This window comes from Prosopis cineraria, unplaced genomic scaffold, assembly GCF_029017545.1.
Source record: "Prosopis cineraria cultivar Desert tree isolate PC_DT_omini unplaced genomic scaffold, ASM2901754v1 PC7, whole genome shotgun sequence".
Lineage (NCBI taxonomy): Eukaryota > Viridiplantae > Streptophyta > Magnoliopsida > Fabales > Fabaceae > Prosopis > Prosopis cineraria.
Window position 1 is genome coordinate 32474178 of NW_026555338.1, and position 121896 is coordinate 32596073.

General features: G+C 33.3%; 10 protein-coding genes, 1 long non-coding RNA gene and 1 pseudogene across 32 annotated transcripts; 4 read left to right on the forward strand and 8 right to left on the reverse strand.

Annotated features, from left to right (window-relative positions):
• The first annotated feature begins 1754 nt into the window (after positions 1 to 1754).
• On the forward strand, positions 1755 to 4893 carry LOC129315077 (NADH kinase). 3 transcript variants are annotated; one of them, XM_054958598.1, is made up of 8 exons: positions 1773 to 1917; positions 2161 to 2278; positions 2478 to 2599; positions 2852 to 2909; positions 3122 to 3367; positions 3522 to 3602; positions 3861 to 4012; positions 4159 to 4893. In XM_054958598.1, exons 4-8 carry the CDS (start codon positions 2889 to 2891, stop codon positions 4529 to 4531), a joined length of 873 nt encoding a protein of 290 aa, XP_054814573.1. In that variant the 5' UTR covers positions 1773 to 1917; positions 2161 to 2278; positions 2478 to 2599; positions 2852 to 2888; the 3' UTR covers positions 4532 to 4893. The 3 variants fall into 3 exon arrangements, with proteins under 3 accessions (XP_054814571.1, XP_054814573.1, XP_054814572.1); XM_054958597.1 differs by lacking the exon at positions 2478 to 2599; XM_054958596.1 differs by lacking the exons at positions 2161 to 2278; positions 2478 to 2599; positions 2852 to 2909 and having other exon boundaries at positions 1755 to 1917.
• Positions 4894 to 9057: 4164 nt separating this feature from the next.
• LOC129316255 (B-box zinc finger protein 22) lies at positions 9058 to 12742 on the forward strand. Its single transcript, XM_054960582.1, has 4 exons — positions 9058 to 9161; positions 9408 to 9977; positions 10949 to 11377; positions 12164 to 12742. Exons 2-4 carry the CDS (start codon positions 9795 to 9797, stop codon positions 12446 to 12448), a joined length of 897 nt encoding a protein of 298 aa, XP_054816557.1. The 5' UTR covers positions 9058 to 9161; positions 9408 to 9794; the 3' UTR covers positions 12449 to 12742.
• A 6868-nt stretch (positions 12743 to 19610) lies between these two features.
• Positions 19611 to 25164, reverse strand: LOC129314829 (protein VTE6, chloroplastic). 2 transcript variants are annotated; one of them, XM_054958264.1, is made up of 5 exons: positions 24621 to 25160; positions 24221 to 24474; positions 23567 to 23690; positions 20546 to 20650; positions 19611 to 20174 (listed from the first exon to the last, which is right to left on the reverse strand). In XM_054958264.1, the coding sequence occupies exons 1-5, from the start codon at positions 24858 to 24860 to the stop codon at positions 20082 to 20084; spliced, it is 816 nt and encodes a 271-aa protein (XP_054814239.1). In that variant the 5' UTR covers positions 24861 to 25160; the 3' UTR covers positions 19611 to 20081. The 2 variants fall into 2 exon arrangements, with proteins under 2 accessions (XP_054814239.1, XP_054814240.1); XM_054958265.1 differs by lacking the exon at positions 20546 to 20650 and having other exon boundaries at positions 24621 to 25164.
• A 1597-nt stretch (positions 25165 to 26761) lies between these two features.
• Positions 26762 to 29747, forward strand: LOC129314979 (50S ribosomal protein L13, chloroplastic-like). Of its 5 annotated transcripts, none has more exons than XR_008594347.1 (5): positions 26762 to 27063; positions 27545 to 27730; positions 28194 to 28364; positions 28881 to 29025; positions 29511 to 29747. XR_008594347.1 is itself a non-coding variant. In XM_054958470.1 (5 exons), the coding sequence occupies exons 1-4, from the start codon at positions 26818 to 26820 to the stop codon at positions 28987 to 28989; spliced, it is 720 nt and encodes a 239-aa protein (XP_054814445.1). In that variant the 5' UTR covers positions 26762 to 26817; the 3' UTR covers positions 28990 to 29025; positions 29511 to 29663. The 5 variants fall into 5 exon arrangements, 4 of the variants coding, with proteins under 4 accessions (XP_054814445.1, XP_054814444.1, XP_054814447.1 ...); XM_054958470.1 differs by having other exon boundaries at positions 28873 to 29025; positions 29511 to 29663; XM_054958469.1 differs by lacking the exon at positions 29511 to 29747 and having other exon boundaries at positions 28873 to 29227.
• Positions 29463 to 31308, reverse strand: LOC129314978 (protein trichome birefringence-like 42). The gene is made up of 5 exons (XM_054958468.1): positions 30916 to 31308; positions 30579 to 30753; positions 30299 to 30477; positions 30048 to 30206; positions 29463 to 29758 (listed from the first exon to the last, which is right to left on the reverse strand). Exons 1-5 carry the CDS (start codon positions 31191 to 31193, stop codon positions 29491 to 29493), a joined length of 1059 nt encoding a protein of 352 aa, XP_054814443.1. The 5' UTR covers positions 31194 to 31308; the 3' UTR covers positions 29463 to 29490.
• An 8807-nt stretch (positions 31309 to 40115) lies between these two features.
• Positions 40116 to 44269, reverse strand: LOC129315981 (protein trichome birefringence-like 41). Of its 4 annotated transcripts, none has more exons than XM_054960181.1 (5): positions 43909 to 44269; positions 43111 to 43282; positions 40833 to 41008; positions 40584 to 40742; positions 40116 to 40485 (listed from the first exon to the last, which is right to left on the reverse strand). In XM_054960181.1, the coding sequence occupies exons 1-5, from the start codon at positions 44181 to 44183 to the stop codon at positions 40191 to 40193; spliced, it is 1077 nt and encodes a 358-aa protein (XP_054816156.1). In that variant the 5' UTR covers positions 44184 to 44269; the 3' UTR covers positions 40116 to 40190. The 4 variants fall into 4 exon arrangements, with proteins under 4 accessions (XP_054816156.1, XP_054816158.1, XP_054816155.1 ...); XM_054960183.1 differs by adding an exon at positions 43651 to 43692 and having other exon boundaries at positions 40584 to 41008; positions 43909 to 44027; XM_054960180.1 differs by having other exon boundaries at positions 40584 to 41008.
• A 1747-nt stretch (positions 44270 to 46016) lies between these two features.
• On the reverse strand, positions 46017 to 63927 carry LOC129315697 (probable leucine-rich repeat receptor-like serine/threonine-protein kinase At3g14840). Of its 5 annotated transcripts, XM_054959640.1 has the most exons (22): positions 63779 to 63925; positions 63619 to 63687; positions 63423 to 63494; positions 63267 to 63338; positions 63102 to 63173; positions 62915 to 62986; positions 62757 to 62828; positions 62592 to 62663; positions 62264 to 62335; positions 61343 to 61414; positions 60859 to 60924; positions 59735 to 59800; positions 59602 to 59637; positions 58332 to 58366; positions 56449 to 56831; positions 56074 to 56269; positions 55824 to 55970; positions 54882 to 55000; positions 54553 to 54763; positions 54205 to 54442; positions 46957 to 47107; positions 46017 to 46708 (listed from the first exon to the last, which is right to left on the reverse strand). In XM_054959640.1, exons 2-22 carry the CDS (start codon positions 63633 to 63635, stop codon positions 46319 to 46321), a joined length of 2631 nt encoding a protein of 876 aa, XP_054815615.1. In that variant the 5' UTR covers positions 63636 to 63687; positions 63779 to 63925; the 3' UTR covers positions 46017 to 46318. The 5 variants fall into 5 exon arrangements, with proteins under 5 accessions (XP_054815615.1, XP_054815616.1, XP_054815617.1 ...); XM_054959641.1 differs by lacking the exon at positions 63102 to 63173; XM_054959642.1 differs by lacking the exon at positions 62264 to 62335.
• Positions 63928 to 66507: 2580 nt separating this feature from the next.
• Positions 66508 to 67645, reverse strand: LOC129315698 (uncharacterized). Of its 2 annotated transcripts, none has more exons than XR_008594563.1 (2): positions 67443 to 67645; positions 66508 to 67359 (listed from the first exon to the last, which is right to left on the reverse strand). XR_008594563.1 is itself a non-coding variant. In XM_054959645.1 (2 exons), exons 1-2 carry the CDS (start codon positions 67519 to 67521, stop codon positions 66679 to 66681), a joined length of 303 nt encoding a protein of 100 aa, XP_054815620.1. In that variant the 5' UTR covers positions 67522 to 67645; the 3' UTR covers positions 66508 to 66678. The 2 variants fall into 2 exon arrangements, 1 of the variants encoding a protein (XP_054815620.1); XM_054959645.1 differs by having other exon boundaries at positions 66508 to 66902.
• Positions 67646 to 72467: 4822 nt separating this feature from the next.
• Positions 72468 to 82590, reverse strand: LOC129315696 (probable leucine-rich repeat receptor-like serine/threonine-protein kinase At3g14840). Of its 5 annotated transcripts, none has more exons than XM_054959638.1 (24): positions 82359 to 82590; positions 81789 to 81972; positions 81611 to 81682; positions 81447 to 81518; positions 81275 to 81346; positions 81119 to 81190; positions 80375 to 80446; positions 80200 to 80271; positions 80028 to 80099; positions 79876 to 79947; positions 79706 to 79777; positions 79510 to 79581; positions 78055 to 78117; positions 76644 to 76709; positions 76528 to 76563; positions 75960 to 76000; positions 75281 to 75657; positions 74760 to 74955; positions 74519 to 74665; positions 74164 to 74282; positions 73865 to 74075; positions 73513 to 73747; positions 73240 to 73378; positions 72468 to 72990 (listed from the first exon to the last, which is right to left on the reverse strand). In XM_054959638.1, the coding sequence occupies exons 1-24, from the start codon at positions 82495 to 82497 to the stop codon at positions 72628 to 72630; spliced, it is 3036 nt and encodes a 1011-aa protein (XP_054815613.1). In that variant the 5' UTR covers positions 82498 to 82590; the 3' UTR covers positions 72468 to 72627. The 5 variants fall into 5 exon arrangements, with proteins under 5 accessions (XP_054815613.1, XP_054815611.1, XP_054815610.1 ...); XM_054959636.1 differs by having other exon boundaries at positions 74519 to 74668; XM_054959635.1 differs by having other exon boundaries at positions 76644 to 76760.
• Positions 82591 to 91728: 9138 nt separating this feature from the next.
• LOC129315746 (probable LRR receptor-like serine/threonine-protein kinase At1g53430) lies at positions 91729 to 100273 on the forward strand. 3 transcript variants are annotated; one of them, XM_054959751.1, is made up of 24 exons: positions 91729 to 91992; positions 93482 to 93656; positions 94298 to 94369; positions 94472 to 94540; positions 94625 to 94696; positions 94783 to 94854; positions 94998 to 95069; positions 95179 to 95250; positions 95357 to 95428; positions 95529 to 95603; positions 95690 to 95761; positions 95960 to 96028; positions 96164 to 96229; positions 96562 to 96621; positions 96713 to 96751; positions 96853 to 96899; positions 97011 to 97372; positions 97752 to 97947; positions 98034 to 98168; positions 98435 to 98547; positions 98621 to 98831; positions 98931 to 99168; positions 99368 to 99518; positions 99753 to 100273. In XM_054959751.1, exons 1-24 carry the CDS (start codon positions 91875 to 91877, stop codon positions 100149 to 100151), a joined length of 3027 nt encoding a protein of 1008 aa, XP_054815726.1. In that variant the 5' UTR covers positions 91729 to 91874; the 3' UTR covers positions 100152 to 100273. The 3 variants fall into 3 exon arrangements, with proteins under 3 accessions (XP_054815726.1, XP_054815729.1, XP_054815727.1); XM_054959754.1 differs by lacking the exon at positions 94998 to 95069; XM_054959752.1 differs by lacking the exon at positions 94298 to 94369.
• Positions 100274 to 101139: 866 nt separating this feature from the next.
• Positions 101140 to 112458, reverse strand: LOC129316749 (probable LRR receptor-like serine/threonine-protein kinase At1g53430; annotated as a pseudogene).
• Positions 112459 to 116911: 4453 nt separating this feature from the next.
• Positions 116912 to 118704, reverse strand: LOC129315748 (uncharacterized). The gene is made up of 3 exons (XR_008594579.1): positions 118397 to 118704; positions 117669 to 117734; positions 116912 to 117119 (listed from the first exon to the last, which is right to left on the reverse strand). It is a non-coding gene; the product is annotated as an uncharacterized LOC129315748 (long non-coding RNA).
• Between the last annotated feature and the right edge of the window lie 3192 nt (positions 118705 to 121896).

Below are 121896 nucleotides of genomic sequence, written 5' to 3' on the forward strand. Positions count from 1 at the left end.
TGCCTTGAATCATTTTTGCAAATCAAACCAATACCAGCCATGTTACCATGTAGTGGGAAAGCTACATCGCAGTTTATTTTGTAAATGCCAGCTAGTGGGGGAGTCCAAAAATGTCTTCGCACAGCACCATTCTCTCCTAATTTATCACTGAGAACCAAGGAATTAGCACACTAACATTCCATAGTATCAGTCTTCACTCGTTCTATGACATTTCTAGGATTTGTTTCTTTACGATTGAAGACTTTGTCATTTCTTGCTTTCCATATCTGCCATAACAGCCCACCAATGGATGAAATATGAAAATCGGTAAGATTAATATTTGAAGAGAAAATATCCTCCTAACATCTGATGAAATTTATTATGCTGGTGACATTCGTTTTCAAGGATAAGTTGCTTCCAAACCATACATATCTGGCCCATGATCATTGGAAAAATGGGTGTTCCAAGGTCTCCGGTTCAGTCTCACACATGGGACATAGGGACGAACTTGCTCTATGTCCTCTAGTAGGTGCTTCATTTGTTGTAACAGCATTTGAAAGACATGGCCAAGTAAATTGGAGAATGTGTGGTAATGCATTAATCTTCCAAAGCTTCTTCCAAGTACAGATTTTGCTTCCTTTATGGCCTTTGGAATACCCCAGCCTTATTGTATAAACTCCATTGCGAGCATGATTCCAGAATACTTTATCTTAATTCTCCCTCCCTGAAAGAGGAATAAGATTAATGGCATGTTGACACTCTTCATCAATTAGATGGCAGGTGGTTGGGATAATGACATATAAATCACTTTAAAATAGAGAAACAAAAATTTAATCCTGTGAAATGTGATGATGATAATGAGATCCCAATAACTTCTTTGATAATAAATTTATGTGTAAAATTACTTTGGCTAAAATATACATTTAATCCTTTAATTTTACACAATATTTTATTTGTTCCTTAATTTTATAAAGTGCTTTTTTTAATCTTTTAACTCTTACATTATTAGGTTTATGCCAAAACATTTTTACGTTAAATTTTTAAATATTGATATTTTTTTAAATATTGACATATCAAGTTTAATTTTTTCAATATAAGAATGATTGACAAAAAAAAATTATTTAAAACTAATGATATTAGGGTTAAAGGACTAAAAGATACTTTATAAAATTAAATAATTAAATTAAAACTTTATATAAAGTTAAAAGACTAAGAGTATGCTTTAGCCAATTACTTTAGTACCTCTATGTGATTTAGAAAGTTATGATTTTTAAAATCATTTTAGTTATTGTTGAAATCAAATTTGCGAATACTTATACAAAACTTGTGAATGATATTAAATTAGCTATATTTTATTGATAAAAAGTTATAATTTTTTAAATCATTTTAATCTCGTAAATACTTATATCAAACTTGTAAACCATATAAAATTAATTGGATTTTACTGATTGAAAAAAATTACTGATAAAAAGTTGTAACTCACTAAATTATTTTAATCATTAATAAAACTAAACTTACAAATATTTATATTAAATTTATGACTCATAAAGTTAGTTGTAGAGAAATATTAAAATAATTTTACACAAAAATTTAATTTCAAAAACTTTTTTTGAAACCTCACTATTATTATTACAGATTAAATTATCATTTTTTTATTTTAAAAAAATTATTTGTCATTCTCGATTTTGCCAACGATACACAAACGAGCCGAGTCGTCCAATTCTGCGTGCCAGAATAATAACAGCCCACGGCACCTCGTTTCTACTGCGATTTGTTCCCATCTTCCTCAACACCGTAACGTTTGTGAGGGAAAGGCAAAAGCTAGAGAGAGAGAGAGAGAGAGAGAGAGAGAGAGAGAGAGAGATGGCGATGAGGAAATTGTTGCTTCTGCTAAAACCGTTTGACGTTTATTCTCCTCCCCACGGGGCGAGCCCCCAGGTAATGAATGTTCTTCCTTCTCTTTTGTTCCAAATCATTCAGCAGTCTCTGGCTTCCTGATCAGTTTATCACGCTGGATTGTTTTGGCCCTTGGAGTGTTGTATTACTGTGTTTTCTAGGAGTTCATGGTTCTATGGTTCACATAACATTTGCGGCGGGCACTCATGCTACTTGATTAAATGCCTGATTCGTGTGTTGTATTGAAACGCTGAGCTCTTATGCCTTTGTTTTTGTTGGAAATAGGAGGCTTTGATTGCTTCTCCGTCAATATGAATCATGAGAATAATAAACGGTTGCTCATTATTTGTTCCCCCTCGATGACTCTAGTAATTTGACCCTTGTATGAATCCCGCATAGTAAGGTAAGCTTCGAGGGTTTTTATGTACTTTTTTCTGTTGAATTTTATGTTTTACTGTTTAGATCCTGTTATTAGGTTCCTTTCTCATGTTTATGTGATTAATAATGGTCTGATGTGATTTGTAAGTAAGATGGCCACTTCATGATGCCAATAACAAAGCAAGTATCTTGGAACATTGATTTATCGAAATTGATAAAATTAGGTACTCAGAAACCTCTGGAAAAAAAAGAACGCAAAAACAAGGTCGTTTTTTTTTTTTTAAAAGGTAGGGGGATGCCGTAGCGTGATTTTTACCAGCACATTCCACTGCAATAAGTTCTGAAGGTATTTCTGTTTTTTTTTAATATTTTTATTTCATTCATTGTATGATATTGTACTTGGAAAAAAACAATTGTCCTGCTCTTTTACTGAGCTAGTTTTCATTTCTGTTTTTTTATTTATTTCACTCGTTGTATGATATTGTAATTGGAAAAAAACAATTGTCCTGCTCTTTTACTGAGCTAGTCTTCAAGATAAGCGTCTCTTGCCGCCTGACAAAGTATCAATCAACATTTCCTGCTATCATTTACCTTTCAGAATGCCATCGTCTTCCCTAGTAGTATTTCAATGAAGAATGATTCTCAGCCACTGCAATGTACGTGAGATTGTCAATGATGTACTTCCAAATTGAACCTGTGAACCCTGTTTAACACTTGTTCTATTTCTCTTGTTGCCTGGAGAATGGATTCAATTTATGGTTGCAAATTTTCTCATGCTCTTATGCATGTCAATTTTATCCACCATGTCTCCTAGGTTACTGGCTACTTATTATAATCTGGTCACTGTATTTCTATTGTGGAATTGCAGATTTTACATCACTTGGATAGCAGGCGTAAGGTGCACCTTGAGACAATTAAATTTTGCCAGGCAATTCTACAGAAGAAGCCTGTTGAATGGAAAGCTTTAGAGCGTAATGATTTATCACATCCTATCAATGATGTGGATCTGGTTGTCACAGTTGGTGGGGATGGAACACTATTGCAAGCTAGCCATTTCATGGATGACAGGATTCCAATTCTTGGAGTGAATTCTGATCCAACTAGAAATGATGAGGTTTATATTCCTTATAGTCTTTGTTGTTATGTTGATACTTGCTGTAAACATATTATTTGTTTGTTTCTTGGAATATGCCAAATTTAATTTTCTTTGGCGCAAAAGAACCAACCTAACTGGGGAACTTTGCTACCTCATGTTTTATTTGCAATAGGTGGAGCGATTCAATGATGAGTTTGATGCTACAAGAAGCACTGGCCGACTTTGTGCTGCGACTGTTGAAAACTTTGAACTGGTAAGATGAGCTCTTTGTTAAGTGGAGGAAATTAAACGAAAATCTTTGTTCTTTCATTATTTTTATGCCTTGAGGGTGTATCAGTAAGGAATGTTGAATTTGTGAAAGACAGATCTATCCCCAGATTTTCATCCTTCTCTTAGGTCCTTGGACAGCTGTAAATTTGATTTTCATAGTGGCTTTCAACATTCTCTTTTCTATATTAGTTCTTTGTGAACCAACTTCATTGCTAAGTTTGTATTGAGCATTTTCTTTCAGGTGTTGAACGGCATACTTGAGGGTCAAACTGCTCCTTCCAAGTTAACTAGGATATCAATATCTGTTAACACGCATCAGCTGCCAACTTATGCTCTAAATGATATCTTAGTTGCGCATCCATGTCCTGCTGCACTTTCTGCGTTCTCCTTCAGGTAGTAACATCCCTAGAGGACACTAAGTATATGGTTCATTTATTTATTTAAATTGAGTTTCATATCTGAAAATTAAAAGGGGGGGGGGGGAAGGAGAGACAATACAAGGTGGAAAAGGTGGTTAAATTAAGCCTATATTTTTTCAGGATCAGAAAGGAGAATCGGCCCTGTTCACCACTGGTTAACTGCAGATCAAGTGGGCTGAGAGTTTCTGCCGCTGCTGGTTCCACAGCTGCTATGCACTCAGCAGGTGGATTTCTGATGCCCATTTTGTCTCAGGATCTCCAATACATGGTAAGAGAGCCTATTTTACCCGGACCACTCCTGAACCTTATGCATGGGGTCATCAAACATGACCAAGTGATGAACATTACATGGTCTTGTAAAGAAGGTGTAATATATGTTGATGGTTATCATGTCAACTATACTATCCAAGATGGGGATACAGTTGATATATCTAACAGAGCACCGATCTTGAAAGTTTTCTTGCCTAATCAGTTGCTAATCTCCGCTCTCTGATCTGTCTCTTAATATTTCTTCTGGGATGAATTTGAACAAACTGGAGAAAAGTTTTGCATGCAAGCAGTCATCAGGTTGATTCACAAATTGTCAGAGGATTGGTGAAAAAGAAGACATCTGTTCACAAGCTGACGTGACATTAAGTCTGCAATGCCTTATTCCTTCCGCAGGGCTGAGCGTGTTATGTACACAATCAACTTTAAGAACATTTGTCCCAAAAAAAAAAAAAAGATCAATGATCATGCGCATTTTTTTTAATGTACATCCTAGTTTTATTTGTAATCATTTCCGCAGCAGGAAGTTGCGGGTTTCTTGATAACCTGGACACTTTGCAAATAAAATGTTCATATTTGTCTTTGCTTCGTTTGGTGGTTCAAGAGTTAGGTTATCCCACTGATGTTAAAGTTCGGGCATAAAGCATAAGCCTTCTTAGCAGAACATCATCTTGAAAAATTGCTTTTTTTTTTTAAATACATGCGTGTGCGCGTGTATAGGTTCACAATGGGAAAAATTACAAAACACAACAGACTAGATCTCACTGCTATGAACATCTGGTATTTCGACGCTGATGAATCTAACGTATAGCCATTGATTCTCTGACAGAGGATGAGTAATACTTTTAAGCCACAATTAATTAACTGCTTTTCCGATCGCGATGAAGGAGAACGGTGAAGTGGGTAAATTAGAATGTTGCTTATAGTGTGTTAATAATGCTTTGTGTAGGAGATTAATTATAGGGACTACATGCATTAAGTAACGATATTTCTGGTAAGGCTATACACAAAACCTTGGGCACTTGGTTCTGAACTTCTTATATTTTGGCTAAACTTCTATTCATATAAACGCACCATACGAATCCTCCACATAAACTTGATAGGAAGAAAATAATTACTATGCGTTGAGCTTCAAAATGTATGATACGAGTTGATTGGTTAGATCCCAATGTTTCCATGATATAAGGGAAAATTTAGATTAAGGACCTATTTGACAAACATATCTGGGCAAAAGGATCTGGACTTATCCGCAATTTATATTGGGAAAATTACACCCATACCTCACAGGAAAGAATTTATTACTGAGGGGCTCACTTGAAATTTGTTCATTAACAACTTGACAAAAAGTATTTATATGAATTTCATGAAATTTGTCAAGTTGTTAATACGTAAGATTTAAAATTTAAAAATATTTTATAAATTTTATGGAATCTCTTGATAATAAATTCTCTTTTATAAGACTTAAGTGTAATTTTCCATTTATATATTCCATGTTCTGCAACCTTTCCCCTTCCTTCTGCATCTTTTTTTCCCATGATCTGCAATCCAGGTCCTTGTCCTCAAATATGTTTGCCAATAAGTTTTTAATCCCAGTTTTTCCATAACAAAATGGGTTGGGGCTAGGTCTCTGAGGACTAATTAAATTAGCTTGCAGGTATGTATTTTTGACATTGTTGTGGAGTCTGAATCACATATGGTTTCATAACTAAATTGTGGTCCCTGACTCCTCACTTTCATTAAATATGGTAGATGAAGGCATAAAAATAGAAATTGGATGTGGTACAAAATATCTATTTATACTGCTCAGCTATATAAGATCTTCTTCCTTTTTAACTAGATTTTCATAATTTTCTATTTTACAGGATATAGAATACAAAATAAAAACAATTTATAAACAAAATCATATTTTAAATTAGAAATAGAAAAAAGTAAGATTTGAACATATGAAATGTGTGTGCGTAGATGCAAATTATTTATGACAATGAAAGAAAACAAACTTTTGATTTCATTAATTCTTGATTGATATACCTTTTAGAATCAAGTGATGATGATTGTAACATTGATTTTTCTCTTTTTAAAAGTCATTCTGTAATTTTTTTTGATAATTATTTGACCTGGATTTTGCAGTATATAACAACAGAATTCTCCATTCTTTCAATCTCATGATTTTAAGCATCTGTATGTTTCAGTTACAGTTCTTTGGTTTCTGAGAAAGGTCATACCTCAAGCGTGAGAATGGGGAAAAAGGTTAAAGTTGAAAAGAAATGAGAACATAGTATTCACCTATTTAATTATATAACATTTCTATCACACTGATCACTTTATTAAAAAGATATTAAATTGCATAGTTAAAAAAAGTAGAGATATTATAAAGCATTAAAATATCTCCAAGTCCCAATCTTTGCGTTTTGAAGGTAGAAATTTGAATTTTCTACTTTTTTTGGCAAAGAATTTTTTTTTTTTTAGCAGAACAAAGAATTTTCTCAATTAATGCTTGAAAAATATTTCAACCTATGAGCATATAGTGAGATCCAAGCTCTAACTTTGACGTCTTCTTCTTTTTTCGCAAAACAAAACATCTATAAATCTGTGTACATGTCCATCTTTCTATATAAACAGGAGAAAGAATAATATTCTAATTTCAAACATAATTAAATTTAAATATAAGATATTTACTTTCGGTACGAATGGAGAAAAATAAAATAAAGGGAAGGTTTACTATTTCTAAAAGTTTTTTTTTCTTCAAAATATTATCTTCTTCGCATTTTTTCTTTTCATCCGAGCGAAGTTTTAATTAAGAAGTCTTAGTTTAATCTGTAGACGATTTTTGTTGTAGAAAATAATGTTAAACATGGATTTTGATGGTGGAAATTAAGCCAATCCCCTTTGGCAGACAAAACGACAGGAGACATGTCAATAGGTCCTTGTTTTTTTTTTTTGGCCAAATAGGTCCTTGTGGTAGTCTCTTTATGTAAAAAGAAAGAAGAAGAAAAGCATTTATTGTATGAAGCCTGTGTGTGACCTTGAAATATGCACTGCAAGGTCAACATCTCCTTGCAACAAACTATTTATATACATATCGTCACCACCCACTTTGAGAATCCAAAACAAGACTTGAATCAAATAAAGTGCAGGTCAAAAAAAAAAAATCAAATAAAGTGCGTACATTGGTGAAAAAGTGTGAAAAAAAAATCAGTGCAATAATGGTGATCAGGCTCCACAGAACAATATCAAACCAGTTACAAAACTCACTCTCACATCTATTAATAGATACGATTCGATCGTTTTTTCACAGTGCTGTTACTTCAGTCTTCACAGCTCACCTGAAACGGTTCCTTTTCAATCACTAATACGAGCATCATTGGCATCTTCATAAATTGAATGAGTCGCGCTGGACATCTTGTGTAAATAAATATTCACGTTAACTAACACACAATTTACTCTTTCCGCATATTTGCTTTAATGTACGCGTTATGTACAAACATATTACATAGATAAAAAAAAAAATAGCGTACATTTGACTGACATGCATTAGTCCTTGTGAAAATATATGATTGATTAAGTACAAGATTTTGAGTTTATGTTCATATAAATATAAGAAAAAAAATTAATCATTTGATCTTTGTAGTTTTGACTCAATTATAATTCAATCCCTGAACTTTAATTCGTTATAACTCAATCAATTAATCTTTGAAATTTTGACACGATTGTAAATCAGTATCTAAATTTTACCTCTTACAATTTAGTCCCTTAAAATTTTAATCTTTTAAATATTAGTCTCTATATTTTTAAAAAAATAAAATTATAAAGATTACAAATATTTTAAAATTTATTACTAATATTTTAAATTATTAAACCCTTTTAATCTTTATAAATATTAAAAGTTTAAAATATTTTTAATCCTTATAATTTTATTTTTTAAAATATAGAGATTAATATTTAAGAGGCTAAAACTTCAGAAATTAAATTATAAGAGGTAAAGTTTAGGGACTGATTTACAATCGAGTCTAAATTTTAAGAACTGAGTTATAATAAGTAAAAGTTCAAAAATTGAATTACAATTAAATTAAAACTATAAAGATCAAACGATTAATTTTTTTTAAATGTAAAGATCTTTTAAAAAAAATTATCTTAATTGAACTTAACAATGCTTTGATGGAATGAATATTGATAACATGCATCCTCCAAAATCCAACCCTTTGGCCTTTCAACTCTAGATGCTTGGGTGATTCTTTGTAAGTTTTCAATCATTATCAAATTCATGCTTCAATCCCTAAAACAGTCTTTTTGGCTCAATCTTTTTAGTTAATAAAGATTGTTTGGTTAGGGAGGAAGGGAGAAAAAGTTTTAAAAACTTCTCCTCTCTAACTTATCAAACAAAGGGAGGGGAGCCTCCAAAACCTCCCTCTTCAAATTGAGAGATCCATCCCTCCCTTCCCCTTCCTGCCCTCTCACATTCTCTCCTTTTTTCCCCTTCTCTCGAGTCAAATGGAGTTTATGTGTCTGTCCTTCATGTTGTTGAATGGTACAATTAACAATATGTACCATTCATTGTAAATACTAGCAGAGAAAAGAATTTGCCATGCATGCTTGATTATCAATAAAAGAATATGCTGGCGAGCCTACAAGACAGTGACAAAATTTAAACCGAAAATTCTGACGGCAGTTAAAATGAAAAACGCGAGAGAGGTCGATCCAATCAAGGTATTCACTGCAAGTTGAGGTTGTCCCCACCAATCAAATTCAAGCTGTGCAAGATAATTATCCATCTTTTGAATTCAAAAGTTCCCCGACACCATGAATTTCATGGAATTCTCATCCCACCGGGGCACCCTTGCTGATAGATTTGAGAGCAGGTTAGATTTTTGTTTTATTGATATTAATTTTTCGCAGAGAGAGAGGCAGAGCAGCGAGCACACATTGTCACTTGTCCCCACCCATTTCAACCTACACGAAAAATAATTGGTCCTCTTCTCAATTCAAAAGTTCCCGACACTGGAGATTTCATGAAAATTCCTATACCACCGAGTAGCCTTGCTTACGAATAATATTTGAGAACAAGTTAGATTTTTTGTTTTATTGGTACGAGTTTTTTCTTACAGAAGCAGAGCACCACTACTACCACCATGCCCCGATGACCAAGCCAGCAAAGGCGGTCTCCTCTTCCACGACACTACCCGTTTCTTGCCACGTGGACATTCTCCTTCTTCCCCGCGAAAAATATCCTTCCCTTTTTTTTTCCTTCGCCGCCCCCTTCTTAAACCCTCTCTCTTTCTCTCCCATTTCATATTGGTATCTTCTGGTTCTCATTCTAACTTGGCAAGTTTCTATAGTTTTTTTTTTTAAGATGTTGGAGATTGTAAAGTTTGGAACCTTTTAAACTGGGTTTGGAGGGAAGGAGAGGAAGTTTTTGAAAGCGTAAAACATTTTTGTTTTTGTTGCTTGTGGGAAGAAGAAAATTAGTAATAATACGAGAAAAGGGCTTGGGGATGAAGATTCAGTGCAGCGTGTGTGAGGCTTCGGAGGCGAAGGTTTTGTGTTGTGCTGACGACGCAGCGCTGTGTTGGGAATGTGACGATAAGGTCCATGCCGCTAACAAGCTCGCCGGCAAGCACCAGAGAGTCCGTCTTTCTTCCTCCGGCTCTGACATGCCCAAATGTGATATTTGTCAGGTATCTTCTATGTTCTTTGAAACAGTTTTCCTTTCCATCAGATACAGTTCTTTGAAAGAGAATACGTTATGAGTGGGAATTCTGTATTCCATTGATAGTGTCTAAAATTATCTTTACTTTTGAATCAGCTGTACCTTCCTTTACCCACCCCCCCTTTTTTCTTTTTGGCCTGATGCTGTACTTCTTTGAGGAAAACATGGGGCAGGATCAAAGGACAGTATAGTACATTGTGGGATCTTTATAATGTTGTTGCTACTTATTATATTGAATTTTTATTCATTTTTATGCAAAACTAATGCTTACCAGTCGCCAGTAGCTTTAGCTGTTTTTGGAAGCTTTATCTATGCTTGTTCAAATTTGATGCGCCAAATGAGATCCTTATGTCCCTACTTGTGAAAAAAAATAACGAAAAGTGATTAATATATTGAATAGTAGTAACTAATAAGAGTATAATAGACGCTGCATAAGTTATTTAGTCCTCTTGTTGGCAATTTAATTTCCTATTGCTTTTAATTCTTCCAAGTTCCAACCAAATATGTTCTTTAAATTAAATCACTTTCCTTTTTGTGATAGTGTTATCTGAAGGAAAATCAATTAGGTAAAGGAATTTGTTTTATTGAATTGATTCTTTCACAACTGTTATCATGTTGCATGTTGTTGGTACTTAATTCATCGAGAAAAAAACATGTGGTAGGATCAGAAGACATCACGCTGTATGTTAATGAAAAATTTCATAAGACAACAGTTAAGTTTTCAGGGAAGATGTAGTCTTGAGATTAGCTTTTTTTAATTTTTATGCCGGTGAGAATTCTCCTCTAGTCAGTGTTCATTTATCTAATTACTTCTTCTTCTTCTTCTTCTTCTTCTTGAACTTTTAGCTCTCACGTTCAATCTTGGCAGGCTTTATGTGATTGGCATTATTAATTTGTTAAGGTTCTGGTTGTGATGGTAGATTCTGCTACTCCTCACAGGAATCTTTAGGCTATTTCTTCTGTCTAGAGGACCGGGCTCTATTCTGCAGAAAATGTGATGTGGCAATACACACGGCAAATTCCTATGTCTCCACTCATCAGAGGTTTCTGCTGGCCGGTATAAGAGTAGGACTTGAGGCTACTGAGCCAGGTGCTTCCTTGTCTTCTGCTAAGTCACAGTCCGAGGAGAAGATGTCTGATACAAAATCTTCTTCTGCCTCTAGAAGGGTTTCCTCAGTACCTGAGTCATCTGAACACAATGCAGTTTTACCTGCTCATGGTGGTGGAGCTGGTGACATGCCACTTTCTAAGGTGTCTTATGGCGGTGGTTCAACTCCTGGAAACATATCAAACTGGCCCACTGATGATTTTTTTGGTCTAAATGAATTCAGTCAGAATTACAATTGCATGGATAATGAACAATTCACGGTAAGTTCATAGTTGTTAAATGAGCCTCTCAAATTATTTCAACTTTTATTTTGTAGCCTAGTGTCATGTCCCACATTAGAAGAATTTGGAGAGGGTCTTGGCTATATAAGCAAGTGCGTTGCATGCCTTAATGGGTTAACTTTTTGGGGAGAGAATAATGACCCTGTGACGAAGTGTTATCAGAGCCAGATCCGAGTTTGTCTAGTCAGTGGGCCCCTTTAGTGGGTCACCCGTGATAGGGGCATCACGGGTTGGCCGGGGGAGCTGTCATGTCCCACATTGAAGAAACTTGGGGAAGGTTCTGGCTGTATAAGCGGGTGCGTTACACGTTTTAATGGGTTATTCTTTTGGGGAAAGAGTAATGGCCCCGTGACACTAGGCCCCCTTATATATTGGTCTCTTGATAGTGTTTCTCTCACCTTTGTTCAGTCAGTGGCAAGACTCAAGTAGTTTTTCAGATTTTAGGCCGCAGAATTTGCAATACAGTTTACCAAGACTCCTCAATTACTTATTTTCCTTATTTAATCTTGTTCATTTATGCTACACTAGGTGCACATATTATTTCTACTTTTACAATTTCACTTAAGTTAGTTTCCGTGGGCATTAGTCTCAGTATGCTTTGAAATAGCAAGACAAAGTAAAAGTTGCTCTAATTGTTCATTTAGATTCAGCTTTGAGAGAATAGGGGATAGTGTCTTGTTATTGTTTCAGCCCTCCAGACTCTCCAGATGATAGAGTTCCATGATGTTCCCTTTTACATGATCTTTTATTGATGAGATTTTGCAGGCCGACAGTGGGAAGCTTGGGCATTCTGATTCCAGCGAAGAGGAAATAGACGATGATAACGACGACGACGAAGAGCGCTTGGGGCGATTTTCAGATTCATCCTGGACTGTCCCTCGGATGCCTTCCCCTCCTACAGCTTCAGGATTACATTGGCCTCAAGACCAAAGATACACACCTGACCATGCTATGTTTGTTCATGTTCCAGACATATGCTATTCTGACACACAACAGGTCAATCGTATTCGGAATCGTGGTTTTTTATCAAAACGACACAGGCAACCATAAATCTCCACACTACGCCAAATCACTATATGATAGCATGTCAAGCTTAATGATTTTTGTCTGTGTAAGGTGTAATTTGGTGATGTCAGCCTTTGAAGTATCATCCTATTCAAGTTGATTAGGTTCATGGTTGTATTCAATTCATGGTTGTGTCATTTTTCTTGATGGAGCAATTCAAGATCATTATCTACATGTTCATGGTTGTCTCAATTAAGATTGGTGCAGATGCATAAGGCAGGTTACGACAGTGTATTAATTCAGAAGGCATCGATATATTAAATTTGATTTCATGATTGTTTTAATGCCTAGTATGTTCTCTCTCTTTTCTGTATGAAGTTTAGTGATTGCACCAATAATGATAATAAACCTTAATATTCGTTTACTTATTTTATCTATCGGTTCAAATCTATATAATCAATGAAACGAGGGTCTTCCATAGAAGTAGACAGCTGAAACGGTTCTCGCTTAACAAGTCAGTTATATTAATGATCGAGTTGGTCTAATGAATGGAACTCAAGCAATTTCTGAAGGTTTTCCGATTAAAAACTGATCTCTTGTTACAGGAAAAGTGTAACAGAACGTGAGAAAAAAAAATCATTTTGCCATCAATATAGATTAATGGTTAAAATCGTGATCAAACAGTGGTCAAATTGAGAGACGGAGCTATTTGTAAGATAGAGCCCCACAAGCCAAAAAAGAATACATGTAGTAATCCTAAATAATTCATTTACTTTCATTTAAAAATTTCAATTGCCCTTGCCCTTTCAAAAAAGAAAAGGAAATTCATGTAGTCCCATAAAAAATTTCACTAATTTCCTAAAAAGTTTCTTTGACCAAAATATTATGTATGTGTTTTAACCGTAAATAACAAAAGTTTTAGAAGGAAGGGAGCAATAGTTTAGAACATAATTTTATTTGATTGTTTAAATTGAAAATATTATCACAAAAAATTCATACTATACAAAAGGGTTAAGTTTTTTTGGGCAAAAAAAAAAAAGGTGAGCCAAGTTTTAGAGGATTATGGGCTAAATCATTACCAACAAACCCAATCTTTATTAGTCAAAACTCAAAAAAGTTACTCCCTCCGTCCCTACATATGAAGTCTTTTAGAATATTTTTTATTTTTAAATATAAGAGGTTGTTGGTATATTTTTTAATGAATGGACTACTATACCCTTATTAAATTGAAAAGAGAAAAATATAAGTAATCTCATTAATTTACTTTAAAAAAAGATTCATTTTTTATTTATAATAATTAGAGGCAAAATTAAAATATTGCTACACTTTTAATTATATTATTAACTTTTATTAATTTATGTTATTCGATTAAAAATATTTTAAATATAAGGATAAAGGGAGTAAGTTTTATTAATTAAAATAAAATAAAAAATTCTAATATATACAATTTTCATGGTATCATAATTTTTTATTTTATTCATATTTCTTTAGTATAATTTTATGTTTAATATAATTTAATAAGAATTTATAAATAATTTAGAAGAAAAGGAAAATAAAAAAAAGTAGTAGTAGGAATATTAGAGAGACAAAAGAAGTCCTACATCTAAAAATTAAAAGATAGATTATGAAATGTGTCGAATAAAAAGGCTTAAACTATTTTAATGAGTAGATTATTCTTAAACACACTTAATAAAAAATTTAACATACATGAAGTTGAATTCTTAAAAATAATTCATATAGAAAGCGATGATGAATAAGAATCTCATACTGACAGACACATTAAGTCAGAATGATGAGCAAGCCAATTGGTGATTTAATTACAGGATTCATGAATATAAGATAAAGAATAAGGTCTAAGCATGCTCGAATTTATTCTACTGCAATAATTAATCCTAAATCCGCCGACATTCCTAACAGGTTCGTTTATCTGCTGTCTGTGTATACATATCCTCCCTCCATATTTGCAGGAAAAAAAATTATATAATAGTTTAAAAAATTAGTTAATTATATTAATTATGTTTGAAAATAAAAAAATTAAACTACAATACCCTTTATTAATTGTGTTAATCAAACTTTTATTAATTATTTCTCATTACTATGAATGATAAAATTATAAAGGATAATTTATGAAGTTTGCAATATAAAACAAGTTAAAAATGATAGTTTCTCTTATAAATAGAAATGGAGGGATTATATTCTTTTGGCCAAGGAAAATATTTCATAAAACTAAATATAAATTAAAATGGTTGCTAGCTACATCAGATAATCTCAGAATGTTGAACAAATTAAGCTAATAAGTGATTATAGAATCTATAAATCTAAGAGAAGGAATATGGTATATATAAACTGTCTCTCTGAACAAATATCATCATCATCTATATATTTAAGCATCTTCAGATATTAAGGCTATATCTGAAGTTCCAACTTCATAATACTGTTTTGTTTATTTGGTTTTAATTAATATATATATATATATATATTATATTCTCATAGGAGTAAAAAAAAGGGGGGGGGGCAGGATAATTGACTATCAGACACCTGAAACAATACTCATTTTCATCTCATATCCCAATTTTCTAGACGATTTTGTGAAACTGCACATAACATGTCTGGACTCTGTATACATAACTTTAAACAACTTGGGACCATATTGTATACAATTTCATGGCTCAATGTGATAGGATTAAATATTTACTGTAATATTAATTAAGATAGAACATGTACTGTTTTATCTATATACTCTAGGCTACAATTTAAGGTATTTTTTAAAAGTTTTAATTGATTCAAAATATAAAGTATTAAGTAAATTTTATAATTATTTTTTAATTATACCCCTATTTCATTTAGTACTCTTTTTGAAAAAAATGATGCATTAAAATTTTAATTGTTACTCCCTTCATTCTAAATTATAAGACACTTTTAGGGAAGAATCAACATCCTAAAATATAAAACACTTTGATAAAAATAAGGTTTCATTAATGGTACTTTTTTAATATTATCCTTTTCATATATTCTCTCTCTTCAATGTTCTTTCATCAATAAAGTATTAAATGAAGGGCATTTTTAAAAATTTATATTTTTGTCTTGAAAGAGTAAGGTTATAAAGTGTATTTAATGAGTTTTATTTATATGTGAAATTTTATCTAGAAATGTCTCATAATTTGAGATAGAAGGAGTATTATCAAAGCACTTTTATAGGATATTTAATGAAGATAAAATTAAAAAATGTAATTTTTTAAAAAATTAAAGTTTTAATTAATATTTTTTGAAAACCGTAAATTAATTTTCAATGTCCCATGTTTTGATCCGGAGTGAGCGTACAATAAAATTTCTTGGATGTCATGTATCTTATGTGGACAGTAACTTCTTGACCTATCTAGGACAGTGTGCTTCTATATATTTCCTCCCTTGCAAGTGATAAATGTGCTTTATTAATAAACACATGTATTGACAGATTCTTTTAACATATAATAATAATAAAATATATATACATATATATATATATATATATAACAGTAAAAAGTGCCTCGCCTAAAGTTTCAGTTCAAAAATGCTACAACTCTAAAGGTTAGAACTACAAGGGTATAACATGAATTTAATATTAACCAGTGCGAATAATGTTGTGCATTACATGAAGTTTAAGAAATAAGTCCTACCATCCATGACTCATAAATAATCCTCATGAATTAATAATACTTTTCATTAGTTAGTTTTTATAATTCATATAGATGGTTAGGATGTTTAGCCATGTATCTTCAGTCACGAAAACTAAATATTTTTGCACAAGTCTACTACTTTAACACACTGTAAAGTAATGACATTAATCAAACGTTAGATTTTAGACACAAAGTTGGTGGATGCGGCCAACTTCCATCTTGCCAACACAAGGAAACTGTGGTCGAAAATGGACCTAGACGAGATACAAATTTAATGTAGTTGACATGCATGCATGGTCCGAAGTATCTGTTTTGTCTACATGACCTGCGAAGAGCAGAGGATATATATTGCTTTAGAAGAAAAGCCTGGCAGGCAGCTCAGCCTTGAACACGACCACTTGTTACTTCAACTGCAGATACATGTCTCCTTCACGGTCATCTCATGCCCTACATGTCCTTAGTAACAGTCTCAAGTCTTTTTGCCTTTCATTCAGAATTTTTTTCCCCTTCTCCAACATTAATATCCTCAACAGTAACGTTATTCACCACGAACTCCCCACATATTGTTCGTTTATTATTCTTATTCCTTGAACCAGTGGATAAGATTGGAACACCGAGGCATGAACTGTTCATGGGGTTCTGGCGTCGTTTTCTGAGTTAAGACGTGCGTTTGTGGGGGAGACACTAACAATTGACTGAAGCAGCCATTGTTGGGAACATCATTTGGGAAGCGCTTTGGGATATGGTTTTGTGGCGCTTCTTGTAATTCTGGGCCTCCTTTGTGGGACAAAAAATCTCACTCAAGAGAGTGCAGAAAAGTCAATTTCCAAAAAGAGATAGTGATACGCCATTTCTTTTATGCATGGACAAAAAAGCGGTGCAAATTTTAGAATCTAGAGGACATATTGTCAACTTGGCCATATTCTTATTCCAAAACCACATCTTTTTCTATAAGAGAAGGGGGGAAAAAAGAATTTTCGTCTCTATTATTTTGTTTGTTTTGTTAAGGTAATCATTTAAATGGTCTAATTGTTATTTTGGCTAACCAAAGTACTTCAGTGATTCTTCCCAATGTATTTTGGAGAGATGTTAGGGAGCGGGATTAGGGGCTTAACTTACTCTGGCCTGTCAGAAACAGAGCCTGACAGCAGTGAGGTTAAATTGTAAGTATGAAAACTTATGCTAAATTAAGATAATCATGTAAATCGTTTATTAGTTGTCATGGAGTACGTGCCAAAGTACATTAGGCATCCTTGCCAATAGCTTTGAAAGACATAGCGAAGTAACGAGGGATTAATTTGTAGGATCAAAACAAAATTGAAGAATAATAACTACAAATCACAATTTTTGAAAGTCATTAATCAAATATATTTAATAACATAATTGTCAAGATGCTTACTGCAGTTGGTCCTGATTAGCCATTACATGGTTTTTTTTTCCCCTTTGATATCCTGGTACTTGATCACTGTCCTATAAAGTCTATTTGCCATTTCAATTTAGATACTTGTGGTTGTTTTCAATTTAGATGATTTATAACTGTGAATGTATATACCTTAATAATCCCTCCCCCAATCTGAAGGAGATGGTTAGGAGAATAGTTGGAAAATTTTTTTGTGTTTGGATTAATAAGGATTTGAATTTAGATTTGGATATATTATAATTCATCTATAATTTCAAATTTCTTTTATACTCTAATCATTTAAAATTATAATAACTTCAAATCTCTTATTATTTTTATGTTTTTTATTATTAATACCTCAATGTCTCTTGTATCTTTTAACATCTCTCGCTGTTGTCTTTATATATATATATATATATATATTATATTATATGTATACACACACAATAGTGAAGCAGTCTAGTCGTTGTTCAAGCCCCAGAGTCGTACTTGAAGAGAGGGGTAATCTCACGAGGATAAAAAAACTGATGCGGACCTGGCCATGCATGCACTGCTTTATATGCCAAATAATTAGCAACCTTATTTGCCATCCTTGTAGTATGCGTAACAAACGTCGCTCACTCTCATTGCATGAGGGAACGAATTTCTTCTGTGACTCCCTTGTTCTGACGTAACCTAATGTCACCCCATTAATGAGTTCGACAACTTTCACTGCATCTGAAGCTATCATAACTTGACAGACGCTCATATCCCAAGCCACATTAAGTCCCTGTCTATAATTCCATGCTCAAGCTAGTCAAACCAACAGCTCCCAACATGAATCCAGTAATAAAATTGCCCCAGTGACCTTGAACCACTCCTCCACATCCTCCTTTGTTAATCCTAGGCAGGTATGAACCATGGACGTTGTCCATCCTTCCGATGATGCTTCCCATTTGCTAGCTACCATGGGATTTTTGCCCATACCAGTTAAGCAGCCGTTTCAGATAGAATCCCATTCATGCTCATCTGAACAACCATGGCTTGCTCCAAGATGCCCTCATTGGTCGTTTGTTTCCCTACAAACAAGTGAAGATTCCTGTCTTTCTATAATAACCAACAAGTGATTAAGAAAAGACCCTTCCAATCATCATAGTCTTTATTTCCACTGAACTTGAAGTTTCAATTCAGCTACCTTTCATATCCATCAAGAAGAACACATACCTCTTATCCGGTTGTACTGTAAAACTCTTAGAGTTCAGCAATGATTGGGCAGTCAAGTCTCGTTGTTGTCTCTTGTCAATTGAAAAACAGAAGTGAATTCATTATTCAGTTTTTTGTTTTTGTCTTGACTGTCAACTCTTCTCTCTTCTTCATTTATTTTTTTTTAAATTACCCAAATAAAAAATTTTAAATACATAAATTTTAAAGTAAGATTTTAAATCTAAAAATCAAATTTAAATCCACCCATTTGAACGTTATTTAGAATTTTTTTCTCCCTACCCTTCCATTTTATTTTAACCAAATAAAGGAAAGAAAATACCTCTCCTCCATTTTTCTGACCAGATAAGAGGAAGAAAAATTCAGTAAAACTTTCCCTCCGTGTCCCTCCCATCCAAAACAAACCCTAACTCAACAATGGCTGCCTCTAACCAGCATCACTGATGCTTCCACTGTCATGCCTCCCAATAATCAGTTATGCTGCTATGATCCACTATTCCACTGTTATTTATTGAATCAACCAACTCAATGAAGACACGGAGGCTAGAAATAAACATGCCTTGTATGATCCATCAGCAAAAACACTCAACAAAAAGTCCCCATCCATATTAAACCCTCAAAAGAACACCGTTTATTATTGCTTGATGCAAGAAGATGGTGCAGGAAAAATATCAAGTACAGGCAAAAGCGCAGAGAAGAAGAAATATAAGGGAGATGAGAAGTCGCATGAGATTAGTTAGGTGACAAAAGTAGGATAGTGTGTGAATAGAAGTTAAGGGTTCAATCTCTACTAATGCAACTTAGAAAAAGGAGAGGAGATTTAGCCCTGCCTTCTATGTAGGCCTTGGGCCCTCCTTTTCTTCTCCCGCGCCCCCCCCCCCCCGGGAAAAAAAAAAAAAAAACAGAGAGAGAGAGAGAGAGGAAAGATGAGGAGGAGGGAGGTGTAGAAAAATGAAGGGAGAACTAGCGGAGCTTTTGCGAAGTAATCAACATCAAATGTTAAACTGTTTAATGAGTACCTTATACATAATCCAAACGATACAATTACAAGCGTAAGACAGTAGGGAAAAAAATACAAGATAATAGCAAAATCTATAAAAGTGGAATTAATAGTGCGATGATTTTACGATCATCACACATATAAAACTATAAAAGTGGAATAAATAGTGCTATAATTTTACTATTAGTTGACGTCGATATTTTTTGTACGCTTGCACAGAAGGAGTCTGGTTACAATAAAAAATGAAAAGATATATCAAATTATAATCCTAAGCCGTTTTAGGCCAAGAATATATCTTTTAAAATGATTTCCCACCACTTGAACTCCCGGCAGTGTAAACATCTGTTGGCTTTAGATCAGCAAATAGCAAGATATACATATGCAATCTGATGATTGAGCACCTAGAAAATCTTGCAGCAAAATTCATGTATGCCAGTTCTGGAGTGCTTGCTGCATCAAGACTGCAATGATGCTGCCCATTGATATGTTTATTATGTTGACTGCATCGTTGTTAAGCTGCAGAACAGGATTAGATTATATACCAATCAGCCATAAAGGTCGAATGGATGAACCAAATCTTGAACCCCTTGAACTGAGAAAGATGAAATCTTGAACCATATAAATGTTTAGTGCTTGCCAGAAAACAAAAAGGGAAAGAAAAAAATTGTGTTTTGACCTTGAGAAGTATTCATATGTAAATATGCATACCATCTGAACTTGGTACGTGTCCTAAAGTATTTAAAATTCAACTTGCCGATTCATTTATAGCTTTTTTTTTTTTTCCCCTTCTATGAATTCCACATAATAATTCCCATCTTCAATAGAATCAGGCAGATTTATGATACCATAGTTGTGATATGAAAACTTCAATGTTTCCATGAACCTACCCAACGAAATCCTTCCTTCTCCTGAAGGGAAGCACCTATGATGCTCTCCCCTAGATTAGCAATTTGGGAAGCTAGCACACATATAATCGCTTCATGTGCATTAATCTGTTTCACAGAAACAAGAAACAAATCAGTATGCTTTAAGTTCTTCAGTTGTCATGTAACTGACTGTTTCACAGAAACAAGAAATAGAAATAGAAAATTTCAGTTAAGATTAGAGTGGATGGAAAATGAAGGATTGTGAAAGATCATCCAAGGGAAGGAAGAGGGAAAATGATTTAAATTTTCTTAGATTAAGGTTTTTTTTTTTTTTTTTTTGAGACGAGGAAGTTAAGGTGCTTTAGGCATGGTCACATGGCAAAGAAGGCCGATGGAGGCATAGAGAAGAGGGGGAGCAAGTGGTCTTTAACCATATAAAGGGAGGTGAAGGAACGGCACGAAGAACACTCAAGTAAGTCAAGGCTCGTTGTTGGTGCAAAGAATTTTTCTCGAGAGAAGATACAGATGAGGAGCATCCGAAATCCTCAGAAGAAAATGAAGTTACATAGCACGAAGCAAAAATAAATAGACAAAGAGGGACAGCCACATTGCTGCACAGTTCCTCTGCATATCCAAAAACCAAAAGAGACACTCCCGTTAACCTTTAAAAGGAGGATGTTAGAAGCTTGAAATAACTAAGGGAAATAATACGAATAAATCTATTGAGATGTTATAGAACGATAACCTCTTTCTATATTTTTCTCAATAGTCACGCTCAGAAGAATTTTCAAAGAGTTTGAAAGACTGTTTTATTAATGAGATGATATGCTAGCTTCTAAGTTGCTAATCATATTTATAATGTTAAATACAATCTAAAATAATGAATAAAATCTAGATAACTAAATAAAATCTCCTAAAATCTAAAATACTGAATAAAATCTAAATAGATAAAATACTGAATCTAAATAAAATCTAAATAACTAAATAAAATCTGAAGAAATATCTAAAAACTAAATAAAATACTAAATCAAATAAAAATGAAATCAATCCTAATTTATCTTCTACCACTTCCTTCTTGAATAAGTCTGAATTCTATCCGGAATCTTATCAGAGAAAATTCAGTTAAACACAGCAAAGAAGCCACAAGTCAAACAGAAGCCTAGTCCATTCGATTGCATCTGATATATAGTATAGTAATTCATGACTGACGATGTTGATTAGTGCACCTTACATGATGCCAATCCTTGAGAATTAATTTGCATGCATCATGAGAAGAATTTGTGTATGTATGGTCTGATTCAGAAAAAAATCGTTCATAAGGAACAGACTAAAATTGGACACAAAATTCAAATGATGTAATAATAAAACACCAACAAGATTCACAATAACTAACAAAAGAGGATACTCCATAAACAACTTGGAAGTATTTTAACTTAGTTGTTGGTTTATTTCCCTCCATTTTCTACAGTAGTCATTCACTAAGCTGATATATCAGGATTGAAAGCTAAAATGTTCCACAAATGTCCTTCCAACGCGTGAGAAATCGTGACATGCACTGTCCCACATAATCGAATCCCTTTCCTTTCTGGTAATCTCTACCTCCAAAAATGTTTTCAAATGCCCTAAAAAGAGGGAGCATGCACACACCCCTCATGAGAAATGTATCAAAGCCCGTAAAGCCCTAACTCCACAATGACTGATCTTGCATAAATTAAAAATTTATTTCCTCCTTATCACACATTTTTTCACTACTTTATTCCCAAGTAAGATTCTCATCAACATTTTGTCAACATGTCAATGCATCTGGCCAAACACCCAAAAGAATAAAACTATTGTACATTTTGCTATCCAAAGCTCCTTGAGGAGGTGATGAGAAGTCTCAATTCTATCTTATAGTTTTCTTTTTCTTTTTGTTTTTTTTTTTGGCCACAGGTCTATCTTGTAGTTGAAGCAAACCATATGAGCACAGTTTAAAACAACCATAGTAGAAGCACTGGGCACATAACGCTAAAAAATAGGGAGGTAAAGTAACAAGTCTGTGCAATAATAACATGCTTCGTCTTGTCTGAAATAATATATTTCTTCTACTTTCATATACCTAACCCAAAGTTGGTTAATGCCAATTATTTCTCATAAATAATGTTATACATCTATATAAATGAACAAATCCAAACCAAAGCTGACACATGACATGCATCTACCTTAAATGTTTTTTTCCATTCCAGATTTCTAACCCAATTTTCTTACTGACAGATGCCATTTACCAAAAGCAGAGGCAAAATTGATGCAAACACACTACAGAGTAAGATGCTCAATGCATGTTAGCTTAGTTTATTGCCTCTTTCATACTTTGAACCTTTGAAATGCGGAGCAAGACATGGAAGATGGTCATAATTACAAGATTAACTCAAATTCAGGTGAAGAAGAGGAAGAAGAACAAAGCAACAATTTTGTGAACCCAAATCATTGATGTGGTAAGTTTTCCATCTGAAAGGATTATGAATGGGAAATTTCTGAATGTTTTAACTTCTAATTCAAGAAATCAATATCATGTCATATCTAGCCATTGGGGCATTGGGCCATTGCAAGCTTTCTATTACTTAAAAGGGAAAAGAAGGTTTTGATCCCTTTGGAATGCATTTCCAGGTTTATTGATGTCAAATACATATCTGATGCCAACACTGATACAAACTCCTATGGAAAATTATTTGTTTTATTTTGTATTGCTCCAACCCAAGAGAAGAAATGTTAAATATACTCAACCAAAAAAGGCCAGCAAATCTATGTGCATAAGAAGTGGGTGATAGAAATCATGCTTCTAGATCAAAATTTGTGAAGGGGTGACCCAACATCTGAAATCTGAATCAGGATGACTGTAATCACATGGCTAGAGGCCAACAGCCTGATCCCCCAAGGAAAAGTTTATTTTGATCTCTCTCCATACAGAGTTATTAAGAAAACGTTTGTCTACAAAATAAGCAATGACATTCACCTAACCATAACTCCATGATCACATGCAAGAGTCAGATATTAGCGTAATACCTCGCCCATTAGATAACTGACAAAAGCTAGAACCATGGACGCTAAAATTCCTGCAAAGGTTCCTTCAACACTCACAGCTCCTTCAGTTCCTCTTGGAACTACCTTGAAATTTGTAACTAGGTACCTGGACATTAGCATGAGAAATGTTAAAGGGATTGCAAATAAAACAATAGATAAAAGAACTCCTGTTTTGAAGAGCATAGATATTAAAAAACCAGAGATCTCAGACTGCTGGTGATTTTGGTTGTCATGTTAAATGCACAACTAGCATATATCCAAGACAAGGCACTAAAATTTAAGGTAACAATAAGCTAATCAACATCACACATCCATGAAGTACAAGAACATAATAGTTATTCTTAATCTCCTTTTCAGAAATCTTAGGAAGAGAATCATCTTAAAATTCCTAGGTAGGTAGCAATTACATTAGAGTTATTTCAACAGAGCTTTATTAAAAAGAAAAGAGGCGGAGGAGCCGTGTATTGAAACAGGGCTAACAATCAAACGTTTTAAAAGGCTGAAGAGTAATTTACAATTTAAAACCTGACAATGTAAAACATTAAAGAAGACAGTGAGTTTTAAAAAAAAAAAAAATCTGAAGACATTAAAGGTTCATCCTTTTGAAAATAGCTTAAGCCGAATTTCATCACTTACGTTGTTTTGCCATATGCTTTCCCTATTTCACTTGAAACCGTGTCGTTCAATTTAGTACAAAAACTGGCAACAAATCCAAGTCGCCAAAGTTGAGCACATGCCTCTCCCCCAACTCCAGAAATAGAAAGAAAGGCACAAACACAACCAGCAACGCTAGATCCAATAACACTGCTAGGACCTCTTCTTCCTTTTCTTTTCTCAGCAACGCCTTGGGACTCTTTCTGCGCCAACTTGACTTTTGTTGCTGCTGTACCCTAATAAAGCCTCAACATTTAACCCCAACGAACAAAGTCTAAACCGAGAAGACAACAAGGGAAAAAAAAAAACACCCGCCCCAATGATTAGAATTACATTGGTAGAATTCAATAAATAATCAATGAGACATGACGTTTCTGCTTACAATAATGAAATAGGTAGCGACAAGAAGGAACCCAGAAGGACCAAAAGCACGCCAAGTGAGCGTTCCTAGCAGAAAAGCAGCGGCGACACCAGATAGAGACAATCCAGTGACCAATATCGGAGAACCCACGATAAAGATCAGGACGTTGCTAAGAAGAGAGGATCCCCAAGTGGGAGGAGACGACTGGATCAGACTCATTAAAGCATCTTGAACACTGTCAACATGGGAAGAAGCCTCCATATTTGGGGTCTAATCTAGAGTCTCAAGGGATTATAGCGAAGACAAGGATTTATGAACAGAGTTTCTGAAAAGAGGACGGTTTGTAGTGAGAGGGAACGACGGAGTTGCAGGAGATCGGTGATACAGGGGATTTGATACCTTAATCACTAAGTTGAGAAGGCCATAAATCTCGCGGGATTGATTTGTTGTAGTATTGTCTTTTTCTCGGCAGGATTAGGACGCGTGAATTTGACGTTTTCACTCTTCATTCCAAATCGCCATTGACGGGATCGTGTGGGAAGAACACTGTTGACCATTGAAAAATGGACATGTGATCTGATATTTGAAACCTCACGAAGTTCTGAGCTTGAGATTTGAGAAGTGGTTTGGCAAAACCATTCGAGAAAATTAATAATTTAATTCTTATAATTTTAATTTAATTTAATTTAATTTTTTAATTATGACTTGTTTTAAGTTTTGATTTTATTATAAATTAATTTTTAAATTTTTATAATTTAATTTTTAAAATTTTAATCTGTTAAATATTAATTATTATATTTAAAAAAATAAAATTATAAAGATTAAAAATATTTTAAATTTATTATATTTTAAAATTGTAAAGATTAAATGATTAATTTTTTTAAAACATTTTGAAATCTCTCAATTAAATAATTAATAGAAGGACTTTGGCACAGGAAAAAAAGTTAACAGGATTGTTGATATTAAATTGTCAATCAAAATTACGTTATTTTGCTTATGATCATAGTAGCAGAGGTATATTTTCTCGGCACCAATGCCAGGGGATCATCAATCACGGATACCAAATGACAAAAAAAGTCTTGATTAAAAATCTTAACCAACAAATTGTGATCCAATAGTTTTTTATGAAAAAGCTACCGTTTTTTAAAAATTAAACAAAAGAACTTTAATTGCTTTTTTTTATCAGGAGAACTTTAATTATTAATTGTTTTTTACTATTAAATCACAATTTGATAACCAATATTTTACAATTAAACTTAAGTTGAGGAGTTTTTTTTTTTTCGTATTACACTCCATGTCAAGAAATACAGCCATGCCAAATATCTGATGAAAAAGTTTGGAGCTCAAAAAGATCTTACAAATATGTATTAGTCCACCAAGTTTTTGGCTCTTTTGTCTCGAAAAAAGACTATCACAAAAAATGGGAAAAGAAAAAGTAAACTATAGTACTCCAACGAGATAGAATGGATGAGGGAAAAAAATGTTAGAAGGACGAGTGAGTATATTAAAAATGTTATCCAAATGTGGATTAAAAAAAGAAAAATTAATTATTTAGAGTTGATAGATCCAATGAGATTAAATTCAGCATTTGTAATTTGACTTGATGCAAGCCTTGTATTTGTGACTCGGTGTGTAACACGATTCATATAATTTTAATTGTTTACAATACTAGTTTCTAATATTAAAAATAATTTTATGTCAAAAAAATATTTAAAAAAATTCTATTCTTATAATTTTATGTTTAAAATGTGAGGAATAATCTTTTAAATAGTTAAAAACTCAAGGATTGTATAGGGTAATGTTTATATTTAAATTTTAATCCTCTTGTAGTTTGAGAAATTAAATTAACAAAGTTGACAATTAACTTTCTAGAAGGAAGGAAGTAAGGAAGAAAAAACAAAAGAAAAATATCATCCATAGAGATAGTTTAAAATTATTTTTATTTTATTATTTTGAGAATTAATATTTTATAAAACATGTTTTGAAAATAAAAAAACAATAAAAATAATTTTTTTCATTTTCTTTTATTTTTTAGAATAATAATTTTAAAATATGTAAAAATTATTTTTATTTTTCTATTTTTTAGAATAATATTTTATTTTTTAAAAAAATATATTTTGAAAATACATTATTAAATAGGTTTTTTTTGGTTCTTTTGTTTACAGAAAACAGGACCAGTAGCACTGATCGCTGCGAAGGCGAGAGGGCATGAGCAACTATGGCTCTGGTCTGTGGTTCAACCTCAGTGACGTTCCCCTCGACTTCAGCCCCATCTCTTTCTCCTCACAAGAGCTCAAATGCTAAATCCTCGTTTCTTGGATTCCGATTGGCATTATCGAAGTCTTCTATCTGGCCCAGTGTTCCCGTTAACTCCAGGGAAAGTCTTCAGGTTCGTTGCCTGGATCTCTCCATTGCTCCAAAAGATGAACGATTTATGTTCGAGGAGTCCAAAGCCAATGGCCCAGTAAAAACCCTGCCATCTTATATCCTTGAACTTGCGTTTTAGTTGATCAATTTTATTCAAATTCTTCGGCAACTCGATACTAGAAATCGAAATTCAAAACCTGCCAAAAAAGGAAAGGAAAGGAAAGCTCAATTCTTCAAGTCGATTGAAAGAAAGGCTAGAAATGCGAAGTTTTAAACTCTGGTTGGTGCTCATTAGTGCTCTCCTCCGCTTTGCTTAATCCAATTTTGTCTACGACTATTGGGCTTAATAATTTGTTAGATTCTTTAGAACATGTCTGAGCAAACATTTTGTGGCACATTGTTTCTACGTCCTCTGTATTGTTGAAATTAAATTCATTTGTCTAAAAGTACAGCTGTATTCTCACATGGGCCTGTTGAAGTTTTATTTTGACGCCTAATTTACCATGCATTTTACATTTTAAAATGTATAGATGCTTTATCGAACAGTTATCATTGTATCACCCATTAAAAAAATGCAGGACATTTGGAACATGACCTCGTATCCAAAAGCTGCAGATCATGTGAATACAGATAAACCATGGTGCATTGTTGATGCTTCAGACAAAATTCTCGGGAGATTAGCATCGACAATTGCTATTTATATCAGAGGGAAAAATCTGGCAGCCTATACTCCCAGCGTGGACATGGGTGCCTTTGCAATTGTGGTTAGAATTTTTAAGTCTCTTTACACCCATATGGTGCCATCACCTGATATGTAAACTACATTAAATCATCAACAACGCGTCATCTCTGTGTTTGTTATTTTTACTGGAAGAGGATACCATTGTTTGGTCGTTGTGGTATGATATGCTCTGCACATGGACAATCTGGTTTGATAGTTGTCAGGTCTTTAATTTGGAACTCCTTTCTTTATGGTTAATGCACTATTATATATACATTTACTCTTAAATTTGTGTCCTAATTGAGAAGGGAATGATCTCAACCAATTTCGTAACCTCAGACTTAAGACTTAACCAATTGCCTGAGCCTTATGTTGAACTAATGGCTTTTCCCCCCTCGTCTTCTATCTGATTGATGTGAATGGCCTAGAATAGTGTTGTTATATGTACAAGACTTTATATAATTTCTCTAGTCTAAAAGTTTCTCCTCTACTTCGGGGTTCAAAAGGTGATTGCAGAAAAAGTTGCTGTATCTGGGAAAAAGAGGACCCAAAAGCTTTATAGGAGACATTCTGGACGACCTGGTGGTATGAAAGTGGAGACATTTGCCCAACTACAGCAGAGAATTCCAGAAAGAATTATTGAACATGCTGTTCGTGGCATGCTTCCTAAAGGAAGGGTAAGCTGTACTGGTTGGTATGGCTGATGAGGCAGTTGTATTGCATTAAAGTGAATCAATTGTTTTAGATGGTGATATTGATATCATCTAGCTGCAGACTTCGAATTTAAAACCACTTAAAAATTCTCTTACAGTAAAATAAGAGGGGAATAACATAAAATTGTTTATGAAATGTAGCCTTCTTGAAAATTGTGTGTGGGGATGTTATCCTGACTGTAATCATATCAATCATCATTTCGTTGAAAGATTTCTTCTCCTTTTACTTATATAGGATAGTTCTTTAAATTTTGAACTTTATATATGAAGCTATATTCTGTCATTTAGTAAGCCGATTGTTCAGATTGACATCTCGCCAATATGTATATGATTGGCCCTTCTTGAAGTCATAACTCTGCATTATCCATAATGATGCTTGTAGTTTCAATACAATTACATGAAGTGAATAGTGCGTGTGTTTATATGCTTGTTTGCTGTTATATCCACAATAATTAAGGACTGGTACGTGCAGCTTGGCAGAAATCTGTTCACCCACCTAAAGGTTTTTAAGGGCCCAGATCACCCACATCAGGCCCAAAAGCCCGTTGAGTTGCCGATAAGGGATAAAAGAATACAAAAGCCGAGGTAGACACAGCTGAGATGTACAGAGGATGAGATATGACAAGTACTGGTTACTGTCTTATGGAATCCAGATTCAAATTTATTTTGACGTTTACATTGCCTGTAGTGGTATCTAATTATTGTCTTGATTGCTTTCTTTCAAGCTCCATGGTCAAATTCTGGAGACAATATTTTGTTGTAGATTTCAGTTCATAGATATGTATTAGTTCTTTAACATGAATTTCAATTTGTGGCAATGTTTTCAATCTGAATGAAAGAAAAGACGTGAATAAGCTACAATAAGCGAGAGTAATGCTGCTAGTGATTTGATAGAACTGAGCAAGAAGGTCATCATGGAATAGGGATCTGTAAGGCATTCCAATGTTAAAGAGGACGGTGTAATTATTGTTTCTAGTTAGATGAGTTATCCGGCATTCGTACGTGTCAATTATAGAATCATGATTTCCTGATTCTAAAACAGTGAGAGAAAAAAAACCAAGATTAGAGATAAAGAAGTATATATTATTAATTAGTTGCCAATCAAAACAGCATACAAGAGTTCATTCCAAGAATCAGGAGCACCAGCTAGACACCAGTGACTACAGTCAACATAAGAAGCACCTCGGCCTGTGAAGATGGAAGGATGGCCATCAACCCTAAGCTGTGTGAGCATGGTTATGTCAAGCAAATGAACTGGTGTGCTCATGTTCCGCAGAATGCTCTTCACTATGTCAACGCCGGGATACTGCGGCTCTGCCCCTTGCTCTGGCCGAGTTTTTCCCAGGCAGCCCTTCCCACTTTAAAATGTTCAAGGAAACAAAGATCATCAAACCTCTTTTAGGAGATAATACTCACCATATCAGATTTGTGATAAGAGTGGTAGGACTTCAAGATTTCTTATTTTGCAAGTTTGCGTCAGAATCATTTATGAACATTAGAATTCCAGTGGAGTAAATTGATGTTGCATTAGATTCTACATAAATGAGTATAATCTCTCTCTCTCTCTCTCCAGAGATTAGATTCAAGATTAACGGTGTAACATACTTGAAATCATGTAAAACAAACTTCAAAACCCAAATTACTTACTTAACGTGGGAGGCAGCAATGCCCTGGAACAGGACTTTGGTCTTTGAAGGCTCAATGTTAGAATCAACCCATTTGGCCCATGTGGTTAATGCTATCTTGTAAGCTTCCATGTGATCCATGTCTCTTATAATCTGATTCCCCACTTGAAAGTAATCCCATCTGTTCAACATTCATAAAATGAAGCCATTAGTCACCACCACCAACTTTACCTTCTCTAATAAATTCTGCCACATTGAAGTAAAGAGGCTCACGTTTGAGACGATCCTGTATGAGTCCACCAATGGTAGGTGTTGAAAATCAAGGTATCAAATCCTTTCCACTGGTCCCCAGAACTTATAGAATCCAGCTTCAGAATCCTCCCTTTTTCTTTATCTTTCACCAAATCCACCAGAAACCCATTTTTCAACCAAGTAATCTCAGTTCCATATTCCTATAATCCCACGGAAAGAGAAGCAAAAAAAAAGGAAAAAAAAAATTAGACGATAAAGTTAATCTGTAGGCAGCGAGACAGAGAGAGATTGGAGAATGAACCGGAAATAGGAATATCAAGAGATTCTTAGGCTTCTTCATGAAGTTGTAATTTGTATTTGGTACTGCAGAGTGAAGCATGCACGCAAGTGACTGCCACATGTTGTTGCTAATGGAGTCCCCAACAAACAATATCTTCTTTCCCCTGTTTCTCTCCAAGAATTTCTTCCCATCAAACCTGGACCACCCATATACACGCTTTCACATTCAAACTCAGAAGAAAGTAACAGAGATAAAAAAAATCATTATAATAAAGCACATTGCCATTTCAATACGGAATAACCGAAACCTGAAACCCCCAGAACATGAAGATGAAGAGTCTCAAGGAAGAAGATGAAACCTGGGGAGATCACAAGCAGAGGGCTTCCATCTGTACGAAAGAAAATCCCCGTCAGGTCGGCCATTTCTGAGGCAATCAAAGCCCTGACCGACGATGAAGGGGCAATCCTTGGAGGCATCATAGAGAGGATATGAGGAATCACTGGCCCAACTTCCTTCATAGAGATTACACCTTTCTTCTCCGTCTTCATGCCCAAATGCACTGCCCTGCACTGCAACAAGACCCACACTCCATTGAAATGCCAATATTAGTAGCAGACGACTCAACCTCGGTTTCATTTTTTTGGTTCTGAATTTGTCTTCAAATCTTTCTCTGACTCTCTCCGTGTTTGCCACTTGGGTCTCAACTAGCTTGCTTCTTTGTGCTGAAATTTTGGCACATTTTGCTCACTTCTTTCTGCCTCCCATTCATTTAATATAAAGCTTCTTGTTTTTTTTGTTTTCAACTTTCAACGTCTTTCTTTTGCTTTTCCTATTTGGAAATATGTATTTCATCAGTTTACCAATGGTTACTAACATTTTTGCCACACACACGACTAAATAAAAAAAAGAATCATCGATTTTATTTACACAAATTTTAAAGAAATAAAATAAAATGGCTCATAATTTCCAATCAAATCAAAATCTTTCAAAATTTCAGCTTTGTGCCCCTTACCTTACAGTCACATATGAGGTCCTCTGTCTTTTTAATACGCAGAATAAACAAGAACAAGAGTAACAAAAATAAGATATTATTTATAATAAAAATAATGTTCGGGTCTTTATTTTTTTGAAAACAAATAAAATTATTATTATTTATTATTAAATAATAAATATGCATAATAAAAATTATTTTCCAAATTTCTGGCTTTGCTTTTGGGTATAAAAAATGTATCATCATCATCATCATCATAAAAGACGAATGCTATGGGGGTCAAGTATGAATACGAGACTTGCGGGAAACGATGCTTCTATAGATGCGGATTATGAATAAAAGAAGCAATTACTTGAAATAGAAAAATATATCAGACCTGGATCACATGATGAGATTCCAAGTTCTAACACATGCGTAGGAAAATAATATTTAATAGAGGGTACTTTTAAAGTATACTTTCATGTGTTTTTTACAAGTTACGTTCTGAAAAGTTTTTCTATTTTTCATATATGTTACTCTTTTTTTAGTTTTCATGATATTTAATGCTTTTTATAAGTTATATTCTGAAAAAATTTTCTATTTTTTATATAAGTTTTTTGTGATATTTAACGTATAATTTTAAAAGTACTCTTCAGTAAAATTTTAAAAGAAGTGTAATATTTTAATTTTTAAGATGCTCTTTCCATAATTTTATAATTCTATTTAACTAACATTAGTTTTAATGGATAATTTAAAAATGATTTATAAAAAAAAATTTGGAGTAGAGCCAATCAGTGCGTGAGGTGGTGGACTGTTGTCAGTGTTGCTGGTGCGTTGCGTTGCGTATCTAGATTCTAGTTTTCTAGGCCAACCTTTCCACTTCTAATTTACAAAAATAAAAAGTACTTGTTTACCAAAAAAAAAATTAAAATATATAAATAATAATTTAATCTCTCTAAATATCATAATTTGTGTAAGTCTCTATAAAATTTTTTATCATTAATAAATTTATATAAATTAATAAATTATTTTTATTAAAAATAAATAATTTATAAGTTTTATTTAAATATTCATAATTTTTCTTCTCATATTCACAATAATGCAACAGCAAATTATAACTGTACATGTTAAATTTTTTATTTGTTATTACAATAGCAATATGAGAAGAAAAGTTGTGAATATTTAAACAAAATTTATGAATTATTTATTTTTAATAAGGGTAATTTACTAATTTATATAAATTTATTAATAATAGAAAAATCTTTAGGGACCATAAAAAAAATTATGGCATTTCAAAATATCAAATTATTATTTTTATATTTTAAAGAAATTTTGTTATCATTTTTTTATTTACAATTTCTTTTAGGCGCCTCATTGAGACAATAAAAAAAAACTATTTTATGGGCATAATTAAGAGGGGGAAAAAAGAAAGATCACCAAAAGGAGGCAAGAAAGAATGAAAGAAAGGACTCCTTCATCTACACCTTGAAGATAAAGACTAAAGAAAAAGCATAGAAGGAGTAAGTGTCTTATCCTTTTGTTTTTTTCTTTTATTTTAAAGTGAAATAAGAAACATGTCACTTGTGGCACAACCTACAAGGGATTCACTAAATTCTCCTTTTCAATGTCTAGAAACATAAGTTTGTAGCACCAAACAAAAAGAAAAAAAAAACCCATTAAAATAAAGCCAATTTGCATAAAAATAAAAGGAAAACTTTCCTTTTATGACTTTTAACATGAAAGAGGTTATAGTAAGGGGTGGACAATAAAATAAATAAACTATTATAATAAATAAAAAGAGAAGAAGAAAGCCAGGCAAAGCAAAGGCACATGCAACTCCTACTAAAGCAAGAAAAGTTGAAAGAATTAATGCTCTGCCTACTGGCAATACACCTTGAAGAATTCCTACTAGTAAACTTCCTTGTACTCGGTGAATTGTCTAAGTGCTCTCCCCTCTTGGCTTTTTCGTATTGTCTATCTCGCAATTCTGTTCAAATTTGAGCTCTTACTCTTGCTCCTCCTTTAGGATAGGATTGTCGTTAGTCCTTCTTTCACTAATGATCTCACCATTTTCAGACAAAGATGCCCCTCACACAAGCCCCTAGATTAATAAGGCGATGCCCCTATCAGATAAAGGTGAAGCAAGAGGAGTAAAGATTGCTAAGGTAGGGTGTTGTAATAAAATTTTACATACAGCAACCACTAAAACATCCATGATCGAAGGCACATCCATTCAAAGAACTCAAAATTCTCGGAGTAAGTGAAATACTTAATATTGGGTATTTTCAAGTCCTTCATCCAATCTCTTAATCGGGTTATCATTAAGCTGATCAAGGAATTAGATATAGGCATGCCTCGTCCCAATCACTAAGTAACGGGCAGTCGATAGTGGTCATACAACGTTAAAATTCTCCTCATTCGTAGAAGAGAGCCACCTGGCAAGGGTATTAAAACCCACGCCACCTACTTAGTGTCGACAATCGATTGAATTTCTATTTTTTTTTATATATTGACGTCAGTCTATAAGGGTGGTGAGCTATAAGGAGGGCCCGCATTGAGATAAGAGAGACATCAATTCTCCTATCCCAAACACAAAATCTCTTCCCAAACTCACAACATCCCTTATGAGAAACTAAATTATTAGGTAGGGAAATGGTGACACCTATCTCTTCCAAAAAGAGTTGATAGGCTTTGGCAATCTGTGAGGCAACTATAAGTATGTCATCCTGAAGGATGGCATAGTTATAGAACTTCCTCCTTGGGTTCGCCTTTGAAAGCAGGATCAAATGTGAGAATCTTAACTAACTCGGTCCACTTCAGACATTTGTTTCCTCCTGCCATCCATGTAATGTAGTTTAACGCCTCTACCACCTGCCTCTCCTCGAGAAACTTACTCCTCATCTTTTGACTGACTAGGAAAGATCAAACATTTCAATTAATGTGAGATTTATTAATGCCTTACTTGAGAATCAACTAGAGTGCTTGTATGGCCGACCCATTCCCCTTATAAAACACATTACCAATTGAGCTAAAAAATAGAATTGCACAGGATTCGTTGAAACTTAATAAAGTGCTTTCAAAATTTAAGGAATCGTATAAGGAAGACAAGACTTTATCCCCTATCTTCCCTACTCTCAGTGTAACACACAAAATTTTTTTTTAAAATAATTTAACTCAACCATAGTTAGGTTACAGCCACCCAACACATTTTTTTATATCAATAATTTCAATATAAAATATTTTATAATTGGCTTCAACTCACACAATATAACATTTCAGATAAATTTTTACCTCCCACATGCCATTGGGCTAAATCACATTTGTCTATCCTTATACTCCCAACAAGTAAACTAAATCACATTTGTCCATCCTTATACTCCCAACAAGTAAAATAAACAATTTAGTCAATTTTCAACACAAGCCAGTTATTTGGCCTCATAATCATGCCATTTAACCAATCCAAAGTAAATCAAATATTAAAATTACAGTCATCCAAAATATACCAAAAATAGAAATAGTTTGAAAGGCATGATTACATTTATATATTCATATAATTGTCAATAAACAAAAAGCCCTAATATTGGCAATATAACACATTATAAATCATAAATCAAATACCCAAAAGAGACAGTGGATCTATGCCACTAAGCTTCTAGGACTCCTCCACGTGTCACTCGTGGCACTTCTCCTGAAAATTGTTAACCATATAATGAGACTCAAAAGTCTCAGTAACCAAAGCCAATTTATGATAGTGTGTACAAACAGTTAAGTGTGTGCTTACTAAGTGGGAACCAAAAATAATATAATTCCAACAAAATATAAGAAATATTACAATACACACAAACAACCATCCTTATATCCCTCCATTAACCTCGAGCCGTAGCCCTCACTCGGTGCTAAATTACCCGGCCAAAGGTAGATTAGCCCGAGCCCTTATAAGCCACCTATTGAGCTCCAATAGGGACGTACCACGTGGCACATAAATACAACAATAACAAATCTCCCAACACCTCCCACAATAATCAAACAAAATTCATAATAATATTGCACAATTATATAATATTACAAAATTCATAATTTTCTCAATAATCACCCAATTAACATGAAATAACACTAATCACAAATTAAAAGCATGGTTACCTCATGGCTTTTTCAATAAATTATTCCTTACAATTTCTCTCCCACCACAATCTTCACCAATAATACAATCTACAAATAACATATTATTTATAAATATTAGTTTCAATTTTTGAAACTAATAAAATAATTCTAATAATAGAATTAAAAATATAACATAATTCCTAATTTTAAATCTTAATACAAATCTAGAGTTAATACTATTAAGTAAAATTTTTAACTCCTCTTTTACTTATCAATAAACATTAATAATCTAAAAATCAACTTCTAAACTAATTTCTATTATTAAAATTTTCTTTTTATTTCACAAATTCGCACCTAAAATACCCAAAAATTAAAAATTGAATCTCTAACTTAAAATCATAATCCTATAGCCATAATAATTCATTTCTCATCCCAAATAATCATCTAAATCTCAATAAATCAACATATATTTTTAGATCTAGTTTAGAATTTGATCCATAAGCCATAAATTCAAAGATCATCAATAAATTTATACTCTAGAACATTTATTATACTACTAACAACCTCATAAACCATATTTATTCAACATAAATTTATCCCTCTTCCAGATCCTAAATTTTCTACCACCACAAAATTAAAAATCAAAGAGGCAGGATGACTAAAAATTTTTTTTAGAACACTTACTTAGTCTTGAAAAACTTAAAATCACACCCTAAATATCCTATTAAAAACTCTTACCTTAAAAACTCAGATCTCCCGCACCGGCGACTCACGCTCATTCTGCCTCAGCTCGCGCACGAAAGAAAGAAGTGAAGAAACGAAGGAAACAGGTGAGTTTTTATAAAAATTCAGTGGGTCCCACAATTTTTATTATTATTTCTTCTTTCCTCTCTCTTCTTCTCCTTTTTTTTTATTATTTATACGTAATCATGTGCCGAAAGCCACCGATTGCGTTTTCTTCTTTCTTTCCTTCCTCTTTCTCATACCTTTTCTCTTTCTTTCTTTTTATAATAATAATAATAATTTAATAATATTTATTTATTTTTTTAATTAATTAATAATTTTTTTAATTTTTTTGATTTTAATTTAGATTATATCCTAAATTAGATTTAATAATCATTTTCTACTAATTTATTTACCTCTAAATATTTTTTAAAATTTCTATTAACTAAAATTAACTATTAAAATTTAAATTGAGATGTTACACTGAGTCAGTCCGATCAAGCCTTCAATTCTTACCAACCTCCGGTGTGTAATCGACATGTTACTAACTTTAACTCAATTGAATAAGAATCATTGATTTCCTTTACTGTCCATTTCTTGTTCATTCAGGGCGCTCGGCTGGTGCTCCTTTTTTAAACCAAAACTACTTTGAACATTTGGGAAGATAAGGAAGACCATTTGAGCAAATCGACTAAGGGGACTTGACTTATTCAAACCGAACGATAGCAGTTTAAAGCTAAGCCTAGCATGAGCAGCGAACTCATCCTTATGTTCAGATTTTAATTAAGTTGTTTTCACAAAGTTTTTACGTAGTTTTTTTAGTCACTGTTGAGAAAAACGGATTCAACTGGTGAATGAACTAGTTGAGTTTTTTTTTACTCAATATTGAGAAAAACAGATTCAATTGGTGAATGAACTTGTTGACACAATTTAATAGTTAAACAGTAGTCTAAATCAATAACGAATCCAAAAGCAAATACATGAAAGATAAAAGTAAAAACAATTTAAAGTATGAGAGATTAACATTAATTTTTACATTTTTATAAGAATAAAAAAATTCCCATAACACCTATGAAATGCCGGGATCACCACCTTGCCTCCTACATATGTTATTGGGTTGACTTTAAAATTAATACTATGGTCCAATCCGTAGTCAATCAATTGATGTATTTTAAATAATATATGTTTAAAATAAAAAATAATTATATAGAATAATAAATATGAATGGTTAAATTCAAAACATAATAATATATATTAAAAGAGATAATATCCATATATATTTCATTATTTTCATCCTATATATATGCCACGCTCGGATCATGAATTTCTTAGATATGGAAATCGATAAATTAAGAAAGATGAAAGTCATGAACCAAAATTTCAAGAAAACCTTATAAGACCATATAAGAGAAAAAATGATGGTTTGTGAAGAAGGATGTGGGAGTTGATTACGTGTGAAGAAGATGTTAAATACCTCACGACACCTGTTTATGTGAACAATTATACTAAGTTAATTTTATAAAATTAAATTGATCATTTAATCATATCTTAATTACCTTTTATTATAATCACATGAAAGAAAAAAAGAAATGGATGAAAAATTTATGAAAATAAATTATTTATTTATGTAGAAGGACTTGACTTAGTAATAAAGCTTAATGTTTATGTATCCTGTGATAGAAATTAAAGTTCACATAATTTAAGGTATTAGTATTTAAATATTTAATTCCTTGATTTTTGAACAAAAAGAAATCTAGTTTTGGGTTAACCTTTATTATTATTGCTATATATTTATCTTGAAAGAACTTATTCCCAAAAAGTACTTTGGATAATAACTAAATAAATTTAATCAGTATTAAAACCTACAATAATTTAGTATTACTCACATTGATTGAAGCTTTAAATGCATATGGTGATCTAATATTACTCATGATGAACCCTAAAAGAATAAAAGGGATTTTGAAAGATAACTTTTTAGAAAATAATTTAATTAGAAACTTTTAATACAGATTTGATACCTACAATGACTCAGCGTCATTCACAATATTTTATTTAATTTTTTTTAAAGATTTACGGTAACTTAATATCATTTGTGGTATAATTTAAAATGTGCCAATAATTTTATTATTTTTTGGTTACATATGATGACTTAGTGTCATTCATAGTATCTTGTTTGATACTTTTAAATATCAACACTAATTTAGTATCACTCATAATATAGCGTAAAATATGTTGTTAATTTTATTATTTTTTTACTCAAGATGATTTAGTGTAATTTACAGTATCTCGTTTACTATTTTTAGAAATCTACTATGATTTAATATCACTTATGACGTAGCGTAAAAACATTGCATTAATTTTATTAATTTTAAAATAATGCACATTGGGTGATAGCTTACAATACATCAAATATTCATGGTAATTTAATGCTACTCGCAGAACCTTAATGAAAAAATATTTTATTTTATAAAATAAATGGATGGATAACTAACAGGCAGAACATATAAATATATAAAAGAGTTAACAAGGAATCATAGGGATCAAAGTAAACTCCAAACCGAGCCCATTGCAAAGATCCGTTGCCTCATACATGCACAGATCTTGACACCTTGCATTTTTATATCAAAGGAAAGCACAGAAAGTGGAATCCAAGAGCTAATCAACCTAGTTCATCCACTAGAGTCTAAAAAGAAATAAGCAAAAGCAATCACTCATTATACAAAGAGCCATTCTTCAAAACTGATCACAAGGAGAGGAAAACTTTAAAAGCAAGGCATACACGATTATGTGGTAAAGAACTCACGTGAAGACTCTCTATGACAGGTTGGAATTAAGAAATAGGGTACAAGTTCTCTCTCTTGTTCCTTTTTCCTCTCCTCCTTTTCTCTTTTAACTTGTGCCCTCCCAGCTTCAAATTTTCTTCCCCCCTAGAAGTCCCCTTTCTCTTTCTTTTATAGACACAACTAGGATTTTTTTTCCCATTAATGACCTAATCAAATTATAATCCTATTGTAGTAAAAAAAAAAATTATGCCCTTACTTGACTTCCATTTTTGATCTACCAATCTTCGTAACCATATCATGAGCAATTAATTTCAAGATCATCATAATTGTGATGGATTATATTTGGAAGTCACAAAAGAAGGAAAGTTTTTTTAAAAAAAAATATTGTAGATTTTTTTTATTTTTATCAGAAAAATCTATTTTTCTTTCCTTTTTTATAATTTTATTTATTTAATGTTATTATATTTATTTATTTATTTTCAATTTACATCTAAAATGCCAGACAAAATATGGTATTCTCTCTCTCTCTCTCTCTCTCCCTCTCTCTCACACACACACACTTATTTCATAATTTATAACTTTAAAATATGTACATAATACATGCCTCATACTACATGTTTCTTGCATATTTTTTATTTTCTTTCATTTTCCAGTACTTATTAGATGTGTGTGTATGTACAAATAGTAGTTTAGGATTGAAATTAAAAAAATAAAAAATAATATGACAAGTTCTACCAATTTTGGCCAGATCTATCGATTCTCAAGCTTGCCAGTTTTTGTCATGACCGAACCAAATTTAAGATCTGTTCTCAGTTCAACATATCAAAACCAACTAGCTTGGTCTGTTCTTAAAACATTAATTTTAATATATACGTATATATATATATATATATATTCAAATGTAGAACACGTACGCAGCACAAATAAGAAATGGCCTGGCAAGCCTTTTGAAGAAATGAAGATTATTCAGCTCAAATGGGATCAATCAATTTATCATGAATGGTATATTAATGTAAGAATCAATTATGAATCAGGAATAAAATTATTAACTTTGAATCAAAGGATTAAATTGTAAAGGATTTCATTCCAAGCATCTGGAACCCCTGGAAGACACCAATGGCTGCAATCCAATCCTGTTGGACCATTAAGCCCATAAATTGAAGGATGACCATCTTTACGCAGCAATGAGAGTGTCGTGATGTCAAGCAATGTGACTGGGTTCTTCATCTTTCCCAGCACACTCTTGAGCACCGCCACCGCCGGCGGCAGCCCTCCTGGGTAGGTGGATCCGGGCACCGGATTCTGTTGCCGGACACAGCTCTTGGCACTTGGTTCATTCCACAGGGAACCACTAGAGAGCCAGGAAAAAAAAAAAAAAGGATAGAGATGAGTGAGTACTGAGTAGGGAATTAATTAATTAATTAATTAGAATGGGATTAGGGTGATTACTTGTAGTGAGAGGGTGAAATGCCTTGAAAGAAAAGCTTGACCTTTGAAGGATCAATGTGGGTGTCCACCCAGGAAGCCCAAGTGGTGAGAGCTATTTGAAAAGCCTTCATTCTATCCATGTCTTTGTAAACCTGATTTCCCAGTTGAATATAATCCCATCTGAAATGAATAATAATTAAACATGATTTAATTAACTTTGCATAATAATAAAAATAAAAACGGAGAAGGGATGAGATATGATATGGGTACGGTTGAGAGGGGCCTCTGCGGTTCCACCAGTGCCAAGTGTTGAAGATGAGGAGATCAACGCCAAGCCAGAGCTTGCTGCCTTCAATGGAATCAAGCTTCAGTACTCTGCCTATCTCTTCTCTCACCACGTCTACCAAATACACGTTTCGGTCCAGCATCACTTTCACTCCATACTCCTGCATCATCCATCACTTTTACTTGTCTTATTCAATTTCCAACCTTGTGATCATGACTAAATGAAGATGACAATATCCGTTGATTCTTTGTAACACGCTCGGATCAGTGTTTGAAAAATCAATATTGGTACTCTTGTCAGAATGAAGTTAGTACAATTGTAACATGTATTTTGATGTTTTTGTTTTAATTTCTAAGAAGTTAGCTGCAAGTTGGTGGAAAAGTAGAGGAGACGACAATTGAATATTGTAGGTTAGGTTGGTAAAGCCACCAACAATGAAGGTACCCATATTGCAAAAGGAACTTGTGCACATGGGCCACACTGAAAGCACCGCTTTTGCCCCCACACATTCATTTCTTCTTCTACTGCACTATAATAATAGCACTTATATCTTCATCATTATAATATATACTTCTATTATATACTATGCGTGAGTCATATTTAAAAAAAAATGATATTCCATTTTACAACTATTAATTATTTTCTTCCAGTTTTATCCTTTAACAATTTTTTGAATAGAGTAATACTCCATTTGTTCCAATTTACAACACATTACTAGATAAAATCATGCATACTAATATTGTTAAGTACACTTTACAACTTTATTAATTTTAAAATAAAAATATAAAATTTTAAAAATACCTTTCATTTAATATTCTATTTATGAAAAAAATATTAAAGAGAAAAAATATAATAAAACGAGTAATATTGGATGAGTATTATTAATGAAATTTTATTTTTATCAAAATGTCTTGTATTGTAAAACACTAAATTTCTTCCAAAAATATCTTATAAATTGGAAGGGGGAGTATATTTTTAAAGATGATGCATTTGATAAGAATAAGTTGAGAAATATTTTCCTATTTCATAAATATCAATAATTTAATCATGTTTTCTTTGTGCCGACGAAGTAACTAATTCAAATAGGTTGCATCCGAGGCTAGATGCTCATAAAATTTACAAAAAAAATATGGTGACCTTTCTTCTATTTTAATAAAATTATAAAGGACCTCTCTTATGTTTTTAAAACATATACAGTAGTCCAATTTTTAATATCATTAAGAATATATTGTTAGATATTTGAAAATATTTAATTTTTTCTCCTTCTAATTATGTTGGAAAATTTACAATTACAAATTTTCCCTTATAATTGAATTGCATGCTCTCTTTCTCTAAATTTAATGAACTTTAAATAATTACTTATGATAATATTTAAATAAATAATTCAAAAATATTGTTTAAAATTGATAAAATTTACAAAAAAATGAAAATAAATTATCGTTTATTACATTAAACACCTATTTAGTTAAGTCTTTTTACATGTGTGTTTGAAATATTATTTTAACCAGCTTATGTATTTATTTTTAAAAAATAATAAATAAATAATTTTACACAGCTGAAAATAAAATTGCATAAAAAAGTTAAAAAAAATATATGGATTGATTTTTTTGGTAAATTAAACGATTTTTATGTGACATTTTGGTTTAATGAAAGCTATTTTAGTTTGATAAATATGATTTAGTGGTTTGGATAGATCGAAATGAAATCTTTAAAATAGAAGAGAGGTTTGTGTCTTATAATCATTGACTTTATAGGAAATTTATACAGCTTTTTAAAATAAAATAAAAGTATCTATAACTAAAGTAGAATATAAAGAAAATTAAGGTATTTTGCTTTTTTATATTTGCTCTTGCTATTGGTTGGATGCAAACTAGAAGATTCCTTTTCTCCGTTGTAATGATGAACGAAAAAGCCTAAAAAAGTCAATCAAGTTGAGGATTATTTAGCTGAGTGGCGTCTTTTTGCTATGCCTGGTTTCCATGCTCTTACGACAAGCGCCTCGCGGCTCACGAGCTCGTGAATGTTTTATCTCTGCATCGTAATCAGTCTTTTTTTATGGCTGGGAGGTAATCACCAGCTCTCGGTTTCATTTGTATCCAAGGAAAAAAAAAAAAAAAAAAGAAGGAAAGAAAGAAGGACCAAAAAAGGCCGAAGAAGATACTATGTGAAAAACAAGAATGATGTGATAGGAATTATTATTAGTGAACAGAATTTTAGAAAGGAGAAATGACAGGGAAATAATGGAGGATAAGAGAAGTTTACCGTGAAAGTGAAGATGGAAAGATCATCAAGACGCGTCAAAGTGTAATTGGAGGAAGGAAGTGAAGAGTGAAGCATGCAAGTCAGTGACTGCCACTGATTTCTGCTCAGTGAGTCTCCCACAAACATTATGCTCTTCCCTCTCATCCTCTCCAGGAAATCCACCCCATTGAATCTGTTGTATCATCACCCAATTAATATAATTCAATTCATTTAATCACAAATTAATCAGAATATAAACACGCACCCAGATAACTATTCCATTTTGCAGTCTGCAGACAGTAAACAAGAAGGAAATCACTGGGACCAGAAGAGAAGGGAGTAAAAGGGAATAAAGCCAAAAGTGAAGGAGAGAAAGAGGAATGAAAAACAAGACGGCCGACAGTTAATAATTGAAGAGAAGCACGTTTTCCCAAACCACACAGCATGTGACTGAATATATGCATGCCAACCAAACAAGCCTCATATCTTAGCCTTTTCATGTCTGGCGAATCCCTTTGATCAAATTGAATTTCCTTAAAAACTATTAATGACTATTATTACCTTACACCTTACAGGCTGGATAGCAGTCCCACACCACCACTACTACAGATGAGGCACAGGCAAGCACAAGTGAGAAACGATAACATTGAATTCAAGACCCTTCACTTAACAATTCTAATGAATGCCATCGCTGGGTGCATTAATGATCGAAAAAGAGAATGCATTGAAGAAGAAGAAAATGAAGTTTTGTTTGGAAGTGAGAGAGAGAGAGAGAGAGAGAACAAGAGAGAAAATTAAGGAGGGAAGGTACGTACGTACCTGAGGAAGGGACAGTGCTGAAGGGGTTGCCACCGGAAGTGGGTGTAGAGTTGATCGGGACGGCCGTTGCGTTGGCAGGCGAACTCGTGCTCGATGAAGGCACACATTTCGGGTCGGTAAAGCGGGTACGACTGGTCCGAAACCCAGGTACCCGTGAACAAGTCGCACTTGCTGTCCACTGCTAGCAGCAATTGCAGAATAACAATAATGGTGGAGATGAACAGAAGTTGAAGACGACCATTGCCGAAGCAGATGCATTCCATCTCCTTCGCCATTTCCGATCTTCTTTCTCGACCTTCCTTTCCTTCTTATAAAGCAGTAATGGCCACCAACAGAAAGAAAGCGAGATTCCCCCAGGCCCCAAAATGATAGTTATACTTACCAACCTGAACATATAGTATTTTGGGATCAATCATACATTTAAGCCCTATATATTATTATATTATTTAGGCTAAATTATACTTTTAACCCCTAATTTTATATAAAATTTTAAGTTAATCCTTTAATTTTGTAAAATATTTTTTTAGTTCTTTAATCCTAATATTATTAATTTTAAATAATTTTTTATATCAATTATTATTATTTTAAAAAAAAATTAAACTTAATAAGTCAACATTTAAAAATATTTTATTAATATTTAAAAAATTAATATAAAAATTTGTTACAATAAAACTAACAGTGCTAATGTTAAGGACCAAAAAAAATACTTTATAAAGTTAAAAAATTAAAATAAAATATTCTGTCAAATTAAAGAATTAAATATATACTTTAACTTATTATTTATTGATTAACACTTAAAATACTTAATATATTTTTATGTAATAAATTAAGACATGTGAATTTTAATATGTTAATAATATTAATAATAAATTTTTATTATAGAATAAATAATCTATAAAAAAATGTATATATCTCATGATTTAATTGAAAACCTTAGGTATATAAGGGTAAGTAAGTATATAAGTTTTTTTATTTAATTTAAATTTTAAAAATATATGATTTATATTCTACAAAAAGTAAGAAATTAAGTTCAAGTAAAATAAAATAAAATATGGACAACAACATAACTATATTGTGATTATATTTATTAACATTATTGACATAGTGTCCAGAAAACATTATAGAAATTAATTATGACTGATTATATTTTTTAGTTATATCTACATACATCAAATCAAAAGATGAAGCCACACCCAAACTTAGTACTGAATTAATTATTCAAGCTTCCTAAATTTACATAATATTTTCACGATTATACCATGATAACAATTTCTGACTTAAACTTTTTAAAATTGTAAAAGAAATGTAAACATTTAATGTTAATATTGGGGGATACCTACACGCTATGGGAGAAATTTTTAAATAAACCAAATGTGTCATCTCATTTATAGTTTGTTTAACTAGAATGTTTCAAGTCATCTACATAATTTTAGATGACATTATTTTAATGTGGTATGTCCAATAAAAACATAACATTTAGATGACATTAAATATAAATTGATTTTGATATTAATGATAGTAAAAAAAGAAAAGGCAATAAATAAAATATCTATTATATTATGAGAATAAAATTCATTAAAATATAAGATTTTATTTAAATGACTTAAGTTATTTTAATTAAACAAACTATAAATGACATAGTTTATCCAGTCTTTAATTTTGAGTATGAGAAACAAAAACACATATTAGAGAGAGAAAATGATCTCCTTTTAACACATTGGTAAAGGAAATTCAATGTATGATTTGTGTTAATTATAGGTCATTTTTCTTTATTTTATAGTAGTTACTAAGTTCAATTTAAATATACCCACATTTAAACATCTTAACAAATCCCAAGTGTGCATTATACAATATAAGCATGCGCTGAAAAATTATTCATTTTGATAAACATGTAATACTGAAATTACAATAAAATAGATTCCTATGTGAAAAAGGCAATAATAAACATTAAAATTTATCCAATTTAACAGTTAAATCAAATTATGTATTGGTATTCATAAATATTACATCATACAGCTTCAAACATCATAGGTTATCTATATTGCTTATCATATTGTGTTTTATATTTCGGTCTAGAGTTAATGACTGTAGTCAGTAATAGATACGAGTTGGTAGCGCTTGGTACATCATAAAAATTACTCACAAAAACATGTTTCATACATCAAACATTATAAATAAGAGAACTGTATAAAAGAGAACAGACAACGTAAACAAGACTAACAATTCCACAGTTTAAACCGGCCACAAGCGGACTCAATCCATGTCTCCTGGTTCCAGATACTTATCAAGTTCGAAGAAATATAGCAGGGTGGCATCGCGAGATAATTGAATTTAAACAACAACCATGTCTGGTATAAATCAAGCTGGCAAGACAAATATGTTTGATATAAGGAGGCCATGTTTAGAATAGCTAATTTGTTTTCTCCCGGAAATAAGAATCTGGATTGACTGGGTAGAGATCTGAGAAGGATTTAGATGCAGTCCGAGACATATGGGTTGACAATTTTAGTGACGGGGTCTCATCTTTATCAGCTTCTTCATTCTTCAGGAGGCTATTACTCGTCGATTCCAATTTCAAGTCATCCATAATCTCGCTTTCATCTGAGACTACCTCCTGAACAACTGGCTTGCCTTCAAGAATGCCAACCACTTTAGACATGGTAGGCCTGCGTGATGGAGAGTTTTCAGTGCATTGGAGAGCCACGTCAATCACAACTATTATTTCCTCTCTGTTGAAGTCCACATCCAACCTTGGATCCACCAGATCCATTAGATTGCCTGCGTCTTTTAATTGATGTGCCTGATAACAACAGAACATAAAGATCAGCGTTGGAAGCCAGGGTCATACATACATATACTATTTGCCAAAGTTTAGCAATATCTATTCAATTGTACCCAAAGTTTAAGCTGTTGTTAATAAAAGCCTAAGAGTGACTTTTATTAATTAATATCTTAACATGTACTATACCAAAACAAACAGCCCTGTTCAATAATATCTGTTAAGATCAATTAACATAAATGTAACGGAGCACATGGGATGGAGGTTACCCAATCACGCAAATAAAAACATTCTTCCTCTGACTGCTGAGTAGTGTTGGTTTTGCCACTGATAATTTCCAAAGCAATGATCCCAAAACTATAAACATCTGCTTTTTTGGTCAAATATCCATGCATTGCATATTCAGGAGCCATATAACCACTGCATAATGAAAGTTTTATGTACTCTAGTCAAGATGAAGAGTAAGCATAGCCAAGTTGATAGAAAATATGGCAAATGTTATTTTAGAAAGAAATAATTGTTTTTGCATTATTTAGTATTTTGTAAGTTTCCTTCTAAAGGAAGGAAACCTGACCTGCTTTTGTTTGTTTTACTCTTTATTTAAATCTGCAAGTTGAGCTTTCCTTATAGGGAAGGAAACCTCAAGCTTATATTTTATTTCATTTTATGTTTCCTTCATAAGAAGGAAACCTTAATTGTGGCTTCTATAAAAAGCCACCATGCAGCACATGTAAGCAAGTTCTGAGAGTTGGAATGAATTGCTGTTCTATTCCCCTATCTATCAGTTCTGCGTCCCTCTCCACTCCCCCTGCTTTCTCTGTTTTCTGTCATCTCTCCCCTCTGTTTTTGCTCCCCCTTCACCTCTCACTCTCTGATTCTGTTTCTTTTCCTCATCCTATTCTGTTCAAATCAATGTGAGTGTGTGTGTTTTACATCAACTTGGTACCAGAGCCTGGTTCTGAACGTTCCTAGGCTGTTTCCGCGGCCGGAGATCGAAGGAAAACTCTCAGGGGAGCTCAGCATACTCTGTTCACGCTGCCAGCACCCAGAATCACATTTCCCGACGTCAGATCCAAAAACTGACGCTACCATCGTGCTCAAAAGGGAAAATCCGGTCAGAACCAAAAAGAACACCTCCGCCCCGAAGTCACACGCGCTGTCACGCGCCGGTGGAGCTTCTGCGCGTGGTCTTCACTCGCCTCACGCGCCATCACACGCGCCGTCCGTACAGTCGCCGCCAGAACGTGATTTCAATGTTTTCTGTGTGTTTTCGCAGAATTTGTTCAACTTTGAAGGAGCCGAGGGGCGCAAGTCATCATCTAAAACTTATTTGGGGGTAAAACTTTTTGTTTTGAGCTCCTAAAGCAATGCTGGTAAGGCCGACGACCCTTTCATTTAACTAGCTTACTTGGTTCTTAAAGGGAGGTGTTTCATTCATAGCTAGTTCTGAAATCTTTGTTGTGTGGTACTTTGGTTTCTTTGAGCATTGCAATTTTTATTTTATTTTTATTTTTTTTAATCATGTTTTAATATTTTGAAAAAATATAAATATATATATAAAAAAAAAGGAAAATTTACATTGATCATTAGGTTGTTAATTTGTGACTTTTGATAGCAGTGTTCGTATAACCTAAGACACCTACCTCACACACAATTCTGCCCTATACCCGTGTCCAAAAATTACCCTAGGTTAATTGAAGTTTCTAACGGTTTTCCTGAAAGGTTTTTGAACCTTCGGAGATTTCTGTGAAGACTTCACTCGAGTTGTTACCTATTTAGCATACGATCCCTGTGGAATTTTTGAATTCTCAAAGGGTTAGTGTTGTTAAAGAAGGGACTTCACCTATTTAGGTAAGGGCAACTTGGGGACCTTTCTTCCTTAGGTTATTAAATCCACACCAAACTTGCACTTTACCATACCATCTTTGTCATTGTATGATCATTCGTGATTTATACGATAAGCAAGCTTTATTAGACTAAAAAATTACTGCCCTAAAATCTGTCATGGCTAATAACTCCCAAATCACCCAAAATCATCTTGAGGAATCTGAAAGGACTCAAAGGGCATATGTGGACCAGCGGCTAGATGAAATTAAAGAATTCATGGACAATAAATTTGAAGAGATAATGAGTGCAATTCAGTTGACATACAGACAAGATACAGGGAAAACAACTGAAGGGATACTCGAAAGACCTATCATTAGAGGAGAGTCAAGTCTTAAAAATAAACAATTCCCAGTCCGCAATCAACTTAGAGGTAATTCCCTTAGGATTGGTCATTCCTCTAGAGCTATGGGTGAAAGACACAGTAGAACATTTCTTCATGAGTTTACCAATCATCATTCTAATGACATAGATGATACTTGGGATGGGCAAGGGCCTGAAGAACATCATCATAGACCATACCAGTTAGTCCATAGGAATGGTAGAGAAGGCTTTAGAAGGACACATATTGATGATATCACCAAAAAGGTTAAAGTTGAAGCTCCTGAGTTTGATGGACAATTGAATCCTAGTGCATTCCTGGATTGGTTAGCTAGCATGGAAGATTATTTTGAATGGTATGACATGAGAGATATTCAGCGAGTTCGGTTTACGAAGATGAAGCTCGTGGGATCTGCTAGGAAATATTGGCAAAATGTCCAAAGGAACATTGAGCGACAAGGTTATCCACCGATTGAGACGTGGGATGAAATGAAGGCCAAGCTGAAAGAAAAATATGTGCCGACTCATTATAAGAGTCAACTGTATGACAAATACCTTAATTTGAGGCAAATCTCCACAGCTTCCGAGTATATTTCTCAATTCGATGACCTTATGATTAGATGTGACGTGGATGAAGAGGAATGGCGCACCATTACCAGTTTGTTAATGGTCTCAAGCCATATCTACAGAAGGAGCTCAAGTTAAACTTTCCAGAGTCTCTTGAAAAAGCTTATCATAAGACTTTAGAAGTAGAGTCTCTGTCACAGTACTCGTCTGCAAAGCGTATCGACATGCAGAGCAATCTGTTTAGACAAGCATGAACTTCCAGTATGTCTGAACGACCAACAAGAGCACTTACATCTAGGCCTAGCTCGTCTTTTACACCTACTCAAGCAATTGGGTTAAGGGGTAATACTTCTAAGCAGCCTAGTGAGGCTATAGTTCCTGCTTCCCGCCATAACAATTCCTTTGTTGAGTGTTTTTGCTGTCACTCAAAGGGTCATATTGCGTCAAAATGCCCACAGCGTACTCTAGTTATTGACTCACAATATGACGGTGAGGAAGACAATGCAAATGCTGACGTTGTCGTAGATCCAGTTGAGTGTCCTTCAGATGTCGATGAGGACATCATCATTGATAAACATGGGTGTGAGACACGTCGAGTTGGAGTTATGCGATGCATTCTATCTGTCCCTCTGCCTAGTGATTCATGGAAGCGAACAAGTATTTTCCATACTTTTGTGAAGTGTGGAAATAAAGCTTACAAATTGGTGATTGATGGAGGGAGTTCTAGAAACGTTATTTCTAGTCAAGGAGTAGCCCGATTCAATCTCAAGACAGAACCTCACCCAGAACCTTTTCGTGTTGCATGGGTCGACAAAACTTCTTTACCAGTCACGCAACAATGTCGCGTTCCTCTTCACTTAGGTGACTATAAAGAAGAGATTATTTATGATGTTCTTCCAATGGATGTTGCTCACATTTTACTTGGCCGACCGTGGCTTTATGACCACAATGTTATCAATCATGGTCGTGAGAATACCTATACATTTAAGCATGGAGGCAAGACGATCCTGTGTTACGTCCTGCTAAGCCTGACAATGAAGGCAAAGGCTCAAGTAAATCAAAGGGCACAAAACCCAAAACCCATAATTTGCATCTTCTGACAGAAAAACAATTTGTACAAGAAAGCAGAGAGAGTACGATCGTGTTTATTTTGGTATCCAAGATCTCGCAACGAATTGCTACTACTTCAAAAATGCCAGAGGAAGTGCAATAGCTCTTACAACAATTTCGGGATATCACTCCCGTGAGCTTCCATCTGAATTACCACCAATGAGAGAGATCCAACATGCAATTGATTTCATTCCAGGTTCACAACTCCCCAATCTACCGCACTACAGGATGAACCCTAAAGATAGAGCAGAGCTTAACCGACAAGTCAGTGGATTGTTGGAAAAGGGTTATATCTAGCATAGTATGAGTCCTTGTGCAGTACCTGCTCTTTTAACCCCAAAGAAAGACGGCTCTTGGAGAATGTGTGTAGACAGCAGAGCCATCAACAAGATCACCATCAAGTGTAGGTTTCCCATTCCTAGACTTGATGACATGCTTGATTTAGTGTCTGGATCTAGCTGGTTTTCAAAGATTGACCTCAGAAGTGGTTATCATCAGATCAGGATTAGGGCTGGAGATGAGTAGAAGACTGCTTTTAAAACGCAAGATGGGTTATTTGAATGGCTTGTCATGCCTTTTGGGTTATCAAATGCACCAAGTACATTTATGAGAGTAATGACTCACCTCCTTCGCTCTTACTTGGGAAAGTTTTTGGTGGTATACTTTGATGACATACTAGTTTTTAGCAAGTCAAGAGAAGAACACTTGGGACATCTCGAGTTAATTTTTCTCACCTTGCGTCAAGAACAGTTTTATGTTAACTTGCCTAAGTGTTCATTTCTTCAAAATCAAGTCATCTTCTTAGGTTTTATAGTTTCTGAAAGGGGTTTAGCAGTTGACCCTGAGAAAGTCCAAGCCATTCAAGAATGGCCTGAGCCACAATCTCTTCATGAAGTACGGAGTTTTCATGGCCTTGCTTCTTTCTATAGACGCTTCATTAGAAACTTCAGTACCATTATGGCTCCTATCACTGATTGCTTAAAACAAGACAAGTTTCAGTGGACATCTACAGCTTCCATGGCTTTCCAAGATATTAAGAAGAAGCTTTCTCAAGCTCCAGTCTTGTCTTTACCTGATTTTACAAAGTGTTTCGAAGTTGCTTGTGATGCGTCTGGGACAGGAATCGGAGGTGTACTAAGCCAAGAAGGTCACCCTGTGGCTTTCTTCAGCGAAAAGCTCAATGATGCCAAACAAAAGTACTCCACTTATGATAAGGAATTTTATGCGATTGTGAGATCCCTTGAGCATTGGAAGTACTACCTTCTTCCGCAACAATTTGTTCTATACTCTGATCATCAGGCGCTTAGGTTTATCAACTCTCAACGGCACTTAAATGCTAAACATGCTAAATGGGTTGAGTATATTCAGGGATTCACTTTTATGGTCAAGCATCGTTCAGGAACAGAAAACATAGTGGCTGATGCCCTGAGTCGTCGGATCAACTTGTTGCACACTATGAGCGTTAGTGTTGTTGGTTTTGAAAACTTGAAGGACGACTATGCTTCATGTCCAGATTTTGGGATAATATACCAAGAAGTTCGCAGTGATAATCGTCATGAGCATGTTGATTTCATCATTAAAGACGGTCATCTCTTTCGTGGGAGAAAACTGTGCATCCCACGTACTTCTATGCGAGATTTTCTTATATGGGAGTTACACGCTGGAGGTTTAGCTGGTCATTTCGGGGTTAATAAGACAATGGCATTAGTCGAAGATAGGTTCTACTGGCCTTCACTCAAGCGTGATGTGGCTCGCATAGTGTCTCAATGTCGAAATTGTCAAACTTCTAAAGCCAGGCGACAGAATACCGGTTGGTATACTCCTTTGCCGATTCCCGAGGCACCCTGGAAAGACTTGAGTATGGATTTTGTCTTAGGATTGCCTCGCACAGCTAGAGGTCATGACTCTGTATTAGTTGTTGTGAACAGGTTTTCAAAGATGGCTCACTTTATTCCTTGTAGCAAAACTACAGATGCTTCACATCTGGCAAAGTTGTTCTTCAAGGAGATTGTACGTCTATATGGGTTACCTACCACTATCGTATCTGATAGAGATGTCAAGTTTGTTAGCTACTTTTGGAAGACCCTATGGAAACTTTTTGGTACCCAATTGAAGTTCTCTTCTGCTTTTCACCCTCAAACTGATGGTCAAACTGAAGTCACTAATCACAGTTTGGGTAATTTGCTTCGGAGTTTAGTTGGAGACAGGCCAAAGAACTGGGATTTGGTTCTACCCACTGCAGAGTTTGCATATAATAATTCAGTGAATAGGTCTACAGGCATGAGTCCCTTCCAGATTGTTCAAGGTTTTAATCCTAAACAGCCTATTGACCTCCTGCCAATCCCGTTGACATTTCGCATTTCTGAATCTGCGGAATCCTTTGCCAATCGCCTTCATGACTTACATGCTGAAATTAGGCGCAAATTAGTAACAAGTAATGATCAATATAAATTATCTGCTAATACTCATCGTCGATTTCAAAGCTTCGAAATAGGTGATTATGTTATGGCTCGCATTCGTCCAGAACGTTACCCTAAACAAGCTTTTAAAAAGTTGCATGCTCGAGCTGCGGGACCTTTTCACATAACAAAGAAATTAGGACCTAATGCTTATCTTTTAGAACTACCTTCTGATATGGCCATTAGTCCAGTTTTTAATGTAGAGGATCTTATGCCTTATCGGGGAACTTTTGAGCCTTCCCCTTTGCTTTCTGATGATTTTGCGGGTACTCAGCCTTCACAAGTGCCAATTCCATCATTGCCTGCTGTCTCACCATCAGTTGATGAAATCGAGACCATTATGGATGATCAAATGGTCTTTACCTCTGAGGGGCCCATCCGTCGTTATTTGGTTCGTTGGAGAGGTCGATCTGATGAAGATGCCACCTGGATTTCAGAAGATGAATTCCAACAACTTAATCCTGCCTTGCTAGAAGCCTATCAACTCTCTACCTCTCCGGAGGAGAGTTCTTTGCAGTAGGGGAGAATTGATAGAAAATATGGCAAATGTTATTTTAGAAAGAAATAATTGTTTTTGCATTATTTAGTATTTTGTAAGTTTCCTTCTAAAGGAAGGAAACCTGACCTGCTTTTGTTTGTTTTACTCTTTATTTAAATCTGCAAGTTGAGCTTTCCTTATAGGGAAGGAAACCTCAAGCTTATATTTTATTTCATTTTATGTTTCCTTCATAAGAAGGAAACCTTAATTGTGGCTTCTATAAAAAGCCACCATGCAGCACATGTAAGCAAGTTCTGAGAGTTGGAATGAATTGCTGTCCTATTCCCCTATCTATCAGTTCTGTGTCCCTCTCCACTTCCCCTGCTTTCTCTGTTTTCTGTCATCTCTCCCCTCTGTTTTCGCTCCCCCTTCACCTCTCACTCTCTGATTCTGTTTCTTTTCCTCATCCTATTCTGTTCAAATCAATGTGAGTGTGTGTGTTTTACATCACAAGTGCCTTAGGGTTAAATTTTTTCTTTGTACTACGTTACCTTTAATTCAATCAAAATAATCATTAGTTTCAATGTTTCGTGAAGGCAATGTCTACTACCATGGTTTTATTTTCATTCCAGAGATGTCATCCCGACAAATATGAATAATAATTATAAAAAGTTATCAATTAAAATTAACTTACTGACCGAGTTCCAGCTATTCTGGTGCTAATGTGTGTACTATCCTCCTCATGAAGCTTGGCCAAACCAAAATCAGAAATCTTGGGATTAAGATCTTTATCAAGCAGTACATTAGTGGCTTTAATGTCTCTATGAATAATTTTCAGTCTTGATTCTTCGTGCAGAAAAGCCAAACCTTTCCCTATACCGATACAGATATTCTTCCTTGTAGGCCAATCCAGATTTAGCCGGCAATTTTCTGGGCCTTCATTTGCCAAATTAGTGAAATTAAGGATGATGAAAGCATGGAAAATCTTTGTGGTAAATCATAAATCATGCCTAAATATAGAACAATAACATAAAGCCAACCCTCACCAAATAAAGCACGGGCAAGGCTATTGTTTTCCATATACTCGTATACCAGTAGTAGTTGACTTCCCTCAACACAGCATCCGTAAAGCTTAACAAGATGAGGGTTCTGCAGAGCAGAAATCATCCCGATCTCATTTAAGAACTCACGATTCCCTTGGCGTGATTTAGAAGAAAGCTGCTTAACGGCTATTGTGGTTCCATCTGACAAGAAGCCCTACATTTGATAAAAAGTACAAGTGTTTTTAGGTTAGAGAAAGAACATCTCAAGAAGGCCGAGAAACACATAATCACGAAAAATCAATAGGAAAAAAAAATTATGGAAGATAAGACACCTTGTAAACAGGACCAAAACCTCCTTCTCCAATCTTATTGTCGATGTCAAAGTTGTTTGTGGCTGCCATAATTTGCCGCAAGGTAAAGGAACCAGCTTGCATGTCCAAAACCTTTAGTTCTGTTACAGGCAACAGAAAGAGCAAAGTTATTTGGAGATAACCATTTCAAATTGCATTTTATTCAATTTCATACATATCATTTAATCTCCAGTCAAAAAAAAAAAAAACAATGAGATAAGTAGATTAATCAACCATTGCATCTGTTTCTATGTCAGATTTGAGTAAGATAAAGATTAAAAGTTTACATATGTCTATTTAATACAAATTAACCCAAAGACAGATCTGTTGGAAATAAAATATAACATATGGGGTCACACATGCATATAATAAAAATGTGTGGCTATTATTTAATTAAGTCAAAATAAAGTGATCTATTTAGATTAAAGTTTTAAGATTTAGGCATATAATTGTGATGGAATAAATGAGTAAAAACCAAAGTGATATTTATTATTTGTTTGGGGGGGGGGGAATCATAAATATCACAAACCTATTAACTCTATAAATAGGGGTTGTGGTCACTTATTTGGCTGGTTAGTCAGAACATTTTTTAGTCTCCCTTCTTAGAAACATACAGAATTCTCTTTGGTAACAAATCCAGAAAACACACCTGTTCATTTACATACTCAAAAATCCAAGCAAGCAATGGATTTAGGTACGCTCTCGTATTCTATCTCTATGCCTAAAAATTGATATAAGATTGATTGTATGGGTTAATATAGATTTGATTCTGTGTTTACTATTTCATCAAATCTATCAAGATCTATATATTAGCAATGCAAAAAGCACATCATGTGCAAGTCTTCTTGAGATCCTCAGCCAAAAAGAAAAAAACTTTGGTAACTACAAGTCTATAACAGTAACAATCACTTTCATTGCACGCACCTGGATCAGGTGAACTTTTTTTCTTGGACCAGCATATCTTCCAAAGTATACCCAAAATCAAGACCATCACAATTGCTCCCACAACAACAATTGCAATCATAGCACCTAAAGGTGGAAGACTTCCACTTTCGGATGGGATGGCAAAATCTGGTCACATAATCAACGAAAAAGAGGTGTGCAATGTACAGACTAGATCACAGAATTCAGCTAATTGACAAGACAATATAATTTATTAAGTAATATAACACACCTGCATCCACAGCAATTGCTGATATCAGAGGACCATATATTCCTCCTTGAGGCACGCTAGTTGTCCCTTTCCCGGCCCAATATAATCGGATCTCCAAGTCAGTATGGTTAACTGCAACAGTGTAATTTTTTACGACTGCCTTACCAGCACCTCCTGCTTGAGCTGCAATATTGAAATCCTTTTGCACCAGTTTTCCCTAATATTTCCATCCAATTAATACATGTTTCATGATATTCATAAGATCTGAAAAATGTAATTGTTGTTGTTTGTAACACTGTCAAATCACATTAAATCCAGATTACTGAGTTGATGAGTTCATTGAATAAATTGAAGATATGAAGATTTTATTGGGTGTAATAATCATGCATTCTCTACCTGAATAGAGATATCAAATACTCGTCTTCCCAAACTGCTGAAGTTTTTATCAGCGGTGAACATTATCTCAGCAAAATGAAGGCTCACTGTGTAGTTACCATTTTCCAGACAGAAACCATAGTAAGTCAGGGAAATGGGAGATAGGCGTGCACTTGTGTACAGCTCAGAATTGGCCATAAAGAGTTCAGAATTAGTTTGTGCAATATATATTGGTGAGGCACGTTGATCATCATCAAGAAAGTGACCAGTGTTACTGAAGGCCCAGTTTGATCTTTCACTCAGGAATAGTTGTGCTGCTCTACCCTGGTTGCTATCTTCCTCATAATTTTTTCCTCCAACAAATATTTCCTTTCCGCCACAATTTATGTGGAATGAATAGTAAGCTGAGAGAAGTACAGAAAAGATCTGGTAAGCAGTAATTATTCAAAATAATAAAAGGGCTATGGAATTTGCCAACAAACCCTTTATTCAAACATTATTTTCTAAATTACCCATTAACTTTTGGCACAATGTGTAATAGAGCCATTTTTTAGGGTTCTTTCTTTTCTTTTATTCTCTTCGCGAACAAAGGAAGGGGATGACGGCTTAATGCATGCCACTCCACAGAAACAAAACCTCCCATTTCTTATTGACAATTCATGATATGATCCAGCTTGTACATTTCAACAAGGAGTGCGTAGGAGAAAAAAATCCAAGAGCTCCTTTCTCAGGAATAGATGCTATTGGACCAGCTGGATGAGCTGGACACTAGAATAATAATAATAAAAAAAAAAGACAATCATTATAAGATTGCTAAAACAAGCCATGAATGCTGGCCTGCACTCTTCTACCAAACTAGTGAGCGCGTTGCAAATGACAAAGGGGAGCAAGCCCGGAGGGAGTCAAGTGAATGAAAGAATTAATGATGAGTTTTATTATTGAGCGTGTGATCAGCTCTTCTGCCAGGAATTCATCACCAAAGAAATTGGTTAAAGAGAAGACATGCACACATCCAAACAGGTGCCTGTTGAAGCTGATATTGTAATGAAGACCATACATGCCAAGAACGATTCCGTTGTGAAGAGGTCAAGATTTTCCATCGTTGGATTAGCTTGAGATTTGTGTATAAGATGAGAAAAAGGGTAAATTTCATCTAATGACTCAGACACTAAAAGTTTGTGTTAAAAACCTTTAAAATCTAGTACAGCAAAATTACTTAACACGGGTATTGAGGAGATCCAAAAGTGAGAGGCCACCATTTGAGAGGTTTAGACTTGCACAACCCTCTCAAGAATTATAATCGAAGTTTCAAAAGACTAAGGGAAAACAAACAAGTGTGACTCATAAAATTTCTGAAACTGGATCTACAATTCTTGGTCTACATGTCATATTTCACTGCTACAAGATGCTGTAAAAGCTGTGCAGTAAACTCTGCTAGATCAAGTGAAATGACAGGTATCTCATTCTCCCTAAGGAACTGGATGCTTGCATGAGCAGCAAAAATTGGTCCAGTGGAAACTGATAACACTGATGTATAGATGAAGCTGTAATGATAGGAATTAACAGATATGGTGTTTATAAAGAAAAGGATAAACTACGATAGTGTTTGAGAGGCAAGAGATTCCACCACAGCACACCAAATTCTTCCTTGTCTTTCACTAACCCCCTCCTCCACCTTAGATATTCCCTACCAATGCCCCTGCCTTCTCTCTCTTACATGTCAAAACCCTTGTGACCAGCCCCTAATTTGTCACTGCTGGAACCTCTTAACTCACCCTTCTCTTGTCATTCACATCCAACCCTATAGGCCCAATAACATCCTTCTCATCATTAAATAGAAACATAAACGTTTTAAGAGCCATAGAAAAAGGAAAATACCCCTGATAATTGATCCATTAACTTACTTTTAGGACAACTTCTGGAGCATGGGATGAGTCCACTGAAATAACAATCAAATACACAGAAAAAGTCAGAATTTTAATCTTTAAGATATTATTTGCAGGAAATTTCTCTCCCCTCCCCAAAAAGATTATTTTATCACACATTCCTCTAGTCTATTATAAAAATTTACCTGGCCTTGTCCTAAAGCCAAAAGATACCATCTCCAAACTAAATTCCTTTTATTAAAACATTATTAAAAACAGTACGCACACTCAAAAGGAAATTAGAGGAAAATAAACATACAATTGTACTTTTGAACAGATCTCCTCCGTAGCACAAAATAAAGAAGAAAATCTTTAGGAAAAGGATTCTTTTCAATCATTCATATTTTTTATTAACAAAACTTTAGCTTCAAACATATTTTGGTTGAGTTTAGTTGTGAGGTGTTTTTGGTCACAAGGGATGACTGTAATTAAGTAGTTTCATAGAGGAGAAATAAGTAATATATCCAATTATTACAATGAATACAAATTAAAAAGGGAAAATGGAACTTTTGGCACCCCATTTCCACCCAATTTGCACTTTGGTCCTTACGTTTTGATTGGTATCAAAATAGTCCTTAAAGTTTCAAATACTTATAGATTTAATCCCTATGATTCCAGCTCAGCACTAACACCAGTATGTTTGTACTATGCAAACAGTTTCTTAGTTAGTTGCTTCACCCAATCACACCCTTGAATTAAAAGTTACACCAACAATTTTTCATACAAATAGTATCCTAGAGCTGAGTAGGGATCACAGGGATTAAATCTACAAGTATCTGAAACTTTAAGGACTAGTTTAATATCAGTTAGAACACAAGAACCAAATTACAAATTGCATGACAATTTGAGGACCAAAAGTTCTGTTTTCCCAATTAGAAAAGTAAATAAGAAAACACGAAATAATGCAAAGCAACACTCTTAATTGCCCTCAGTAACTTGGATGGGAATTTATATTTCACAATTCCTTTGTTATTTTATTTTCTCTCCACAACCATCATGGATTCATTTTGCAAATTAGTTCTTAAATCAAATGGGAATTTATATCTAAAACGATAAAAAGTAAAAATCAAACCATTCATTTTGCATATTAGTTCTTAAATCAAATGGCTCAGCATCTTTGATTTTATTGGAATTGGGAAGATATGAAGTCTTGAGAAATGCGTCCAAAATGTACAAACAAATACATTTGTCCAAGTATGCTATATAAAGTTAACATTATAAAGTAAAGGAAATATAACTAAGAACTTACGAGCTGTTTCCTTCTAAAGGGTTTGCGAACAGATTCCTAAGCAAATAAGAAAATTTTAGGAACTGAGCAAACTTCTAAAAGACACCTTAAAAATAAAGAAAGAAACATTCACAAAAGATTCAAGCACTCCTACACATTCTGCTGCTCACAAGGTGAATGTTCCAAGTTGCTGACGCTGAAGTTGTTATAAGAAAGGTCTCTGTACAAAAGATATGGAATGTCAAATTCAAGAGATATGAGGGGTAGAGGACAATAATGAATTCATTTGTCTAAAGAAGAGGCAATTAATTTGTAATTCTATGTATGTTAAAAATATAGAGAATATTTTTTCCATTTTGAAATTGGTAATCCCTACCTAAATTAAAAATAAAATTTGGCAAGAAAAAAAATTACAGTTAATTTTAAAACAATATAAATATAAAATACATTAATATAATATCATACATTTTAAAAAATATAGTCAACCCTACCTAATAAGATAAAATTATTTATTATTGTTGTAATATCATAAATTTTAAAAATACAATTTAAATTTTAAAAGTATAATTTAAAATTAAATTTATTAAAACTTAACAGTCATGAGTTTAATTTAAAAAAAAAATAATTGCTTCACAGTGCCATCCAACGGCAATTGCAAAGGATAAGGAAAGGGTATATTGTTCCGTACAATATGCTGCAAATATTTTTGAAGATAAACCTTCTACCACAGTTCTTGATAAATTTTAATTTCCTCTTCTTTTGTAAACCTTTTCCTATGTAGTTTGCTAATATTCTGCATTATAAGACTTCCAATAGATCAAGCAAATTTATATATCGAAAAAATTAAACTGCTCTCACAACTGTAAAGCAACTTATCAAGCAGAAGCATTTGAGATATAAGCCTTTCATACTTAAAATAACCTTTCCATCCGTCTCACTGTCTCAGAAATAACCATAACCATAACAGAAGACCCTCTAGAATACAAAATTGCCAATGAAATATTCTGATGGAACCCTATAAAGTTTCCAATAAACATCATCTTTTCATGCATAGAAGGTTCAGTCAAAGGATAGTCACTAACAAAAGACAGAATAAGATCATAATGAGAGATGAAGGGTGCAGCAGAAGTAAGATAGTAACATACCCAAAAACGCACATGCACGTCAAGCAACAAGAGGAAACGAATTATACTAGCTTACTATTGTTTTCCAATCATGACAGTGACTCAGCTATTTTTGAATAATGGCAAGGACAGTATTGGAAGAGAGAGTGCTCACACATCATTTCCACCTACTGCCAACCAAGCAGGCACTGGTCCGCTTAGCATGTTTCCTGATAAATATCTAAATGGGAAACAATAAATTTCAATACAAAGAATACTCACAATGAACATTTGCAATTGATGAAACAGACATGGATATAATGGTAGCTGTAGATGCATAGTCGTGATCCTTTGAAAAAGGAAAATATTGTGTTATGTTTGTGTGCACGTGAGGGAGAGCGTCTAAATAGAGATATATCTCAGCAAAAGAACCACGACGTTCAGAATCATCCCTTAGACTCAGAAGTCATCATTACAATCAACATTTTGAGGCCAATTCAATTTGACCAAGAAAACATAAAAGGTTATCTTCATGAACTGCTTTTTCTGCTTTCCGCTTCTCCCTCTCTTAGTGGTTTAGTCTTTTAGAAACATATTAACAGATTGCTCAGAGAACTATTATAGTTAATTATTTGTAGATAAAATCAAATTTGGCTTACAAGGATTGCACTCTTGATAGACCTGTGATGCGGGATGGTACTTCTCCAGATAGTTTGTTAAAGCTGAGGTCTCTGCAATAGAATTATATTCTTAATTTAAAAAACAATATTTGAGAAGGAAGTTGAATCTATATATTTTCTCCACTAGTTTTAAGTGTAAACCAGAAAGGGAAATGAAGTTTTACATGACAAGGCATACAAAAACCAGAAACTCTGGAACTGCTGGGATATATATAACAATCGAACATTTCATCCCAATTAACTCCCAGATCCTCTTCTAAATTAAGAATAAAAGTAGAGTGAATTCTTCGAAAACATAAAGGGATGCTAGTGTTACTTAAATTTGGTTATTTACCAATACAGTGAATATTGTTCAGCTTTGCAACAGATGTAGGACTTAAGGCATAAACTAACACTATTCTAACACCTAGAAACAAAAACGGAACAAATACAAATTTTATAATGCAGAAGGATTTTCTGGATTTACAATTAAAAAAATTGTAATCTAAGACACAATATACATAATACTAAAAGGAAATTATGAATCATCCATGGAAATTAAACAAAGGCAATTTGTCTGATGCAACTTTGTTAGTGCGTTGAATGCTTCATTGTGGACATCAAAGAAAGTTCAGTTTAAAAAATAATAATAATAATAATAATAAGTATGCATCACAAGAAATTTGCATAAACTAGATATGTTTTCTCATATATTGCTTGAAATCTAAGAAATGAACCAAATTTCTTTAATTTATAAATAGTGCAACATGCCACAAAATTTTATGTCTATAAAATTATATATATATATATATATATTGATGATATATTGGTCAAAGATTTATAGAAAACAATGCAAAAGAAAACTCCATATTTACCATCAACTAGGCCAAATAAAGGAAAAAAAAATGAATATAGACGTACAAAACATTCAAATTTGGCATATCTCCAATGAAGTCAGGTAGATGTCCAACAATGTTGCAACTCCTCAAAACCCTGGGAGAAGAGGCCAATAATATGAATAAAATCTGGAGTATGTATACTTATGCAATGTTTGATAGGTTAAAAAGTATTTTCTGGAAAGATGAGAAATGCACATATCTCATTTTTTTTTAGATACATTTCCTATTTCATTTATAGAAAATGTTTTTTTTTTCGTGTACTAAACATACACTTTGGCATTCTCATATTCTAATGTGTGGCTAATGCTACAACTACAACAGCTAAAAAGAACCACTATTACATTACTCACATTGTTTTCAGCCCGATCAAATTATTAAGCTTGGGAAAATACGAAACAGGTCCATTCAAATTGCTGATTCTCCTGCATAAAAATTTTAAGCGTGATTAACGACAATTGAACTGGGAAGTGTTGGAGTTCGCATATCAAAATTTACACATGTAAAATCATACTTACAGATCAACTAAGTTTGCTAAAAGAGAAAGTCCAACCGGAAGGGGCCCGCTCAAGCCACTCCCGACAATTGCTCTGTTACAAAATTCTGACGTGAATCATAGGGATGCATAATTTAACAATTAAAAGAGGAGAAAACCAGAAAGTAGAAAAGGCCCCACAGTCTGGTCAGATTCGTCCAGTTCCCAATGAAATCAGGTATCTTTCCAGAGAAATGGTTGTCACTAATTCGACTGCAGCACATTGGAAGAAAGAGACGAACATGAACAATTACTAGTAACTCCAGACAGAGTCACAATATAGTAACCAGTTTGTTGATAGTAAAACTTTAAAAAAGTCGCAACTTACAAATGGGTCAACTTGGTTAGCTGAGCGAACGTTGCAGGTATTTCCCCAGTAAAATTGTTTGAAGCAAGATGCCTATTTTAACATAAAATAAATATACTAATAAAATAACCAGAGGGGAAAAATGCAAATCAACATTCGAGTGTCCATTTAAAATATATCCCTTACAGTCTTTTAAGCTGGGGAAGTTTCCCAAGCTCTGGAGGAAGATTTGCCGAAAATTGGTTGAAACCGATGTTCCTATGGATTCAAAGTTAAAATCTCCAAACGATCATCGAATTTGAAAGGGAAAGTTCTCAACGAAACGAGTGATCAGAGACTCACAAAATCTGAAGAGTGGAGATGTTTGCTAGCTCTACTGGGATTGAACCTGTTAAACGGTTTGCGAGGAGTACACTGCCATAACATACGATCATATAGAGTCAATGAGTTGTGTTACTTTCACGATTCAAGGCTTAAACCGAGAATGGGGGGGGGGATGGCTTCCAATGACGGGAAAAAGAGATGACACAGAAAGTACAGTGTAGCAAGTTTCATGGAGCCCCATTCTGGAGGGATTGTGCCGCTAAGGAAGTTGCGTGTGAGGTTACTGTAGAAAAGAGCAACAGTTTAGAGAAGAGAAGCGAACAGGTATAAAATTCGAGGCGAAATGACCAAAAATGTCAAATGAAAGTCCCTACAGCTCTTGTAGATGAGGCAACCTGACCAGCTCCGGCGGTAGGGTCCCTTGAAGACTCTCTTCTCTGAGAATGCTGCATGTTCAGATACTTCTGTTGAGTTTATTGGCTCCCGTTATCGAGGAGCAGTGGAACCAAAGGCGAGTTATATGTTTATTACTTTATTACCCACATTGGAGGGACCTAAAAGAGAGTCTAGACTGAATGAACGGATGCGCAACATATTTTATTAAGCTAGTTTTTTTTTACCCTTTTTTGAACGAAAGTAATAATCTTGTGCAAAATAATATTAGAGTCAAATCTAAAATTACCAAATTAGTGGGCCCTTCCATGATGAAAGCATCATGAATTAATTGGGAGAATTGCTACACTTCACATCAAAAAAAACTTAAAGAAGATATTGGTTATATAAATAAATACATTATTCATCATAAAGTTAACTTTTTAAAAAAAAATAATAATTTCACGATATATAACTCATAAACTAAGAATATGTTGGTTTGAGGGGAGGGAAGAGGAGGAGATGGACGGGGAAGGAAATATTTTAATTATACTTTATGTGTTCTTGTTAGAGAGGAGAGATTTTTAATGATTTCCTGTTTGATTTAGAGAGGGAGTGAAAAAGAGATAATAATTAATTTGCTATTATACCTTTCATATTATTTTATTTATTTTTTAATTGTTTCTTATGTAAATTAACTTTGCACCATATTTATTAAATTAAACTATAATTTTAGATGAGGTGTTTTATGAATATTGTTTGTATTAATTAGTATATATAGAAATTAATTAAATATTTGTTTATTATTAAGCAAAAAATGAAGAACAGGAATATTTTTGTTGCTAACTGTCACCAGCTTCTTCCTCGAGAGAATAGATGCTGTCGTGCATCAAGATCATCAGGATTTAGGGGTGAGCCAGCAACGAGATGAGGTATATGAAAAAAGGTCACTGTGAAATATCGTTAAAAGATTGAGGACAAACTGATAAAAAATTTTGACATCCTTCTAATAAAAAAAAGTTACAAATTAGAGGGGAGCCATCTAAAAATTTCCTAATCAAACGAAGGAGTCTCTTCCGTCCCTTCCTCCTCAACACCTTCCAATCAAACACACTTTGGCCCTGATTGATATGTAGGCTTCAATTTAGAGAGATTGAAATTGAGACTGGTGTTGGTATTGGTAGTGAGAGTAGGAGTGGGAATAAGACTTTAAAATTATATTTGGTATCGAGTAATATGTGTAGGGAATATTTACTTTTATTTTATTTTACAATTAAACATAAATTATAAATAGACTATAATACCCCTTACATTCAAAAGAAAAAACCTAGCTTGTGAGGTCTGGAAGCAGTCGAATGCGACAGATCACTATGGCAGTGCAGCTTTAGTTTCAGGCTCGAATGCGGTGGATCTGGAAGAAGTCGACAACGTCTCTGATTCTGATCTTTCCTCTTCCTCCATCTCCTTCTTCGTCGATGTGCCGCGTCTCTCTGAATTTTATTTTTCCTCCTTCACCTGCGTCTCTTCCTCCTTCACAATTTCTTGCCTCGCCTCCTCAGAACAGATTTAAGCATTGAGGCAGCATACAGATCGAAGCTTGAGAAGAGGATTTAAAATTATGTTTGGTATCAAGTAATATGTGTAGGGAATATTTACTTTTATTTTATTTTACAATTAAGCATAAATTATAAATAGACTATAATACCCCTTACATTCAAAAGAAAAAACCTAGCTTGTGAGGTCTAGAAGCAGTTGAATGCGACAAATCACCATGGCAATACAGCTTCAGTTTCAGGTTCGAATGCGGTGGATCTGGAAGAAGTTGACAATGTCTCTGATTCTGATCTTTCCTCTTCCTCCATCTCCTTCTTCGTCGATGTGCTGCGTCTCTCTGAATTTTGTTTTTCCTCCTTCACCTGCGTCTCTTCCTCCTTCGCAATTTCTTGCCTCGCCTCCTTAGAACAGATTTGAGCATTGAGGTAGCATACAGATCGAAGCTTGAGAAGAGGATTTCGTGACAACTGAACAGAGTGTATAGATCAGAATGCACAAATCGAAGCTTGCTATTGTGTTGCACGAAGAGAAGAGACGCAAGAAAGGGATGGGTAAGGGCAATTTGGTCCAAATATTTTCATTCCCGAGAATGATTTTGCAAACCCAGGGGAGTGGGTGGTACTGAATAATCCCATGTAAGATGGGATTGAGATTGGGTATAAATTGCTTAATGATTCATACCAAACATAAAAAGTTAAATTTTCTTAATCCCAATACCAGTCCCTAACTTTCAATCCCATATACCAAACAGGGCCTTTAAGTCCTAGTGATTCTCTAAAAGCATTATTATGAAAATAAAATTGCAATAGAAAATAAAAATGGAGCTGGATAAAGAAACTTGGATGAAAAAATAAGTGAAAAGGGAAATGAAATAGATCAGTGACTTGTTTGATTTCTATTTTATTTTAAAAATCAAACAATTTGTTTAAAATAAAATAAAAATATCATTTTGCTATGTTAATTTTAAAACTAAAATAATGGTCAATAGTGACTGTCGCCGATAGCTAATAATAATGACTTATAATAATTGTCAATTAAGTTTACTGTAATTTTCAATAACGTATTTTAAAAATAAAAAATAAATGAAAATAATTTTAAAATTTTTCTATTTTAAAAATTTTAAAAATAAAAAGTAGATAATTTTTAAAAATAATTCGATTCAAAACACTTACTTAAATAATTTTTTATTTTTTTATTTTTAAAAGGAAAAATCAAATGGGTTCTAATATTCTACGTAATGTTTGTACTTTTATTATCAAGGGTAAATGAAAAAAAATAGATTTAATAAAATTTATGGTTTTTTTTATTCCAAAAAAGCTAATTATATTGTGAGGTTGTCATAGATACATTAGCACATCACGGAAAGTTTGGGTGGAAATTTTTTTAAAAAGACAATAATATCCGTTCCTATTCTCACACCATGCTGCCCTCTCCATCTCAACCCAGAAACAACCAAACCCGCAGCTTCAATGTTTGTAGATCTGGAAGGTATTGACGGTAAGGCCTTGGTGGAGGGACGAAGGTGATGGAGAAGTCGTCGGCGAAGGGACACCAGTTGCGTCTTCAAACTCACTGCAACAAAAGGGGAGTATCACATCTTTAAGCAAGATCCGAAACTTGCGTTTGACGAAGGATGAGAGGCTGAGAGCTCCTAACATATCGACGAAGTCTTGGAATTTTATTTTCACTCTCTTTGTTGAATTTCGGTTGCCAAGTTCCTCCCAATCAAACTAGAAAAGTTTTTCTATCCTCTTCTTCATTTTCTTTTCCCAAGCTCAGATTTCATCAAAGCAAACACGGCCTAGATAATTAATTTTCTCGAAAATAACAAAACAGAACAAAAGCAACACGTTACACGATTGAGATAGAGATCTGCTAGGCCTATTTCACCTAAGTCATCATCTCTAAGGTTGCTCTCTCCCCTTGATGCAAGCCTCTTCACCCGTTACTTTCTTTGGTTACTTACACTGCTCAAAGCTTCCACTGTGATAGAGATCTAGCGTCTTTCCTATCTCTCTCAAAGCTTCCACTGCTCATAGTGACTGACTAATCAATCTCTTTGGGATACACATAGGAAGGCGAAAAGCTGAAAAGCCAAGAGAGAGTGAGTACCTTCTTCTGGAACAAGCTGAGAGCCTAAAGCCATGCTCATAATCAAGGAGAGACATGGTAGCTGCAGAATGAGCTTCATGGCCGAATTATATTGCTGATCGCTGCTGGGGATGCAGGCAAAAGCTTAATTCTAAACATTGAGTGTGACTCCCATAAATGGAAGCTGAGGGCAATGGCTAACGTCCGCCTCACCCAACCTGGAAAAATTCGTAAGGAGTTGGTAGAGCTTTTCAAAATTTGCCCCTTATTAACCTAAATTTTTTAAACCGGCCAGACCCAAATATTTGGAAATTTGACAATAAAGTTTCAAAACTTAAAATTCATGATAGGGAAGTTTTTAATAAAATTTTTAAAAAAATTATTTTTAAATAACTGTTTTGGAGCTTTCACTGTTATAATTTCATTATTTTAAGACTTTAATGTTATTCTCCTAATACATTTGAAGTTAACAAAAAGGTTGGATCTTTTAATTTGGAAGAATTTTAATAAAGATCTCTTAATCATACTTATTTAAATTCAATGTCCCTAAATTTTTAAAATTATATTACAGTTCAGGGATATTAATTTGATATTAAATTTTTAACAAAAATAACAAAATTGTTCTTATTTAAATTAATATTGAAACTTCCCTAATTCACTTGTTAATTTACTTATAGAATGCTATTAATTGTCCTACTAAACTTATTTTTATTTTTGTGTTTAAACCATCATAAGATAACTTATTAATTCCTAAAATATATATTATTTATTTATTTACAGACTGTTATTTATTATCTTACTTTATTTATTCATTGTCCTACTTCATTTATTCATTATCTTACTTCACTTGTTCATTACCAAATTTTCACTTGATTTTATTTTAGGAAAATGAATTAATAAAATTGGACAATTAACAATATTTTATAAAAAAATAAACAAGTGAAGTATGACGATTCTAATATTAATTTAAATAAAGAGTAATTGTATCATATTTTTAAAAAATTTAATATCAAATAAGTATCCTGTATTAGGGTAAAATTTTATAAATTTTGGATCTTTGAATTTAAATAAATATAATTACGGGGTGTTTATTAAAATTCTCCCTTTTAATTTCACTAAATCTAATAAATAAATTTTGAATCATTATATTTAAATTTAAATTATTTTTATATAATTATTATTTTAAATATCCTTTTTATAATAATATTTTACAAGCTAAATATTATATATACATATATATAAATTAATTTTTAATTATTTTTATATGTTATATAATTTATATCTCTGTCACTTCAGGATCTTGTGTTTGTCCTTGAGAGAATATTAAAGGCTTATTTTCCTTTTAAAAATATAAGATATATTTTAAGAAGTTAAATGTTAAAAAATATAAAATATTTTTAATATTTTAATATATAATTATCACCTTTTTAAAATGCTCTTAATAAATAATTATTTTATATTTATTTTAAAATAAAATGTTATATTATATAAAATAAAAAAGAAAAAAGGTGGTGTTAATTTAAAAAATTAATAAATATTTTATTAAAAATTAAAATTTAGTTAAAAATATTTTATGTTGTTAAACCAAGCGATTATGAAACGAAATGCCCCACCCGCGACCTTGGATTCAGCAAGACCTTGCATTGACCTTTTCACATGGCTTGCCGCTTGCCAGCGTATCTCCCAGGGGATTGAGTGATTGACACTTGACAGTTTGACACGGAAATGGCTGTGAGAGAGTTAGGGATTATTTGATTTTGTTCTACTTTTTTTTTAATTATCTACTAATCTTTAAATATTATTTTTAAAATAAAATGAAAATCTGTTTACCTATATTAATTTAAAAAAAATTTAAAATTCAAAAAACAACTTACAGGTGGTCACGAGTAATTAATAATGATGGCTTATACTAATAATTAGGTATAATTAAAAGTCATTTATAATAATTAAATGTAATATGTTTTAAAAATGAAAATAAATCTAGCATGTTTAAAACTGAAAAATGAGAATGGTTTTTAAAATATTTAAATACAAAACACTTACTTCTACAATCTTATTTATTGGGTATAGAGAAAAAGATAATTTTAGTTCTATGACACCTCAATGTTTTTTTATATTTATCTTTTTTTTTGGCTTTATTGAATGCTAGAAAAAATGTTAAAAATAATTATTTCATCTTTATTAGGAGATAATAGTAAAAATGTATTAAATTTTAAAGTAGAGATGATGAGGATTATTTTTTTTAATTATAATAAAATATGTTATAAGTAACTTAAAAATAAGGCTATGAAGAGTAAATGAACAAGATTTTTTAAAAATAGTTTTTAAAAGCAGAAATTAAACATGTCTTTATATTATTTTTATCTAATAGAAAATATTAATGAATATGATATGATAGGGACAGTTTATTATTCATTTGAGATGATCATGCCTTCTCAACTTTCAAGAATATCATTAAAGCCAGAGGATAAAAATAAAACCTTGCTTCATATCTTTGTAAGATGTGTTATAACTGTTGACATTTTTTAAACCTCCTTATAAATGAACAAAGAAAAGTAAGATTTAAAAAAAAATATTCTTGTGTGTTCAACATTTACATGTAGATATTAGAAAAAATTAGAAGTTAAGAAAACTAGTTAGTTATAATAATTATGTCTAAAAATAAAAAATTAGACTAAAATATCCTGTGTTAATTAATATAAGAATATATTACTTATTTTTTATTAATATAAATTATGAGAAATAATTTAAAACATATGTTATCTTTACTTGTGAAAAAAATTAAAAATGATTTGTTCTCTAACAAATAAAACTGAGAAAATGCTTCATCAGATGCCTCATAAGGATTAAAGAATCTTTCTAACAAGTGTTTTATAATAGGAACAGAGGAAGTATAGAAAGTTGTTGGAAAGAATTGACGACCTGAAATTCAATCATTGAAGAAGTTAACCAATTAATCTTCTAATTTATTTAAAATTACTGATCGACTTGTAACTGATGTTTTCAATTTTTTTAATAATCAGAGGAAAACACAAAAGACAAGAAACAACCAGAATTAAAAAAAAAAAAATCAGAAAGGCAAAGCTAGTGTGCTACTTCGAGAAACTGCAAGCCTCTTCACCAGATAAAATCCTCAAGTAAATAATCATGGTTTTTTTATTTGTAGGACGTCCTTTAAAAATAATTTTTGATCCAACATATATAACATTTTATAATATTTAATTTTTTTAATTTTTCTTTCTATTGATTAACATAAAAATATTTAATATAGCTATATCATTATTAAAAGTTAGAAATAAAAAAAAGTGCATCTTTTTTTATCATATAAAAAATTACTTTTTTATTATACGTGAAATAATTAAAAGTGGTTTAACGATTGGGAGAAATGCATGTCATGTGTTGGAGTATTTTCCATTTTTACTACCGAACTTTTGAGAGAATAGAATTATATTGAATAATTGCCATGAAGATTAGCGACTCGCAGGTCAATGAGAAACACCCATTGCTGTGACCTGTGAAGTCGTGAGTTTGAACGTTCGGAGACTCAGGAGAGAATTATGCTGAATAATTAGCCGGCGAAATGATAAGTGAAGGGCTTATAAAAAAATTCAATATTAAGGTAAAGGTACAAATTTAGTTTTAAATTATTTTTTTAGGAATACTGAATAACCTGATGATACAAAATAAATTATCAACTAATACAAACATAGCTACGAGCACTTCCGTCCATTTTTGACAAACTTTGTTTATGGGCTCATTTAATCCTCTCTCTCTCTCTCATTCAGAGTGCATGGGCTCTCCTTCTGCAACTCCTCATCTCTCTCTCTCTCTCTTTCTCTCTCTCTCATTTTCATGAACGACCTGCTGTAGCCGCGCCATAGAAATATGGATTGAATAAACTAACATGTTTTTTTTTTAATTTAAATTAAGGGCATTATGGTCGTTTCATAAAAAATAATGACAGCAAGATCCCAGGTCTTAAAAAAATTATTTCCCGCGAAATTTTTCTGTCACTTTTCCTTTATTATAATTTCTTTTTAATTTTCAGTTTTATATAAATTATATTTATTTAAAACTTTAGCTATTTCCAACCCTCTCATTTTCAAGTCTTAGGGAGAGGGTTTATAATTATTTTATTAAATAATTTTTTTAAATGATAAAATTAATGAATGGTGAGGATGAGAGAAGTGGAGGGAAGTGGAGAAAAAAAGTGGAGAGACCCTCGTTCCCTCACGAAATCCTTCTTGTCAGTGCAATATAAAATTTCTAACCATTTAAACTTTGTAACGTGCCACGTCAGTGTCTTAATTGCATTCAAGAATTGAAGCGGAAAGGGGTTAAAATATTCAATGACTAGGTGTGTATGTGTGTTATAATTTATAAAAGATCAACTCATGTTTATTTGATTAAGCTTCTTTTTTGATTTTTTAGTCATGCAAAATAAGAGAAGAAGGTCTCTTCACTTTTTTTTCCTCCACTTCTCTCATCCCCACTATTCATTAATTTTATCATTTAAAAAAAATTGTCTAATAAAATAATTTGAATGGTGGGGATGGAGAAGTGGAGGGAAATGGAGGGAAAAAAATGGAGAGACTCTCCTCCCATTCTGTAAGCTAAGACAGTGATTGATAATTTTAATTCCATAAAAAGACAAGAGAATAGCATTGTGTGATGTGGCAATCTTGAATCGTCAGATCACTTAAACGGCCGAGATGTGTCTAAAATGAAGATCATATTCTGGGTAAAAAATTAAAATGAGAAGATTCCTTACTCCACCCCCTCCCCTCACCCAAACAACTATCTTGTACCATCTGCACGAGCAAGTTTCCTAACAATTTTCTCCATGAAAGTTGATAGAGAAAATGGGAGAAGCGGCAAAAGGGAAGAACATGTTTAGTTTAACATAGAAAACCATTAATTAAAACTAAAGCAGCTAGTCACCTGCATCTAAAGTTATAGTTTCGATAGTTTTCAATATGAAAAACCATACACATATGAAGATATCCTATAAAAGATTGAAGATAATGATGATAATTAAGATGCCAATTAAAGGATTATAATGCCACATTGGAATTAATTAGAAATTAGCAAGTCAGATTTTAACATGCCGTAGTAGCATCTGTTGATACTTGATAATATATTTTACAGGGATTAATACTTGTATTGTAAATTGGTAACATAAAACGCTATGAGAAGAAGAAATATTCTAATTTCTTTTCATCCAGTAAGAGGAATCCAAGTGAACAGGATAGAGATCCGTAACTGATGTAGGTGAATCAACACATGACCCCTCCTCCACTGAAATGCTATTTTTCCCTATATTTGGGTAATACTTCCGCATCTTCATCTCATCCAATACCTCACTTGCATCTGAATCCACCTCCCGAACAGTTCTGTCTTCAAGCATGCTTACCACTGATGACATGGTGGGCCTGAGTGATGCAGTCACGTTTGTGCATAAGAAAGCTACATTGATCATCACCATAGCCTCTGCTTTTATATACTTCGATGATTTCAACTTTGGATCAACTATCTCCATTAGATTGTCGTTTTCCTTTAAGAAATGTGCCTGGGAAAAAAAAAATTATAAAGTTGGTTTATCCTTTAAGACAAATAAACAGTTTCCGTACAGAGAAATAGAGTATACAAAGATTGTATATGGAAGTAGTCTGTTCATGCATTCTATTCTAAAGCAAGAAGAAATTAAACATGATCTCAAGGAAACATGAGATACTGCAGACAATCACACACTGTCCTGAAAAATAATCTCAAGGAAAATATAAATGGCATGAACGCAAAATATCCTGCGAATATTTACCCATTCAAGAAGATGGATGCTATGGTTCATGTTGTTGCTCCTGCCGCTAACAATTTCCAGTGCAACAATTCCAAAACTATAAACATCTGTCTTGTCACTTAGATGACCATGCATTGCATATTCAGGAGCCATATATCCACTGAATTTGAAAACACAACCAATCACATTGATTTTAGAAATTCCACAATCTTCGATTTCTTATAAGTCAACTCAATTGTATAAAACTATTTATAAACACAATTAGAAGAAAACAAGCAGAGTGTAGAAGCTCACTATGTCCCGGCTATTCTAGTGCTGACATGGCTATTGTCCTCTTCATAAAGTTTGGCCAAGCCAAAATCAGATATCTTTGGATTGAGATCTTTATCAAGCAATACATTCGTGGCTTTAATGTCCCTATGAACAATCTTCAGTCTTGACTCTTCATGGAGGAAAGCCAAACCTCTAGCAATACCAATACAAATCCTGTATCTTGTTGGCCAGTCTAAATGCAATCCACCTTCTTGGCCTTCATTTTTGAATATGATAGTCATAATAATTACAGACAAATAGATGTGTTACTTGTATAATATTGGAGATTGCCTCAAACACAGAGACCTAAGTTGAACAAATAAGAAATAATTACCAAATAAAGCACGAGCGAGACTATTGTTATCCATGTATTCATATACCAGCAACAACTGATCTCTCTCAACACAACAGCCATAAAGTTTAACAAGACAAGGATGTTGCATGGCAGAAATCATGCCTATCTCATTTATAAATTCCTTGTTTCCTTGCTTTGATTTAGAAGAAAGTTGCTTAACTGCAATCACGGTGCCATCTGACAGAAAACCCTGCATTTTGAGGCATGGTGCATGTAAAGCTCTGAAGTCAACAGAGAATGTTTAGCAAGCAATAAAAGGTTGTGTCCTGGGAAAATACCTTGTAAACAGGACCAAACCCCCCTTCTCCAATCTTATTGGCAACATCAAAGTTGTTTGTCGCCGCTTTAATTTGCCTTAAAGTAAATATTCCAGTTTGCAGATCTAAACTCTTTAGCTCTGTCAGTGTAAGCAAACAAAAAATTAGTTGATACGTTCTTCTAGCAGGGTTAACAAGATTCTAAACTGGCACCAGAAATCAGATGGCTAAATATCTAAACACAAACTATAAACTTACATGAATGCTACATGCATGCAATATACATATTTGTCCATGAGAATTCCTGAGTGACTAAGAGAAATTATTGATAATCATGATAATGGAAAACAATAGTGATTGGCTTTATACTTATCACCTCTTGCCAATGAATTTTTGGGTCCTAGGCTGCCTCTCCACCAAAGTACGCCAAATACCAGGATTACAATAGCTGCTCCAGTGACCACAATGCCAGCCACCGTCCCTCCAGATATGCTACTTCCATTTTCTGATGGGGGTTTAAAGTCTGCTAGATTTATAAGGAAGGGGGGTGCAAATAATTAGATGACAACATCACAATGATGGAAGAATAAGTAGGCTTTCAGAGAAGTTCAACACACCAGGATCCACAGATATAGCTGATATAAGTGGACCATAAAGTGATTTATATGGAATAGCAGTTGTCCCTTTCCCGGCCCAATAGAGGCGGATCTCCAATGAATTCCCAGTCACAATACCAGTGAATTCTTTGATGACTGCCTTACCAACTCCTCCCGCTTCTTCTGCAATATTGAAATCCTTCAGCACCAGCTTTCCCTGTAAAATTTCATTTCAAGCCTAATTTGTTCCTGGCGATTAAAAGTTTAAAAATGTTGTATGGTATAGTGATGTCAATTTCATCACAGTTAATTACTTATAAGCCAAAGTGCCAAACTAATGATTGGTGACAATTCTGCAAATATTATATCACTTTCTAGAATACTATGAACATGAAAAAACAGAACGTATCAGAAGTTCTCCTAAATGCTCTAAATCTGGCTTGATGCTGTTCCCAAGGAACCCAGTTTCCACTTGGCCAAAGGCCTTTGATCTACATCAAACTTTTGCTTGACAAATGAAGAAAAAATAAGTAGCCATGTACCTGAATGTAGACATCAAATACGCGCCTGCCGAGGCTGCTATACGTTTTATCGTCTGTGAACATTATCTCTGCAAAATGGAGCTTTACTGTGTAGTTTCCGTTTCCCATGCAAAATGCAAAATAACTCACGGAGAGCGGAGAAACACGTGCATCCATGTATAATTCAGCATTGGTCATAGAGAGTGCAGATGCACTTCGCACGGTATAGTAATCTATTCGTTCTTTATCCAAGAAGTAACCTGTGCTGCTCATTATCCAATTTGTCTCACTCTGATCAAATCTTGCTGATCCTGATCCATCTGAATCTTCTTCAAATGTTGTACCTCCGTTCTGTGTTAATTGCTGGCCACCACAGTTAATATGTAGAGAGTACCAGGCTGGGATAAGAAAAGCATCAACAAATACTATTACCTCAAGGAATCAAGCACGGCAAGGAAGTCACAAGAATGAAGCATTCAATCAATTTTATTGTTTGATTCTTTCACAATCCCTCATAATTTTAATTTCAGCACTGAGTTATAGGAGTCCTGAGAATGCGAACTCGCGGTGTACTAGTATGGCAGCCTGGGAAAAATAACTTTTCCGTTCTTCCTTATGAGATGGGAGGAAGGGGGAGAAAGGTTCCAATTGTAAAATAATATTGATATGTCAATAGGAAATACATGACACATGAACTTACTTTTAGGACAGTGAAAGCCTCTCAAACATGGAACTGTTCCCCTGAGATAGAAAACCGCAGGGGCAGAATAAGTCATATAATCACCAAATATATATTTCAGCAAAAAAAAAATCAAATTATTAGGGAAAACGACACCTGAGTATGCAAAGATAATAAAATTGACAGCCAAAGACCCTAAAAATAAAAATCTCTCCCAAAGATTTATATCAATAAATTGCCGCTATTGCTTCCCAAAATTATAATCCATACTTTCTAGCATTACAACCTAATCTTTCTGATATTACAAGAATCATTTTGGACATGTTACCACCTTTAGCTGAAAGCACCCTTGAAAAATTGGAAACTATAGGTATTATTAACATTAAAGAGCGTGAGTAATAATCTTTTTTTGGGGTAAACCCGTAAATAATAATTTTGAAAATACTAGCGGTAGCTTATTCCAATGATCCTTTTGGACTGGTTTTGGTTTTTGAAGACCTTGGGAATGAATTTTATAAACTTAGGATTTGGATTCTTAGGTGTCATTTTCCCAAATTACTAAACCAAGTACATGTAACAAACGACTTACGAGTCATTTCCTGTCGAAGTGCTTGAAAACAGGTTCCTAAGTCATAGTAGAAATTATCAAGGTCAGATAGCTTCTTTCGAATACGAATAAGCTCACAGAAATATAAGGATTCTTACACATTGCCCGTTTTACATGTTAGCTGTCCTGGTTTTCCAACGCTGAAGTTGTTGTATGAAAGATCTCTATGCACAAGGTATAAAATGTAATTCAGAATGTAGTCTCTGAAACACATGCTGGATCATGAGTAAAATATTAAAATTAACACACAGAAGCATCTCTCCTATCTAGTCTAATTGATAAGTGGGAAAATGACAATTAGGGACCCATAAGAATGCAATGACAATTATAGACACTAAATTATTAAAATCCTAATAACAAATCATGATCCTTACTTGCAATAAATTATCATTTATTTAATTGGCTTGAAATTCACCATGGATTTTGGTAAATTTCTAACTAACATTTTAAATATTTTCAATTATCTTTTGTTGATTTTTCAAGACGTTATAAATAATCTCTAATGTATTTAATAGATTTTTTAAGTGATTTATCTATATACTGAAAGCAAAAATATAAGTAATTAGCTTGAGATTTATAGCTAATTCTTGTAAATTCTCAATTAACGTTACATAAAATTTCAAATATATTTATTTGATTTCCCAAATGATTTACTTGTATATTGACAACAAAAAAAAATTGAGATTTTCAACTAACTTTAATAAATTTTTAACTGACGTTACAAATAGTCTCAAGTATAATTAATATATTTCCTAACTGAGCATTCACATTTTTTTAATTGCAAATAAAGACCATGGTGTTTTATTGAATTTTAATATTTAAGGTCTGTAATTATCATTAATATTCTTACAGGATCCTTAATTGTCATTTCCTTTGATAAATTTACAGTTGAGCTTCTTAATCAGAAAGTTTGAAAACAATTTCCTTAGTGTTAAGTAGGTGTGGCGCTCATGTCCTACTGAAGCATTCAATAAATGGGAACACGAATACAGAAATTCAAGTCACCAAAATAAATGAAATATATTCAGAACGTAATAATGAGAAAGATAATTCAAAATAAGAAGGCTGGTTTTGTCCCACCGCATGAATAAAATTATTCCCAGGCCTTCTATCCACATAGGAACCATATAATTGACAAGATGCAGAATCAACTATCAAGACACATTCAATTGAAATATAGTTTAGAAAATTCATTTTCTCAGACGAAAGCATACAGCCCGCAGTAGAACTTGATGGGATTCCCTGGTTGATGAGAAGAATCACATGGAATATTTAGCAGCCAGAATCATCTGGATCTATTAAGGATATGTCAATGGGTTGAGCAGAACATAGATTTATTATCGGTTAACAGAAATCAAATCTTCATTTTTATTCATGTTCCTGTTTGTTGCCATTTTTGTTGAGGATCGTCGACCGATATTCTGTGGCCGGTTCATTACTCACATCATGTGCAAAATCTGAACTAGTTAATTCAAGCAATCATATAAGTATCATTGAAAGTGGACTTACACAAAGCCAGAACGTTCTACCCACTCAGGCACTGGTCCAGAGAGAAGGTTTCCAGTTAAATATCTAATGAGTAAAAACAATATCAACTGTCAGAGGTAAAAATAAAAAGAGAAAGTTAATCATTTTGATCCTTGTAATTTTGATTTAATTGTAATTCAATCCTTCAACTTTGACGCATTATAACTCAGTCCTGAAGTTTTAACTCAATTATAAATCAGTTCATGAACTTTACCTCTTACAATTTAATTCTTGAAACTTCAATATCTTAAATATTGATTTTTATATTTTAAAAAATAAAATTATAAAGATTAAAAATATTTTAAAATTTTAATATTTATAATATTTATAAAGATTAAAAGGGTTTAATAATTTTAAATATTAGTAACAAATTTTAAAATATTTTTAATCTTTATAATTTTATTTTTTAAAATATAAAAACCAATATTTATGAGATTAAAATTTCAGGAACTAAATTGTAAGAGGTAAAGTTAAAGGACTGATTTCAATTTTCAACTGAGTCAAAACTTCATGTCCGAATTATAACAAGTCAAAGTTTAGGAATTGAGCTACAATTAAATTAAAACTATAAGAACTAAATAATTAATTTTTCAAATAAAAATCAAAATGACCATTCACTAAACAATATAAACTTTTGGATTGAAGCAATCCTTGACATAAGGAAATGGAGAGATGAAACCCATTAATTATTGATGCAATAACGTTGTTAATAAGATAAGAATTCTTAACCCGCCCCCCTTTTTGGATCTATAATTCAATGGATTCAGATTGTCCCAAGTAATCCATCTATCAGCCTAACTGGTTTAACTTCAGTAATGTTTTTTATTCAAATTATAGATGACAAAAATCAATCACATAACCTGTTTGAACCCAAAATCCTGCTTTTAGCATGAAGTTCATCTTCTCTATTCTTATCATCCCTGATATTGTTCCTTTACAACAAGGAAAGGAAACAAAGACATGCACCTTTGACATTGAGAAAAAAGGATTCTTTAAGAAAGCACATATATAGAAGTTCTCGACTCTTAAAAACAGAATTCACTGATGAGTTTACGCAAGAATCCAAATAAATAGAACATATTTTATTCATCAAAACGTTTCGACATTTCATTGTTATCATCAAATCACAACCTTGTGGCTCGATCTACCTCAGTGATACAACCCATTCAGGTTATTTTAATGGCATTCACTGTTGAAACAGATTGGTTGTTAGGACTTTCAAGTTTCAATCCCACGCATGACAATCCTAATTTTTTCTCTTAAATTGGTAAGTGTTTCCATGGCTTTAAGTAGGGAAACAATCTAGGTTGACAATTTCCCTTGCTCGAGTATTGTAGCTACCAGATGAAGTTGAATCGGACAACACAGTTACCAGGATTTTGGGGTAACTAATTATACAAGGAAGACTACTTGGGGGGAAAAAAATTAAAATCTTACACGTGTCCTGCTTTTCTTAAGCCAGCATAGGTGCTTGGAATTTGTCCAGTTAATTTGTTAAAGCTGAGGTCTCTGAAAAATAGAGGCATATTGAAAGCCAAAACAAATGAAGAAATTTCAGAAGATTTTCAACAAGATAATACCAAAAAACTGAAAAACAAAATCCACAATTGGTGGGAAAGAAATGGAATCTTACAAGGATTTTATACTGGTCATTGTTCCAAGATATTCAGGTAATGTTCCAGTGATATTGCAACTCCTTAATATCCTGGTGAACAATCAAATAAGTGAATCTTTGCAAGAAAGAGACATCAGTATCCCTCTCTATATCCAGGAAACAGTGGCTTATCTAAGCATTCAACTCACAGTGTTTTCAATCCTGTCATCCTAGCAAGTTGTGGAAATGTGGAATCAGGTCCATTCAAGTCACTGATTCTCCTGCATACACAAGGTTAAGCATGCTATTATTTTTGAAATCTTAGTAACAAATTTACAATATTAAAAATAATCGTACTTACAAGTCAGTCATGTCATGCAGAAACGAAATTTCTGAGGGAATTGGCCCACTCAAACCACTCCCTTGGATCACCCTGTTAAAATTTAAAATAAAAATAAAACACACTTTCCGTGGAAAACAGACATATTAGAGATGTCAAAAGTTGGAGGGGAAAAAATGTGAAGGGTCGATACAGTTTTACTAGACTCGTCCAGCTTCCAATAAAACTGGGTATCTTTCCAGAAAATTGATTGCCACCAATTCGACTGCATTATATGTGGATAAAAGTCAACGGTAAGAGAGGAATTTTAAAATATGAGTACATTTTCATTTTCCAGTTTAGATAATGAACAACAATCGCAAGCTTACAAGTCTATCAATCTAGTGAGCCTTGCAAATGTTGCAGGTATTTCCCCAGAAAAATTGTTGGAAGTAAGAAACCTGCTTCAATTTCAACAAATTATTTTGAATATAGGAATAGAAATATGTAATCAATTATCAGTCAGTAAGCATTAATATAATATGTACTTCAATGTTCTGCAAACAGACCAAGCTCAAGAATAAAATGCCATTTTTAAGAAGACGGTATGAACGCTCGACCACCTTAGATGGGCATTAAAAATCTCATTTCTCAAAGGTTGAGCTTTTATAAGAATCTGCTTTTATCAAGAAAAAGAAAAGGAAAAGAAAACAGGAAACTATATTTTCTTTGAACTAAGGCTTTATTAATTATTACAATTACAAATTACAAAATTAGTATAAAAAACATAAAAATGTAACATAATATCCCATAGATTTTTTTTTTCTTTTGTTTAAGCGAAAATTTTCATTTTTAATTAAAATCAACAATAAAAATTCATGCGATCCTCTTCTATTCATGTTATCCCAATGTAATATGACCAAAAACGATAGTCCGAAAATAGCTTTTTGCAGTTCATTTTAATTAAGGATTTATGTTTTTATTTTAGTTCACATTTCATATAATTATAACATTATACCAATTTTATAATTGAGAAAGAAAACTAGTGAGTTAGACGTTAGGTAAATTACACTTTCTACAAAATATTATTAGTAACATGGTCACCTGAATAGAAAATCAAACAGAGTCCTTACAGTCTTCGAATCTGGGAAACATTCCCAAGCTCCGGGGGTAGGTGTCCAGATAATTGATTGAACTCCAAAACCCTATCCAATCAAAGTTCCTCAAGAACTCTTCAACATAATTAAATCGGCGAAATCGAATTCTAACGTGAATATTCGGAAACTCACATGCTTCTGAGACTGATGAGATTTCCAATCTCCGCTGGGATTGGGCCGGTTAGTCGATTTCCAATAAGGGAACTACGACACGAAAAAATGGCACATATATCATCACGAAGAGAAATTGAAAATTTTACAGAGAAAATCAGAGAAAGAGGAACAGAGACTACGTAGTACGTACACGTTGACAAGATGATTCAAGGAGCCCCATTCTTTAGGGATTGTGCCGTTCAGGTAATTGCGAGAGAGATCGCTGTACCACACCAAAGAGAAATTAAGAATCAGAGAAATAAATAATAGGAATGTTAATTTAAGAGGAAAAATTCAGGAAGACCCTTTACTTACATTTCTTGAAGATAGGGCAACCTCACCAGTTCACGAGGGAGCGTGCCTTGAAGATTTTGCCCTTTCAGGAGTCTGTTAGTTTATTGGGCAATCCAGATTATTGGTGACCAACAAAAATACAGACACAACTTGAAACAAAATGTACTGATTCAGTGACAGAAAGAAGAAGATGTATTACATGTTAGTGACGTGGCAGACAGTGGCATTATTATCGTGGAGAAAAGAACAGACACAGGTGACATTATTTTCGTCGCCACGAACAGGATTTGGAGTTAGCCATCCATTTCCTCCGCTGCATGGATCTACTTGGAAATTCCAATCCTTCTTCCCCAACGTCTTCGCTATATCTTTCAGCGCTTGCACTACACACACACGCACGCAACATCACCAACACATATTATATATTTCCATAGAGTTACAGGGGAAAGACAGGGAGGGAAGACGAGCATAGAAGCTCGGATACAAGTATATTGCTTCGATACAGAGCTAAATATATGACTAGGCCGGAAGTAACAACTTAACTATATAATTACATCTACTAATCAAACTGACTCTGATAAAACTTATCGAATCTAATAAAACTGACATTGATAAAAAAAGTTCATGCCCACGTCCTAATTAAACAAGCTTCCTACTTCTTCAACTACACAGTACAATTGCAGAAGTAAACACAGGACTCTATACGAAATCGAAAGAGAAAGCGCGCGCGTACGAGTAGACCTACGACAAATCATATATGTGTGCTTACCTTCATCGTCCGGTAGATTTGTTGCAGAAGCAAAAGATGTCAACCAAACTGTGAGGAGCGAAAGGATGAAGAACTGCTGAGGCAACCTCATATTAACAGTAGGTAAATAGATCAAGAAATTAAAGACCAGTAAGATCATATATACGCAAATGTGCGTGCATTGGAAAAGCTTTCGACACTCTAAATGTACTTTCTTTGCAAGTTTTCAACCTGTGGAGAGTTTGGTCAGAGAAAAGAGATGAGAAAAACGGGAGCTAGCGCAGAGTCCTGGAAGTTCAGATTTAGTTAAAAAATTACCACTTGTTAGGTTTACCCCAAGAAATAATTGATTAAAACATTGTTATATCATATGGCAACTTGTAATTTTTATTATCGAAGGTATAGGTTGACTATTCTTTAATTTAAATGCTGGCTGAAGAAGCATAGGAATACTTTAATTTTCTTTTGCATCAATCAAACAAATCTCATTGGCTTGGAAAATTTTCAACAAAAGTGATTTTTTGCAATTCGTTTATGTACGTGCACGTGCTTTGTCTCCGTAGTAAAAGAATTCAGAACCGATGAGGATGAAATGGTTGGGGAAAATTATTTAAGTCATTGGTCAGCTTTTGATTTAATCGCTTAGGGTGTGTTTGGATTAAAAAATTTATAACTGAGTTTAAGATGCAATTGAAGTTAGTAAATTAAGATTAGAGAAAAAGTTAAATTAATGTAATATGATTTATATTTGGATATTTTTTTTAAAAAGTCAGTTAGATAAATATAAATTTGTTTGGATGATTTGATTCAAAAATCAGTTAAGATATTTAATAATAAAAATAAACATTATTTTTGTGTATGTATATTTTTTATTAATTAAAAAGTAAAAAAATAATAAAATTACAATTACAGTTAATAAGTAAAAAATCTTAAATATTCAATAATAAAAAGCTAAAATAAATTCATAAATTATAAAATATTTAATTAATATGATCTACAAATTGATCTCATGGAATTGTTTTATAATAATTAAAATTTATCAGATAATTATTTGAAAGAGAATTTATCAAATTGAGTTAAGTTTTAAGTATATAATAACTAGTCATGATTTTTTTTAAAACAAAAATAATTGGGTAGTAGTAATAGTAATAAGGTTAAGTAGGATTAAAAAATATTTTGTTTTCCCACTAAAAAGATTTTTAATCATCTAAATATTGAGAGTTATACTCCTTTGGATTTTATGGGAGCATTAAGAAATGATAGCAAATTATGAAGAGATGATTTGATTATTCATGAAATCATGAAATATTATTTTTAAAATTATGTAAGAATTATATATTAAAAAAAGAAAATTAAGAAAAGAACATTTAAGAAGAATAAGTGAAAAAATGGCGGGACCCAACCTCCTTCACCTTTCCATTTTCATTTCATTATTCCTGCAGCCTTATCTTCCAACATGTGTTAGATTTGTCCTTTCATTAGGAGCTTTCAAGATCTTCTCTGTTTCATTTCGATGGAGGAGGTGGAGGTCGGGAGCCACACGTCGAAGTAGGGACGATAGCATTGCAACTCAGTGCGAGCAACATACACGGTGAAGACCAGGTGTCGGTGGCAACGACTGTGATCTCTGGGTCAAATTCGGTAGACTTGGGAGAGTGAAGGGCAAGCCAGAGCAGCCATGGAAACAGCAATGAAGAAAGAGGCTTGGGACAACATGGTTGAGGTAGATCCGTAGATAGCAAATAAAGAAGAGAGAGAATAAAAATTCAAAAAGCATTTAAGCTCTCAACAGTCATCTACCCCAACGCACTACTGATAAAAAAGCCAAATGAATGAGTTTTATTGAAAATGTTGGTTTGTATCTATGGTTGTTTTTTTTTTTTGTTATCCAAACATGATAAATTAAATGTTTAACATCTCAACTTAAATTAGAGTTATCCCAATTTAAGTTAGGATTCAATCCAAACATGCACTTAATATTTTAAAATTCATTATTTTTCAATGTGCTGTATATATATAAAGCCAGTTTCATAAATATTAATTCTCGTATCTATTACACCCTTTTGATCATAACACTTTTTTAACAATCAATGTTTACAATTTATTTTTTATTAAAAATGAGATAACTATTATATCAAACTGACCTTTTGGGATATATAGAAGTTAAATTGCCTAAGATTTAAAATGAAATGAAATTAGAGTACATTACCAAGCCTGTTGATTTTTTTCCTGTAATTATCCTTTTTTATTTTCTTTTGAATTGTAAAATTGATTTTTATGTTTTGTAGCTAATATATTCATTTAAATTTCTTTCTATAAAAAAAATACATCACCAAGCATATGATCATCATGCCCATTATTAAACACACACACACTATACATGTATAGAGTAAATCTAGATAGATATTTGTACTAGTGGGATAAAAGAACAGATAATAATTTAAAATTTTCTTGAAATTATGCTTAGCTTTTTAACACTTAACCTTGTGAAAATATATTGACAAAGATTAGAGGAATGAAAACAAATAAAAGTTACACTGTGTCTAATAAAATATATGGAAAAATGTCCAAAGAAACAAAAATTGCACAAGGCTCAAAGAAAATACGTTTATTCGTGGCATATGGATTTTGGTAGTATGAATCCCTATTTTATTTTACCTTATTGCATTAATTTTAATATATTTGATATTGACTTACAATGCAACAAAAATAATAATATCGTGTGCTATTTAAATTTTATCTATATGATTGACATGATGCGAAGGTATCAAACAAAGTAACCCAGTTATATGTCAATTCTCGAAATATTTTAACAAACTAAATTAATAATTAAAGACAATAATTAAATTTTCAGTGATTAAATAACAGCAAGTAGAATCTTTTACCAACGTTAATCAATTATCATAGTTTATCCAGTAAGCCAAGCACCGTCCGGCTACGACTCTCGTACATATGTCTTTTGTTTTTTCTGCCACAGTAATTCTCAAATACAATACTATTATTATGGATTATTTAATTGTAATGTATATTTCATACTAGTACGTACTACAGAGCTAATTTTCTAACCACCTCGTCATTAAGCCAGCTGACGAAATGATTAATGAAATAACTCGGAAGGATTATTTTTAATCTGTTTCTAGTAACATTTGTAATATTAAGCATATCAGTCTGGGAAATATAGTAAACTAAAGTATAAGAGATTTCATTTTTAAGAAATCCATTTGAAAATTTTTTAATAAAAATAAAAGTTCAAAATAGTTCAATACAAAAAATTAACGTAAACGCTAACCCGCTTCTTAATTAAGCAGTTGGTGATGACAGCTCTGTCCAGGTAGCCTCTAATTACAAGTCAACCTTTCTAAATATATCTTCCATACAGTTGGCCCCAGTTTTTAAATTATGATTTCATGATTAAAGAATCGAGGAAAAACTCTTAAAAGTCTTAAGCGCTATCGTCTATATTATACGTTGACCTTGACCCCATTCCTTGTAGGCACATGCCACACATGTAGCTCGATAATTTTAATTTGCTTAATAAACAATTTATTACCAAAAAAATTACGATAAAATAATCACTGATCTCCCGAATATAATAATTACATTTTCAAAAAAAAAAATCTTCCCTAATCTTGAAATTAAATGTAAGTACATTTTTATAATACGTTTAGGAGAAATAAATAAAGAAAAATTATAAAACCCCAGGCTGTTAGCCAAAGTTCATGCCAACAAGTGTTACATGCCTTAAGTTAGATAGAATTCAAGCTACTCACTTCTAATTTAGATACTCTAAAAAACCATTCATATTTATTTTTTAAAAGATAATATCCTACAAAATAATTATATAAGCAGTGAACAATGTTACTAAAATGCATTAGACTCGAAATCGAATTCGGGTGTATTTGATCATCACTTGCCAATATAGTCCCAAGATACTCAGTTATGTACAGGACCGAATTACCCTCCTTCTCCTATCTTATCCATCAGCATTAAAGTTGTGGGACGCTGCTTTAGTTCGGTAGCCCTAAGGTAAATATAGGCCCGTTTTTTGGCCCCAAAATATAATAATTTTAGCATAAATCTTAACATCAGAAATGCCGGTAAATATAGAACCAGTTTCAACTGGAAACAGTTACACAAGTCAAGCAATTAATCACATCAGCAAACTGAAAATTAGCTTCATGTTCAACGGAAAGAACCAGTTTTAGAATTTTAGATTCAGACTTTCAAATTCGAAGCAAGTTGCAGATCCAGGGAAAGACGATAAAGAAGGACTAATAGCAAGTTGCACGAAGGAAGAAGACGAGTTGCAGATTCAGATTGAAAACTGATTTCAGATTCAAAGCTTGAGTGAAGACGACATCGAATCAAAATGGAAGAACAAAGAAAGGAAAGCAGGAACGGAGATTCTTCCTCAAAGGCTCAGACTGACGGCGTCACACGAACAAAGAGAAAAGTTCTAGTCTCAGACTGAACGAAGAAGAGTCTCCCTATCTCGACCTCTTAGATCGACGGCGTTGCACGCAAGTAGCCTGGTAGAATGGAAGAGAGGGTTTTTTTTTTTTTTTTTACTGCAGGCTCTTTTTTTAAGAACTTAGACCTTTTTCAACCCGTTTTGGGTTTCAGTCTAAATCTGTGTATCCGAAAACTTCCTGGTTTAAATCGGTTCAAAACGGTCCAACTCTCATAACTCTCCAACCGAGATGTCTTCATGTTTGGGCGATAGTTCGACTGATCCAACTACTCGAATCAGTTGGTTCTCAAAACAGTGCATCCAAGCCCATTAGATTTTTTGTGAAAGCAAACAAAATGCAGAGAGCTAGTCCCATCAAATTTGGTGGGCACTTGTAGTGAGTGATTTGAACGAGGCATGTAGCCCCACTTTTCTACACATACTTTTCCATTAAACTAAAAGATCTCCTTTTTAGATTTGAATTTCAATTTAAAATATCAATCTTTTAAATTTTTTATATTTAAAAATATATACTCCTTCCATTATATTTTTAACCAACTTACATTTTTAAAAAATTAATTATATTTAAATTAATATTATTTTTTATATTTCCCTTTATTTAATAAGGTATCTTATTTAAAGGTAAATAAATGAGTGATTTCTTTATTAATTAAAGTATTTTTAGAAAAAAATTATTAATTACACGTTAAAAAAATTAAAACTATCTTATATTTTTTGTGATCCCACCTAAAAAAATAGAGTCTGTGTGTACTCTGTTCAAAAAATAAAGCTACAGTTGGTGAAATCCCGAACTAATAATGTAAGAATTTTGTGTTTAGGAAGCTTGAGGTAAGCCTCACATTTTATATTTTATAATTTATAAATAACATGTGACTTTATTTTGTATTTATATGTGATATGAAAATTAATCTAACAGGTCGTGATATTTATAATATATAATTGTAGGACTTATTTTTCAGACGTTATAGTATAGTATTATTTGACTTGCGCTGATATAATATTTTAAAAAAAATAATCATTTTATTTTTATAGTTTTAATTTAATTATAATTTAATTTTAAAATTTTGACAGTTATCTCTTGTAATTTAATCGCTGAAATTTTAACATCTTAAATATTGATTTCTATATTTTAAAAAATAAAATTATAAAGGTTAGAAATATTTTAAAATTTATTACCAATATTTTAAATTACTAAATATTTTTAATCTTTATAAATATTAAAATTTTAAAATATGTTTAATTTTTATAATTTTTTTAAATATAAGGATTAATATTTAAAAAGTTAAAATTTTATAGGCTAAATTACAAAAAGTAAAGTTTAAGAATTGATTTATCACTAAATTAAAATTTTTTTAATTGAATTATAATGAATCAAAGTTAAAAAATTAAATTATAATTTAATTAAAATTATAAAAAATAAATTATTAATTTTTTATATTGTGCATACGTAGAGAGAGATAGAGTCCAAAGGTATTTTGATGGAGATTGAAAAATATTGTAGGAAGTTTCTTTGGACTAACAGAGAAGATCGAAGAAAGCTTCATCTAATCTCATGGAGCAAAGCAAAAGAACACAAGCACATGGGAGGGCTTGGCATAAAAGATCTTCATACCCAGAACAGAGCCTTCATTATGAAACTCTGTTGGGCTCTACTCACTAAGTCTGAGTGTTTGTGGGTGCAATGCTTAAAGGAAAAGTATCAATGTGGAATGAGTAATGTAACAGTCACACCCCCCCGAGCCCACTGCTGCGAGTGGTGGACTGGGCCGTGCCACCTCACGGCAACCACCAGCCGACTTTGACTCAATGGTACCAGGTTCAGCCTCAACTTCGCTATGTAGGAGAGGTTGGAGGATCGAACCTGGGAAGGCTCCCTTAGCGCAGTGGGTGCGGGGAATAACCCATGTACTACCATGGGGAAAGCCGGCTGGGTTGCCGTGAGATGGTTACGGCCCAGTCCACCACTCGCAGCAGTGGGCTCGGGGGGGTGTGACTGTTACATAAAAGGCGCCTTTTATGTAACAGTCACACCCCCCGAGCCCACTGCTGCGAGTGGTGGACTGGGCCGTAACCACCTCACGGCAACCCAGCCGGCTTTCCTCCTGGTAGTTTAGGAGTTATTCCCCGCACCTTGACTCAATGGTACCAGGTTCAGCCTCAACTTCGCTATGTAGGAGAGGTTGGAGGATCGAACCTGGGAAGGCTCCCTTAGCGCAGTGGGTGCGGGGAATAACCCCTGAACTACCAGGGGGAAAGCCGGCTGGTGGTTGCCGTGAGGTGGCACGGCCCAATCCACCACTCGCAGCAGTGGGCTCGGGGGGGTGTGACTGTTATAGGTAAATACCCAACGGTGATGAAAAAATGATCAGCGTCTCATACATGGAATAGTATCTGTAAAGTTTGGGAAATCTTCATGCAAGGGGTCAGAAGAAAAGTTAAGAATGGTACTACAACAAGCTTTTGGTGGGATCATTAACCGTTGATTACCTATGTTTCAAGAAGGGATCATCATCTCAACCTACATGTTAAGGTGTGTGATTTTATTCTTCCTTCAGGCGCTTGGAATAGAGAGTTCTTACTCAAATTCTTCTCTATGGATATAGTTAACCATATATCTACCGTCCAACCTTATCTTAGCATACTTGAGGATGTGTTCTGGTGGAGAGCTAGTGGTGATGGTAACTTCACAGTCAAGTCTGCTTATAACTTCCTAGTTGGAAATATGGCTACTAGTCGAAGTTTGGTTTAGAAATATCTGTGGAAATGGGATTTATCGAAAAAAGTAAAATTCTTCTTTTGGTAGGTTCTACATGAGAGAATTCCTGGTAACCTTTTGAGAGCAAAGAGAGGGCTGACTTCGGATCCAAATTGTCCTTTCTAATGTGGCAGTGAGGAGAGCACTATACACATTTTGAGAGATTGCATGAGAGCAAAAAACACATGGAAGAAAATTATAAATCCTATTTTTCATGACCACTTTTTCTCATGCAGCTTGCAGGAATGGATAGACTGGAATACTAAGCATCATATTGGTGGTAGACAAGTCCAAAAATGGCCATGGGTGAAAGTCTTTGGTCAAGTTTATTAGTCATTGTGGACGCATAAATGTAAGGCAATTTTTGAAGGAACACAATACAACACAGGGAATGTCTTGCATGCTTGCAGAAGGAAACTAATGGAGGAGAGAGATTTATAGACCCTCAATTTGTCGCATGGTACTACCAATGAATTGCATGGATACAAATGGATTCCACCACCACATGGGACACTTAAAATAGATGTTGATGCTTCTACGCTTCAATCCCAACTTTGTTCAGCATGTGGTGGACTAGTTCAAAACTCTAAAGGAAAGTGGGTAAGTAGATTTCTCTGTAAGCTGGGCCATTTACCAATTACCGTTGCAGAAATCATAGCTATAAAGTATGGTGCACAATTGAGTTTGAGCCTGAACCTTAAACAGGCGGTTATATATTCTGATTCACTTAAAGCCATCGCTTATGTTTATCAAGGAGTTCATACTACTTATCCATATTATGAGGAAATATTTGAGGTGCAAAATTTGATGTCTAATCATAAAGATCTTAAGCTTTTTTATACCTCATGTGAGGCTCTATCTTGTGCAGATATTTTGGCTCATATGGCTTACGAGTACTCAAATGAATTGATGCTACTTCCTGATCCTCCCAGGGAATGTGTTCATTTATTGATGCTTGACTATAGTGGGGGTATGTCTCTGATTTTTGAATTACTTTTTATGTAACTTATAATCCCCTCTAGCTTTGGCTAGCCTTTGGAGGGAAAAAAAAAAAAAAGAGTTCATATCTATGATATCTTTTGAAAATGACCAATGAACGGTCAAAAGATAATTGGTGGGGAGTGGGGACACGGTAATGGAATGAAAGTTCAAACGACGACCCAGCGTGCACGAAAAGTGAAGACAAATATCAGGGGAGAATGATAATTGTGGATTTATTATAATTTCAATAATTTGAAATCCTTAAATTTAATAATCTCCTGGAAAGAGTCCTCCAATGCCATTCTATTTCAACCCTCTATTTTCTTCTAAATTTTTTTGATTAAAATATATTTTTATTTTCTAATTTTAAATAAGATTTTAATTTAATCTTTTAATTTTATAAAATATCTTTTCAGTATTATAAAATTAATATTGTAATGTTTAAATGATTATTTTTTTAAAAAATTAAACTTAATATGTCAACATTCTAAAATATTTTGTCAATACTTTAAAGGTTAATGTAAAAAAATTTTGGTGACAAAACTAAAAGTGTTAGATTAAAAGATTGAAAAAATATTTTATAAAATTAAAAAACTAAAATGAACCTTGTGTAAAGTTAAATACTTGAATGTATGCTTTAACATTTTTTTTCATCTTATAGAAAATATCAATGAAAGATTCTGGAAGAAATTTAATTGCTTAAAATGATTTCTAACAATTAAGCATTAACAAATTAACAAATAAAATTATTTTTCTAACTTTTAATAATTATTCGATTTGTCCAAGATCCTGGTAAGATATTAAATTTTTTCCGGTCTCTACATTGATATCATTCCTTTATGCATGACTATGCCACATAATTGAGCCGATTAAAACTAGATAAAAAACAAAGGACAAAAATAAAATAAAAGAAATTTAAAAAAAAAACTAAAAACGATGGTATCTAGAGTATGTATTGAAATAGAAAATAAAACAAAATAAATAAAAATATTTTGATTAAATTCTATTGCAATCCAAACTATTTAAGTAATATAAAATAAAATAAAGAATTCAATCCAAAGAGTTTTGAGTCAAAATATCATTTCGCTGTTCTTTTCTTACCTTTCGGCTTTACCCATCTGGTTTCTACGTATTTTCGGATGGTGGCTCTGCCTTCCTTATCACTTCCTTTATAAGTGGCAAACAACAAATAATGCCCCCTTCATGAACCGTTGTTTCCCCTTTCCCTTCGCTCTGTTTTGCTGTGTTTATGAACCCCAAAGTTTCTGCTGAAAAATAGAAGAATCCAAGACTTTAAACTCACCCTCAAACCTTGCTAGTGTTGTAATTAATGGACTTTGCGACGTCAAGCTTCAAAGCTGTCTCTGTTTTCTTCTTCTTCAGATTTCTGCTTCTCTGTCTCTTCACAGATTTCCCATCCAACGCTCAAGTTATACCCCAAGACGAAGGTACTTTCTTGCATTTTTGTCCCCTGCTTTCCATGTCTATTCTTTTTTTCAGCACCGCCATGACATGTTGCCTGATATGTGTGTGTAGAGTTCTTTCTGATTTCTCTAACGTTTCATCATTGGAAGACATCAAACACTGCAATTTTGATATTGGTTACTAGTGAAAGCTGGTTCCAAAAAACGATTGAGACTTTTGCATCACTTTCCACTGTTTTCATTATATCTGAGACAACTTAACACTACTGTTTTGCAACTTTAATGTTGTCTTAGTGTACAAAATAAACGCTGATCAGTGGCTTGTTTCTGCACTCGCATGCAACGCGTCCTAATCCAAAATTTTCTTCTATCGTTTGGGGAGGTTCAAAAAATATATGGCTGCCTGCTTGAACTAAAAATAAGGCAAAGCTTGGGAGATAATATATTAGGTCCTTTTAAGGCGGCTTTAGTCTTGGCATGATGCCAATTTAAAAGCCTATTTATTTAAAGTAGTCGTTTAAATAGACTTGAAAATTCAAGCTTTAGTGGTTTTGAATAGCCTTTAAACTCATCGTCAAGATTTGTTTAATATATTTTTATTATATATAATATTATATATGATTTCTTAAACAAGTTAGTGATATAATATTAAAAAAAATCTTCTCTTATCATTTTTCATTTTTAGATAAAATTAATAAATTAACCCTCCTGTTAATTTTAGTGTTATTTAAAGATGAGAATGAATGAAGCAGTGTGAATTAAAACGCGCGAGTAGGCATCTTCAGCAAGACTCAGAACCATTATTGGGGCCAAAAAGTTGGTGCTATTGTTGGGGTCATAATGTCATGCCACATATAATCCCAATGAAATGCCAATGGAGAGGGACATGATAAGTTGGTCCCACCATGTGAAGTCGGGAAGTCGCCACCATTGTTGTTTGTGCTTTCCACAAAAGGGGTCCACAGTGCGTGTCGGTGTCAATTTTGTTCCTCTGACTTTGAGGTTGTATGATTGATTGAGCTTATCATATTCACGTTTTATCAAGTTTAATTGAAATAGTTTTTTTAAAAATATTTTTTATATTTACATATACTCAAATTCATCACCTGTTGAAGCAGTTATAATCTCTTTTATTATCACTAACATCAACTTTCGACTCATCGCTCAACCCTTCCTTTTTTTTTTTTTTTTTTTGGGGGGGGGGGGGGGACAAAAGCTCACTTCTCAACCTCGCTTGGGGATGATCTGATGCTTGAACTGGCCAAGGAAGTCAAGTGCCCGGTTGAGTTGAGTTTGACCGAATATGAAAAAATTACTAAAAGGATGAATTTTTTTAAAAAAATATATAGTTTATTAAGAAAAAAAAAAAGATTTAACGAGGACCATGATGCGACATATTTATAGCCAGTGGCAGTAAGCCTTGAGAATAAAAAGCGGATTATCATTTTCTCCTCACAGAGGCTGTAGATTAATTCAGTACAAAAGCTAATTAATGTGTGTGTTGGGATCACAGTGAAGGCTCTACAGGCAATATCTGATAAACTCACCAACGTGAATTGGAAGGTCACGCCAACATCTTGTATCAAAGGAGCTGGATTTAATCTCCTTACCTCGTCCTCTGAAATAACCAGGAATGTCACTTGCGATTGCACTTTCCAAAACGACACCGTTTGCCATGTCACTAATATGTATGTCCTCTTCTGCTCACCATTCTTCTTGTACTGTTGTCATTATTGAATAGGTTATCAATATTGCTGTTTGTAATTCAACTTCAAAGTTTTGCCGAGAGCGAATGATTTTGAAACTTATATGCCAAGCCTTAGAATTTCAATTGAATGAAAACCAGGTTCAAACACAATTTGTTTATATATATGTATATATTGTTATCTAAGTGGGTTATACTTGATAATTGTTAGGTCTAGATTTTTCAAGGAGCTTTTTTGCACCTAAACAGACTCAAATTTGAAACTATTTAGTGTCGGTCTAGTAAAAGGAACCATGACCACTGAAGCAATGAGGTCTAGAGTTCAAGCCTGTATAGGTGTAGAAAATACTTTTGAAAGAGCTATTCCTAATTAGATCTTACAATACTCAAATTTAATACAGTTAGGTAGTTATATCAAACACATAATTTTGGGAACAAATAAAATATATTTGAAATATATAGCTAAAGAATGTTTTGTCCAGTCTTAACATTTTTAAACTATCATAAAATTTTACAATTGGACAAATCTATGACTTCTATAAATTTTGTGCGCGCGCGCGCGTTTCAAAATTTTTTTTTAGAGTTTAGTCAATGTTTAGTGATATAACCATTCGTCATTGTTAGCCTGTTGAAAAGCCAAAATATATCAGGAGAAATACCCAGTGAATTTGGAAATCTCACCCATCTGACTGAACTGTAAGTTATAATCTCTTAATTTATTTATTTTGTTTTGCTTATTTGCATTCATAATCATAATTGGTCAAAGAGTGACAGAAACTTACTGTATTAATTGCGCAGTGATTTCTCTCTCAACTATCTCAATGGCACAATCCCAACGTCTTTTAGGCGCATCCCTCTTATCACTCTGTAAGTTATAATGTAGTCTTCTATTCGCTATGTTTGAGTATCTGCAAGTTGAAATCCTCCATTTACACATTTAATTTGCTTCAGGTCCCTTGTGGGGAATCGCATTAGTGGTTCAATTCCCGTAGAATTGGGTGAAATTGCTAGTTTGATGGATTTGTAAGTTTTGGAATTCAAAGTCAATCCAAAAAAAGGGAAAAAATGGTTGATAATGGAGCTGAATTAGTTTGTATTAATGCTTATAGGATCCTAGAAGATAATCAGCTTGGAGGACCTCTTCCTCAGAGTCTTGGAAATTTGAACGACTTACGAAAATTGTAAGTTGCTCAGTGTTCTTCTTCCTACCTGCTAATCCATTTCAATTTTTATTCTTTTTCATTTTCTTCTGGGGCTACATAATATACAGGTAATTTCATTTTGCCTTTCAGATGCTTAACTTTGTTTTTATATGAATCTATAGACGTCTTTCTGCAAATAATTTTACCGGAAAAATACCAGAAACCTTTGGAAATCTGAAGAACCTAACTGCGTTGTGAGTAATATCATGTGATGCAACTGTTCAGTTTAGTTCTTCACTTGTTTCTATCATACTTGGTTAGGCTTTTGTCGAATACTGAGATCGCTCCCAACTTTTTCTGCAGTTCTATAGATGGGAGCAACTTATCAGGAAAAATACCAAGTTTTATCGGGAACTGGACCAAAATTATGTACATGTGAGTATACTTTCAGTTAAAGGTTTTTTCTGGTTGGAGATGAAACTAAATTGATGTTATGTTCAAGTTCTTTCAATTTTTCAAAGGAATTTTACGGTCTTGTTAGGGATATGGAGGGCACAGGCTTGGAAGGCTCAATTCCTTCCACCATATCGTTGTTGACAAATTTGAAAGAGTTGTGAGTGCTTGTGCCCCTATATATACTGTACAATTGTTTGGGAATTTAATCTTCAACAAATGATTATTTTCTTTTTAATGATGAGGCCATTTGATACTAGGAGAATATCTGATTTGACTGGATCAACTACCATGACATTTCCTGATCTGACGAATTTGAAGAGTCTGGAACGGCTGTGAGTTGAAAACTCATCGAGCAAGAGCATTATCATTCATTTGGGTTTCCTCTGAAGTGGTTTATTCCTCCTTTCTTTGATTTCAGGGTATTAAGAAATTGCTTAGTTACTGGTCCCATTCCAACGTACATTGGTGAAATAAAAACCTTAAAAACTCTGTAAGTTGCTTTGTATGGGTATTTTATTGGTTAAAGATTGTTGAAAGTTTCTTTTCTATGGTATTTTTTGATGCATTCAAGGCTTTCTCTCACCATTCCATGCACTCCAATTATTTCAATGTAGGTTTTTCAGGCTAGCTAATTGATTATTAGTCATGGTTTACTGATTTGTGTTTTAACTACTTCATTTTCTTGCAGGGACCTGAGTTTTAACAAGTTGACAGGTCCAATTCCCGACTCATTTGAGAACTTGAATTTTAATCACATGTAAGCAAATATTTGCCTTTGCTAAAAACTGTAGATTTTCTGTCAACAATAATGTCATGAAAGTTGATTGATTTGTTTTCATTAGTTTAAACTTTCAGGAATTATTAGTGTAACTGATATTAATTATGGATGCAGGTTTCTTACAAACAATTCTCTAAGTGGAGCCGTTCCAGAATGGGTGCTAAAAAACAAATATAACATGTTAGCCTATTTCTTTAACATTTCTCTACTTGCAAGGTTTAGAGTCACCAGGGATAGAGAAATGTTGGGGGTAAGGGGGCCCAGCCTGGCCACCCCACCAATTTTATATAATGATATATAATTTATTATCCAATGAACTTTTCAAATGATAAAATTATTCTTAAAAAATAATTATAATAAATATTTAAAAATACACTTTATATATTTTTAAAAATTTGGCTCCCTACAGTTTTAGTCTTGGCTCTGCCCCTGAGAATCGCCTTTTATGCAACTACAATTTGCCATATTAGAAAAGATATGGAACTTCTGATCTCATGATATTTTTCTTTCAGTGATTTATCTTACAACAATTTTACTGCGGCCTCTACATCAACTTGCCAAGTCTTGGAAGTGTAAGATTCTCTTATTTATCAATAACATAAGCATTTCAAATTCACCTTTTATGCTGCCTGATACTGACTAGTTACTAACATTGACGGACAGGAACTTGGCTTCTAGCCTCTCGTCTTCAGCAAGCAATCCGTAAGTTGTTGCTTATGCACTATGTGATACTTGTTTTTAAATTTTTGGTTTCATATCTATCAGATTGAATCTTATGCTAAAACAAATTATTCATCTTTTAGACTCTTTTGTTTGAAGAAAGGCCTACCTTGTGCAAGAAAACCTCAATGTAAGTTGAGACTTGGTTCCTCAACTATATTTTCATGCACCATAAGAGTTTTGTCAAGTGAAGCTATAGTGTTTTTCATAGTTAACACGTGATAGTATTTTAATTATGTAGATTATTCGTTATTCATAAATTGTGGGGGGCCCAATATGAAGAATGAGGGGAATGAATATGAAGCAGATCTCAATCAAGACGGCACTTCATTCTTTGAAGAAAAAGACAGTTGGGCTTATAGCAGCACAGGAACATATATTTACAATGATAAAGCTGATTATATAGCGACTCTACCAAGTTTGAAAATGAATGGCTCAGAGTACTACCAAACAGCCCGCCTCAGCCCTTTGTCGCTTAAGTACTATGGCCTATGTATGCTAAAGGGTAATTATAAAGTAAAACTCCATTTTGCTGAGATAATGTTTTCTGATGACCAGACATTTAGCAGCCTTGGTAGACGCATATTTGATGTTTCAATTCAAGTGAGTGATGAAGAAGCATACTCTTTTTAATTGTTATTTGGGTAAACATTACTTTTAATCTCTGTACTTTACTCGCGTTTTGCTTTTGGTCCCTATATTTTTTTTTTGTGTTTTAGGTCTCCCTACACTTTTGTTTACCATTATTTTTGGTCCCTTTGAGCAAAGTATAGGGACCTTAAAAGGACTTAAAATAATGAAAAACAAAAGTATAGGGATCCAAAACACAAGAAAAAAAAGTATAAGGATCAAAAGCAAAATATGAGTAAAGTACAGGGATCAAAAGTTATGTTTACCCTTGTTATTTATATAACTCGTCATATATGGTTCTATTGGAAAAGGGAACTGTTGAAGCTAGAAATTCAATATTGCATTCTCACAGGGTTTTAAATACTTGAAAGATTTCAACATCGCGAAGGAAGCTGGTGGAGTTGGTAAAGGCATCATTAGGGAATTCAACGTTGATGTGAATGATACCACCTTGGAGATCCATTTATATTGGGCAGGGAAAGGTACTACTGCAATTCCCCAGAGAGGTGTATATGGACCTCTAATATCTGCTATCACTGTGACTCCAAGTAAGTATTTCTCACATTGTTAACTCTCTCTTTTCTTATAAACTACCTTCATATTCAATAATGTAAGCATTTATTCTTGGTTGTAGACTTCAAAGTTCCATCAAAAGGGTTGTCAACTGGAGCTATTGTTGGAATTGTGGTTGCATCATGTGTTTTCTTTGTATTGGTACTCATTGTTCTCCGAAAGAAGGGTTTCCTTGGGAAAGATCCAAAAGACATAGGTAATATTAAAGTCCCAATTAACCTGGCTTTGGCTATTGTAATTTAGATTGTGCTAATAAAAGGGTGAAATTTGCTAGCATTCAAAAAACCAGATGAATTACATTAGTGAAATGCATATCTTCAAAGAGAGAAAATGGTGATAATTTGTTAAAAATGCTTTTTTTGGTTTCTTCATCCTAGGCTAAAACTATGTTGTCTTAATTCTATTGCTCTCTCTACCTTTCTTCTTTCATTTATTTATACTAATCCCCGTTCCTTATTGCAGAACTTTTAGATCTTAAGACAGGTTATTTTTCTTTAAGACAAATTAAGCATGCGACCAATAACTTTGACCCGGAGAATAAGATAGGAGAAGGAGGTTTTGGGCCTGTGTATAAGGTAATATGATATTCTTAAATATCAGAGTATGCCATTTATGCTTATGATATTAATTTAGGTTGCTTTCTGATAGGGTGTGTTATCAGATGGTGTTGTCATCGCTGTTAAGCAGCTCTCTTCCAAGTCAAAGCAAGGAAACCGTGAATTTATTAATGAAATAGGAATGGTATCTGCTTTGCAGCATCCAAATTTTGTGAAGCTTTATGGTTGTTGCATTGAGGGAAATCAGTTGTTGCTTATATATGAATATATGGAGAACAATAGTCTTGCTCGGGCACTTTTTGGTAAATTCTTCATGGGCACCCTGTTTGTGTAAATTCCCAATTCCAAATTGTAAATGGCCTCTAAAACATTTTCCTTTTCCTTGGTTTTATTTACTTTAGGTCGTGAAGAACAAAGGATACACTTGGGTTGGCCCACAAGAGTGAAAATTTGTCAAGGGATAGCAAGGGGATTGGCATATCTTCACGAGGAATCAAGATTGAAAATAGTACATAGGGATATTAAGGCAACTAATATCTTGCTTGATAAGGATATGAATGCCAAGATTTCTGACTTCGGTCTAGCAAAGCTCAATGACGATGAGAATACCCATATCAGCACTCGAATAGCTGGAACAATGTATTATGCCATATTAAATTCTATATTTCATTGCTCATTAACAAAAAATTTATCTTCAGCATACACTTGCTTTCTCTGCGATATAAGATCTGCTATTTACTTAAGCCTTTCTCGTTTAAACGAACTTAGAACTATCAATATTTCATATTTGTTTAGTAAACTCACTAATTAAAGAGCGTTGCATACTTTCTTTTTTCAGTGGTTACATAGCTCCTGAATATGCAATGAGGGGTTACTTGACGGACAAAGCAGATATTTACAGTTTTGGAGTTGTTGCTTTAGAAATTGTTAGCGGAAAGAGCAACACGAGTTACAGACCAAAGGATGAGTTTGTTTATCTTCTTGATTGGGTAAATTAAATTCTTTTATAGCTCTAAAGTTTCTGATAAGTGAAGCATATTACTTTGACTCCCTTTGTCATCTTAAAAGCTAGACACTGCTAAAATAATATTCATAATCAAATGAGATAAATGTCAAGCTTAATTTACTTGGAAGAGCAAAAAGACGTTATTATTACAGTTTCTTTTTCTTTTTTGATGCTTTTATTAGAGTCTTAACTGATATATCTTTGCATGCCATTGAAGGCCTATGTTCTCCAGGAGCAAGGAAATCTTCTGGAGCTGGTGGATCCACGTCTTGGTTTAAGCTACTCTAAAGATGAGGCCATGAAAATGCTCAACTTGGCTCTCTTGTGCACCAATGCATCTCCCACCCTCAGACCCTCCATGTCATCTGTAGTGAGCATGCTTGATGGAAAAACTCCAATCCAAGCACCAATAATCAAGCACAAAGATTCAAGCCAGGATTTGGATGCAAGATTCAAATCCTTTGAGATGCTATCATATGACAGCCATGCATCTGTAATCTCTCAAGGAAGTATGGAACACACAGGCAAGTCAATGAATGGGCCGTGGATTGACTGCTCAATATCTTTTCCGAGTAAAGATGATTGTTCTTCTTCTAGTAAGCTTCTTGAAGATTAAATGATTGGAAACCTAGCTAGTTAGAATTATTTAATGAATAATTCTTATGATAAAATAATCACTCTTTCGAATATCATTGTTACATTTTTTTTAGGAAGAAAGTATTCTTCCCTACTACTAAATTTAAATATTTGTATATAGATATACAAAAGAGGTAGTCATTTAAATTTTAAGATTGGATTTTTTTTCCCTTGTAGAAGATCGGGGTTTTTTTAACAGCATGTTAATTTAAAAACATAATTAATTTTTTTGTTGAAAAAACATAATTAAGCTTTAGAAGTCACTAATTTTCTCTAATAAATAATTATTCAAATGAAAAATGAATAAAAAAAATTATAAAACCACATATTGTGTTAATTCAAGTTATCAAGTGTTTCTCTTCTTGACATAGAATTCAAGTCACACACACAGAGGAGTGCTTTGTCTAACTGATCAAAAGAGTTGAATCAATTTATTTTTGATCTCAAGTTTGAATTTCAAGATATGTAGTTGTGATAAATAAATGTGTTAAAAGCATCTTCAAGATACTCATGAAGCGACCTTTAGTAATAATGGTCTCATATAGTGGGTGTTCGAATTAGTTTGGACAGAAAGTGGTAATATCCCCAAATACAATAAAATAAAAAGAATTCAACTTGCACTTATGAATTTAGATCCTCAAAAAATAATATTTTGATGAGAATTTAAAAAAAACTAGTTGTTTTGTTTAAATTTCTCTCTCTTTGACTGCAATATCTTAGAAATAATTAAATCCAAAGTATTCTAATCACCAGCAATGCATCCCTGACTTTTCACAAATGCTTTCTAAACATCATCATCCTTGCGAATTATACAGTTGTACTTAATGCTGCTATATGAGTGTATGCTCTATACGTGACATATATAATACTTCACAAGAGAGAGTGTGTGTGTGTGGTTGGATCACTCGAGAGAATTAGAGTAATAGTATAGAAGATGCAGTTTTTACAGATTGAGAGATTATCTAATCTTAGTAAGAAGAGGAGTCCAAACGCAGAGGATAGAGATTTGTTGCTGATGTTGATGTTGCTGGTGTGCTCTATCCTTGAATCCTAGTTATCTTATTTTCTTCCCTCTCTTTGTAGAGCATCCTCATTACCTCTAACTTCTTCTCATCCAATACCTCACTTGCCTCTGAAACTATCTCCTCAAATACACTTTTACCTTCAAGAAAGAAATGGCAGGCCTAAACGCTGGGGTGAAATGGGTGCATAGTAGGGCCACTTTGTTCATCACCATTACTTCCTCTTTGTCATAGTTTGAGCCCAACCTAGGATCAACTAGCTCTATTAATTCCCCTTTTTCTTTCAAGAGACATGCCTGGTAAAATCAAAATACAGACAGCCTTTTGATTCCAAGTCGTTGAAAAGAATCAAAAATTAAAAGAGGGAATGAAAGGTATAAAGAGTCTTGTACTTATACAGTAAATACAAAATGGAAGAACTGTTCTAATATAGCTAAGTAAGAAGCAATCATAAATTTAATCCATGAGAATTTTAAAAAAATCTCATTGAAAGAAATGGGTCAAATTTTCACTGCAGAAACAAGAAAAAATTGATAAAAATAGTTTGGGTATCTTAAAAGTGGAAATTATAGTAGTTTATTATACTTTGGTGAGTGTGAAATGGCTCTCAAAGGTTTTTTTTGGCTAAGTCATGCATCCAACCAAAAACCCACTGCATCCATTGTCATGAAAAATAAAATTGAAATGGACACTGGAAAGCTTGGGGATATTTTACCCAGTCAAGAAGATAGAATGCTTCCTCCTTTGTCTAGTAAATGGTGTTGCTCCTCCCACTAACAATTTCCAGGGCAATGATTCCAAAACTATGGATATCTACTTTATCAGTTAAATAACCATGCATTATATATTCTGGTGTCATATATCCACTGTACATCATTATAATTATTCAGTAACTATAGAATATTGATTCAGATAAATCTTAAAGTTAAGTCCATAATAAATTAGAAATTTTGAATATGAAATGTTGCACAATTCTTTGCAATTCAATTATGCTAACAATATATATCAATGAAATTCCTAAAACAGAAGTTAAAACACAGGAACTCACTAAGTGCCAGCAATTCGAGTGCTTATATGTGTATTATCCTCTTCAACAAGCTTTGCCAAGCCAAAATCAGATATCTTAGGGTTGAGATCTTCATCAAGCAACACGTTAGTGTCCTTGATATCTCTATGAATGATTTTCAATCTTGATTCTTTATGAAGGTAAGCTAAACCTCTAGCAATACCAACACAAATCTTGTGTCTTGTTGGCCAATCCAATTTTAATTGGAATTCTTCCGGGCCTTCATTGTGAATGTAATGGAAATTAAGACAACAATTTGATATAGCCAAGTATGTGTTATAAGATAATGAATTATACAAAGCAAGCTAAAAAGTTTAACAACTTACCAAATAAAGCACGAGCAAGGCTATTGTCATCCATAAACTCATATATCAGCAGCAACTCATCTCCTTCAAGACAATAACCTTAAAGCTTAACAAGACAAGGTGTTGCAATGCAGAAATCATGCCTATTTCATTTATGAATTCACGATTCCCCTGCCTTGATTTAGCAAATAGCAGCTTAGTTGAAACTATTGTGCCATTTGATAGAATGCCCTGCATTTTTAGATTTGATATAAAGATATATGAAAGTAAGATTGGAATTTCAACTAATCAAGAATGGCAATTGCCATTCCTTACATTTTTGGATTTGATATAAAGATATATGAAAGTAAGATTGGAATTTCAACTAATCAAGAATGGAATTGCCATTGGTCTTGCATGCAATTTGATAGAACTTGTAATATTGTGTAAAACCTTGTAAACAGGACCAAACCCTCCTGCTCCAATCTTATTATCAGCATTGAAGTTGCTGTTTGCTGCTTTGATTTCCCTGAAGGTGAATATACCAGTTTTAAGATCCAAGCCCTTAAGATCTGTTAGTGAAAGCAAACAAAAATCAGAGAGCAAGAATTTCCAACAAACAAAAATTTGAGCTAATGATAGTGCAAGATCACACATAAGGTGATAGGAGATGCGAAAGCAGAATCATGCAAGTTTAGGGACAGAACCCTGAGACACAATAAAAATACAAGAACAAAAAGAAAGGGACGAAATTTATGACAGAAATAAAAAAAGATATGAAGTAAACAATAGGATAATGATCAAGGAGAAGATCCTCTAGAGCACTTGCCTCTAGGAACCTCAACCTTCGAAGATACCACAAGAGTTGATCACACTCTTGATCACGTCTGTTTCTCACACATGATGCCACCACAAAGCATTAAGACTCACAAGAGTTATAAACTTAAAAAAATGAATAATTTTATTCAACTGTTTTTCCGTTTATAAGAGGGAGCATGCTTAATTTATATAGGCTCATAGAAAAGAATATTTCCTAAAATTAAAACCCTAATTTCCTAATACTAAAAGGAGAAATAATATAAAATAATGATAAAATATTCAGCCACATAATTTAGGAGATGTGATCTTAAAATTATGGGATTACAAAATTTAAAAATTAATACCATAATTAATTCTAACCTTTGACTAGATTCAAAATAGGAAATCAAATTAAAGGACCATTAAAATAAGAAATAATTTAGGAGACAATCAAGGGATCATAAAGGATTTAAAATCACGCCACCCTTGGCTTCTTCACTGAGGTTTCATGCCTTCTTGCTTGCAAGAGGCTCAACTTGTAGTCTTCCTTGCATTGGGCTAAGGTCTGCATCTCTTGGGCTTGACTCTTTATGAGTTTGGATCTTAAGTACATTATACACGTATAGATGCTCTCCTTTGGGCTTGAGAAGAGTGCCTCAATGCTCTCCAAGCTCTTGAACTTCTTGTACAAGACCGAACAAGGCTTGCTTCATGTCTTTAGTTCGGGCTCTTGTCATTGGACCTCCAATATGTTGTAATGGGTCTTTAGGTACGTTGGATTGGAAGTATTGGGTTCCTTCTATGTCACCATGTTCATGATTACCATCCTCAAGCTTCGTTGTCATTAATGCTATGTCACCCGTGCCATGGGGTCCATCATAAGGTGAAATAATTTCCATCTTAAAATAAGTCAGGCACCAAAACTCATACTATATAAATGCAAAGCCTATTTCAAAGACCAGAGAAGAGAGAGTTTTACGTGAAAGCATTGAATAGCATTATAACAACTGTAGTTGCTTCATAACTGCCTTAAGCTAATGAACTTTTGTGTTCTATATAGCCTCTACCAAAGTATACTAATGGGACCCAAAATAACGAGCCAAACTTTTATCTGTGTTATGGCTTGTGTAAGGGCTATGGTAAAAAGGAGAGAATGAGTGGAGGATAGGGATTGATGTTTTGATGGAGGCAATAGATTCAATAAGAGGTGAGAAATGCTTTGGCTTAGTAAATGGAGAGCACCTGAATTCTCAAAAGTCAAGAATGTTGGTGTGATTATATTCCTTTCTCCTGTTCATCTTTGTTCTTCTTTTCATCCGGATAACAGTTATAACAGGGGTTAATTTTATTTTCCCTCTTCACAATCTATCATAAAGAAGACATGTATAATTTCCTATAGTATAAGCATTAGTCAGCTTTCCATCACCCCTACTATTTTAGCCTTGGCTCCCGAGGTATTTCTTCTAGTTTAGTCTTGGTTCTCAGGGCATATTCACTATCCCTTGTCTTAGTTTGCAATGGCCTTTTTGTTGGCAAAAGCTAAATTATGTTAGCTAAAATGATTTATTTTAGACTTCAATGTTACCTATTTCTTTTGGATCTTTCACGCCAAATAAACTATAATTACTCAAAAAGAAAAAAAAAGTTCTTTCAATTGGAATTTATTTAAACTAGTTTTATAACAACTAGAGAGTGGTAGGTTAGTGAAAATTATGCTAGTAATTTTCTTAAAGGTTTAAGGTTCAAATTTTACTAAGCAAAAGTTTAGTGTTATTTTGTTTTAATTTATAGATAAATTTGTGCCCTTTTTGTAATTTTTGTTGTGCTCTCTTTTGTAATTTTCCTTATGCTCTTTTTGATAATATTCTCAATTTTCTAATACTTAGATATTTCTTCTATCCTCTGCAATTAAAGCTCCAGAGCATTGAGAAATTTTGAAATCTTCAGGAATTCTCAACCTTCTCTCCTCGCCATTGTTCTTCATTCCTTCTCTCCTCCTGGCTGTCGTTCTTTGTTCTTTCTCTCCTCCTCGCCGTCGTCCGTCTGTTCCTTTTCCACTCTCATCCATATGCCACGGTGAAGGAGAAATATTGCGGCTCATTTCCTTTCCTTCTCTGCTCTGAGGCTATCGGTGGTGAGTGTGTGAATTTTGATCTCAATATCCTTCCTCCTCAACTACTAAACGTCCGTGTATGTGTGTATTATAAGCTTAAGTCTTTTCATTTTTCGGTTAGTGATTTCTGCTTCTCACCCTCTTCGAAGAACAGCTGGGCGAAATTCTTCTCTCTTTCGGTGGTCCATGAGCTGAAATGTGACAGCTTCTACTGCACTTTGGTAGAGGCAAAACACTGATTCTTCCTTCTTCTCCTTTGATTTCAATAGTTACGTGAATTATTCTTTTTCCTTCACTAGTCGGGGATGGTGCTCTGTTCTTCAATATTTTTGTCATGACATTAGTAGGAAGACTTAGGTGTTGTTTTGGTTATTATTGGAGGCTAATTTATTAATTATGTTGAGCTGAAAATGTTGTGAAGAAATTAGATATTGGGAATTGTTGATTTTGTTTAGATGCTTGTCATATAATTTAGTTAACTGTGAATGTTCTTATAGTACTTGTAGGAATGCTTGAAAGAAGAAATTAGTGGGAATAAGATTGTTTAATTTTCATTACTAGAGCCTAAAGGAATTATTTATGCTACTGAGGAAGTATATGTTTTCACATAATTTGTGAAGTTGATCTATCCATTGAAATTTGTACCTATTGAAATTTGTATAGCACCTAAAGGAAAATTACTAGATTAAATGATAATTAAAATTTTGTTAAGTTTGGATTAAGAGCTGTGTTAATGATCAAGATTGAATGCTGCCAAGTGTTATTAATTACTTGATAGAATTTATTAGAATATTTAGTGAGAGTTTGAGGGGTTAATGAGAAAATTTAAAGAATCGTTGAAGAGTTTGAATATTAATTCACTTGCTTATATGAAGAAGGGAAATCACAATGATATAAAAGTTATTAGTTTAAATGCTAGGTTAAATTGAGGCATCACTGAAATAAGCGTGATATTGAGGGAGTCTAATTTTAAGATTACCGAAAACTCTTAGATGAGAGAGTAGCATTTCGAATAAACCTCTAGTAAAATGTTTATAAAATTTTTTATTTAAATTTTAATATTATTCTTTTATAGGCGATATAAAGATTCTTGCAAATTTTTTTTTATAATAATTGATTTATAAATGATGATTTCTTGATTTTGGCCATGATTTATGCTATTGCCAAGTAATGATTGAAGTTGGTATGTGACAAATAGTATTACATCTCAAAAGTAACTTATTTAATAAATTTTATGTTTGATATGAAAATTTTCTTTAATATGACAATTCATGCATGGAGGATAGGGAGATGAACATAAGAAATGAAAAATGATTGTTGAAAAATTTATTTAAAAGTGAAAAATTTTGAAGTTTTTATTCCTACTCCATGTACGCTTGATTTTAATGAAGAGGACTGAATTCAAAACACTAGATGCTAACAGCAGTTCTGTTAGCCCTTGACGTGTCATGGTATATCTAGCTAGCAGGTTGTGCATTGAAAATGTCAGCCCCGTGTGACTGCCAACACACATGGAATGGAGGATGTAGTTTCGTGGATATAATCCACGCCTGTTATTCATAAGCTTTATGCTTGCGCCTTTTTTTCATGGCTTCTTGCCACGCTAGATATGTTACTTACTCTCGTGGACTGTGTGTTCATGCCTATTATTTGTTTTGATAAAGCCTTCCTAGATTGAGCTTAAAACTTATCATTTTTATGCTAATTTTTTTTAAAATCACATCATTACTTGAAATTTTATATATTTTACAATTTTTTTATAAACTCATTTGGCTCTAATATTGTTGTTGGTTCCACGATTTTACGTTTTACTGTTAAGCAAACTCGTCATTTATTGTCAATTAAAGCAAGTGTTTCATTATTTTCTTGATTTGTTTAAATTAAATTATTAGTTACTATTTTTACATTTTTATGTTTATTTATTAACTTATTATTTATAAACTCGATCGAAATGCTACTCACCGAAAAATTTCTTTGCTTTCAAATATTGTAGTTGATCCTGTGCCTTCTGCTGATCATCAAGGGGTAGTATTGTTTTTTTTTATAGTGAGAGTGCTCTTTGACCATTCATTTTGATATAATTATATATTATATTAAAATCATAAATTTAATGCTCCACGTATATCATAGTTAGGTTTTAATTTTATTTTGTTAATATAAATTTACTGGTGTAGAGCTAAGTTTCCTTCTAGCTTGGCTAGTAGGTTTTGCTACTATAGAAATTGTGGGAGGTCCTAATTATCAAGGAATTTTATCAAAATTTTTATAAAATGTATAATACTTTACGAACTTTATAAATAACATATCGATAATTTAGTTTAATTTCAGATTAATTAAGGCTTATAGGATGTGAGTATATTTTATATTTTGTATTGGTTACACCTTTAGTAACAAGATGTGATAGAAACCGTTTGTTCGGAGGACAATGAGTATCAATGTGAGAAATACGCATGACGCAATGACAATTCCAATGATAGCTCCAGTTGACAACCCTTTTGATGGAACTTTGAAATCTACAGCCGAGAATAAATGCTTATACTTGATGAAATCAAGTAGTTTATAAGAAAATATGCAGTTAATAGAGTAAAAATGCTTACTTGGGGTTACAGTGATAGCAGATATTAGAGGTCCATATACACTTCTAGTGGGAATCGCAGTAGTTCCTTTTCCTGCCCAGTATAAATGAATTTCCAAGGCGGTATCATTCACATCAACATCGAATTCCCTAGTGATGCCCTTACCAACTCCACCAGCTGCCTCCTCTATGTTAAAATCTTTCAAGTATTTAAAATCCTATGAAAATGCAATACAAAATTTCTAGCTTAAACATACGATTTCTAGCAAAACCAGATAAAACATATACTAGAACTGTAATAAGCAATAGAAGCAATATACAAAAGTATGTTCCTTCATCACTCACTTGAATTGAAACATCAAATATGCGCGCACCAAGGCTACTAAATGTCTGATCATCAGAAAACATTATCTCAGCAAAATGGAGCTTTACTTTGTAATTACCCTTTAGCATACATAGGCCATAGTACTTAAGCAACAGAGGGCTAAGGCGGGCAGTTTGGTAGTATTCTGAGCCATTGACATGCAAAGAAGGTGAACTTGTTGCTACATATTCTGCACTCCCATTATACATGTATGTTCCTGTGCTACTATAAGCCCAGTTGTCATTGGGATTATTAAAGTATGAAGTGCCATCTCGTTTGAGATCTGCTTCATATTTATGCCCGTCGAACTCTATCTTACCTCCTCCACAGTTTATAAACAATGAATGATCTGTATAATAAAAACCTTATCACTTGTTAGCTAGGAAAAATTAACATGACTTTTTTTGCGGAGCATGAAAACATGATTAATATACTATGTCTCAACTTACACTTTGGTTTTCCATCACAAGGTAGGCCCTTCTTCAAACAAGCAAGTCTACAAGATGAACGTTTAGTTTCAACAAATGATTTGAATAGATAGATAACTGAAACTAAAAATTTAAAACAAGTATACAAAGAAAGAACTTACGGATTGCTTGCTAAAGATGGAAGACTAGAAGCCAAATTCCTGTCCATCAATAATAGTAAGAAGACAGTATCAAACATTATCATAGGTGAGTAAAAGTACTTCTGTAATTGATAAATAAAGAGAAGCTTACACTTGCAAGAGCTGGCAGCTAGATGCAGAAGCCTCAGTAAAATTATTGTATGATAAATCACTGAGAAAAATATCATGAGATTAAAAAGTTTAGTTTCTTCACATACACTTTGTTCGTATAACAAGTGACTCAAGACTTTGAAGAGAAATATTAACGATAAGCACTAACATTTTTTGCGTGTGATCTAGCATCCACCCTAAAATTGCTTCACTTAGAAGATTGTTTGTCAAAAACCTGCATCCTTTATTAATATCAGCCCCCGTGATGATTCCAGGAAGTTCAATTAAACCAGTGAGGACAACAATCAACTTTCAAGAAATTATTCTAACGATATTTTTTCCTATTACTCTTCTTGTCAGCAAATGCAAATGTTTGCTTACATGTGATTAAAATTTGTCAAGTCCCTAAATGAATCAGGGATAGGACCAACCTACTTGTCAAAGCTCAAGTCTCTGCAAGAAAACAAAGTATTTAAGACACAAATCAATAAGCCAAGACCAATAATCAATTAGTGACCCTAAAAAGCCTAAAGTGTAGAAAATGATTTAAGCCTTAAATGCATCAACAGAAAAGAAAAGAAAAGACAATTTCAACAATCTTTTGCTAATAAAATACCCATATGATGCAACTTACGGAGTCTTTAAATTTGTCATCTTGCTAAAGTCATTTGGAGTGCAACCCGTAATCAAGCAATTTCTCAGTATCCTAAAGCCACAAAAAGGAGGATATAAGCCACTTCACATGAAACCCAAAGAGATTATATAGCTATTAGCATAACAACAGAAATATTCTCAACTCACAGTCTTTCCATATTCTTCAAATCCTTAAGATCAGGAAACGTCATAGTTGTTGTTCCAGTCAAGTCAGATATTCTCCTGATATCACAATATCTACTCAATAAAACGAAAATAATCTTTTGTAGAAGATTAAATTGCCAGAAAATTTTATTGCGTATATGCTTAAAAGGGAAAAAAATAAGCACCCAGAATTCTTTCAAATTTGTCAACAAAGATATGGTAGAAGGAATTGGACCCTCCATGCCTGTGCCTTGCATATTCCTAACAAAAACATAAAACTACTCTAAAAAATTGAGGGAAAAAAAATTGAACAACATAAAGTTAGTTTCTTGTTCACCAAAGAGAAATGTTTAAATTAAGAATACTCACAGAACAGTCATTTCTGTCCAATTCCTAATAAAACTCGGTATCTTCCCTAATAAGGTGCTTCCATCTATCCCACTACAGAGTGTCAGGAATGACCTCAGTGAGTAACAAGAACCTAAACAAATACAAAATATATATATTAAAAAAAAGACAGAACAGTTGTACCACATGATATCACTCACAAATCGGTAAGGTTTTTGAGATTTCCAAATGTTTCTGGTATTGTCCTAGTAAAATTATTTGCGGAAAGAAGTCTGCAGTTTGTTGTGGGGGTGGGGTGTTTAAATTAGTATACGAAAAAACATGAAATGACATAAATATTATGTAGCAAATACAGGTAATAGAGAATGGCAAAAATTTGAAATTGAAATCGATTAATTAACAAGCAATTGCTTTATTGGGGAAAAAGCCGCAAATGAAAAAAATTAGCAGAAGAACAAAGGCCAATTTACAATCTTCGCAAGTTTCTCGAATGTCCAAGCCCTCGAGGAAGATCTCCTCCAAGCTGATTTTCTTCCAGGTTCCTATAACACCAATAGGAACTTATTCAGCTCTAGTATCAACCATCTCTTGCTTTTCAATTTCAAAATGACATTGGCTTTCACTCCAAAACTTACAGCTCCTGCAAAGTGGCAATTTCACCCAATTCTGCCGGAGTTGAACTACTGAGTCTGTTAAATCTTAATAACAAAGTATGGAAGTTAATCTTTATCTAAATCTGGACAAGGATCTCGTTCAAATTAGATAAAGCCAAGAGGGAGAATCTCTAAATAAAGAGTCAGAAATTATGCATATCCATTCCTTAATTAATTTACAATTAAATAACACCATGAAATGGCAGTTACAACCATAACTTGACAGCACACACAAACTGACGTCCTAACACTTGACAACTCAACATTCTTAAGATAAGAAACATAAACTGCAATATTAAAATACTGACAGCACATAAGAAGTAGTTATTCAGCATGAATAACTCCCTTATCAACTATTAAAATACTGACAGCACATAAGAAGTAGTTATTCAGCATGAATAACTCCCTTATCAACTAACTTCCTTGCTATATTTTGATTTAAATCCTTCTTTCGTCTTTTATATACCAATAATGGACTTCTATCAGTATCCCCCCTTTAAAAACAGCCTTGTCCTCAAGGCTGAAATCAGGAAATTGGTCCCGAATCAGGTCATATTCCTCCCAAGTTGATTCATCTTGAGGACAACCAAGCCAAGAAACAAGTATTTCAAGGATGTTGGAGCTGCCTGATGAAATCTAGCGATGAGAAAGGACACTGTGAGGTTGTAACTGAAGCTCCCAAGCGTCTGAAAGTGGTAAAGGAGGTGGTGTGGAAGAAGAAGGAGTGCCATGAGCAGGGCGCAGCATTGAGACATGAAAAATTGGATGAATTTTGGCATCAGGAGGTAGGAGCAACTCATAAGCAACAGGTCCCACCTTACGAACAATCTGATATGGGCCAAATAAGCGAGGAGACAGCTTCTCATACTTTCTCTTAGCTAAACTAAATTGGCGATAAGGCTAGATTCTTAGATAGACCAAGTCCCCGTTCTTGAAGCAAATATCACGTCTGTGAGCATCAGCTTGAGCTTTCATTCTGGATTGAGCTTTGAGGAGGTTATCCCAAATAATCTGCAACATGGCATCTCGTTCTAAAAGTTGAGTTTCTAAATCAGCAACTTTGGTTTCACCAGACACATAAGGGAGAATAGGTGGAGGAGAACGACCATAGACAATCTCGAATGGAGTGAAGCCTGTAGCAATATGAAAGCTAGTATTGAAAGAGTACTCGGCCCAAGGAAGATACTTACTCCATAATTTCGGTTGTTCATGTGCAAAACAACGTAAATAGGTTTCGACACAACGATTGACCACTTCTGTTTGACCATCACTTTATGGGTGATAAGCTGTACTCATCCGGAGTTGAGTGTGACTAAGACGGAAGAGTTCTTGCCAAAAACTACTTAGGAAGACTGGGTCGCGATCTGAAATGATAGAAGTGGGGACACCATGAAGTCGGACCACTTCACGACTAAAAAGGACAGTGACGGACTTGGCAGTAAAAGGATGAGAGAGACCAATAAGATGAATGTATTTGCTAAAACGGTCAACCACAACAAATATGGTATCTATTCCACATGACTTAGGTAATCCAGCAATAAAGTCCATAGAAATATCTTCCCAAATACGATGTGGAGGGGGAATAGGCTAAAGTAATCCTGCTGGAGACAAAGTTTGATATTTTGAAATTTAACACTCATGGCAATCTTGAACATGCAGCTTGACATCTCGCTTCATTTGAGGAAAAAAGAAATGAGTTTGTAATCGTTTGAGAGTACGAAGGTATCCTCCATGCCCCCTATAAGAGATGAATGTGCATCTGCCAACAACTTGGATTTAAGAGTAGGATGTCAGGAATGACTAAACGCCCATCATAAAACAATTTCCCATTGACCAAAGCATAATGTTGAACAGCAGTAGGGTCTTGAAGAATGGATTTTTTAATGTGTTGAGTAGAAGGATCTTGATCAATCCATGCTTCGATGTTGTCAAAATCTGTACTATGTGGAATAGCAAGAGCCATGAAATCAACATGTTGAGGTCGGTGTGAAAGAGCATCAGCACCACTATTATTACAGCCACTCTTATGTTTGATGGTAAAATCAAAGGGTAACAACTTCATTATAAGCCGCTGTTGATTCGGAGTTGAAAGTCGTTGATCCATTAGATATTGAAGACTGTAATGGTCAGTATAGATGTCAAAATGGCGACCAAGGAGATAATGACGCCACTTTTGCAGAGCTAATACGAGAGCTAATAATTCTCTGTCATAAGCAGACTTGACACGATTAGAAAATGTAAACCCTTTACTGAAGTAGGCAACGGGATGAGTATCCTGGATAAGGATGGCACCAATGCCGAAAGTTGAAGTATCACATTCTACGATGAAGGGCTTGTTGAAGTCTGGTAAATGGAGAACAGGTGCATTAATTAATGCATGTTTGAGTTTATGAAAAGATTGCTCTGCCAAAGAAGACCAATGAAAAGCACCCTGTTTGGTGAGGTCATGTAATGGACGAGCAAGTTAGCCATAATGATGCACAAATCTTCTATAATAACCTGTAAGACCAAGAAATCCCCGCAATTCAATAACATTAATCGGATTAGGCCATTCCAACACAGCTTGTATCTTGGAAGGATCCATAGCAACCTCTCCAGATGAGATGACATGCCCTAAAAAATCTATCTGAGGTAGACCAAAAGAGCATTTCTTCCCATGAGCAAAATAAGCATCTTGTTGTAGTCTTGAGAGGACAGTACGAAGGTGTGCTAGATGGTCAGCCATTGTAGGACTATAGACAAGCATATCATCAAAGAAGACAAGAATAAAACGCCTTAGATATAGTCGAAAGAGATCATTCATAGCAGATTGAAAGGTAGCTGGAGCATTAGTGAGACTAAAAGGCATGACTGTAAATTCATAATGTCCTGAATGAGTTCGGAAGGCGGTTTTGTGAATGTCATCAGGTTTAACTCTAATTTGATGATATCCGAAACGCAAATCAATCTTTGAGAAGACAGTAGCCTCATGTAACTCATCAATGAGTTCATCAATATTGGGAATGGGATATTTGTCAGGAATAGTTAACTTATTTAATTCTCGATAGTCAATGCAGAATCTCCAAGAATCATCTTTCTTCTTGACCAATAATACAGGACTTGCAAATGGGCTTTCACTGGGTTGTATAAAACCCTTGGCTAATAAATCTGCCACCTGGCGTTGAATTTCATCCTTTTGGTAATGTGGGCATCTATATGGGCGAATATTTGGTGGAATAGCCTGAGGTTGCAAATTAATAGAATGGAACTTGTGCCGAAGAGGAGGAAGAGCCGAAGGAGTATCAAAAATAGAAACATACTCATCAAGAAGGTGTTGTAACGACTGTTGAAAGGCGTCTAAGTCTACAATAGGTTGTTGAGACATCGAACGTAAACATGCTTCTGCTTGGTTGCCAGTGCGGACTCCTTGGAGTTTGTACCTTTTGCCATTGACCCAAAAAACCATGAACATCCGTTGTCAATTTGCTTGAACCATATTCAGAGAAGATAACCACTTGATTCCCAATACTAGATCAACTCCACCCAAAGAGAAGGGAAAAAATTCTTCAATAATTTCCAATGATTGAACTCGTAAGGTGACTTGAGGACATATGTTATTACAATAAATTATATGCCCGTTGCCAATTTGAACTCCAAAAAAGAAGGAACTGGTTTAGTAGGAATCTGCAAATTTTGCACCAATGTAGAAGATATGAAGTTGTGGGTAGAACCACTATCAATCAAAATAAGCACTTTATGATGATTTACGATGCCTTCCATCTTCATGGTAGTACTCGCAGGGTGTCCTAAAATAGCATGAAGTGATATCTCTGCATGCACTTCTTGTTCGCCCTCAAAGTTCATTTCTTCAGACCTCTCTGCTTCTACATCAGGTTCTTCAGTGATCTCTATGAGAGTCAAATTAGCATTTTTGCAGCGATGGCCTGGAATAAATTCATCACCGCAACAGAAACAGAGTCCCTTATCTCGTCTTAACTGTTTTTCTGCATCCCAGTTCGTGTTTGTGCGCTGTGAAAAAGTGGAGGAATTAGCCGAAGATTGTGCTGCTGCTGTACCTGTCGTGCGAGTGTCTTTTGAAGGCCATGTGGTTGCTACGTGCGTGCGACTACCCTGTGAAGTTCCATAAGTCTTGGGAATTTTTGCAAATTGTAATTTGGACTCATATTCTAAGGCTAAACTCAAGGCCTTGTAAACAGATCTGGGCTTTTGAATTCTAACATCGGCCCGTAATTCTTCTTTGAGCCCATTAAGAAAAACCCCCAACAAATAATGTTCTAGCCAATTTTTTACTCTAGCAGATCTCTTTGCAAATTCCAGCCGATACTCTTGTACTGTTCCAGATTGCTTAATTCCACACAAGAATTCATCAGGGTTTTGAAATTCTGCAGGACCGAAATTCTCCTGAAGAGTGCACACAAGATCTTCCCAATAAATTATTGAGCGTTCGGAAGTTGCCCATGCAAAAAGATCTAATGCGTCGCCTTCTAAGTACATAGCCGCAACATCAACCTTCACATCCTCAGGAGTTTGGTAATATCTGAAATACTTTTCTGCTTTAAGTATCCAACCTCTAGGGTCACCTCCATCAAACTTTGGAAAATCAACTTTGGTATGTGGTCTCCTTGTGGGGTTTCGAAGCCACCAAGGTATGTTTCTCTCGTCTTCTTCATCTGCTGCAGAGTATGAGTTCTCGGGTTGTTTGCCTTTGTTTCGAGAAGATTGCCCAGCATCATCTAAGATATGTTGCTGCTGTAATTTTACTGTTGCTATTTCTGTAGAAATCTCATCCACCACATTTAAACGAGAAGAAAGTTGATTTAGTTGCTGGACTATAGATTCTAATAAATTGGAGGTTGCTGGAGGAGCAGTGGGATCGATAGAACTGTTTCTAGTACTCACCATCCTGGGGAAAACCTGGCTCTGATACCCAAAATGTTAAATCTTAATAACAAAGTATGGAAGTTAATCTTTATCTAAATCTGGACAAGGATCTCGTTCAAATTAGATAAAGCCAAGAGGGAGAATCTCCAAATAAAGAGTCAGAAATCATGCATATCCATTCCTTAATTAACTTACAATTAAATAACACCATGAAATGGCAGTTACAACCATAACTTGACAGCACACACAAACTGACGTCCTAACACTTGACAACTCAGCATTCTTAAGATAAGAAACATAAACTGCAATATTAAAATACTGACAGCACATAAGAAGTAGTTATTCAGCATGAATAACTCCCTTATCAACTATTAAAATACTGACAGCACATAAGAAGTAGTTATTCAGCATGAATAACTCCCTTATCAACTAACTTCCTTGCTATATTTTGATTTAAATCCTTCTTCCGTCTTTTATATACCAATAATGGACTTCTATTAGAGTCGATTCCCCAAAAGGGACCTGAAGTAAGTAAATATACACGAGTGACATGAAAGTAATATAGTTTCAACAAGATGAAACTAAAGAACTTCACTATTTGCATGCCTTGTCCATAAAGAGTCGCAAAAACACAGGGTATCTCAACTTACAGATTGGCAATAGAGATGCGCATAAAAAACGTTGGTATTGTGCCGTTGAGATAGTTGTGAGTGAGATCACTGCTCAATACAATAAATTTCTGATTCATTTCACAGTGATGATGAATGCGCAAAAATAAAAGGAACATGACACTTATTTACAGTACACTGAATTAATGACAATTATATTCTAACAAATACTTTTAAAAAAATTAGTTGAAAAAATTGATACAAATAATTATAAATTGAGAAATTTCAATTGTAAATTGTAACACCCTCAAATTTACAGACCGATTTTTCACAAGTTATTAATTCAACAAATCCTTTTTTTTTATTTTTTTTTTCATTGAACCCTTATCATGGTAGAAAAATTTCTACCACGATACATCCAAGACAATATACCACAGGTCTTAAAATATCTAAAAAAAAACAATTAGAACCATGAGGGACAGACATGATCCTCATAGCATGTTATTCAAATCAGATCATAAATCAAGAGGGACAGACATAATCCTCTTGGTCATATAAATACTTTTAATAAAAAGGATTAGAGTTTACATGCTTCACAAAGAAGATATGTCCTAAGTTGGCACAAGATACATTGTATAATCTAAAATAAGAGGCAACGTAAAAGATGGTGTCTCATACACCACAGTTACACCTCTGGTGCTTTCTCGGCCGGACTCGCTCCTGTAAAAATATTAACCACGGGGAATGAAACTTAAAAGTCCCAGTAACCAAAAATTAATATGTAATGATGCATGCGGATGTAACTAATCATGCGATTGCTAAGTGGGCACACAAAACATTTAACCGAACAATACTTTCAAACAAACCGAACAAGTATTTAATTTGCATGACTGCACCTTATATCCTCCTTTCACCATGCTCGGACGCCAAATCACCCGGCCAAAGGTGAGTTGGACCAAGCGACACGCCACTCATTGGGTCCAATGAGGGCTTACCACGTGATAATAATTAACCGAACAGAAATTCCCATTAACACCATACATTAAAATACCCTGACAAGTCATGCATCATTCAAATATCCAAACAGGAATATATCCGAACAATAATATCTCATCATGATAAACAAAAATAAATTTTTAACCCACTTGGCAATAATTTCAAACAAGTATATACAGTATTTATTTTCAATAATTCATAATTTTTCCAAACAACAAAACAACACATAACCATTCACAAACACACTCATCACAACACATTAATAATGGTTACCTTGTGTCTTGAATAACAAGTTCCCCTTCACAACTCCTTTTTCACCACTATCTTTGTCAATATAATCTACATAATTATTTCACAATACTATATATTAATTTTACATTAAAATAAATAACTCTAATTTAAAGAGTTAGAAAGTCTTAAATCTATAGTCCATATTAACACTAATTTAAGATTTATGCCTCATTTAACTTCCCAAATTCTTTTCTAAAATTCTCGTACCCTAATGAACTATTTTTTTATCCTCAATTCACTTCTAGTATCACAATTTCATCCTTCTACATTCTAAAAATTCATCCAAAAATAAATTAAATTTTTAGAATTATCCTGAAGCCTCAAATCACCTTTCTATAACCTCAAAAATACCTATTCATACTTAGATAAATATTTAATAATCATAGGTTTATCCCTACGTCTCAAATTCCACATAAATTCAACCATATAGATCTAGATTTTAACTCAAAAATTCTTAAACATGAGTTTCAACCTTAAAAAAATATTCTATAATATTTTTTATATCCCTAAGAATTTTAACCTATATTTTTAATCCATCATATCATCAGATTAACTATCCTATAGAAAAATCCTAATCAAAATATTTACTCTATCCTACAAAATAATCATATCACTAGAAAGCTAATATTATTTAGAAAATAACTATAAAATTAATTTTGTAATTAAATAAATTTTTAAATGCTAATCTAAACAGGAAAGTTAAAACATACCTGAAGAAAAAAGAAAATAATCCCCCCTTGCGAGAAAACGCCGAGCAACGTGAGAGGAAGAGAGAAAAATAATATAAAAATGGGATTGTGAGTCCCAAAATTATATTAAAAAAAAACTATAGGTTTGAATTTAATTATTCAAACCTTTGGGCCCAAAGTTGCAATTTTCTCTAAATTGCATCTTAGCCTCTCATGCTTCCTAATGCACACACCCCCTCCTTTTTATACATGAAGGCACCTCTTCTCTTCCCTCATCTAACCAATGTGGGACTTAGAAACAACAACCTTCCACCCCCCCTTTTTTTTTGTTCCTTCTACCTTCTCTTTTTTTTTAACACACACATAAAAAAAATTATTTATGTATTATATCTTAACTAAATATTGCTTATGTGGTTTTAAATTTAAATTTTTAAATTCATAATTAAATACCTAATCATAATATTATTTCTAAATAACCTCAAATAATATAAATTCCTATTATTATCATTTTTTTCCTCAAAACCTAAATTTCACAATTTCTTTATTATATAAAAATCAGGATGTTACATAAATACATTTAAATATCAAATATAATTTTTAAATTGTAACATAAATTTTATTTGTAATTATTTAAATCAATATTTATAATTTATATCATAAAAAATATATATAATGAGTACAAATTTAAAGAGACAGTCCAATCTAAAAAACTTAACATATTGGCTAGAAAAACTCTTTGAACTTACAAACTTCACTCTGCTTGTAAGCTCCTCGTGAGACTCATGACAATGTATCCCATCAACCATCTATAAAGTATCAATACTTTAAATTGTTTCATATTCATGTTCAATATTGATATTTACTAATACTTCTTTACGTATTCGTAGAATATCAAAATGTTTTTTTAATTTAAAAAAAATTATTTTGATTCATATTCAATACTTTTAGATTGTAAGTTGGTGTTTTAAATCCGATAGTCCCAGATTATTTTTAAAAAATTAGTTTTTTTTATTAAATATTGCAATATTAATATATTTTTATTTTTAATATATTTTTGTGATTTTCTTTTAAAATCAAATATCATATTTTCCTTAAAGAATAAGTTTTATATATAATAAAAAATAAAAATTATACTTTTTAATTATAAAAACATAGGAATATAATCTTTTGACATTTAAACCTTAGGTGAGGAATTACTAATAGATACTAGGCAATAGGCAATTAGGTATAGATAGAATAAAAATACAAGTAATGATTGTATTTTATTTGATATTATTTAATAGGACTATATATGTATGCTATATTTTGGATATTTTCTAAACTAAAATTATGTTTTTTTTATTTTTCATAAATATATATATATATATATATATGCATGTATCGAAAATATATTATATCTTATATTTTTAAAAATAAGAGCATCGAAGTATCAAAAATGTGTACGTATCAATATGTGTGCATCTTAAAATGACATCTCTAATAGCTCCACTTCACAGCACTTCACTCAATGATCAAAACCCTTCACGAATAACCCTTTACATGACACCAACCTTTTAATAAAAGCACTAATATCATGATCACAAATTCAAAGGGAGAGCCTATATCAAAAGATTAACTTGTTGGATGAAAGAGTCTTACACATTTATACACCTCACTCAACACCTAATTGTCGTTAATTCAGTATTTTGAACTTATATGTCATCCTCTCAAAATAAAATGGTATAAGCACTTATAGTATAGTCAGCTGGGCGAGATCTCTAAATTCATTGGGGATAGCTCTAGATAGATTCAAGCCTCTTAACAAGCTAACAATGACAAATTGTTGAATCACAAAACATTGATCGTTCAAAAAATGAATTTTAAAATTCAAAGAGCTCATAGGTTTGACCATATGAGGATATATAATTTGAGGATATAATATTCCTTTTATTCTTTAAATTTAATTTTTCATTTTTACCACAGTAAAATACTCCCTTCATCTAGCTAGTTATAAGTCCTAATTTTTAGATTTGCTGTGTTACTAATTATATAATTAAGAATCACGAATTAAATAGCTAAATTTGAATGAATTGAATTGAACAAATTTAATTTTAGAGATTAATTTATAATTAAGTCAAAACATAAAGATTAAATAATTAATTTTTTAACATAAAATTGTCCAATTTAAGCAATGGTATAATATTAAATTTTTCATTAAAATAATTTATTTAATATCCGGTAACAGTAAAAGCAAAAGTAAACAGAAAGAAGACAAACATATTGGTGACACAGCAAACGGTGCCGTTTTGGAAGGTGCAGTCGCACGTGACATTTCTGGTGATTTGAGTATAAGGAACGGGCAGGGACAGGTTAATGAAGTTGTTTTTAAACCCCAGAACTGGATTAATGCAAGATCTCTGTGTAACATTCCAATCCACGTTTTGTGAATTTATCAGATATTGCTCGCAGAGTTTTCACTGTACCACAAAAAAGCACATCAACAAATTTTAGAATTTAAAATATTAACCAATATTAAGTTCGCAATCAGACCAATACATCAGTCACTCCAAAAAAACAATACAACAATAACGTCAATAAATTTTATTTTATTTATTGAGGTGGGGTTATATGAACTTCACTATCAACTCAATCCAAAATATAAAGGATAAAAAAATAAAAGATGCAAGTATCTCAATTTCAAATTTAAAAATTAGCGTCCGATTTAATCATGTGGTAAAGTCATTTTATGACAAATATGCAGAATTAAAATTTTATTTAACTGCTCTGACAGTGCAATATATGTTGATGTGCAATTTACAAGGTTAAATCATTGTTTTATTTCTAATAATTTCCCTTCATTTCTATCGTAATCATTATGAGTGAAGCTTCTCATCAAAGTGAATAATTTAAAGGGAAAATATCAATGAATTCCGAAAGAATTTAAATTTGATAAGATAAAATGGATCTTGTTAAAATAAGAATCTCACTTATTAATTATTAATGTTTACTTGTAAGTAATCTTTTTATGAAATTAAATTGTTTCTAAGTCCTTTAATGATATTCTCCCTAATTGTAAAGCAAGAATTTATTTTTTTAATACACACAAAATAAGCAAACATTTTAGGATTGATAGAATAATTTATTACCCTGACAAAGGTTAAAATAATTTTAAGTGCGAAGAATGACGTGGATGGCTGCGTGCGCGTCTGACAAGTTGGGAAGCGCGTGCCAGTTGTTAAGATTTTTTTAAATTTTGTTTACTTTTTATAAGAATTAAAAACATTTAAAAAAACTATAAAAATTAAAAATAAAATTTAATAAAGCTATAAAAATTAAAAATTATATTTTTTATAAATAAAAAAATAAAATATTATAAAAATTTTATAATAGAAAAAAGTGGATATAAAACACACAAGAAAAATAAGTGGTAAATATAGAACTAATACTAAAAAATATTCTCTTCGTATCATAGGATATCTTTTAAGATCTTTACTTAATTTAAAATATAAAATTTTTATAATTTTTATAATTATTTTTTAATT

Bases quoted from the DNA above. Each gene is read 5' to 3' on its own strand.
- LOC129315077 (XM_054958596.1), top strand. From the start codon at position 1,843: ATGGCGATGAGGAAATTGTTGCTTCTGCTAAAACCGTTTGACGTTTAT. The intron at 1,918-3,121 runs GTAATGAATGTT...GTGGAATTGCAG, and splicing joins CCCACGGGGCGAGCCCCCAG to ATTTTACATCACTTGGATAG. The intron at 3,603-3,860 runs GTAAGATGAGCT...ATTTTCTTTCAG, and splicing joins CTGTTGAAAACTTTGAACTG to GTGTTGAACGGCATACTTGA.
- LOC129315698 (XM_054959645.1), bottom strand. From the start codon at position 67,521: ATGAAGCTCATTCTGCAGCTACCATGTCTCTCCTTGATTATGAGCATG. The intron at 66,903-67,442 runs GTACTCACTCTC...CTTTTGTTGCAG, and splicing joins TCAGCTTGTTCCAGAAGAAG to TGAGTTTGAAGACGCAACTG.
- LOC129314829 (XM_054958264.1), bottom strand. From the start codon at position 24,860: ATGGAGGCTTCTTCCCATGTTGACAGTGTTCAAGATGCTTTAATGAGT. The intron at 24,475-24,620 runs GTAAGCAGAAAC...AGGCTTTATTAG, and splicing joins TCGCTACCTATTTCATTATT to GGTACAGCAGCAACAAAAGT. The intron at 23,691-24,220 runs GTAAGTGATGAA...GCTAATGTCCAG, and splicing joins AAAGCATATGGCAAAACAAC to GTACCTAGTTACAAATTTCA.
- LOC129315981 (XM_054960180.1), bottom strand. From the start codon at position 44,183: ATGGCGAAGGAGATGGAATGCATCTGCTTCGGCAATGGTCGTCTTCAA. The intron at 43,283-43,908 runs GTACGTACGTAC...ATGATACAACAG, and splicing joins CAGCACTGTCCCTTCCTCAG to ATTCAATGGGGTGGATTTCC. The intron at 41,009-43,110 runs GTAAACTTCTCT...TGGATGATGCAG, and splicing joins TTTCCATCTTCACTTTCACG to GAGTATGGAGTGAAAGTGAT.
- LOC129315696 (XM_054959634.1), bottom strand. From the start codon at position 82,497: ATGATCTTACTGGTCTTTAATTTCTTGATCTATTTACCTACTGTTAAT. The intron at 80,100-80,199 runs GTATCGACCCTT...AAATTTTAACAG, and splicing joins TGGACGAGTCTAGTAAAACT to GGTGATCCAAGGGAGTGGTT. The intron at 74,669-74,759 runs GTGTGTTGAACT...TTATAAATCTAG, and splicing joins AGCTATATCTGTGGATCCTG to CAGACTTTAAACCCCCATCA.
- LOC129314979 (XM_054958470.1), top strand. From the start codon at position 26,818: ATGGCTCTGGTCTGTGGTTCAACCTCAGTGACGTTCCCCTCGACTTCA. The intron at 27,064-27,544 runs GTAAAAACCCTG...AAAAAAATGCAG, and splicing joins AGTCCAAAGCCAATGGCCCA to GACATTTGGAACATGACCTC. The intron at 28,365-28,872 runs GTAAGCTGTACT...TGGTACGTGCAG, and splicing joins GCATGCTTCCTAAAGGAAGG to CTTGGCAGAAATCTGTTCAC.
- LOC129314978 (XM_054958468.1), bottom strand. From the start codon at position 31,193: ATGAAACCGAGGTTGAGTCGTCTGCTACTAATATTGGCATTTCAATGG. The intron at 30,478-30,578 runs GTTCATTCTCCA...GTGGGATTATAG, and splicing joins TCTTGATATTCCTATTTCCG to GAATATGGAACTGAGATTAC. The intron at 29,759-30,047 runs GTAAGTAATTTG...AACATTTTAAAG, and splicing joins ATTGCTGCCTCCCACGTTAA to TGGGAAGGGCTGCCTGGGAA.
- LOC129315697 (XM_054959640.1), bottom strand. The intron at 56,832-58,331 runs GTAAGTTAATGG...TACTTCTCTCAG, and splicing joins CTCCAGAAGTTGTCCTAAAA to CTTACTATTCATTCCACATA. The intron at 55,001-55,823 runs GTGCGTGCAATG...TGCCTGTAACAG, and splicing joins AAAAAGTTCACCTGATCCAG to AACTAAAGGTTTTGGACATG.
- LOC129316255 (XM_054960582.1), top strand. From the start codon at position 9,795: ATGAAGATTCAGTGCAGCGTGTGTGAGGCTTCGGAGGCGAAGGTTTTG. The intron at 9,978-10,948 runs GTATCTTCTATG...TACTCCTCACAG, and splicing joins CCAAATGTGATATTTGTCAG to GAATCTTTAGGCTATTTCTT. The intron at 11,378-12,163 runs GTAAGTTCATAG...GAGATTTTGCAG, and splicing joins TGGATAATGAACAATTCACG to GCCGACAGTGGGAAGCTTGG.
- LOC129315746 (XM_054959751.1), top strand. From the start codon at position 91,875: ATGGACTTTGCGACGTCAAGCTTCAAAGCTGTCTCTGTTTTCTTCTTC. The intron at 94,697-94,782 runs GTAAGTTTTGGA...TAATGCTTATAG, and splicing joins ATTGCTAGTTTGATGGATTT to GATCCTAGAAGATAATCAGC. The intron at 97,948-98,033 runs GTAAGTATTTCT...TCTTGGTTGTAG, and splicing joins TGCTATCACTGTGACTCCAA to ACTTCAAAGTTCCATCAAAA.